Source organism: Pyxicephalus adspersus, chromosome 8 (assembly GCF_032062135.1).
Source record: "Pyxicephalus adspersus chromosome 8, UCB_Pads_2.0, whole genome shotgun sequence".
NCBI classification, from domain to species: domain Eukaryota; kingdom Metazoa; phylum Chordata; class Amphibia; order Anura; family Pyxicephalidae; genus Pyxicephalus; species Pyxicephalus adspersus.
Genome location: NC_092865.1, coordinates 14615464 through 14731041, shown reverse-complemented (window position 1 = coordinate 14731041; position 115578 = coordinate 14615464). Strand labels below are relative to the sequence as shown.

Below are 115578 nucleotides of genomic sequence, written 5' to 3'. Positions count from 1 at the left end.
GGAGATTTTAAGTGTGTTGAAATGTTGAATCAATTTTTTTTGAATCTTGTTAAAAGTACACTATTTACAAATACAGTATATTAACCACCTGGGAGTTACACTGATGTCTAGATTTCTGTACCAAAAGCGGTACACTGTTTTTCATAAAAAAAAATTTTTAAATTGTAGACCTGTAACTTACAGAAATATGTCAGAACAAGGTTCTAGTAGATATAATGAATATAAAAAATGTTTAGAACACACAATCATGTAAAAAAAAAAATGAACTTTTAATAAAATAAAAAAAAAAACACAAAAATGAGCTTAAACAAGAATACATAAATAAATGAAAAATACTGAAAATGCGATAATTCGGTATACTGTATAGTAATATATTTTTCTAAAACACCTCCCTAGTGTCCAACATCACATACCTATAGACAAAACCACATAAATATATTTTGTATTATTTTGTATTGGATTGGATAGAGGACTTTGTATTGAATCCAATACAAAATATTTGAATTTCCCGCTACGACCCCCATCGACGGGCGCACACACGGACATCATCAGAAATCGCATGCGCATACGCGAACGCCGAGTATTCTAATTCTTTCCAAACTTCCATGCAAAAAGTGTTAAATTTTTTGCATGGAAATTTATTTTAGATTGTAGGCTATAATTCACCGAACTACTCAATAATTACTTATAATTCACCGAATTACAACAAATTACCACATAACTCACCAAAATATGTCCAAAATGTTATAAATTTAATAAAAAATTTTTTTATAAAACATAAAAAAAAATCTTTAAAAAAAAAATAGTGTATAATGTGATGTATATGTACAGTAGCTTTTATAATATATATATAATACAATTATTTATATATTATATAAAGATTTCTTTGTATTGGACTCCATACAGCTTTTTTGTATTGAGTTCAATACAAAAAGTGATTTGAATTTCCCGTCCTGCCTCCCGCACCGACGCATGCAGTGACGTCACCGGGAAACCCTGGAGATCGTCACTGCACTTGCCGGGAGAACACAGAAGAGGAACGACGTGCCCGGAGGAGCTGCGGGGACCGGGTGAGTATATTCTTACAATTGTAATCCGGTTGTCATACAATGTATAACAATCGGATTACAATGCAACATTTGTTAACCACCTGAAAAAAGTACGGGTTTAACGCTTTTTGCAAGTGTTATTACCCCGTACCAAGGTCGGGTTTACCGGCCGGGTGGTTAATAACACAGCTAAAAACATTTTTTTTCATATTTAGTGTATTTCAGGTCTGCTGGATCCAGAAATAACATCTGTTTCATTGAATTGGCTCTAGTTCTTGTGATACAGGAATCGGAATAGATGATTTTACCAACAACAAATGTTAACAAAGCATATAAGTATTAATCTTTATTTACACCAATTTTTGCACATTAAATGGAGCATTATTTTCATGAAACTGTCACTTGCCTTCTATTTTTCATACATTTTCCTTTTTTACAGCCTCAAAGGAAAAACATGAAAAAGGTGCAGTGAAAATCAATAACGGGCTAATGGTTGACAAAGAAAAAATCATTCTTCCTCCATTACACATAAAGTTGGGATTAATGAAGCAATTTGTCAGGGCTCTGAACAAGGACAGTGATTTCTTCAAATACATTTGTAGATTCTTCCCTGGATTGAGTACTGAAAAGTTAAAAGCAGGAATCTTTGATGGACCCCAGATTCAGAAAATGATAAATGATACAAATTTCACAAGTTAGATGACTGATACTGAAGCTTCTGCCTGGCACAGCTATGTCATGGTTGTCAAGAACTTCTTGGGTAATCATAAAGCACAAAATTATGAAGAACTGGTACAAAACTTGCTCTTAAACTTTAAAAATGTGGGTGCTATGAGCATAAAGGTATACTATCTCCATAGCCATTTGCAAACATTTCCAGAAAACCTTGGCGATTTCAGTGAGGAACGAGGGGAGAGGTTCCATCAAGATATTCCAAATTCCAAATCCCCCCCTGACATATATCTAACTGTTAACAACACTGGTATTCGGCCCTCCCTTCAGGCACGTTGTCTTGGAGTCACCTTTGACTCGGCCCTCTCATTTACCCCTCATACTCAGAACATTTCCAGGTCCTGTCACTTTCACCTGCGCAACATCTCCAAAATATGCCCCTACCTGTCCCCAGAGACCACCAAACTCCTTGTACATGCTCTTATCATCTCCCGTCTGGACTACTGTAACCTCCTCCTCTCATCACACGCACGGCTCCAAGACTTCTCTAGAGCTGCCCCAACTTTCTGGAATGGTCTTCCTTGTCCTAATCAGCTTGCTTCTACTTTCTGTTCATTTAAGAGAGCACTCAAAACCCATTTTTTCAAACTCACCTACCTGTCTTCTTCTGTCTTTTGAAACCCTCACTACCTCCCACCACTACATATCTCCCATCTTATTGTCTGTTACTTCCCCCACCCCCAAGATTGTAAGCTCTTTGGAACAGGGTCCTCTCCTCCTGTGTCACTGTCTGTATCTGTCATTTGTAACCCCTATTTAATGTACAGTGCTGCATAATATGTTGGCGCTATATAAATCCTGTTTATTAGTAGTATTAATAATAATAATAATTAAGGATCAGTGGCTCCTGGGGCAGGATGGATAAATATTGTAAATCCTGCACTATTTACAAACATAGTATAAGAATAATACTTCAAATAACATTGTTTACGCATTTGGCATCAGCAGTCTGCCACCCGATTGTGATATGCATGGATTGCTAGTTAGTTCCCATAATGAGCAAGAAGCTGAGCTGTCAATCACTCCCACACAGACCACGCCCCATTGGCAGGTCAGTCTCCGCTCCATTGGCTGTATCTCCCATGCAGAGAGCTGTAGCTGTCAATCACTCCCGCACTAACCACGCCCCCACTTGCAGGCCTGTCTCCGCCCCTTCGTGTATCTCCCTTGCAGAGAGCTGCAGTTGTCAATCATTCCCGCACAGATCACGCCCACTTGTAGGTCAGTCTCCGCCCCCTTGGCTGTATCTCCCTTGCAGAGAGCTGCAGCTTTCAGTCTGCTGGAAGGATGGGGATCGGCGGTGTGTCTTGGTTGTCTTACCTTATTCTGCTCTTAGGGGCTGCTGTTTGCCTGGCTACCTGCCCCTGCTCAGACCCTGCACTCTGTGAGCCCATCAAAGAAACTCGGGAATTTGAGGTATAGTGAGCATTCAGAGGGAGTACTGCCTGCATGCTTCTGCAAATTGTTACAATGTAACTTCCTGATTCTATTATTACGGTACATTGTGATGGCAGGAAGTCAGGAATATTTGGCTACAGATTAATTTTAGGAGCTCACACTACTGATGAGAGCTGGCATCTGATTGGCATTGCTGGACAGGGATCAAGGACCAGTCCTAGATCACCCCTTCTCACCCCCCTATTTTATTTGTTTAAAATCACTGCTTTTATAACACCAGATTTATAATAGTACAATTAGTTTGTTTATGAAGTGGTGATCAGTGATTGAGTACCTTAAATAACCTGTTTTGGCAATTAGAAACTCCAATGACTGATCTCCACTATTTTTTAGCACTATAAAAGTGATAACACCTTTTTCACTTTAGGGAATGTGATTGGAGAGTATGGCGTTTATTTGTAAAGTGGTGATGGGTTTCTGGTGATCACACTGAATGCCTCTTTATTACTGAGAGAGTAGTAGTAAAACCTCAATTATAATGCAATTATAATGACCAGTGCAATTATAATGACCAGTTCATTCCATTTAACTGGAAATCATTCATAGATTAGGCTTTTGTGAGGTGGCTACAAAATAAATATAGGAACTGTCAGCCCTGGACTGAAAGGAGATGAATGCTGACATCTGATTGATTGGTGCTGTGCAGTATTGACATTGCTGGATTGGGTTGTGGATCAGTCCTAAATCACCACTTGTTAACCCCTACCCCTTCCTTCCTTTTTTGTAATCACTGCTTTTACATTGCCAGATTTATATTAGGCCAATTAGTTTGTTTTTGCAGTGGGGATCAATAATTGATTGGTGTACTGTAATTATTGTCATTTTGCATTTAGAAAGTGCAGTAACTGATCACCGCTATTTTCTACAATAAGAAAGTGGTGAAAGGCACCTTTTCATTTTAGGGATTGCAGCAAAAGTTGCAATTGGGGTATATGTTTTAAAAACGCTGTGAGATTGCAAGCTCTTTTGGGCAGAGTCCTCTCCTCTTCCTATATCACTTTCTGTATCGGTCTGTCTTTGCAACCCTCCATTTAATGTACAGCACTGTGTAATATGTTAGTGCTATATAATACTTCTTATTAATATTAAAATCCAAAACCCCATGGTGGTGTATGTTGTTCTTTAGTTGTAAAGTGGTGATGGGTTTAAGGTGTTCATGCTGATTGCCACTTAAAGGGATGGAAGTAGTAAAACCTCTGGTAATCTATAATAATCACCAGTTTATTCAATTTACCTTGTGATCATTTATATCATTTTTTGAGTATGGCTTCTGGGAAGTGGGAGTAGCATCACTGCTGTCTCCTGGGTCACTCAAAATCCTGCAAAAGGTCACCCACTCCTACCACATACTGGAAAATTAATTTGTTTATATGATTTCTTTATTAAAAGCTATTTATTTGTAAAGGTGGCACAGGAATTGCCAGGTAAGAAGCCCTTTTGCTTACATTGAAAAGTCACTTTATTTTTATGCCCCACAGCATGTTGCAATGTGCCACAGTGTGCCAGAACTCGCTGTGCAAGAATACAGAATATTCTTACACACACCTGTGCATTGGGGCAAACTGAGGCCATATGATATAAGGCAACTTGACTTGTTCTTGCATTGATAGTGTATCGGGCAATGCTTCAAAGATTGAATGTGTCTCAATTGGGTTCATAGACCAGTGAAAAGGTTCACTGGTGGACATTTCTTTGAGAAATGTTTGTTGGGTTTAGTTCAGTTAGTTAATTATTTAGTTAATTCAGAAACCAAGATGTACTATATTGATTTTCTTTTACACATTTACCGTATTTTTCGCCATATAAGACGCACCCAATTTTAAAGGAGGAAAATCTAGAAAAAAAGATTCTGAAAGAATATTTCCCTTCTGATCACTCATGTGCCATTCATACCAGTATTCCCCTCCTGATCACTCATGTGCCATTGATCGTCCCCTTCTGATCACTCATGTGCCATTCAAATTCCCCTTCTGATCACTCATGTGCCATTCAAATTCCCGCCGGGGGAACTCTGTTAGGGCAGGGATCAGCGTGCTTCCGGGATCGCGGGGGCACGTGTGCCGGCTTCTCCTCGCTCCGCTCTGCAGGAAGGAGGAGACACGCGCTGCAGCCGAGAGGAGAGAAGAGGAGAAGCACGCGGGATCGCGGTATCGGGTGAGTATGTTATTTTAATTATTTTTAAAAACTGTGTTCGGCGTATAAGACGTACCCACTTCCCCCCCAGTTTTGGGGAAGAAAAGTGCGTCTTATACGGCGAAAAATACGGTACATCTGTTATATGGTGGTACATCTGTATGGATCATAAACTAGAACTCCAGGCACAAGTATTATTAATATTATTATTAATATTAAACAGGATTTATATAGTGCCAACATATTATGCAGCATTGTACATCAAATAGGGGTTGCAAATGACTTAGAAATACAGACAGTGACACAGGAGGAGAAGACCCTGCCCCGAACAGCTTACAATCTAGGCGATGGGGGAAGTAACACAATAGGAGGGGGATATGTAGTGGTGGAAAGTATTGAGGGTTTCAAAAGCCAGAAGAAGATGGGTACGTAAGTTTGAAAAAATGGGTTTTGAGTGCTCTTTTAAATGAGCAGAAAGTAGGAGCAAATGTGAAGAGGTAAATTTGCCTTGATAAGTAAGAAAACTTTAGCACACTTGTTGGGTTTTTGTTGCCACATTTCTTCCCCCTAGGTGGATTTACCTTCTCCAACTCTGGTGACTTTGATCATTTACCATTGCTGCTGTAACAAGTAGTGAGTGGTAATTTTCCAATATGGATGCCTAATATGGGGATACCTGTGTGAAGGCCGAACCACACTTTTGGTATTGTACCTGCATGGCACATTGCAGTGCTATTCAATTAATACATTTTGGCACTCCAACATACAATTGTGACACACATGCATAGCACAGCGCATTAATGCAGGTTTGTTAACATGCACACTGGATTAAACAGGTCTAAAAAGGGAGAGGATTTCCTAAAATTCCTTCCTGTTGAATCTGTAGGACAGAAAGTAAAAAAAATCATGTTTTGTGATGAATTTTAGTTAGCCTAGAACATAGCAGGCATAACTTTTTGCTACTTTATAGCCACTTTTTGACTAAAATGGATCCCCCTTCGAACCCATACTGCATATTTCATTATTTTGCTTACTTTGTGGATAAAGATATTTTCCAGGGGATAGGGACCTGCAGACTTTCTAAAAGGACCCTTCTGCTGGAGTGGAAATAAGTAATGAACGTGATCGATAAGTAATATCTTCAATTATATTTTTAGCAGACTAAAAGGAAGTAAATATGAGAAGTTCATTGTTAAGGTTTACTTAAACTTTAAATTGCATAATCTGTAATTTAACAGGTGCAGTGTTCAGTATTGTTGAACTTCTGCAGTTTAAAGCTATAACACAAAAAAGTTAATGTATATGTCCACATGAACTGACTTATGATACAAATTTTGATGATCGCTTGAGTTGGGTATAGAATACCAATGACCAATGGCACAATTATGTTGTTGTTGTTTGTAGGTGTATGTCTTCTGTGTCCGAGGCAAAAACTGGAAGAATTATGATTGGTCTCAAGTGACAACAGTGGCTTTATTTGCACCCTATGATCCTGAGCTCATGTGTTTTGCACACTCCAAAGGAGCAAGATACGTGCTGAAGGGTAAGACTAGATAAGTTTGGTCAGCATTTCTCAACCTTTTTAACTTGGGGGAACTCTTGAAATAATTTCTAGGACTTAGGGAATTCTTGACAGTAATAACTATATCAAAAGTTTGCAGTACAAATTGCATGGTGGTCAGTTGGAAGGATACCTTTTACATTGCTGGCCAGTGGGAAGTAGGGAAGCACCCTTACGAGTAGCCAAAAAGATCACTGGTGTCGGTGGTATCTTATCTGATGCACAAATTGCTCTTTACTGAAGCAACCCCTAGAGGAACCCTCATTGAGAAATGCTGATCTAGATAATACTTAGTCTTCTACACTGGCTCATTGTAACAGATTTCAATTTTATTTGACAGATCAATCTAGAAGCTATTTTTTTTTTTTTTTTTTTTTTTTTTTATAGAGGTGACGTAAATTGACTGATTTTCTTTAATTGTGGTAAGTCTCTAATTCTGTGTGGGATTTTAGGAGATGTGCCATTAAATAAAATCATAGACCCGAAACAGAGAGCAGACTGGATTACAGAGAAGGTGAACCTGGCCAAGACTCAGTACATGGATGGTATCAATTTGGACATTGAGCAGCCAGTAATTGAATATTCACCTGAGTATTACGCTCTAACAGATCTGGTAAAGGAAACCACAGAGGCCTTCCACAGAGAAATCCCTGGATCTCAGGTGACAAAGCTGATGTGTTGTATATAATTGTAATCTTCTTTGCGTAGGTTCATTTTAAAATATAGCTAAAACGTTTGCGCTTTTGATTTGAGAATTGGATCAAGTGATTGTTATGGAGTGTTGTTTGTATTCCTGATACGTAGGTTCACCATCTCTGTTTGTGCTGATGTCCATCATAACTGACACTTAATGTGGTGGCCAATCCAATGTTTGTCGTTTTTACCAAAAAAAGGAATATTAGAATATTCCAATAGGAACAATTCTTCTGATAATAACTGAACTCCTGTTATTTAGGAATCAATTATGACTGAATTGACCCTTTATAGAACGTGGTTGCCAATCCCAATAAAGAGAATACATAGAAAACCAAAAGTTTAAAGGGATTTTAAAGGCATCTCGAAAAATGAAAGAGAAAAACGCATTTAAATGCAAGTTCTTTTTTAACATATACTGATTAAAAAAAACAATAAACAGAGTTATAGTTTTAGTGCAAATAAAACTGTGCCTTGAAAGCATGTATTTAATCCTATTACACTTTCTGTAATAAAATTTCTTGTAATTGTTCAGCAGAGTAGTGGAATAATCTTGACACGTTTCACAGTCTTTGCTTCTTTAGAAGTAGAATTGGTGCATGTAATACTGAAATGGCCGCAACATAAGAACCAATATAATCAATTGTGTAAAACTAATAGGAATATAAAGAATTTCTGGTGGAAGGAACAGTAAAAAATGTATGGACACAAAATGAAGACATAACAAGATGGAATACAGCCTTAAATTTGAGGCATCCAAAACATATGACAGGTGTTCTACAGGGGATTAATATACAGGCGTTATCAAACTCGTAATACAAGAGCTATCATGTGCATAAGTATAATATATGGCACACCTAATTACGGTTAGGTCCATAAATAGTGGAAAGACAACTTTATTCTAATTTTGGTTCTGTACATTACCACAATTAATTTTAAATGAAAGAACTCGGTTGCAGTTGAACTGCAGACTTTCAGCTTTAATTTAGTGAGTTGAATGAAAATATTGCATAAAATGTGAGGAACTAAAGCCTTTTTTTTTTTTTTTTATTTTTTTTTTTTAACACAATCACTTAATTTCAGAGGCTTAAAAGTAATCAGACAAATTAAAAAGCTGAAAATAAAATGTTCATTTCTACTACTTGGTTGAAAACCCTTTGCTGGCAATGACAGCCTGTAGTCTTGAACTCATGGACATCACCAGATGCTGGGTTTCCACCTTTTTAATGCTCTGCCAGGCCTTTACTGCAGCGGCTTTCAGTTGCTGTTTGTTTGTGGGCCTTTCTGTCTGAGGTTTATTCTTCAACCAGTGAAATGCATGCTCAATTGGGTTCAGATCAGATGACTTGACTTGGCCATTCAAGAATATTCTACTTCTTTGCTTTAATAAACTCCTGGGTTTCTTTGGCTGTATGTTTTTGGTCATTGTCCATCTGTATTATGAAACGCCTCCCAATCAATGTGACTGCATTTAGCTGGATTTGAGCAGACAGTATGTCTCTGAACACCTCAGAATTCATTCGGCTGCTTCTGTCCTGTGTCACATCATGGATAAACACTAGTGTCCCAGTGCCATGGCAGCCATGAACGCCCAAGCCATCACACTGCCTCCGCCATGTTTTACAGATGATGTGGTATGCCTTGGATCATGAGCTGTTCCACGCCTTCCCCATACTTTTTTCCTGCCCTCATTCTGGTAAAGGTTGATCTTGGTTTCATCTGTCCAAAGAATGTTTTTCTAGAACTGTGCTGGCTTTTATAGATTTTTTTGAGCAAAGTCCAATCTAGCCTTTCTATTCTTGAAGCTTATGAGTGGCTTTCACCTTGCAGTGCCTCCTCTGTATTTACTTTCATGCAGTCTTCTCTTTATGGTATATATGGATATCGATACGCCTACTTCCTGGAGAGTGTTGTTCACTTGGTTGGCTGTTGTGAAGGGGTTTCTCTTCACCATGGAAATGATTCTGCGATCATCCACCACTGTTGTCTTCCATAGACGCCCAGGTCTTTTGGCGTTGCTGAGTTCACCAGTGCCTTGTTTCTGTCTATGTACCAAACTGTAGATTTTGCCACTTATTGTAGCAATTTCTCAAATGGGTTTTTTTCTGTTTTTGCAGCTTAAGGATGGCTTTTTTTCACCCATCTGCCATTTAACTGAGTTGTTTCATTTAAAATTAATGTAATGTACAGAACCAAAATTAGAAAAAACTTGCCCCTTACCAAATTTTTATGGACCTAACTGTACTCAACAGGAGTTACACCCTTTTTTTTTTTAGACTGTCACAAGCAAAAAAAAATTAAGTGTAAGACTGATATACTGCTGAATAGATATACATTGGGACAAATTTTACTAAAGCTCTCTAGGTGTGGAGAAGATATACTATCATAGAAGAACCTGTTGATCCAGAAAACCTTGAAAAGACCTGGTGGTGGGTTTAAGACATTTGTCAACTAATAGCAAATTTATTTTAGGAAATCTGTCTCGGGTTTCCTGAATCACTAAGCTTTATCCATGATAGTCTATCGTCTCGAATCTAGGAGAGCCTTCATTAATCAGACCCATTGCACATTGAAGTGTTAAATGTGATACCGACATAGCTTGGAAAATACCCTGATTCAGGAAAGTTTCATCATACAGCAAAGTTACACAATTTAAATTGTGTAGTTTATTAAATAACTTCCAAAAAACATCGTCATAGTCATGATGTGATATTGCATGACAGCTCTTAACTGAAGTACAAGACAAGTTTCCTTACTCATCAATTATTTTTTCACAGCACACCTTAACTTTGCCCATTAAAAAAAACTGTGATGATGAATCATCCACTTATTACAATTCTATTTACCTCCCATTTGCTCTGTTCTCCTGTTATGACCTACTATGATCACAGTGTAAATTTTGGGTTGGCTCCGAGTTTAGGAATACGCAAAGTTATTGTGTTCAGAACTGGCCATTGTCTGTTGTGTTGTGAACAGAGGGCGAAGGTCACATGTCCCTCTTACCTTTAGAATAAAGGTATTTTATGGAACGCCTGCCTTTGCATGGGCCAGCAATAATACATGAGTAGAGTAAATCTTAATATTGCATAGCTGCAAGTTTTTTAACCTTGGTGTGATGTGGATAGTTAAGAACAGCTGTAATTTCATTGTAATTCAGGATCATTATGATCAATATTCAGTATACATGCTTACTACAATGTCCTCCGCTCTGCAAAGTTGCTGAGCAAGCAGTCTGCTTTGGTACAATATTAAACAGTTAAGATCATTCTGGCACAACAGCAAACATGCCCTCTCCAGCTATCAAATTGTGCAACACCATAATCTAGTAACATTACTGTCTCCTGACAGATATTAGGTTGTGATGTGTAAAAAGAGATAGTGGAATAAAGAAAGTCTTTACTTGGTCCTAAGCTAATAGGGATTTCATTGCCATCTACAGAAGGATTGGGCACTCTATTCTGCACAAACCTATGGCTTTTTGCTTTAACGTATACCCCTACTAACATGCTTCAAGAGGATGAAACCAACTTTTTAAGCTTTGCTGTGATAAAGAGACTAAACTATTTTTTGATACAGCCATTTTTTTTCAAACTTTTACCAATTTACACCCTTGCCTATCTATCTTTAAAGCCGCATAATAGTAGGGGAGGATAATAACTGTCTCTGGGACAGAAGGACACAAACAATAGAATATTCATACTGCTGAGAATTTTTTAAACATTCTGGGTCCCTACTTGAAACCCCTCCAGTCAATATTGTTCTAAAAGAAGGTAAAGAGAAATCTCCCCAGTGGCAACAGATTGCACAAAGCAGGCTTTTCCACTCTACCCAAAACTAAAAACGTTTCGTGCAGGAGCTTTTATTGTATAACATGAGTTGGTTCTTATGTACCTTATAATTTGCGTTTCTTCATCTTCAGGTGACGTTTGATGTTGCGTGGTCCCCCAACCGTGTAGATGTTCGTTGCTATAACTATTCTGCTTTAGCAGAGCTGTCTGACTTCTTGTTTGTAATGTCCTATGATGAGCAATCTCAGATCTGGACAGACTGTATTGCTGCAGCCAATGCACCATTTAACAAAACCATTAATGGTGAGTGTGGAATTATGTTATGAAAAGTTGATTTGTGAGCATAGTTATATTGCCAAATATTTACAAACTTTCACTAGAGTCCCTGTCCCAGAGGAGTTTATATTCAAGGTCTAATGTCAATTCTTTTACTAACCATGTTCAATTATAAAGCTTTTTAAGTCTAGTAAAATCAGGTAATACTTGTACCGTAGGAGAATCCAGTGGATACTGCTTTGGTTGGCAGAGTGACATGGAACTCCCAAGTTTGAGCTTTGCCAGACACAAATGACATGATCCTTAAAGAATGTTCCAAAAGCCCTGCACTTGCAGGCTTCAGTTATGGAAATCCAACTCCAGAGATCCCCTTCCAACCAAACTCCATTAAACAATATTTTGGTAGGGCCAGATTTACAATATCTGAAAGCGAGTATGTTGTAAATTCACTCTATTTATTTTCCAGGTTATAAGCAATTCATGAACTTGAACATTGACCCCAAGAAGCTTGTAATGGGTGTCCCTTGGTATGGTTATGATTATGTCTGTCTCAATTTAACAGAGGTATGTTTTTCTTATGTCTGTTTTTTTTATATATATATATAATTTATTATACACAGTGGTACCTCAGTATAAGTCCACTTCGGAATGAGTCCAACTTGGTATAAGTCCTGTTTGGACACGAAACATTTTGCTTGGTATACAACCTTTGTGCTAGAACTTGTGCTAGAGCTAGTATGGGTCAAAATGAGTCATAACACCCCACGCTACCTTTATTTACCTCTCCCGAAACAAAGCCACGGGTGTCAGTACGCCAGTTGCCACCATTCAGTGAACAACCCGCTCTATAACTCTCTGTGAATTACAAAACATCTCCTCCTCCTCCCTTCTCGGCACCATCCTAGGAGGCACTCAACTATTCTCAGCAAGGTAAAGTGAGGTTAAATTTTCATTTATTTCATCTAATTGCTTTTGTATTTATGTATTTTAGTATTAAGCAGTGTTTAAATTATTTTATACAGCCCCATCAATGTATAATATGCCAATAACAATAGGGTTTCGTTTCATGGCAACGGATTAATCATTTTCATTTTATTTCTTATGGGAAGAATGGGTAGCATGATGGGGTATAAGTCCAAGGATCTGGAACAGGTTAAGGAGTTATGCCTAGGTATCACTGTATATACTCAACAAGCAACTGCTTCTCACTTGTAAATGCCAAAGCTGCCCTAGCCATAGTGTAACGTACTGCAGTTTCTAGATGACATTTTCTTTAATTGAATTTACATCAGGAGCCCTATAATATGATTCATTATTGTATTGTCAGACGTTTAGATGGTCAGTAGATCAATATGAGAAAAATTAAAACTATTTTTGATAGAAAATTATACTGAGCAGTATATATACTGTATAATATATTGAAATGCATAAAAATACTTTTGGTGCACTTTGGAGAAATGTCTCAAAATGGTAAATTTATAACTGTTTCCTCTGTCAATTCATCCGAATTTTCACTGACAGTTTGAATCCTGTATTTCACCTTTCAATGCCTATTAAAACAATGACTCGTTCTGCCACCTAGAGGCCGATTGTCAGAAGTGCTCAGAAGTCACGAGAGTAAATGCTATGACTTCTAGCAAATTGATGGCCGAATTAAAGGCGAATTTACACAGGAATCATTTAAAAATGTATCTATAAATGTGTTTTTAATAAAATTGCACTGTGCTTTCTTTTCTGAAGCTCCTATAGAAAAAAAACTCATGTAAAAAAGACCTAAATCTGTGCAACTGTCCTGCTCTTTTATAAAGTGGGGATGCTCCAGAATCCCTGCATTAGATGTCTTATTTCTACTTCTGCTCAAAAACCTCACCTTCTAGTGAGGACCTGTAGTCCAGGGACAGCTATCTAAGACAGTAATGCATCTTACATTCTTTTGTATCTGTAGATTAGGAAGTAAAGATATATTTCCCCAATGTATCACACAGGGGTGTAAAAACTCAAGACAGGTCTTCTAATCTTACTCCAGTCTATTTAAATCTGAAAAAGAATTTTTAACGTATACCTTAAAGCTTCTTATATTGAGCATGATTTATCAAAGCTCTCCAAGCCTGGAGAAGAAAGACTATAATGGGCAACGCTGGGTGATCCAGCAAACCTGGAATTGATCTAATTCTTGATTGAAAACATTTGCCAAAAAAATAGCAAACTATTGAATATTTTTATTTAAAGAAATTTGTTCCAGTTTACTGACTCATCCAGGTTCTCCAGTGATACTTATCTTCTCCAGTCTTGGAGAGCCTTGATAAAACAGGCCCATTGCTCCTGATACTGGTACCTCCCAGCCAAATTTAGTTAGCACAGGACTACAATTTGTTTGTAGTTATGTTCATCAAACACAGTTCTCCAACTGTCGATATGCAACCGTTAGAGGCTGTGGAGTGCCTTAAAGTAATGACTGATGTGATCTTGTAATAACTGCTAAAAAAATTAAAAAACTAAAGCAGTTTCCTAAATTTCTCTAAGTGTAACCGGTGTGAGCTGGAAAAACATCCATTCCGAGGGGCTCCTTGCAGCGACGCGGTAGGCCGCCAAATACCCTACAGGACAATTATGAAGCAGGTGAATGGTTCTCTGACGGGCCGTTTATGGAATGATGATCAGAAGGCTCCCTTTTATAATTACAAGGTTTGTATGATGGCTTCATTGCCATGGTTTGCGGTTTGTGCTTTCCAATATGATAACTGAGACATATTATGAAATATATATTAATATACATATAATATATTAAAATGTTAACAGGACGCACAAGGGAAAACCCATCAGGTGTGGTACGATGACCCACAGAGCATAGCATTGAAGGCGGCCTACATCAAGAAGCTTGGTCTCCGAGGTATTGGGATGTGGAATGGAGATCTCCTGGATTATTCTAATGATCCTATAGCCCAACAACAAGCCAAGGCGATGTGGAAAGCTTTAATACCATAACGCAAGAGGTGTCACCTGCACCTAAATGATTTGCTGCTAGATACTATAACATACATGAGTCTTTAATGCAATTTAAAGACTGGCTGGCTTGGAAATTAAAATAAATGGTGAAAGCTACAGTGATTTAAAAACAAGAAAAATAAGATGGCTGGCTATAATGACCTTAATGTGTTTACATCAACATTAGACTTTCATTATTTTACAAACAATATTAGTTTTTTATTTCTACAGGGATTATGTATGAATGAGAAGACTGTAAATAATTGGTCTATATGACTTTGTGCAAGAAAACTGGGCAACTAAAATAATTAAAGCTTTTCAAATGGCAGTCATTATTCACGCTGTAGACAGATTAGCTATACAAACAGGACTGAAAAAAAAGATTGATAAAAAATAGACTAAGTTATGGTTGCTACTACTACTGTAATAACTGGGGCATAAATATAGCAAAGGGCACTAATTGTTTATAACTGTATCAGTATGTGTAATATTACTTGAAACATAGAGGGCTAGGTGCTCAAAGAAACTAAAATATTCATGCACACTAACACCAGCACACACAACAAAGAAATATGGTTTAGGAACCTGTTTTTAGATTTAGCTTTTTTAATTCTTACTTTCTACTCTGTATTATATTATTTATCCTGTAATCAGAATCTAATTTTTTAATAAATACATTTCTGATTTCCACACAATAATTGTACTTTTGATCCATAAGCACTTCTCATCCCTCTTTAAGGTTTATTTATATATTTTTATTTAGTATTGTTCTTTGTAAGTAGTAGTCCTAAAATACATGAAACCATATCTCTAGGATAATGTTAACCCTACCCCCCCCCCAGAAACCTAAACTTAAAATAGCATACATTCAAAAACGTGAACTTATTATTCCTTACCCAAAGCTATGATCATGTGATGCTCTGACCTGGTCTTCTGTCTTCCAATGTCTATTCCTTCATTTTTACTCCCTGCTTACATTAACACTTCCTATTGGCTGTCCATGGTAAGGTTTCTTTTTATTTTTTATTTTTTTTTTTTTTAAATGGATGAAAAGATGACATTAGCAAAAGGGGGCATACAGGGACCAGGAAGCAGGTTTACCCCAGACAGGAAGCAGTGCAATCAAGCAACCTGCATAAGGAAGTGAGTATATTTCATCAGTATGGAATACATTGGATCCATTCGATGAAGGGGTTGGGTGATTTTTATGGCTTTAAGTTAAACATTAAAATAGAATGCAAGTGTTCTAATATTGGTACATATACCAAGAGCGTGACCATCTACTAGACCAGTGGTTGCCAACCTCTTCGGTTCTGCAGACCACTAAAATTACCGTCTCTGGGTCGCACATCATAGAGGGAGAAACCTCCCCTTTTGTGATGTCATAATTCCAGAACCCTGCCCACTCTCCCATTGCAGATCTAAACCTGGGGACACAGCCCACCCACTTCCCTGAGCCTGGGATTTGTATGGGGGACATAGTTTGCCAGCGGGGTCCTCCTGACTCTGGGGCACACTGGTCAGTGCCACAGACCACCGGTTGGCAACCGCTGTACTAGACCAACTCCTTTCTCTTTTTTTAACCATGGGGAAACCATTGAAATAACTTTCAGGTCTTCAGGGAACTCCTCTTCTATAATAACTATATATACAGCTCACAGTACATTAGTGTGGTAATTGATGGGAAGAATGCCTCGTACATTGCTGGCCGGTAAGAAGGATGTCACCCTTACAGATATCCAAAAATTTAATTGGTGTCACTTGAACTGACCTGAGAAGTACAAATTGCTCATTGTTCATGGAACCCCTAGCAAACTCTGGAGGAACCCTAGGGTTTCACAGTACCCTGGATGATAAACGCTGTACTAGATTCTTGTTTTCTCATCCGCCATTTTAAGACGAGAATGAACATTGTCAACATTCTTCTATTGGACTGCAGAAAGGTAGCAAAAAATATTTCCTCCAGTTATCGAAGTTATTTTAATGTATAAAAGCAGGCCTAAACTAAAATTTGTACTTTAAATGAAAAAGTAAACAACCCTTTTTATGTAAGGTATAAATTACCTTTTTTGGAGGTGGGGGGGCTAAAAAGGGTAAAGCCCTTCCCCTTTTGTCTTTATTGCCGCCGTGATAAAGACAGAACGGGAGAGCCTCCTGGGATACCTGCGTCATGCATCCCAGGAGGCGTATGGCTTCTCCTTCTGAGCATGCCCTGTGGCATGTGCAGAAAGATCCTTTTCTTAAATGGGGAAAAAAAACACCAATGTCATTCATGCGCAGTCAAAGCAGAACTTTTTTTTTTTCCCCTTACCACAAGCTACGTCACTCGACCTCATGTCTGCGCAGTTGAGAACAGGTGACGTAGGCAGGAGCCTGAAGAAGGGGAAGGAAGTTGGTGGTGCCAGGCATTTCCTCTGCACTGGGACAAGGGATTCCAGGAGGATGCGGGACCTGATCCAGGAAACCTCCAGAGGGATTGGTGGATCTGCAAACATAAAGGTGAGTGAGGGTTTGTTTTTTTTCACTTCTGCTTCAAATTATCCCAGTACAATTTTTTTTCAACAAAATTCTGTTCTCAAACATGAAATCTGCTCAGGTGCGAATACTTTTTGATTTTTTTTTTTTTTTTATTTGTCAAAAGGAAATACAAATATTACTTTTTAATCCTAACTATAATAATAAAAAGATATTCAAAACTTTGTTTATATTATATTATATTTCTTAGAGGGATGAATGCTACCATCGGGTCGATATTTCTGTGGATTCAAGAGCATCATGTCTCATCATTCCCTTCACAGGAAACAATTCTACCTTTCCCTAATGCCATATACAGGGTTGATGATTTCGGTTTCATGATGTGAAAATGAAGTAGGCCAAACACTGATCAAAAGGTGCAATACCAGGGAGGCAATCAGTATTGATCGCTTGCCAAGGTTAACCTATTGACCAGCACATCCAATATTGCAATGTAATTCAGCAGGGAACACTCCATAACAACCAGCAGCCAACTCAAGCCTTTCCCAATAGATGCTGCTTGTTAGGAACTACTCCATGCTGAATTATGTAAATACAAACATACTGGTTTTAATATTTTTTCTTAGATTCAGTCTGTTTTTTTAATCAAACCTTTTGTCTAATCAAGTTAAAACATGCTTTACATTAAAGAGTGATCTTACCAGATCTTTTAATTACACATTAAAATACATCAGTTTTCTATAAATTATTCTTTATTAAATACAAAAAAGGTTTATCCTTTATATAAGGTCTAAATATTGGCTAAATACAAGGTCTATATATAAGGTAACATAATAAAAATAATGTTCTGCATAAAAAAGTGTCGGTTCTAGGGCATTGAGTCAAGAACTTGAATTGGGAAATGAACTGTAAATGGCAGAGTCACTATAAAACTGTACAAGTATTTAGTATGGAGGGGTCATCACACGGAATACATTGGTGGACTGGATATTCCAGACTGGGACTTCTTCTGGGCTAATTCCGCTTTTAGCACATCCAGATCCAAAGATGCTTGTTTCCTCATCTAGAATTGAAAAAGAAAGTGAAAGAAAGTTTTTTTGCTGTGGTTGATTTATTCTTACAATCTGGTTTGGTGACCATTGTTTCTCGGATAGAAAGATTTGGGGACTATAACATTTTACAGCTGTGTCCAGAATAAGAACAGTAGGTAACTCCCCTAATGGGTACACCACCAAGGGGAAATCTCTTGCGCTTGGACATACCAACAGCAGGATCTGCATAGGACACAACATTCTCATTCCACCAGCAGGACCGCAATACATATAAGACAACAAATGCACCGTATTTTCAATCTTATCTTCATTTCTACAACACTGTACCAAACTTTTTAGATGTGACCCAGGGCCCCCCCTAAAGAATCCAGAATGACCTCTTATATCTAAAGTATTCCACCTTTCCACCTGCTCAATTCCAAAGTTGCAAACAACAGTCTCATCCCAAGGTCTGTAACCTTTCCTGACATAGATCATATTGGTATTCTTTTTTTATTATATACACTTTGCTATCATATGATATAACTACACCAAAAGGGCTCTCCCATCTCTCTCCTATTTGTTTTTAATTGATCATTCTTTTCTACTTGAGAGTAACTAAGAAAAAGATTCACCAGCAACAAAATCACTGGTGTGACATAGAGCCAACTAGTGGACATTTAACAGGGATAACTGGAATTTGTTTGAAAGCACCTAAGCAGATAATTACAGAATTGGGTCTTGTGATTTAGGTGCTTGTGTCAGAAAACCGTGGTTAAGGAATACAGGCTGGTAAAGCCGAGTGGTCAATCTTCCACTCTACACTCCTTTCCAGCACTGTGCATAGCAATAAAGCCTTAATTATGTGCAGTACAGACCATTCCTCCCCCAGTCTTGCTATAAAGGAGTGTACAAGATACCTAAATAAAACAGATTCAGTTGCAAAATGTGTTTTAATAACCATGAAATAAGATTAAATATTGCTTGTACTTCAGCTTTATCACAACCTGCATGTGGACATCTGGTTTGCATTGTGTGCTGGGGCATGTTTGTCTTTTATATCACCTTTGCAGAAATAAAAGGTTTACAAAGTAAAAAAAGTACCTTAATTTCAATAAGAAGCTTGATTCTGGCATTCTCTAATTTACGCTTTAGCTCATCAACTTCATGTTGCTTGGTGGTAATCTTCATAATTATGGAGTTCTAGAGAGGTGACACATTGATAAAATAAAACATTTCTTTTAAAGAGTTAAAGAATCGGACCACATAGAACAAGCTTTACAGTTGTGGTAGTCGACATGTTCATATCAGACTCTTCCCACCTGCCACTGATATTTTAGCAGCTCTTTATTGATTTTTCTGCTGGGTTGTTCATGTAATGATAATATGGTAGATGCAGCATGAGACGTAAAACACCCCATCATCCCATGGCTAATGCAAGACCTGTAAAATAAGTAACGCATGCAAAGACTCCTCACTGTCTACCCAAGACTGAACATCTTGGGTGATCTTATACTTTATTTTAAAACCCATTTATATTTCAAAAAATAAAATATAGTATATACAAATTACATATTTAAACAGCATGAAATGAAATCTAACTATATATGCTTTTTTAACAATTTATTTATTTTTGTTAAAGTGTACTTTCTTCTAGGTTTGGATAGAATAGAGAAGTGCTGCTAACCTATTTGTCTTGGTGACCATTCTCCTTAATAAAGTGATGGGACATCCAAATGTTTACAGTTATCTCTAGAGAAAGCTGAGCGTAAATCCTTTAACACCTGTTCCTGTGAACAGTCTCACTCCTGTGAACTGTCTCATTGAAGAGATTTCCATTCTCTTGTTACGTCTGATGAAGGATGAAGACAGCAAAAATGACACACACAGGAGTTTAAGTGTTTCCTTTCTCTCTAAAACTGAAAATTCTGAATATTCCCAGTATAAATAATCTAGCTGGCAGTATTTATCTACCTTGGAATTGGCAGCCAGTGTGGGGTGTTTGGCTCGCTTCTTACTGTCTCTGGCTGCAAGTTGGCCCAAAAGCTTCTGGTAGTAGCCCTCTAGGTCTTTTTTCAGCTTGTTTAGAGTCTCCTCCAGGTTAGATGTGACTTTCTTGGTCTCAAAGTATTTCTTTTTCCAGGAGTCTCTTGCTAGTATAAAATATAAAGTTTGTACATCACAGAAACCTTTGCAAAAACGTTGCTCTTAGATGTGCCATCGTTAACAAATTTACCTAACATAAATCACCAAAAGTAGGCTTTAAGAAGTGCATTGATGTATATTTTATGGCCAGAAGTTTGTGAACACACAATTATTACACCTACTATATGGTGCATAAGGACACAATTAGGTTTTAGTGTTTCCCATTAAGAGTACTATTAAAGTTACATGATGCAAAGACATGTATCTCTAATCTTGTGGCAACTCATTAGGGAAGACCCCTTTCTTTTCCAGCCCAAAAGTGTCCTTGTGGCTAGGTCTATCAATAGTTTATTGGATCAGTGTAAATTAACTCAAGTGGTCTTCACAGAACCCAGATTTCAACACTATTGAACACATTTATGTTGAATTTGAAGGTCAGGTCTTTTCACCCAACTTCAGGGCTTCCTTCCAAATGCTCTTTTGGCTAAATGGACACAATTTTTTTCACAGACATACTCATTTGTCCTTTGGATAGCCATTTACCAAATGGCTATTTACCACCCATTTACCAAAATGGGTGGGCTGTTAAGCTGCAAAGAGGGCCAACAACATAATGCAAATTGATGTGAAACAAAAAGTATATATATATATATATATATATATGGTAAAGTGTCCACATTTTTTTATCATATCTTCAGTTGTTGAAAAAAAATCTGAGCAACCTAGGAGCTTCAAATGCCCAGTGAAGTCAGCATATAAAATCTGACCGGGTTACAACCGCCCCCCCCCTCCTGATTCTGCAATACAATGCATGTGTCTCTGTGGCCAATAGATGGTTTGCATGGTATTGTAGGGTGCCAGAACATATAAAGCTTTATAATAAAAACAGAAATTGATTGCCAAACATGGCCTCTCACAAGGGGCCTAATTTACTAAAGCTCCCGGAGACTGGGAAAGATAGACTATCATGGGAGAACCAGTGTGATTAGGCAAACTGGAATGGTTCTGGTTCAGGACTGAAATCATTTGACAATAATTGGAAAATTATTTCTAAGAAATCCATTCCTGATTTTCTTTTTCACCCAGGTTCTCCCCTGATAGTCTTCTCCAATCTTCGAAAGCTTTAATAAATTTAGGCACAATGTCATTACAGACAGTCACAATATGACCTTGTCCATTAACCCCACTCTTCCTGTTATAAAAAAAAAGCTAAAAGTCTTAAAATGAGCTGTAAGCCAATCAGTACCAACCGATACCTTGCTGACGTCTGAGTTTCTGTTGCTCCAGTAATACTTTGGTTTTCTTTACCAGTTCTTCGCGCACTTTCTCCAGCTGGATCCGCTCTGCTCTTACCCGGTTCAGTTGTTCCAGAACAGTTTCATCTTTACAATTAAAGAGAGAGTAAATCTTAAGTTTAGGAATATTGAGCCTGTGATGTGTAAAAATGTACATCTATGACCAAAGATTGCACCAAAAACACAGCTACAGGTGATACCTTTTAATCTTACAGACAAAGTAATGTATGTAGGAAGGATTGTTTTCCCCTGTTGGAGCAAATTAAACAAGGTTTTTTTTGCCTTCCTCTGGATTAAATATACCCATAGGATTTATATCTGGGATATGTGGTTGGACTTGATTGACTTAAGTCTTTTTCAACCTAACTGACTATGTAACTATGTAGCTATATCAGTGACTACATGTATTGTTGAATTGCATTGTACAATTTATCATTCTCTTTTACTCATTTTATTCAAAATTGAAATTTAGGCTATAAATGGAGTCTGGATGGGGCCTGTCTTATATACTAATGGACTCTGGTGAAGAGTTAACATGCCATGGAGTCCCACTTTTTCAGCTGCAGCAGAAATATCTGTGCTTTTGATGCTACCTGTCCATCATTGCAAACAATTTACCAGCACTTTCTAATGACAGTTTAAAAAGCCATACAAAAACTAAAACAGCATTTGTGTAGGTTCTCTCTATAACATTGTGTTGTCTAATCACCAGTAAGGATTCAGGGCTTACCGTGTGTTGGCACCTGGGGTTTTGGTGGCTCAATTGTTGGGAAATCTGGCAGAAGTGGTGGAGATGGAGGAGGCCTGTAATGTGTTGGCTCTGCTAGAGGTCTAAAAGAAGTACCACCAAACTGTAAAAACATATGATGAGATGTGGAAGATGCACAGAATAAATAGATTATAACAGACCAAAGCTAACCAAACATAAAGGAGCCGTTATCCAGGTATTGCACTGAACCCACTCTTAAAGCTCGGTTTGCTAAAAATATATATCTATTCGTAGCTCAGTCCCGAGACATGGTGCTTGTTTTAGTCTGTTTTCAAGCCAATTTTCTTTATATGTTAATCTGGTGAGCCTGTCAGAAACACACATCTTGATGTAGGGTGACAACACTCACTGAACTGTATCTATAGAGGGTTTGTTGTCACACCAGGATAGGAAGTGTGTTAGGGCTATATGTTAGGTGTTCTGTAGTACTAAAGAATGCAAAGTACAGAGGACATGGCTAGGAGTTTGAACTTCTGGCAGTATCAGCAAGTCCTTTTTTTGCACTTATTAAAAGTAAATGTACCACTGAATTATATATTTTCTAACGCTAAAAGGGAGCAACTAAGAGGAAATACATAAGGGTGATTTTTTTACTTCCCATTCCTTTTTTACTTCTCAATTTTCAATCCAATAAAATATTAGATTTAAAGTAAATCCAAAAAAAAGCAGATCATATTTCCCCCTCTGATTTTCCCTTCCTTGAACAAATATAATTAAAAACTCTTATGTTTTACCTGACCGTCCTTATTTCTTGATTGACCATGTGCAGGGTCTGCTGCTATATACCTTTCTTGGCTGTAAATAAAACAAATAATATAATATTTTTTGCATACAACACTTAGTGATATTTTCTTTGCATTTAAAGTCCAAAATTACCGTTTGTAGTAAGAACGATCTGTTTCTGCCCCTAAAACAGAATGTTCAATCCCAGAATCCCCAGTCATGTTTCTACTCGACAATTTTTTGGTGTCAGAGATGGCAGCATTTGATGCTTTATTGAGAGAATTGGAGATTTTTCCTGTTGGGCAAAAATATAGTTATGATGAAAAGAATCTAGAAGCAATGAGAGTCAGGTGTAGTATAGGCTCCTGCTTTCCCCTATAGCAAAGTCTGTTGCGAAAAACAATAGATGTTCTGGAGAAAAGGGTTTAGTGGGAAATTAGATCAAGTTAAAACACCAAACAACAGTAATATTATTATAGTTAAATGGGATTCAGTATAAAATTATACATTTATATAAAAATCAGATATAATTGTGTTATGATACCATAGGAAAGGCAACCCCATTACATTTGTGTTGAATGAAGAATACCTTGAGTCTCCCTTCCATCCTCTCTTCCATCTCTCTAGGGTGGCAAGGACCTAGTTTAATGCCATAAATGAAGCCAATTGCTTCTCCCCTCTCAATGGCACTCTGGCCGGCCAAACAGCTGAATAGGAGAGACAGTATACATATCAGGTGGTGGGCAGGGGGACCTAATGGGAACATACTAAGATTATCTTGGGCCTAGGGGGGAACAGCTTGGAGGATTCCATTAGACAATGATGTAAAAAACTGATATGGAGCAGGTAACATTCAAGAGAAGAAGGTGTGCTAGTTAGCAGGGAAGGGAAACACTGTAATTCTTTAGACTGGGGGGATACAAATACAACCAACAAGCCCCTTACGGTAGGAACAGATTTCTAAGGGCTAAAGAACCTTACTGTGCAACCTCTGTTTTGATCTAAACATCACAATGATAATATAAGTATTATTTTATAGTCAGATTGTCCTGTTTTTTCACCCACTTATTAGAAAATAATGTTTTGGGATACAAGTCTACTTTAAAAGAGCACTTTTGGCTGTCAATTTTACCAATTGCGTTATGTTCCAAGAGAATTAAATACCTAAATCAATTGGAGGTAATACATTGTTATCAATTTGAGAATGATACTGCATAAGATTGGAGATGGGCACACTCTCCCGACCCTTCTTGTTCCAAATGTAGCTCTTTCTGAGGTTATCTTCCTGGGGTAGCTGTGGTGCTGTTACATTATTCTCACTAGCAGGCTGTGGTGCTGGTTTGTCCCAGGTTGGGGCAATAACAGTGGTCTCAGAGCGCTCAGATCCAGAATATTCAGTGTGATGATGGTGCTGATCAGGGGTGACAGTTGACCCATATGTGCTGTCCTCATTACTGCCTCCAGGTAGAAGATATAACTCTGGTTCACGTGCCTTTAAAAACAAAACAGATTGTGCTTCATCATGAGCACCATAGTAGTAAATTTTATACAAGTTGTTACCAATATTTAAAAATGAGGGAAATTTAATGAATTTATTAAAGGTCTAAAGCTTAGATTCGGAACTAATCATATAGTAGCTATAGAGATTTACATATCAGATGTACAAGATGAATGTCAGGATTCATCACATTTTTTGCAATATGTAAATACATGGCTATCTCTTTTACATATTGAAAAAATGTGTTTTAAGAAACAAATTGTAAGCTTTTTTGGGGGGAGGTCCCCACCCTTTCCAATAAAATGCCATACTTACATAAGGTGGAGCAAAAGCTTTCAGTTTTAGTTCTGTTTCTTGCCTTGCCTTTACCTAAAAGGAGATATTAGGTGAAATTAAAAAAGATGGAAAAAGTATGGAAGCTTTTCATTTTCATAAGCCGTAATAGTGTTGATCTAGATCAGTGTTTCTCAACTTTTTTAACATGGGGGAACAGGAAACGAAACTCCTGCTATAATTACTATATCCACAGCACACTGAACATTAGTGTGGAGGTCAGTAGGAAGAATGCCTCTTACATTGCTGGTCAGTGGGAAGAATGTCATCCTTACAGATAGCAGAAAAGATCATTGTAATCACTTAAACTGACCTCAGCAAACTGATTGTTGCTCAAGGAACCCGTAGCAACCCCTGGAAGAACCCTGGTTGAGAAACACTGATCTATATCATGAGGCTGTGCCTGGAGCAAATTAACTCACTACAGTCAGTCCAGTCAAAGAATCTTTTTATATATATGTATTTATACAGTATATGAATTTCTAAATTTAATATCACAAGATAAAGTAAATACATTCTAGTAGACTCAGGCCAGTTCTGTGTTGGTCATTGACCACCCAGTAAACTATAATTATTTACTGCTAGGTAAATTGGTCTTCTCTTTCATGACTACTAAAAAGAGTTTAAAGTGGACCTGGACTAAGGAAGTTGTGCCCCAAAAAACAAGCAATTAACCAGTATTATGTATAGGGTCTATGTAACTGATCTTTTGCCAATTACTGACTTATCATGCCTTGCTCTGCAATAGTTCTGTGTTGAGATAGCTATCTTGTAAACAGAGCAGGGATTTGCTTCCTCCTATCAGAGCTGCCCCTGATGACAGGTAATCTAAAGACTAGTGGTGAAATATGAAAGAAGCAACTAGAAAGATATAGAAATCGCAGATCTACAGAATAAATACAGCAGCAAATGGGTTTCCTTGCACCTAGCGTTGTTAGCTACAGCTTCTTCTCCTCCTAGAAAAACAGTGAGCATCAGTTCAGTTATTACATCACCAAATTTCACCTTAATTCTGTTAGGATTAGCTGTCAGAGGCAGCGGTGCCTTAGATGATCTTATTTTTTATGGATGGCACAGTGGCTCACAGGTTAGCACTCTGGTTTTGCAGTGCTAGGTCCCAGGTTTGAGTCTTGGACAGGGCACTCTCTGCATGGAGTTTGCAGGTTCCCCCTGTGTTTGTGTGGGTTTTCCCAAGGTATTCCAGTTTCCTAACACATTTCAAAAACAGGTTAGGTTAATTGGCTTCCCCCAAACTGACCTTAGACTGTGGTAATGACATATGATTATGGTACGGACATTGGATTGTGAGCCCCTTTGAGGGACAACAATGACTTTGGACTTTGTGAAGAGCTGCATATGTTGCCTCTAAATAAATACTAATTAATATTATTCAGCAGATATATAACCTCAATATTTAGCAGGGATAACAGACAATAAGCAGATATTCAGAGTACTGCTTAGGCAAATTAACATTACAAAATGTTCCCCAAGGAATAGCAAATAACTATTTGTGTTCAGGACCACTTTAATTTTTCATTTTTATCAGCTAACGTACTAACACATTGCATGTATGACAGCTGTTAAAAGCATATTGTACAAGGTTATCCTTCCATTGGCTAGAAGCTCCTTTACCCAAAGGCTGGAGCTGAGCCTATTTAGGAGCATATAGAGAAGGATCCCTCACTAAACTTTTAGAAATTACAGTAGCAGAAAGTAAAGTTGTGAAATGGCTGTAAAGGTTGTGAAAGCACATCACCGGGAAGCTGAACAAATATTTGGCCACACAACAATGGAATCACGTTGCCAGGACCAAGACGGCTGCCAGGCAGAGCAGTGACAGTAATAGAAACAGGAAAACTAAGATACAATCCAAACTATTGCTTTCAGACTCAGTACATAATCACAGCAAGCCCTGTGCAAGTAATTGCTCGAAAAATTCCTTTACATCCTCCTAATTCTTGAGGCACTTTAGCTCACTTACACTTACTTAGTAAATCTAGCCTGACCTGTCACGCTTGTTGCATTCTCTGTAGATAAGCTGTTTTATGCTTACCAAAGTCAGATGGAGGAGGGGTAGGCATGTAATAAACCAATTTTTGTCTCTTTCTTTTTTTGTTTTAAGTGGACTTTTCAGTAACCTATTCTTTCCATATCCTCCCCTGGTGATATCAAATGTATAGAAAAAGTATAAGTAAAAAACTTACAACAGCAAGACTGCTTCCAACATATTTTAAGAACACAAATTTGTCTGCCAGAGCATCTTCCCCTAGGAACTCAGCAAGATTCTCCCGCAGTGTTCGCAGCCTCATATCAGGTGGTACTCTGAAATAGATACAGTTATCTTTGTGATATTACTATATTGGGAAACACCATGGCTAAAATAGTTGACGCTCTGTGATTCTGCATGGAGTGTGTACTATATGTGTGACCCACATTGCGTCAATTACATTGGGATTTTCCATTTAGATTATTGGCTAACCCCCAATTTCCCCCAACAATTGAGAAAGGGACATTAGACTGTGCAAATATTTGAGAACCAGTGATGATGGAATTAGATCTATGTACTTAGTTAAATGTTGCCAATGTATACAAACACTGGAAGTGATTAAATAAAATATATTGTACTTTGTAAACTGCTGTCCATGCTGGATTATTAATGAAAAAATATATTGTGTACTAATAATCAAAGTTTAAAAAAACGTATGTAAACCTGAAGAATAATATTCTTCCCTCTTGGTATGTTAAATATACAATTTCAGGCATTTTCTTTAATAAATTTCATTTTTGCAGTTTTTTAAACAAGTTCACAAGGAGACTGACATTGCCAGTATATGTGACGGTATAAAGGTTGACACAAGTGTGTTTTATGGAAACAGCCAAAAGATAGTCGCCAAAGAGGAGATCAGTGAATGGAAGTTCACATATCTCCTCCAACTCTTTATTCTGCATGAATCCTGGCTCAAAATACTGGTATTTTACGTTGAAAAACCATTGTGAGCTCCTGACTTTGGTTTTGCATCGAAAGGGTATATGGATTTATTGTGCATCAATGGCTCATTTAAATGGATGGTTCCCAGGTGGTTGACATACTGCCAGCTGTCATTGCCAACAAATGTGCCAATAAAGGAGGTATTAATGGGTGGTAAATACCGTTCATTAACCACTTCAGACTTGCCTTAAATAAGTAAAATTTCAGATATAGTATTTTAGGTTACTAATCTTGTTGTTCTTTCCATAATGATAAATATGTCAAGGATAGGTAAGTTTGGTCGAGTTAGATAGCTTTAGTTCTCACCTTATGAACCCAAGTGAGATGAATCTGTAGATCACATCAATGGATACTTTATTCAACTTGGGATTCCATAATTCTTCTGGCACAAGATAGACATGAAGCTCAATCAGCTGGAATGGAGAAAAATATTAGAGCCACCATGATTCTGATGTTTAAACTTAGAACAGCCCAAAATACAACATACAAAGTCAAGCTTTGGAAGAAAATGGAAAAAAATAGAAAAACTTGGTATAATCTGTAAGTGGCTGTGAACCATTTCACAAAGTAAAGAATGAATGGTGGAAGCAAAGACACAGCCAGGCATCAAGAATTTTCAGTAGGAGACATAGCAATGGCAGCCTATGTACGAATATGATGACAAATGGTATGCATAGCTGCAACTTCTTTTAGTTTTTTCTTAGGGATGATTTAAAACCCCAGGTTGTTGTATGGGGAATGGAAGGCCAAAAGCAGCAGTGCCATGCATAGTCTTCATCAGAGGTGTATGTTTTGTATACCAATTTCAATTATCAATGGATTGGGATTATCAGTGTTGAGATACTGAAAGGTTAGGTAAAAGGTGCCCCTAGACCTTAAATATTTGCTTCTAGCTACCTGATTTGCAGTACATGTACACACATATATATATATATATATATATATATATATATATGAGTGTGTGTGTGTGTGTGTGTGTGTGTGTGTGTGATAAACGTCCCCCATAGAGTTAAACATACTTTATATATATATATATATATGAGTGTGTGTGTGTGTGTGTGTGTGTGTGTGTGTGATAAACGTCCCCCATAGAGTTAAACATACTTAATATATATAAATTGGGAAGTGGGACTGATATACAATGTAATAGGTTAACCAGTAAATGAGGCCTCCTTTTACCCCACTTCAATATTTTTAATACTGATTTACAGCACAGTGATTAAAAGAAAAGTTTTCAGTCTTCATTTCAGCAGATTTCACAATCATCAACCCATGCACTGTGCTAGGAAGAAACCCTATACCAAAAAAAATACATTGAACAAATTCAATGGCTGATTAAAGTATACCTTAGTGCAGCAGCTAAATACATAGATAAAGTTCATTTGTGGATGCGGTTTTACCTGCCAAAGGTTTCCTATTTCTGCCATCAAGTCCCAAGATTTACATTACTCTGCCATACAGCACAACCCTGGCTGGCTTGACTGGGACCCTGATTTTATTTTGCAGAAGTTAAGTTACAGTTATAGGTTCTGTACTTTCCCAGCCTGCAAATAGGCAGTGAAAGGAGAAAGAGCAGACTAATAAAGTCATCTCTCTGCCACTGCTCTTTCCTCCATCTGTGTTCTATGCAAGGTAGCACATCTGTTTATGTGGCTTTTACCTACCCCATTCTTTGCTTAGCTGTAGAGAAGCTAATATGAAGCCACATTCAGGAACTTACATTGCTTGAATTGAAAAAGTACCTTTAATAATTATTAAGAGCTAAGGTTAAGTAAGCACTTGCAGCCAGGGTAGCCAGGGTTAGGGCAGGTGGCTGGTATTGCAGTATTGCACCACGTGCAGGCATGCCATGAACCGAAAGGGTTCAAACAGGTTCACATCTGCAATAGTATCCATGAGCTTGTTTATTTTGATCTTAGTGGTTGAAAAATCACAAATATTGATTATTTACTCTATGTCTATTTCTTCCAAAGGATAACATGCTGTCATTTAATGTAGATCTCTGTTAAAGTGATTGTACTAGGCTACACCTAAAACTGACATATGATCCATGCATGCATTTATTGCTAATTTAAACATGTCAGAGATCTAAACGTATTAAAATGCCATAAATACATACACTTATTACAACTAGTGATATTACTACTGTTGTTTTTGTGAAATCAAAGCATGGAGTTGAGGTCTGGTTATTATTATTATTATTAAACAGGATTTATATAGCGCCAACATATTACGCAGCGCTGTACATTAAAAATGGTTACTCACATCATCTGATTTTTAATTATTCAGAGATCCAGCACCATAGTTACATAGTAGTTACATACGTCCATCAAGTTCAACCACTAGGGAAATAAACATATCCCAGATATAAAACCCTATAAGACATAGTTGGTCCAGAAGGAAAGCAAAAAAACCCTGGTACAACTTGCTTCAACAGGGCAAAAAAGAAATCCTTCCTGATTCTATGAGGCAATCGGATGTTCCCTGGATCAACAATCTCTGTTATTTTTACTTTAAAGCCTTAATTCCCAGTTATATTCTGTGCTTCTAGAAAATATCCAGCTTTTTCCTAAAGCAATCTATAGCAGTTGCTTAAACTACTTCCTGGGGGAGCCGATTCCACATTTTCACAGACATTACAGTGAAGAATCCCTTCCTTATTCGAAGCTTAAACTTCTTTTCCTCCAGATGCAAAGAGTGCCCTCTTGTTCTTTGAAATGATCTTAAAGTGAAATATGAGGAAGAGAATTCTCTATGTGGACCGTTTATATATTTATACAGGGTGATCATATCCCCCTTAAACGTCTCTTCTCAAGGGGGAATAGATTCACTTAAGCTAATCTCTCCTCATAGCTGAGATCCTCCGTTCCTTTTATTAATTTAGTTGCCCTTCTCTGCACTCTCTCCAATTCAGCAATGTCCTTTTTGTGAACAGGTGCCCAAAACTTGACACATATTCCAGATGTGGTCTGACCAATGCTTTGTACAGGGGCAGGATTATGTCTCCATCCCTGCAGTCTATTCCTTTGATATTACAGCTTGGCATTGCATGCTGTTATTAGGTCTATGATCTACCAGAACCCTCAGATCCTTTTCCATTTCAGACTCCCCCAAATGTTTTCCCCCTAGACAGTATGAATCATGCATGTTGTGCATAACTTTACATTTATCTATATTAAATGTCATTTGCCACTTGGCTACCCAATCAAACAGTACATCCAGGTCTGCTTTTAGATTATAGACATCCTGTATGGATTTAATTCCATTATATAGTTTGGTGTCATCTGCAAACACAGAAATGGTACTTTTATTCCCAAACTCTATATCATTTATAAAGATGGTAAACAGTAAAGGACCCAACACTGAACCCTGGGGTACACCACTAATAACCTTAGACCATTCAGAGTATGAATCATTAATTACAACTCTCTGGATGTGATCCTTAAGCCAGTTCTCTATCCATTTACAGATAGACTTTTCTAAACCCATTGACCCTAACTTGCGTATTAACCGTCTGTGGGGTACAGTGTCAAATGCTTTAGCAAAGTCCAAGTACACTATATCAACTGCTACTCCACTGTCTACCTGTTTACTTTCTTCCTCAGAAAAAGAGAATAAATTTGTTTGACAACTTCTTTGTTGAAGCCATGATGACTATCAATTATAATATTATTTTCTAGCAGAAACTCATCTATGTGGTTTTTTATGAAATTCTCTAGGACCTTTCCAACTATGGACGTTAAACTAACGGGTCTGTAGTTACCTGGTAATGACTTTGCTCCCTTTTTGAAGATAGGTGGTTGTGCTACATTTTCTTTTGTTTTTGACATTTTTTGTGACTGTTAAATAAGAAATTGCTCCAATAATCACCAATACAAAAGCGAACAAGTGAAAATTAACTAAAGACTTAAATATTCTTACCATTTATTAAAGGAAATCAACTTTAATTAGGAGAATATCTGGTTATATTACCATGTAGGTGGCAGCAATTTTTGCTATAGGGTGACAACAGTTGTGCTCCAGTCACCCTATTATGTCCTATTCTAAGTGGCCATGCCAACACATATTGTGCAAACGTGGACCATCATTGACACCAACCAGAAGCTAATGGTATCATTGGGCACATAGACGGGATAGAGTTAAAGGTGGATGGACGATATTGGCACCAGTCTGAAAAAGCAATTTTTATATTTTAAAATAATTAAAGTAATTGTTTTTTATATTAAAACTAAATGTCATCCAGTTAAGGCTTAGATGTATTTCAAGTTAAATGTGAATCTAAAAGCTCGTATGTGATAACAAACCCTAAAATTACACATTAAATCCAAATAGAAACATGTATGAATCATAAGTAAAAGGAATTGCATATTTTCTAATTGAATCTCATGTAAAAAATGTGTACATTTTGGGTAAACGTTGAATCTCAGTTTGTATTCAATTTATAAGGATCAATTGTTTTAGTTTAGCAGATAAAAGTGCTCACCCCAGCTGTAGATGGCCTTGTCTGACTCATTGGAGTTTGAACTTGGTAGCTGTCCATGGTGAAGGAAATCCTAGAGTGGCTCTTGGCATCCCGGTAGAAATTTGATTAACGAATGGATAGATATTTTTTATTCCAGGGTCTGTGAAAACTGGTAACATTCAGTTATGTAGTAATGAAAGCCTTCACTGTTCAGTGTATGTTCCATTCAGTTGAGCATAGGCACTTAGCTGACACACCCTAAATACACAAGCATTGTCAGTATTGGAACTACAGCTACATTGCAACACAGGCTGGATAAGCCTTGTTTTGTTTTGCGTGTTACAAATTAGCAGGGTGACTCCGTAGTCAAGAAACTGCTTTGTTCAGTTACTGGGTAGCTGCAATTTCTTAATCAGGGATTTGTTAATAGAAAGTTCTTTAATTCACAGAATATTCCTACCAAAAAAAATTTGAAAACGTTTATAACCCAGAATGGTTTACGAAGCAGGTACAGCAGTGAAGAGCAAACAGATATTAAAACGAATTTGTTTAATTTATAATTTTACTACTTTACTACTTTACTACTACTAACAACTGCTTCAATTTGAAGATAAATAATTCTATGTGCACTGGTAAGCTATGTACATAAGCCTTCAATTTGTCATCTTAGGACAAGCCCCATCCAGCTTTGGAAAAAACATTTTCTAAACAATTTCTATGGTCCCTTTTCAAGTGCCAATGTTGTGCCCCAACAAGATCTCTTCCAACCTCTAAAGGCCAGTTGCTCTGTCCCAGAACTCTGGATGATGAAGGGATGACCCCTGGTGGGGGGGAGAAAAGTTTGGCAGGTAGCAACGGTAACCTTTAGGCAGACAGCGGCCACAGGAGGGTACAGCATTCTAAAATTATGCCAGGGTGACATTCCCTAAATGACATTGCCCATCGCTTATGGGATTATTGAATGTGTTTCAATAGCAGTAGTTGATTCCCGCGAGGGAATGTCAGATTCCCTGTTTTGTAAATAGAGCCAATAGATTTAAAACATCTGTGCGGTGTAGTCACTGAGCAGCAAGAAATGCTGCATTTTCCCTAATTACGTATTGCAATAGATTGTTAGCCCATTGAGAATTATTGTGCTGCCTTAACACAATGTACATTGACGTGTGAATACTTCAATGTACTGGTGGGTAATGGGCCTTAAAGCAAATTGGTGAGTTGGGGGTCATTTAATATACTCAGTGGAAACTGCCTGCAACAGCACAGGTGGAGAAAAATGTATAGGTAGTCCCCAAGTTAAGGACATCCAACATACGGACGACTCCTAGGGCTTCTCTGCTCCCTGTGTGCAGGACCAAGGCTTGATGGGGGGCAGTTTCCATGACTTGCAGAAGACTTTTGGTTGAAACTCTTTATTAACCAAGATAAACCCTGCAGTTGTTTCTTTTTGTATATCAAAGCACACCTTGCTCCAGAAGTTAATGAATGGTAGGCTCCATAAGGTTTTTTTTTTGCTTTGTTTGTGATTAAGGTGATTAAGGTGATTAAGTGAGGATTTTGTACAGTAACTGACACCATGCTGCCTAATTATATGTTGAGACAAACATCTGTCGTAATTGTATTTGTATTTCCTAATTGTATTTCTTAAAATAATGTACCTGTTCCGACTTACATACGAATACAACTTAAGAACAAACCTATAGTCCCTATCTAGTATGTAACCCGGGGACTACCTGTGTATATATATATATATATATATAAATATATATATATATATATATATATAATTCTTTAGAGTGCTTTCTATGCTTTATCGTGTATTTCACATCCACTTTTGTAGATATTATAGGAAATATTTATCATTTCTAGTGATATACTGTATATATATAGTGCTAATGAAAATATGATTATATATATTTTTTATTTTCTAAACAATGCATAGAGAGATTTGTAGGCTGAATCCACTGTTACAGCGACTTTTTCATGCATTGCTGCAGAGTGTGAACCCTGCCCTATACAGTCTCTGCTATTATCTAACAAAATGAAAGATCTCTTAGCCTTGGCAGTGAAGACCAAGAAGCATCCTGTTTTGGAATAAGATATTTTATGTTATCTTGCAGCTTTTACCTCCTCTTCCTGATTTTAGAGTAGAGGAACTCGGGATATGTATTTATGTTTTTTGTTGTGCATATGTACACAGAAACTGCATCTCTAATGTGTACATATGGCTGTGTAATTTGCAAACATGTTACAGTCCCTTCCTTCAGAAGGAAAAAACAGATTTCTATAAATGAGAGAAATAATTTGTCTATGTTTACAAACCATTGGATCTTCTTTTGTTCTCAGAACACAAGACGTCTACAATAGAAAATCCAATCAGTTGCTTGTTATCTTGAAAAATTCATGATCAGCAAAGGGAATTTGAAACCATATTCTATTCGGAGGCTCCTGACAGGCAGGTAATATCATCTCTGATCAGTCAGATCACCGTGCGCCATTTCATGGTTTTTAAAGGAGGAATCCATTTGCAAGAGAAAACTACTGGGATAAAAAAAATGAAACAAAACAGGCTAAATTGGGTTATGTCGGTTTCGTTATTAACTAATGCACTGTTGTAGAAACCAAATAAAAAGTCTGGCTCCAAGTCAGTTCTTAACAGGGACCCACTGTTGGCTATGTATGCAACTACTTAGAAAGTGTTCAGATTGGAAGGGCATAGTGCTGCATTGTTTTTGATCATTTGATCAATTTATTTCTAGAAAAAAAATCAAATATATGATAGCTCCCTGGCTGCCATACTGATTGCATGTCTTTACAATTCACTGACCCCAAAAAGCATGCAAATAATGGGTTGTAGCAACCCAACAGTCCTTGTTCTGTGGTTCCTCCCAGAAAATTGGCAGCAGCTTTGCTTGCTTGCAATCCTAACCTTCCCCAACCACTGTGCAAGTATGGTGTGGCTGTGACCATAGGGCGTTTTTTTTATTTTTATAGGATTTTAGGGTTTTGCATACTTTATTTAAATTGGACCTATCAGCACACTGTGAACATTATTTAAAAGGGTGGCTAACCCTTTTCTATAATGGAAAATGGTGGTGCTTTATTTTTTGGGGAGGACTCCTTCTGGTTTTACTGCCGTGGAAGTAAAGACTGGAGGGGAAACCTGCAGACCTCTGGGATACAATTTCAACAGCAGTAATTTATTCTCCACCAGGGAATGTTTCACTGCTTTATAAATAAACCCCTAAGTGTAGGAGCACACTCATTCTACACTGTAAATTTCAAGTTTGGCCCGCGACTTGGTCTAAGTTTTTAATTTCGGCCCTCTGTCTATTTGAGTTTGACAACCCTGCCCTAGGCGGTTGAGAATTAGGGGTCAGTGCTCCACCTTTTTTTTTTGTGTTGCATTTAAAAAAAAAAAAAAACAGCATTTTTATCTACCATAAAAGGGTTATCTACCCTTTTATGTAAACTGAAATTTCTGAGTTTAGGTATGCTTTAAGTAGATGAAATGGGTACAGAAACAATGATTTTTAGTTTTCTCCAACCTCCCTATAACTAGAGCCTTCATTGGTTAGTACACAAATGGCATGTTACTCTTTTTTAATAAAAGTGTATTTATTATATTTTTTATTGGTGTGGCAAGGTGTCAGGTAGCAGCTTTTGCTACACTGCGGCCTTTACCGCTACCGTTGCTATGGATACCTAAAAATGAATCAACTCAAAAACAGTGTCTAAGGAAAAAGCAACAACAACCCCGCCCTTCCTGTATCTCCCCGCGTGCCTGCGCGCGTTCCCGTCGTCCCAGCAACGTGCGCGCGCCCCACAGCCCCTCAGCGTCTGGGCGCCTGCCGGCCGCGCGCTCCCCTCAACTGCGCTTGCGCATAAGGAGAGTCCAGGGCACGACGAGAAAAGTTACTAGAAGTTTGTGAGGCGGCAGCATGTCGGGGACAGCGAACGCGTCAGCTATGAGGAAGATGGTACAACAGCTGCGGCTGGAGGCTAGCATCAATAGGGTGAAGGTGAGGAGGCCGAGGGGCGCGCCCAGAGCCGGGTTCAGGCGGGACCCCAAACTTCCTTGTCCGCTGTATGGGGGAGGGGCGGCGGTGTTGCCCTCTGTGGGGGACATTGGTGGGGTGTGTACTGGGTGAAAGCAGTGTTATTGCCCTCAGGGGTGTGAAATATGAGAAAATATTGGCCTGGGGGCCTTTAGAATTGTAACTAATACATAATTTCAGGGTGAACTGACACCTGTGGGAGGACTATGTCCTTAAAGGGATAGTCTGGGTCCTTAAAGGGATAGTAAACCTCAAATAAGTTTTGGGTGTAGAAGGGGGAGGGGCTTAGGATGACCCTGTGCTGTACAATATGCCTGTATGTATGTGTATATATGTGTGTGTGTATATATATATATATATATATATATATATATATATATATATATATATATATAATACATCCCTGCTAATGTGATGGTGTGTTTTGGTGTGTCCACCTACCCCATGGTTTGGGGAAATATAAATGGAATATTACAGCATATTCCTAATTTAAGGGTATATCCTGCTAATGTGTTGTCATTGTGTTGCATTATTGAAATGCATTGAATAATGCACCCAAAATGAAGGTTTCCTTTCACTGTCATGTGTTCCCGCTTGTTGAGGCATTGCAGGGATGCCGGTAATGCACCTCACCTATGCGCACTTCTTATACCTCCTGCAGGGGCTTCACTCACCCCACCATGGTTGTCAGCGCAGTGCCGCGGCGATCGAGACTTAATGTGAGCGCAGAGCCTCCAAGGATAGTGATGTCACACATCCCGGGAGACTCTGGCTGCTCCTTCTGTGCATGCCCTGATCTTGGGGGCATTTTTACTGCTAAGGGAAAGAGATGCCGATCTTACTTCTGGGCAGATTAACCTCTCATTTCTGTCCAGATTTATATGTCTAAAAACAGTACATTGTCTTTCATGAAAATTAACTTTACATTGTAGGCATAACTCACCAAAATATGTCCAAGCGAGGGTCTAGTATACATCCTGAGTGTAATAAGTTTGAAACACAAAATCATGTCAAAATAATAAATTCAATTTAGTAATAAACTTTAAATATATATAAATCAATTAATTTAATAAATTTATAAATATAATTATTAATTTGTATTGTGGATTCAATATAGTTTTCTGCATTGTATCCAATAAAAATAATTTGAAATTCCCACCACGATCCCTGGCGATGGCCGCATGCACCGACGCCATTGGGAACTGCGGGGGAACCCCAGCGCAGTTTCCAGTGGACCGGTCAGAGGATGCAGCCAGAGGATAGGATCGTATGGGCAGGACACTGGAGGACACCGGTGGGACCAGGTAAGGCTTCATTATTTTTTTAGCTACCCCGAGTGTGGCTCTGGGTAACCGCTATCGGCTGTTTGTTTTTTTGTTTTTTTTACCTGCGCCACACTCGGGGTTACCGCTCAGGAGGTTAAAGATGGCAAAGAAAATTATTTTTGTCTTGATGGGTACACTGGGGGCAACTTTAATGAAAATGGGAGCAAACACTTGCTGGCTTATCAAGCAACTGAGCATTGACTTTGGAAAATATAAGTTGTCCAAAGGAACGCTGTACATACAGCGCCATTCTGCTCTATGGAAAGGGGAGAACAATGGAGCAGTACTTTGCTGCGCCCTCTCCCTCTTCACTTCCATTAAGATTGTTCGTTGTTTATTGTCCGTTGATCTGCCAGGACGGGCGTTCTGACAATGGACAGCAAGCACTGTACACACGCAGGATTCTCGCCCGATATCAGCCCTGAGCCGATTATCAGATGAGAACCATTGGACATGTGTACGTAGTTTAAAAGTGTAAGTGAAGAGATGCTCCTGATGGCTTAAAATTCTGAGGTGGGGCATCAGTCAAGGCTGTTATTTCTTTTTCGCTGCCTTTTCCTCCCTTTTCCCTTAGAGCTGTTGGTGCTGAGTAAGGCTACGTACACACATGCTTGTCCTTGCAAAACGGAACGATTGACAACCGATCAACGATTATGCACAATTTTGTGTTCAAATATAATCACCAATAAAGTACACACACTAGATACGATCGTTTGAACGATGCAGGAAGTGACATGTAAAGGAGAAAGTGTACTGCAGAACCATCCACAATCACTGAACGACCGTACACACTATAGATTGTGAAGGATCGTCGCCCAATCGGATCCACCGGGGTGGTCGTTCGTTTCCAGCGACTTTCCTCATTTGCCGGCAATGTTGTGCACTTTTTTTTGTTAAAGATCATCGGCCGATCGGTCATTAATCGTTCCTTTCCAACGACAGTTATTGCACGTGTGTACGTAGCCTAAGGCTGAGGTTGCCATTGTCAATTTACAATGAAAGTCTTTGGCTATGTACACACATCAGATGGCAGCCTGACGAACGTTCGTACTGGAGGTGAAGAGGAGAGAGCCCAGCGGGGTTCTGCTCCGTCGTTCTCCCCTCTCCATAGAGCACAATGGTTCTGTATGTACAGCACTCCTTCAGTCTTTTGCTGTTGGAAAGGATTATGAAAGATCTTTTCCAACAACAATTATTGAACGTGTGTACCCTGCCTTGGAGTTGATATTGGGGTCCTGCAGCGTTCATAACTAATAAACACATAACAAATAAAGTTATTTGTAAAGTATTGGTTAAAGGGTTTACAATTAGAATTTTATCTGATGTCTCTTTAAGTACTCAATCACACAGGTCAGTGTTCATATACATTTTACATGCACTCCAATCAGGGGGACCTGTGGTGTTTATCAGGTGCAACTCCTGAGGAAGCCACAAACACATGACGGCCAAGGTTTCCTTGCAGCTTCTGCCAGAGCCAAAGAAATAAACTGCTGCTTTCAGGAACAGAAGAACATGTGATGGGTCCAGAACTCCTAACTGAGGGAGTGAGGTCATTGCTCTCTCACCTCTGATATTTTCCATTGTCGGCTGCAACAGAGGTAGAGAATTGCTGATAATAGGAGGTGGGGGAGTTTTACAATGCTCATGTGAACTGGCCTCGAGAAGAATAAAGCTGCATACACACTTGCAGTTATTGTCGTTGGAAAGGATCTTTACCAATCTTTTCCAACGACTAAGCACTGCGCAATGCATGTACGAGTGCTTTACATACAGCGCCATTCTGCTCTATGGAGAGGCGAGGGGGGGAACGACGAAGCGGCACCCTGCTGCACACTCTCCCCCTTCCCTTGCATTAGGGTCGTCCATCATCCGTGGATCCGCCAGGACGGTCATTAGGAAAATGAAGGAAGCTGTACACACATCAGATTCTCATCCGATATCGGCCAAGAACCATTGGACATGAAAAAGTAGCCCAGTACAAATAACTTGTGAACACAAAGCTTTGTAAAATAAGTTCAGGAAATAATTATTCATTCAGCAATTTAAGCTAGAGCTAAAATTAATTTTATTATTATTATACAGGATTTATAAAGGGCCGACATATTATGCAGCCCTGTACAAAGTCCATAGTCATGTCACTAGCTGTCCCTGAAAGGAGTTTACAATATATAATGTCCTTACCTTAGTCATATGTCATTAATAATCTAAGGTCCATTTTGGGGTGAAGCCAATTAACCTAACTGCATGTTTTGGGGATGTGGGAGAAAACCGTAGTGCCCAGAGGAAACCCACGCAAACACGGGGAGAGCCTGCAAACTTCATGCAGATAGTGTCCTGGCCCAGATTCAAACCTGGGACCTAGTGCTGCAAAGGATTAAAGTGAGATTATATTTGAACACTGTAAAGATATCTAAAATTGTGTTTTAAAAACGATCCCCGTGGTGTGTGTGTGTGTGTGTCAGCACAGGGTACATTACTTTGTAAGCCTGTAAGGGGGGATAACTATAAATGTGTGCACTTGCAGACCAGAACAATCATCTAGTCTTTCCTTTTTCTTGCAGGTCTCTCAGGCAGCCGCTGACCTGAAGCAGTTCTGTATGCAGAATGCACAACACGATCCTTTACTAACTGGAATTTCCTCAAGCACAAATCCGTTCCGGCCCCCCAAAGTTTGCTCTTTCCTGTAAATTGTATTCACTCTGGTGAGTGCCCAGTTTATATTATGTATACAAGCAGTGATGTATAGGCTGAGCTGTGAAGTAGCATGTGATATTTTTGGCGTGCTTGGTTCTAAAAGAATTATTGAAAGAAATCAATAGGTTTATTTAGTAAGGCATGAAAAGATTTTTTGAAGTAGTGGAAAACATGTAGAAAAGTTAGCTGTCCACTATTGTTTGTGTAAGTTTTTTCATAGACTCCTGTCTATTTTGAAGCTGTTCTATTGAGCAGGAAGTGAGGGAAAATTACGATAATAAGAGCAGTTGATAACTATTAACCTGTTTAGTTATGAAAATCTTGTTTAGTGCCTTGGGAGCCCTCCTGTCTGCAAGTATTTGGCATTGACATTTCTCACTAGGAAAAAAATCCCAACCAGCACACATAGGGGTAATTATGACCATTGGCTGTGCCCATCTCCCAGTTTAAATGCTCTAAATGATTTCTTTCTTTCTGCAATACTCCTTGTACTGAAAATAACCAAGAGCCACACTTGGGATTACTGGCAGGGAGGTTAAGGGATTCTGTCCTATTGCCCATTAATAGGTATACCTAAAACCCCACCCAAGGATATCTCATCTCTGCTTTATACAACTGGTGAAGACATGGCTTTAATCCCTGTGTAAGCTTAATTCTTATACAAAGTTAATGACAACTAATGTGTTATAGGGTAGTGATTCGCTGCTCAGGCCCAAACCCTGTAAATTCTACATGTGTCTATGTTTCATTGACTGGGGACAGGTGAACAAATTAAGACTTGCTTTGCAGAGTCCCATGCATATGGGAGGTATGGAATGGTTTGCTAAAGAGTAACTGTATTTATTGCTTACTGCATAAATGAGTTTAACCATGGCTTGGGCATGTTTATACCATTGTGCTCCTGTATCCATGTAACAATGAATCCTGGTGTGTATCTGCTTGTGGGTGCAAAGAATGTGACCAGTTTCTCTATTAACAATCATTTTCTTGTTACCCTACATTCTAAGCCATGGAGAAAAATCACAGTGCGTTGCATGGCAAAAGGATGACTTCTAATGTTCACATTTTATTTTTTTTATATATGCTATGGTATATATGCAAATAAACTATAGAACTTTCTTTTACTTTCCTTATTACAGATTAAATTTAGCTGGATCGCATTTTGTCAGAAGGAGTGGCTTGGTTTGACCCTGTACAAGACTTTACCCCTGGGATGTGCCAAGTTTTTCCCCCCACCATGTACATTCTGTCGTCAGACCTTTTAACATCTACCTCTCCGCTTTGTGCTATTTGCCGTAATGTGCATTTCTTTCTCGTCCTTTAAAAAATATCAATTTTTATACACTGGTAACTAACCCCAATAAATTTCATTTTATTAGTGTTTGATGTGTATTTGTGTATTCATTTTTATCTATGCCAGCTTGTGTGGATGTTATTACTTATATAGTTTATTCATGATGGTTATTCTGCACTTTGTGTTTGGAAGCAATTATTTTTTTTTTTTTTTTTTGATGCATAAAACGAAATCTTTACAAACTGCAAACTAATATAATGTAAAAAAAAGCATGTTGCTGTATGTGTTTGAAGAAGGCCTTGCATCTTCCCTGCCCATATTGTGCCAAGTATGACAACCAGTTTTGCCCGTTGTTTTACCGAGGATAATCTCTTCCACGTTATGGACTGACCATGCTTTGTACTGCAGGGAGGGAGCTTTACTCTAATGTCCAGAGCCCAAATAAGGATAATGGTGAGCAACACAATACCTGGAAGTAGACTGTTTTTGTAAATACAGATTTTTATGGTACTGCTTAGGCACAATTACCATTTTTGTTACTGTATCAAAACACTACATTTTAGACTTTACACTGTATTTACAAATGCAAACTTACATTTCTGATTTAGTTATATACCAGTCTTGGCACACAAACATTGTTGGAGCTCTAATCTAAGTTTTTATCAGAAAGACATCCATTGTTCCTATTCATTCATTGAATAAACAATAATGAGGTTTTTAATATAAATAGAATTTATTTCACAAGTTCATCAATGATGTACACATGATCTGACTGCTTTCTTGTAAACGTGGCATGTGGTCCTTTGTATGAAATGTTCCTTAAGAACTCATTGCTTATAAAGCAAACTGGATCTCCACATGCTGTACAGTGAAGTAACTGGTGCCTGCAAACAATATTTTCTGATGCTTTATTTCACAGAGATAAGTAAAAACATAATTATTGATGTTAGAGCAGGGAATGGTGTGGGAAATCTGTGCTAGACCTTCCCCCTTCAAAATTTCCTTATCCCCCTTTCACACTTGCAACTCCCACGGTAAGCCAATCCCAGACTTTTATGCATGCAGAATTGCCAGCCACACTGTAGGCTGTTTACACTCTAGCAGAGGAAAAGCAACCAGAAGTGACGTGATGTCCCCGAGAACTGCAATGTCACCATACCAGTGTTTTCCCAGCCCCTTTCAGCTGGGTGCACCACTTGGCTGTTTTTGCTGAAAATGACAGATGTAATACAGAGGCTGACACCTACCTACAGATTATTAAATTAAAAAAAAAAAAATCTGGAGAACACTGCATGTAGTAGTAGTAGTTATAGTTAGTAGGGTTGAGAATGTGGTATAATGTTGCAGTTGACAGCAACTCTGAAATGAGCCTTGGGAAGGGACAAAACAGGAGTCAAAGCACTGACACTACCACTGTTTTACGATTACAGTGAATACCAGTAAACCATTTGATAATAGCTAGAGTAAATAGTAGCCTTCTATGCTCTCCTCCATTAACCTCCCTGGCGGTATGAATAAGTATTTTTTTATATGTAAAAGTGGTACATTTAAAAATACTTATTTAAATTTCCCGCCTCCCAGCTGCAGGCTTGCATTCTGCGCCCACCCCACTGACACGCCGGGGATGCAGACACCGGGCACCGCTTACTATGTAAGCTTTTTAAACTCCCTTGCTATTCCACCCCGAGTGTGGCTCAGGGTTACCGCTTTTGGTACTGAAAATTACCCCGAGCCACACTCGGGAATACTGCCAGGGAGAATAAAATGGACAGCAGACATAGCTGCTTGATCATTCATCTATCAGCCAGTACACGTCAAATTTTTGCCCAAGATGTGCATAGATCTTAACCCTTTGTCTTAGGCAAAAATATTCTGATGGGTATGCAGCCTGAGGCCATCTTTCAATTTGTCTGGATTCCATTGTTGCCAAGACATTTAACAAATAGAATTTGCACATTATGTCCATGAGGACTTCATTGTTCCAGGTAATTGGCTAGCCAAAGAAGTTGCACAGTAACTAAGTATTTCAAGAGTTTACAATGGCAGCTTGTTTTTCTTACATTGGCCACAGCCAATGCTATACATGATCAAAATTTGAAATGTTCCTAAAGTTTAAAAAAAAAAGTTCAGAAAAGCCAGGAGAATCTAATCAGACTTATTGTTTTTTGTCTAATGAAAAGGACTGGCTATTGTTTGAACCATTCATTTGATCAAATTGATGTTTAAGATGTTGAACAGATGTTTATATAAATTTATACTGTTAGGTGTATGGCTGGTATAAGTCAGGATAACATCCAGAATAATATTATTGTAAGTGGGAGATTTTTTATGCATCACTGAGGTTTAAATGAGAAGTCCTACACCATAATTTCCACAGCACCAAAATCCCAGACAGCTTGCACATTACCCGACTTGGTACTGTACAGCAACATTTGTTAAGTGGAATCTTGCAGAAGGCACTGTACTGGGGGAATACTTTGTTCTGGAGAGATACAAGATACCACCCAAGTGAATCCAGTTCATAGACAGTTTGAAATTCATTACATAACTGCACGGTATTTCTTTTACAGCCACTAGAGGGAGTAGTTGCAGCATTTCTAGTGGACAAGGTAACACAAGGAAAGTGTTCGCTCCAATCGGCACTCTATAGATGGAACTTTCTTCGGCTTGTATCCATTTCATGTCGCTGTAAAGAAAATTTAAACAATTAACTTTCTTGCACTAACCAGAAAACTAAAAACAGTAAAAGGGGGAAGCAGCAGAACAATGAGTTATTGTCCCCTAGCAGCAGCCTGTGATGTATTTTGTAAATTGCAAAGCATAGAAGAGTTCAACAGCATTGGTACATGTCATTTCTATTGTATGAAAAGCACACAATACATTACTAAATGGCTCAGATAAAACACATTGGAAGCTAATAAAATGATTGTACCTGGATTCATCTTTAAAGGAAGACTGAAAGTGGCTGCTATAAATTATAGTAAATTTTTGTTGCAAGATCTAAGTTTTATTCAAATACCACCTTACATTGCAAGAGATGTCTGGATCTGTTCCTAAAACTGAAATTATATCAGCAATGCTACAACAAAAATAATCAAAAGTTCATAAAAAATACGCACCTTGTGGACCCACTCGTACTCCCCATATTTGGAGTCGAAGGTTCCTTTCTGAAGAGATCTTAGTTTTAATGTAAATCTGGGTCCGAGCTCTTGGATACCGACTTTCTTTTCACTCTTGAACAGGTACCTTATAACAAACAACAGAATCTTATTGGAAATCTATCCAGAATACCATAAATCACACATAATTACCTGTATATAGTATATAGAGTAGAGGAATGAATTACCTGTGGTATCTGAAAAAGATGTAGTCTCGTTGGTTATGGAAAGTCGCTACCTGACGTCCAGTAAAGGCGGGGTCATGCGGGTAGAGGGAGGCAAACATTCGGCCAATGGAGTGTCCTAGACGTGTAGTGAAGTTGTTTAGGATGACCTCTGGTTTGTGTTCTGTGGGATCTTTTCCTTTTCGCTGCAAGCAATAATAAATGGAATTCAGATGATATTCCACAAACTTCATTCAAGAATAATGCAGCATAAATTTCATGGTTATAAACCTGAGCCAAAAGACTCTAAGGAATATACAGGGGCCTCAAAATTTTTACTGGCTCATATCCAGTTCCAAATTTGTTTTTATTTGTTGTACATTTGTTTTATTTACAGTAAAGTTTAGTTATTATTGTACTGTGGTATATTCTCTGAATACAAACTTCAGGAGTAAACCCAGCCTACCAGGCCATTTTAGCCTCTGGGCTCTCCAGGGGCAGATTCATACATCACCAATCACTGCTGTATGTTAACAGAGGAAATCTTACTCACTTCTCCTGCTGGGCTTTGATAGATACTATGATTTAAAGCAGAGTGAGTGAGTAGCCAAACACTTCCTATGTGCAGCAGAAATGTCTTTTCTTAAAAAACATTTGTGCATCGAATCATAGGGAGTGCCGTTACCTGGGGTATATATACTCCTGACCCTTGCACAATACATAAAAACAAAAGTCATTTAGGACCCACCTTAAGCTCCTTCCGAAGGCGAACGTTTGACATTTTGAAGTGGGCTGTTGGACCATCAGGCAAATGACTCAGGACAAGACCATCTAAAAGTTGTGAGTTAAAGAAATAGAACAGAACATCTTCACAGACATTTATCCAGGTATGGTGGGAGAGGGCTGGAGAGTGAAATATACAGTAGACAGAAAACTACACTGAATCAGTCATGAAAAGTTCTTGTTACATTTTTAAATGATTTCCAAATTTGAGGCAAGTTATGCCAAGAAAAAAAAAAAAAAGATTTCAAGGTTGAATTTAGCAGACCAAAGGGAGTATTTAAGATCATTGTTACGTACACTTTGATGATGATAATACTTCTGGCAGCTGTTGTCCACCTACACAAGGCTGCATTGGGCTACAAGACTATCGCCAAGCAGCTTGGTGAGAAGGTGACAACAGTTGGCGCAATAATTCGCAAATGAAAGAAACACAAAATACTGTCAATCTCCCTCGGTCTGGGACTCTGTGCAAGATCTCCCCTCGTGGAGTTGCAATGATCAGGAGAACGGTGACGAAGCAGCTCAGAAATACACGGGGGGAACTTGTCAATGATCTCAGTGCAACTGGGATCAGTGACCAAGAAAACAATTGGTAACACACTGCGCTGCGAAGGCCCGAAATCTTGCAGAGCCCGCAAGGTCCCCCTGCTCAAGACAGTACATGTACAGGCCCGTCTGCAGTTTGCCATTGAACATCTGAATGATCCAGAGGAGTGAAACTGGGTGAAAGTGTTGTGGTCAGATGAGACCAAAATTTAGCTCTTTGGCATCAACTCAACTTGCCGTGTTTGGAGGAGGAATGCTGCCTATGACCCCAAGAACATCATCCCTACCATCAAACATGGAGGTGGACACAATATGCTTTAGGGGTGATTTTCTGCTAAGGGGACAGGACAGCTTCACCGCATCGAAGGGACAATGAACGGGGCCATGTACCGTCTAATCTTGGATGAGCTTCTCATTTTCTCAGCCATGGCATTGAAAATGGGTCGTGGATGGGTATTCCAGCATGACAATGACCCAAAACACACGGCCAAGGCAACAAAGGAGTGGCTCAAGAAGAAGCACATGAAGGTCCTAGAGTGGCCTAGCCAGTCTCCAGACTGGTTGATAGGGGATCAAATACTTATTTTACTCATTACAATGCACATCAAGCTCTGACTTTTGAGCACTGGGTTTTTGAGGGTTCTTTTGTTGTTATTCTGTCTCTCACACCTACAATAAACCTACCATTACAATTATAGACTGGTCATTTCTTTGTCAGAGGGCAAACATACAAAATCAGCAGGAAATCAAATACTTCTCTTTACATCAAATCCCTCATTTTACATAAAACCTAAGGTGGCTCAGTCTTTAGAATAGTTTAGTTCTGCTGTAAATCTACCATTATCTTTGTCTTTGCTATGCAAAACTTTGGTACATTTCTAATGAGAGGCCAGGCTGAAGGATACTTGCAATTTTCCGATCTTCATTGATGACAATCAAGTCAGTAAATTCCCTGGCAATACACTGTGGGATAATTTTCTTCAGTGCAAGACCTCTTCTGTAATAAACATGTGAATTTGGGATGACAGATGACAGTTGTTCTGTAAACTTTACCGTTCGCTGTATGAAAAGAGAAAAAAAAAAAATAACAGGCCATTAGCAGGCTGAGAACAATTTGCTTTACTTGGGTGCTTTGGGATCACCAAAAGTAAATGTAGATGGTCCTTGGGTGATCCTTGAAAAGCCTTTATTAAATGGCGCTGACATACGCAGCGCTGTACAAAGTCCATAGTCATGTCAATAATACAGGCTAAGGTCATTTTTGGGGGGGAAGCCAAAATAACCTAACTGCATGTATTTGGGATGTGAGAGAAAATCGAGGAGGAAACACATGCAAAACACAGGGACCATGCAGATAGTGTCCTGGATGCTAACCTCTGAGCCATCCCTCCCCTCCTATAAACAACTTTCTACATTCAAATGTGGTATATTAATAATAATATTAAGGCTACAGAGCCAAGACATGACAGCAGAAAAGTGACATCACAGATAAACAAATGATTACTACTACTACTTTACTGCAGCATGGAAAAGTGAACACAGTGCTCTCAGTCTCCAATACTCAATCTTCTATAAGCAGCAATTAAAAACTCTCCCTGGCAAACATTTAGATAAGAAAGAACAAGTATATTTAACTGATCAATTTGCTTCATCTCATACCCCTCGAGGACGATCGGATGTGGTGATCAGTATCTTTGGTGTTGTTTGGCGATTAAAATATGGTGCAAATTCATCTGTGGCTTCATCAAATGCAACCTAGAGGACAATATAGGGGAAAAAAAATAAAAAAGCAATCAAGTTAGGTATTTGGTATTGGTCAGCAATGTAAGAGGCGTTTCCTCATTGACCCTCATGGTAATATACTGTGAGCTGTGGATATAATAATCATAAAAGGGGTTTCCTAAGACCTGAAAGTTATTTCAAGACTTCCTCCATGTTCAAAAGGTTGGGATAGTGGAGCTAGAAGGCTGTTATAGTGTCATTTGAGTGACCACTTTGAATTTGCTGGGACTGCTAATATCACATCGAAGATGACAACATCCAGCACAAGTCGAATGCCTTTTGGAATTTTGCAGGTAAAGAATATGCTTAAAATACCCAGGTAATATGGAAAGATTTACTGAACCTTTTGGCAACTTACAATGAAATATTTAATTAATAGACCTGCATCAGAAGACTACAATTGAAGTTATATTCCTCTATAGATTGCATGCCAGTCCCTGGGAAGTCATGTGACTTTCTGTGAGCCTAAACCGATGCAGCCTTACAGCTCTAGTACTAGCATACAGCTTCTGTGTTACAATGGCATTTACATCGCATGAAGGCACAGAAAATGTCATAATGTTAACTTACCTCTTCATCTTCAGGGTCCACGGTTGTCTCGTCATAAACACGCTGGTTTTCAATTGTTTTGGGGACAGGTTTCGGTGGTGCCTAGATACAGAAGATACATTTTAGTACTGTACACATATACATATCTGTACATTCTTATCACTTCTATGCTGGTCGGTTGGAGCAAATTGCCATATAGTAATAAATACATGGACACAGCAAGCGTGCATTTAGCACAGCACTGGTTACATTTACCATTGAAATACTGTATGTGATTACTTTGCCTGCAACAGTAACAAATATTATAAATAATAAAATAATATTTTGACAATGTGTACCTCATTGTTCCTTGTAATAGGGATTAAAGGCCCTGAATAGCACTGACAGCCCTACATAGACTCATTGTATAGATTTGCTAGTACATTTTTGATTTTCTACATATCACTTTTACTTACCTTGTCACCTAGCGCATCTCTCTCTTTCTTTCGTTTCTTCTTCATTGCAATCTTTTCCTGCAAAATTCACAAAGTGCAAAAAATTAGAATGTTTTATTATTTTTCTCCTAAGATTGTAAGTTCTTCAGGACAGTCCTTTCCTCCTCCTGTGTCACTGTCTGTATCTGTCTGTCATTTGCAACCCCTTTTTAATGTACAGTGCTGCGTAATATGTTGGCGCTATATAAATACTGTTTAATAATATTAATTACTGTAAATGAGTTCGGAAATCCTTTACAGAATCCTCATGGAAGTCGTGTACTCACCTATCCTTGTTTCTGGCACCTGTGTTTACCATAGGAGCAGCCAAACAGCTGCTAAGTCTACAGATGAGGCAGCAGCCACATACATTGATTTCTATGGCAAAGCCATGTATTATCTATCCTTATGGTGAAATGAAGGTTTTTCTACATGTATGAACAAAAATGCTACTGGCAAGAAGACTTTGCATGAGCAGCTGTTTGTCTTTCTGCAGGGTAAATGGAAGATCTAGCAGGAATAAAGTCAGGAAAGTATGTAATGCCCCCTTCACACTTTAGTAATGCTTTATTACATCCATTGCATTAAAGTAGAGGTAAACTCCCCCCCCCCCCTTAAAGTGGACCTAAACTTAACTTTTTTTCACTTTACATAAAAGGGTAGACAACCTATATATATTTAAATTAAAAATGTAATCAATTTTTAAGTGTCTGGAACGCTGCTGTTATCAAGACAGAATGCCTAAGAGCGCAGAGCTGCCGGGATACATGTCACGCATCCCCGGAGGCTCTTGGTTGCTCCTGCGCATGCCTGATCTCTTGCATGCGCAGAAGGGACATTTTTCAACTAAGGTGAAAGAGATGCCAATCTCACGCACGCTCAGTGATTGGGTGACGTGGCAAGAAGACTGAAAGAGGAAAATGAAAATGACGGGGCCTGAAGCTTCCTCTGCACCAAGACGAAGATTTCCAGAATAGTGCAGGAACGCTTTGAAGGAAGGTCCAGCGCCATCGAGGGATCTGCAGGATTGAAGTAAGTGTGATTTTTTTTTTTACTTTAGTTCCGCTTTGACTTACTTGGCAGCGCTGACATCTACAGCCTACCCCTAATGGGTATTTGATTTTCAGACCATTTCATTGGCCGGGCTGTGATAACAGATGTCCTGCACATGTGCACAGGAGGTCATTCATTCCGGCCCCTGGTGCTCCCTCTGCGCTGGGCTGAAGACGGATACCAGACGGGGATACGCAGGACCCGATGGAAGAAACCTCCTGACTGATCGACTGCTTTGCCGGATAGAAGGTAAGTAGGATTTTATTGTTTTGGGTTTACTCCTGCTTTAAGGGAGTTTATGTTGCTTTAAAATGAAAAAGAGATAAGATATTGTACAGCAGCCATGCTGTTGGGTATTTCTGCATGGGCAAAGCTTGGGCACACTTTTAACCCCCTTACCCAATAGAGAGAGTAACCCCCTGCAGTGCTGCCCCCTGCTGGTTCCTCACCTTCCTCTTCTCCTGCTTCAGCTTCAGGAACATGAAGTGTCGGCGCTGCTTGTTTTTGATTTCAGACAGGCTGAATGATGGCGGGAAGGCGGCCGTGGTCTCCTCCGGTTCTGTGGGCTGAGCGCTGCTCTCCCCTCCTTCATCCTGCTCCGGTACTTTCATCTTCTTCTTGCTCTTCTTCTTTTTCTCTTCCCCACCAGCCATGTGCTAAAGCAGCAGATTCCTGCACCGTGACCCGGAAGTGTTGCAAAGGAGCCGGAAGTGTACGGGAGTAGAGCGCGTGTGAACAGGGAGAAACAACCAAGTTTCCGCTTCCGGCTTGTGCTGTCGCTATAGAGACAGTGAGGATGATTTTAAAGTGGTTGAGAGGAATGTTTTGTGGCCAGGATAAAACACAACATTGTATATATCAGTCTCATTTTATATTATGTAACGCTCTAGTATCTGCCTGTGCCCCATATTTACTCTTAGAGCTCATTCACCCTCTGTTCTGGTGCATTAACACATGCATGTTCATCTGTATTACATTAAAAAAGCAGCTCAACCAAAAAAAAAATAAAAGCTTAAAATGTATCAGAATAGGCAAAAAAAAAAGAGAAAACAGATATTGTTGGGATTTTATCCCCACAATGAGTAGTAATGCACCTGCAATGCATGCCCACTGCAACGCATGTGTAGCATGTCTGGTAAGCACAGCGGAAGGCCTGGAAACCACTGGCTGGGCTGACAGAAAATCACCATTAGCACAATAATAACACAATAACAGAGAGGCCAAAACAACCACAACTGGATGGCGGAGGAGGTCAGGAACAGTGCTGGAGTATAAAAAAGGAAAAAGTTTTTTTTTAAATTTAGGAATATATTTTTTTTTAAAAGGGGGTGTGGAAAATAACAAAAAATAAAGATTTTAAGGTTGAGTTTAAGCCTATTAAATAAAACAAATAAAAAGCATGAATTGAAAAGAAAAACCCTGCAGGTAAAAGTACACTCACCTGTTCTCCAGGTCCATGGTGCTCGGGAGGTCACTCTCCTGCCAAAGAGATCCTCGGGAATGGTCAGCAAATTAATATTAATAATAAACAGTATTTATATAGCGCTAACATATTACACAGCGCTGTACATTAAATAGGGGTTACAAATGACAGATGCAGACAGTGACACAGAAGGAGAAGACCCTGCCCCGAAGAGCTTACACTCTAAGAGGTGGGGGAAGTAACACACAATATGAGGGGAGATATGTAGTGGTGGGAAGTAGTGAAGAAGATGAGTAGATGAGTTTGAAAAATTGGGTTTTGAGTGTTTTTTTTAAATGAAAGAAAGTAGGAGCAAGCTGAATGGGACGAGGAAGACCATTCCAGAGAGTCGGGCTCTAGAAAAGTCTTGGAGCCATGCGTGTGATGAGGTTATGAGTGAGGATGTCAGTAGTAGGTCCTTGGAGAAGTGAAGACCTACCAATGTCTCATTAGCTCCAGTCACTTCTGTGTCATACTCGATATATATATATGTTTAGCATTTTTATTGTAACTGGATCATTTAAATTTAAAAAAAATTTGGAGTTTAAAATTAAAAAAAAAAAAATTTAGGCCTCTTTCCGGATTGAGTGTTGAGCGGGACCTCTTTGTTTCCGTGTGAAAAGGTTTTGTCCCTGATTCATCAATGAAATCCGCGCTCGCTGGATGCGTGTACGTTTGCGCTTCCAGCAAGCCGGTTTCCCGCGGTCCGGAGTCGAGTGCGCTCGTACACTCGCCCCTCACTGCCAGCCGGATTCCTGCCTTTATAATAATGAGCAATAGGGGTCGCGAATCTGCCAATTAAGGCGATTAGATTTCAGCTGCGCGATTAAGGCGGATCTGTTAAGCTCAATGGTGAGATCGTAGCAATTAATTAGCGCGCACCTGCTCTCTGTTGAACTCGGTTAACTCTTGCCTAAAAGAAAAGAAATAAGTGATTTAAAAATATGCTTTTTTCTTAGCGCACATAAATGTTTTAAACATTTCAACAGCGCAAACATTTTTTTTTAGGGCTAAGGGTAATATGTGTGCCATTTAAAAAGAATGATTTTTTAGGGGAACAGTGACTTTTCATGCAAGCTTGCCAGTGTAAAGCTGCCGGTGATGCGCGGCTTCGGCCTCGAGCTCATCCAGTTGCTGAATTGCGCGACGGCTTCCGATTTCAGATCGCGAAAACCGATGCGCGAGCGACCCACCGATGTGCGAGCGACCATCTTGATGAATCAGGGCCTTTGTATCTGGTGAGAAGGAAAAACTTTTTCTGTGGATTTCCAGTTTGGCCCCGGACTTGGTCTAAGTTATTGATTTCGTCCCTCTGTGTGTTTGAGTTTGACACCCCTAGTTTAGATGTAACAGTCGGCAATATAATATATAAAATATATCAAAACCAGGGTTCCTCCAGAGGTTGCTAATTATTCCTTGAGTAATTAAAAATTTGTGCCTTTCAGGCCAGTTTAAGTGGCACCAATGATCTTTTTGGCTATCTGTAAGGGAGACATTCTTCCCAATGGCCACTATGTTATTATACTGTGAGCTGTGGATTTTGTAATTTTAGAAGGGGTTCCTCATGTAAAAAAGTTTGAGAAAGGCTGCTCTAGGCCCCTAGTACCCAATTTGTGGTCCTTTGAATTGTATAGTTTGGACCTCCAGGCCCCTTTAGACACTGGGCCTGATTTATTAAAGCTATCCAAGGCTGGAGGGAATACACTTTCATCAGTGAAGCTGGGTGATCCAGCAAAGCTGGAACAGATCTGGTCCAGGATTCAAAACATTTGCTAGCAAATACCTTTGTAGAAATCCTTTCCAGGTTTGCTGGATCACCCAGCTTCACTGCTAAAAGTGTTTTCTCTCGAGCCTTGAAGAGCTTTAATAAATTAGGCCCACTGTGTCAGCTAATGAAGGGAATGTAGTAGCAGTGATCTCAGTAATCCCATGTAACATGTTTCCTGGCTATGACTGTCTACTGAAGCATGCTCAGTCTCCAACAACCCCCATAATATGTGTGCAGTCTCTGACCATCTCCTTTGGTATGTCTGCAGCTTTATGTAGAGTTGCATTCACTGAGTAATATGTGCAGACCTTTGCTGATGTCAAAGGCTACAGTTAAATCGTACTTAAACCCAACATTTTCGCTTTATATAAAAGAGTAGACAACCCTTATATGTAAAGGAAAAATGTCAATTATTGTTTATTCTTTTAGGTGCAACACCCTTTTTTTAAAAAAACCAAAAACAAAGGGGTGCAGCACCTCCCCTTTCATTCCTAAATTGCCAAGGTGCAGGGAGCACAAAGCCCCCCCAGGATACCTATGCCACACATCCCAGGAGACTCTGGGTGCTTCTTCCTGTGCATGCCCTAATCTCAGGCATGCACAGAAGGGGCATTTTTTCTATTAAGGGAAAGAGATGCAGTGAGATCAGCTCTCTCTCCCCCCCCCCCCCTTTTCAGCGGGTACGTCACTCGATCTCTCACCTGCGCAGTGCGAAATCGGGTGGCGCACCATGAAGAAGACAGAAGAGGAAACTAAAGATGGTGGGGCCGGGACGAAGAGGAATTCCAGGATGGTGCTGGACCGGATTGAGGGATCTGCGGGATTAGAGGCAAATGTAATTTTTTTGTTTTCAGTTTAGTTCTGCTTTAATATAGGTCAATATAGGCCCTCAACAGCCCAAGTGATGATTATAAAACTGAGCAAACATTTGTGATATTTTGGGAAGGCTAACATGGACTCATGGAGAATCACAGACCTTGCAAATACCAAACACGTCATGAATTTTAGGTTTAAAGCAGAACTGAACCCCTCTATACTCACCTTGTTCCATGGTAGGGTGCTGCCTTCTTCCTTCTCACCCTAGTTGCAATCTTGATTGGCTGAGCCAGGATGGCGCACGGGTTCATTCAGTCCTGCCAAGCACGGGGGAAGCTGGGATTGCTGGGTATACTGGCATCCAAGGTTGCACAGCTCAGCGATTTTGACAGCTCTGTAGAGCGATCAGACAGGTACCAATTGCAGAAGGGACATCTCTTTTTCTGTAATAAAGCCCTTCCTGATCACAAATTATTAAAGTGGAACTTTAGTTTTGCTTTAAGGGAGAACTATGAACAAATTACAAAATAAAGTAAAAAATATGCCAAGCAAATAACTATTTGACCTTAATTGTCACTATTGGATAAAATGTTTGGAAGGGACAGTAATGCACCACAAGGATTTGGACCTGTAGTATGAAAAAAGTAGAAAGTTTTGGCAGCAAATTAAAGTGTATTTTTCAAATACAAGAAAAGCAAACATGGTAAAATCACAATTAGACTATGAAAAATACACTTTAATTTGCTGCCAAAAATCCATGTTTCTTTTCTACTTTTTTTCTGTCTTAGGTGGGGTCTCCTCCCATATTAATAATAATAATATTAATAATTTTAAGTCAATTTCAAACATTTTCTTTCTATCAGGAATTGCACATATGATTGCAAGGAACAACATGAGCTAGCTTCTGTAAAGTGACAGTAAAGCGTTCATTAGGCTGGGTTAATACAGTTTAATAAAAGATTAAGGCAAGCAATGAAAAAAGGCAGTCTTTTTATGAATCAGTTTTTCAATATTAGGTTTTTTATGCTGAGCTTGATTGGGGAAACAAAAATGTAATTTCCTTGTTGTCGATCGCAACTACTAGTTTATGTTATTGAATGCTTTGCAACTTGGACAAATGAATCAAAAGTTGGATTGCTTTATCAAATCACCACATGTATGATCAGATGCAGATCTGAGTGGTCAAACAGATTTGAAGATCATGCAGATTTTAAAAAGAATAATCACTATATGTGGTTGAAGTTTCATATCAAAAGTCTTTTAACATGAGTGATATTCCTATTATGGAATATACAGACAATTTATTCATATCAATTCATGTCTGGATGACATCAGCCCAGCATGACAGATTAAAATCCCCACAAAGGTTCTAATTCTCTCCCATTTGATCCAGTCCAATAAGCAAATCAAGTAAAGTGTCATTTAAATGTTGCTGAGAGGGAATGGTGCAATGATATATAGCTAAAATTTAGGAACTCAAATGTATACACAATAAAATGTTTTTCTTTCAGGCAATCCAACTGAACTTAAGCTGCGTACACACTTCCAATTTTTATCGTTGGAAATGAACGACGAACGACCGATTGGCCAAAAATCGTTCGTAAAAAAAGTAACCAACGACGCCGACCAACGAGGATAGTCATTGGAAATGAACGACCGGACCGGCGGATCGGATTGGACTACGATCGTTGACCATCTATCGTGTGTACGGTCGTTCAGTGATCGTTCATGGTCTGAGCATGCGCGATGAACGAACGTTCGCTCACTTCCTGTGGTGCACGTCACTTCCTGTATCGTTCAAACGATCTCATCTATCGTGTGTACAATATCTGCGAACGATCGTGTCGTTATCTGTATGTACAGGATCGGTGCTATACGATCGTTCGCAGATATCGTGCAGGATCGTTCGTCGTTCGTTTACCAACGATAATAATTGGAAGTGTGTACGTAGCTTTAGACTGGGTGTGACAAAAGCACCCCAAGAAGTCCATTGGTTTATGTGCCTGGGTAGATAACCTGTAGGTGAAGGGGAACTTTCCTGGCTGGAGTTTAGCTTAATTACATTCATAAAAGGGAGAGAAATGCCTAAATGTTCAAGTAACGGAAATAAGAAGGACCAAGGCATGTAAAAAAAAAAAACACACACACACTCTCTCTTTCTCTCTCTCTCTCTCTTGTTGGAAAATGTTGCAGAGACTTTTTTTCTCATTTGATCATCTGCTGAGATAAGTAAAATCTTATTTTTTTAATAAACACTCATTTCACAGTCATTGAAGTAGGCAACTATTTTCCTAAACTGTTTGAAGATGAGCTTGTTCTGAGTGCAGAGGAAGCCTCCACTTCTCCATTTTTGCCCAGGATTGCGGTTCAGGTCCCCAATGCATATCCAAGTAAAAGCATACATATTGGAAACACACCACTTGGAATGGTCATAGTGGGAGTAGAAGGAAAGGTATGGTAGGGCAATTTGCTTTATGTTGTAGACATGCCATGGCAGAGAGCAGTTTGATGGTAGCTCTTTTCCTTTGGGCTGCCACGTTTCTGACAGTAAGTCCACCTCCAGAATTTGAGAAATCCAGCCTGTGATGATATCTATTAAACAAATATTATATGGTGTCATGTAAAAGGAGTCAGCATGTAACATTTACATAATATCAGGGCCAGATTTATACTCTTTGTTCTGCTAGGCTAGCTTGTGCTGCCCCCCAATAACACAAAACATACCATGAAAGCTGTTCCATAAGAACAAAACAGTGGTAAAGGACAGAGAGAGGGAGCTGGAAAGTGAAGAAAGGGGGAGAGAGATACAGGAGAGAGAAATTGAAAAGTGAAAGAGAGACAGGGAGATAGGATGGAAAGGGGAGACAGAGAAGGAGGAAGGGAGGGTGAGCAAAAGAGGGGAAGTGGGGAGGAGGGCAGGAGAAAGGAAGAGAGGGGGGACAGACAAATAGAGGGAGAGAGGCACTAACTATAAAAAGTGTACCAAAATCCAAACCCGGTGAGTCTCTAATGCTCCATATACCCACCCCGCATAACTGAGCCAGGGAATACTTAGAGCCCTCCCCACCCCTTTGTAAATTTCTACGTTGAAAGGGCATTAGAGCAGAAAGTGCTCCATGGTCTCTTCTGATTGTCTACATTCTGTTCTCAAGCACACACAGGCTCTTGAGGGCCGGTGCTGATAAATCCTCCAATAAAGATTACCGTGAAAAGTGAGCCAAGCCAGGTCCCTAAACTTCATAGAAATCCTTTGCATATTAATCTCAGCTCCTCCCTCAAAACTGGAGACACAATCTGCCTCTTTTCTAATGAGGTTTTTAATGTCCTCCACAAAAAATACCTTATAGATGGTAAGCTCTTCTGTATCTGTCATTTGCAACCCCTAGTTCATGTATAATTCTGCTTAATATGTTGGTACTATATAAATACTATTTATTATTAAAGATAATATCTTTATTTATAGCAATGTTTGTCCACCAAGGTTCCAGACGTTGCTGGGGGTTCCTTGAGCAATGAGCAGTTTGAGCCTCTCAGGGACAGTTAAGCTGCGTACACACTTCCAATTTTTATCGTTGGAAATGAACGAACGACGAACGATCGATTGGGCAAAAATCGTCGACGAACGAGGATAGTCGTTGGAAATGAACGACCAGACCGGCGGATCGGATTGGACGACGATCGTTGACCATCTATCGTGTGTACGGTCGTTCATTGATCGTCCATGGTCTGAGCATGCGCGGTGAACGAACGTTCGCTCACTTCCTGTGGTGCACGTCACTTCCTGTATCGTTCAAACGATCGCATCTATCGTGTGTACAATATCTGCGAACGATCGTGTCGTTATCTGTATGTACAGGATCGGTGCTATACGATCGTTCGCATATATCGTGCAGGATCGTTCGTCGTTCGTTTACCAACGATAATAATTGGAAGTGTGTACGTAGCTTTACCACTGATACTAATGATCAGATAAGGAAATCTGTATGAGGAACATTCTTTCCTCTGGCCAACAATGTAAGAGGCATTCATCCCACTGACCAGCAGTCTAACGTAAATTTAATTGGGCATATTATAAATATTGGCAGAGGTTCCCTTAACTTTTATTTCAGCTACCTGTATAATAAAACAACCTTTTCATTTTACTTACCATCCACAAAGTACTTGGATTTAGCAAAATTCAGAAACAGCTCTCCTTTAGCAGACTTCAGCACAGCTAACCTTGTTGGGTCTATCCAAGGAAACTTCTTGCCTTGACATATGGTACATAGACTCCATAGATCTTCTTGGTAAATGTCAGGGATTGAGCAATTATAAACATTTGGGTTGTAGTACAAAAGTTGGGCAGCTGTACAGTAATGAAAGAAATTGAGTCTGTTAGTATTAGATTCATATATCTATTCTATTTTCTGACCTGTATCAAATAGCTTCAAAGGTCTTCCAGGAAACAGCCTAATATTTAGGTTAATACAATGAATGGGTAAAGCCCACACCAGTTGTTTTTAAGCCATGAGTAGACATGGCAAGAAATAAAGGAAAATTCTGCATGATGACACATTGGGAAGGGGATAATCTGCACATACAAAAACATTTTCAGTCCCTGCCACCGAGGTTAACTGTCCCAATGAGTATTATTCAGCTCTTGCCATCCATGATAATAGCCCCCAATTAGTAATACTCAGTTACTACCATCAAAGTTTACTGTCCCTATGGGTAAAACGTAGCACTTACTACCAGAATAATGGCCCCCAGTCAGTAATGTCCATTCCCCACCACCAAGGTCAACTATCCAAGTTAATATTACTCAACCTTACCACCCAGGATTATAAACCCAGTGAGTGATAAGTAATTTTCCACCACCAAGTTTAACCCAATTCCAATTAGTATTACTCTACCACCCAGGTTAAAGACCCCGATGAATAATACTCACCATCGCCATATTTATTTAGCTCCAGGATGAGGTTATGGTCACATTTATGAACCCCAGATACTTAGAAAATAGGTTCTACATTTTTTAACTATATTTAGCTTTCTGTTCTCAACCAAAAGAACTAAAAGCCAGCATGGTTTTCTTCTGTTGCATCCACCTCAAGGTTTGACATATTGGGTCAGATTTATTAAAGCTCTCCAGAACTGGAGAAGATAGATTATCTGAACAATCCAGCAAACCTGGAATGGATGGTTGGTCAAGGACTGAAAATAATAGGAAATTATTTTAAGAATCCATGCCTAGGAATCCATGTGATTGGCTGTTTGGATACCAGGTTAAAATCAAGTTTATAAGTACTCCTAATATAAAGCTAAGTGAGTATAGTTTTGAGGGAAAATTAGCCCTTAGAAGCCGTTCTCTATAATACTCACCAATCTTTTTAAACTGAAGATGGTTGTAAGTCACACAGATGGCTGTCTGGCCATATAGTTTACCAGTATCAGGATAGCCAAATCCATCCCCTGGAAATGGGGGGAAGTGGGGTACGCTGTGAATTAACCAGAATCCCTGGAGCTTGTCAAAAAGCAAAACTCCTAGAAAGATACAAAGACAAAGGGAGGGTAGAGTAAATAAAGCATTTGTATTTTCCTTTTTATTATTTGTTCTTGCCTTCATACTTCTCAGAGAAAGTAGAGAAGGTGGCCTAATCACTAACATTTTTAGGCAAATGACACCAGAATGCTGCTATTGTGTAAGACAAAAGGAAAATAATAGTAATGTATTCACTGGGCATTTTAACTGCCGGTTTATAAAAATCAATCATGGCAACTAAAAAGGTGAATCCTGAAATACTAACTGAAGCTCTTGCTGAAGATGTAAAACGCTTTGTTATAGTAAACCATCTTATACCCACAAATTACCACATTGCACTTTTATACACTTTCTTAGCTCACAGAAATCTGAAAAGACTTCTTAGTTGTGCTTTCCCCCAAGGGCAAAGATTCCTCATCTTCTCTGGATAGATAGAGTTTAATTCAGCTTCAGTATCAACCATATTTAGGTTTAGGCCATACTTATGTGCCAAACAAGTAGCTCTTGAACACCTAAGCTAGGCCCTGTCCTTTCAAATAGTAAAACATTGTGTACACTTGTTACACTGGTCAGTGCTTTATATCTGTCAGGATACCAAACATCATTTTTTTTTCCAATATTTCTTTATTGGCAGAAATAAAGATACAAATATATCAAATAAAGATACAAGTATATCAAATACAAACATATTCTGCCACTCCACCATTTTCCATTTTTCCAAACAGAAGAGTCAGATCAACAAAATCAACGAACCGTAACCAATACCAAAACATAACAGATGGGTAAAGCACATGGAACAAAGCCACTTACTCTAGTAATAGCATCATGAACCAGACGCGTAATCACTAACATATCGTTACAGAAAAATGAAAAAAGAAAAAAAAAATGCGAAGGATAGTATACAATATTAATAAATTGAATATACATAGCCATCCAACTCTGGACCCCCAATAAAAAACTGTGTACAGCTAGATAAGTACTAAGATGAGTTAAGGTTTCTGGTATCATACCAAACTATATGACGAAAGAGCTCAATAATATCATTAAGTTGAGTGGGTGATAAGGTATATTTTAAATACTGCATCCAAGTAGTAAAGAATTTTTGTAGGTGGGTGTCACGATGCTGGGTGGCCTCCGTTTTATCAATTATTATCATAGCCTGGAGGTATTGTAAAAGCTAGGAAGTAGTAGGAAGGAGAGGTTCAATCCATTGTTTTAGTATGCATTTCTTGGCAGCTAGGAGGCAGAGGTGCTCAAATTTAGAGACTGATGTTCATGTTTGTGTCCCAGTGGAAGGCGTTAATGTAGAGACATAATAGAAAAGGGCCAAATGTGGGCGTATTCGTCTAGCCTGCCTTGTAACCAAGTGCATAAAATCAAAAACTTTTTTCCAGAAAACGGGAAATAACAGGTCAGTTCCATAAGGCATGTTCCAGAGGAGCCTTATTGTTTGCGCATTTAGGACATGCAGTAAGCTTTGGGGCAAATGCACTGGACTTAAAGGGGATGTCAAAGGCATAATATGCGCTATGTATATATTTAAAATGAACCTCGCGCAAATGTTCGCTGATCATTACCTTGCAAATACAGTCCCAACTACTCTCCAGAAGGTCCAAAATGTCTGAAGGGGAAAGATCCAAAAAGGAAGCCTATTTTGTTACAAAGGATGGTAGTGCAGAGGTAGTAGTGGTACTCTCTATTAAACGAGGGTAAAGATGGGATATGGAGTATTTAGCAGAGGCCTCATCCAAAAGACGTAAAATAATTGGTGGTAGTGATAAAGCATAAGGAGGGTCAGTGGAACCAAAAAAGGTGGATTTCACCTGTAAATAATAAATAAAATGATGAGATGGTAATGCATATATAAGTCTAATTGTGTCGAATGGAAGAGGCCTATTGGAATCATCCAATAATTGACCCAGGTATCTAAGACCTTTACTGTCCCACACATCAAATGCTTTGTAAACCAGGCCTTTGGGAAAACATAGCATAGATCGTAAAGGGGTGGCAGTAGTGGACCCAATGTGGCAGCCATAAAGTTTTTTAATCTCCCTCCAGGCTACCAACTTATCTCGTAACAAAAGGTTGCTTTTAAACTCACAAGGAATAAGTGAAAATGTGGTATTTAAAAGGCCCAAAAGGGAGTAAGGCCGTAGTAGTAAAGACTCCAAATTAGTCATCATATAATGGCGGGTATTATGCCACCAATCCTTTAGATGTCTGAATATACAGGCTAAGTTGTACTTTCTTAGATCAGGAAGGCCATCTCCTAGATTCTGTATAGGCAGAGACAATTTGGTCCTAGAAATATGGGGGGGTTTGCCTTGCCAAATATATGTAACAAAGGCCGAGTGAAGTTTTTGGACATCTGCATGACGTAAAAAAAAAAGGCAGAGTCTGCATGGGGTACAGCAATCTAGCGAAGCTAGTCATCTTAAAAAGTTGATAGCGACGCAAACATTATTAACACATATACAATCCAGTGAACTAAAAGTAAAATTTCAAAAAACTAGATACAGAGGCATTAGGAGAAATACAAGGTACCAGGGTACTCAGCTTGGAAACAGGTGTTTGGAGGTAAAATTCTGAGTAAAGGAACACACAACAAAGTTAGACTTAATAGTTTACCAGTAGCCTGCTTTTGGTGCTTGTTTTTTATGCCGCTGATTCGATGGCTTAGAATCAAGTACATAGTTGCCGAATTATCTTGGTGGATTGCACACTACGTTCTGCTGGGATGGTGATAAAACCATCAATTGTAGCTAAATGCATTCCAATCAGCAGCAATAGACTGGCATAATGATTTAAGAAGAAAAAAAATTAAAAATTCCATGCAAACTACCTTTTATCACAAAATAATGAAAGGAAAAAAATCCAACATGTTTTAAGGATTCTGAAAGACCCCCTTCATCATGGCTCTAGATTTCCATTATTTTATATTGAGAGATTGGTGATTGGATTCAGAAAGTCCGATTTATTAAAGCTCTCCAGGGAGAGGACAGATACATTTGGAGAGGATACAAGTTCATCAGTGAAGCTGGGTGATCCAGCAAACCCTGAAGGTATGTCCTAAAGTCATTTGCTATTTGTTAGCAAATGTTTCAATCCTGGATCAGATCAATTTCAATTTTTTTTTTTTTTTAGATCACCCCGCTTCATTGATGAAAGTGTATCCTTTCTAGGTCTTAGTGAGCTTTAATAAACCAGGCCAAGAGGGTCAATATCATTTGTATTTAGACAAATATTGCAGTCCTGCTCTCAAGCAAAAATAAAGCAAAGATGAATTGTTTTACCACTGAGTTTCCTGGTTGGGACCCACAGTCCTACAGACTCAGAAGATGTTCTGCCAGACACAGAACTTTCTGCGGAAAAAGCTTCCTGTATATTTCACAAGAAGATTGCAGAAGCCACAGGGTCATTTATCCCACTGTTGCCAAAACAAACATAAAATATCAGTTTTTTGTTAAAATACACTTTAAAACATGTTTTTCTTTATTAGACAATTTCAGTTTACTGGTTCATACTTATTATTTTTCTGCATAGTAAGCATTGTGTTTAAAGTACAGTAGCAGATGTTTGTCCATACCAGTTAGTTAACTATTGAAGGTTCTTTAAATACAAAGCTATGTAAAGTGGTGTAAGGTTTAGAACATATAACAGTACTGAAAGTTGAATGGAAAGAAGCTAATTTTTAACTGACAAATTGATATTGATCCATGAAAACTAAGGTTTAGAAACTTTGGGTCATGATCCTGTGTTGACCTTGAACAAACAAGTGTAGAAATGTAATTTCGTGAACAGGGTATGGAGGCATCATGACAAATACCACATCCTCAGTCTTGTTTCTGTAATGCTGAGAATGCAAACTATTAGGAATGGATTCACTACCTTAGGTCATATTCAGCTGCCCATGACCATACAATATGGAATGGATCTGGTCCAGGATTGAAAACATTTGCTAGCAAATAGCAAATGACTGAAGAAAACCATTGCAGGTTTGCTTGATCACCCAGCTTCACTGGTGAAAGTGTATTATCTCCAGAATTGGAGAGCTTTAATAAATCAGGGTCTTGATGTCATTAAGATTTAGCATTGGTATTGTTACAGAAGATATTTAGAGACTGAGGACATGCCACAAGAGACATGAATTGCAGACATGCTGCAGTAGATAGTCAGATAAAATAGTCTAAGCATCCAGAGCATACAAAAGACAGAGCATCTATGTAGAAAAGGAGATATAGCTCACCTTTAGTGTGACCATAGTTTGTGGTATAGTTCTTTGTTCCTGGAGGTTCATCATTGTACATCATGTATCCTGTGCTGTTGCTCTATGTAAATAAAAAAAATATTATTTAAGTAAAAGAAGATATAATGCTTAGTTTGTTCCTAAATAACCTATTAAATATAAATGAACTTATTTTCACAAAAATATCAAAAGCCCCCTTTGAAGCAACTACATAGACTACTTGTTCAGACCTGCGGTAAAAAGTTAAGGGTGTTACTGCTTCTGCATGCCTACTATACACAGCTAGGGGTCCGGGTTAGGGGTCATTTTCAGGCAAAAACTGGTGTAACTACCAGTGCTCCTTAGGTCTTTGTTCTTTCAGATTAGTGCATTAAAGGTACATTACCTCCTTTAGCCACATAGGTCATCACAGGAGAAAAGGGAGATAATATAGGTAAAAGGTTATATATATGGGTAAGGTGGCCCTGTGAGTTGCCCTTGACCAAGCTCACAAAAAGGTAAAAAGTATCTACACCACGGCTAGCTTTAAAAGAAAAAAACAAAAAGCATGTTTATAAAGCATGTGATGTGGTTTACACATGCATTAAAAATTTAAAAAAAAATGATAAGCAGGCCACATGACCCACTATTACATCAAGCTGTGGAGTCATTTTGCAAGGGTGCAAATAAAATTGCAAGTAGATCCTTGTACCCGGTAATGCCTGCATCCATGTAACATTGTATTCTTCTGATGGTTAATATCTGCATGAGTGATGATCGTGTCTTGCAGAAATCAAACATAGATAAAACATAGATAACAATTCTATTATATGATCTGTTAGAAGCAGAATCATTAGATCAGGAATAGGACTCTCAGGACATTGATAAAGAATGAGCTGCTTTAAACCAATGCACTCCAATGCTGAAGTGTAAGGGGGCCCTTAATAATTTTTTTCTGTTGTGCTTTTTAAATCTTAATGACAACAAAAAAGTATTTAGCAAAATCGTGTTTTGGGACATCATGACATTTCTGCATGGAGAATAGGCTTGTGGAGTGTTGATTTACTGGAAAGAGGTTAAAGTGCAACCAAACCCAAAAACAAAAATAGGTTAGGATAGACTTTCATCAGTGAACCTTGGCAATCCAGGAAACCTGGAATGGATTTGGTCCAGCATTGAACACATTTGCTAACAAATAGAAAATTACTTTTTAGAAATCCACCAGTCTTGGAGAGCTTTAATAAATCAGGTCCATCGTGTTTTAAAGGGTGGCTATGTTCCTAAATACAAGGATGGAGCCAGGCTTATCACCCAAGCTGGATTCCACATCTGTCTTCATTATGTTGGGGTGGGTGGGTTACTAGCCCACAGGGAGTTGCAGGGACACTATACACTTGGCAAGATCAACCTGAAATTTCTGAACTTGCTGTTTTTAGCCGAAAAAAACAATCCGCAAAATCAACACATTTACTTATCCTTCAGGCCAGCAGGTAGCAGGCTTCAGAAAACTTTCAACAAGCTTCATTTAGTACTGATACCTTATGAATCCAGCTAGAAGCATTTTTAAAGTGACAGTTGGCACTTTAATAAAATCTAAGTGTAACATGAATCAAATTGAACTTAGGATTCTCTTAAGGGGCCTCAAGAAAGCCTAATTCTTGTAAAAACTTTAAAAATATTTTGCAAAAGCCTTCTGTGCCCATTGCTCTTATAAAAACAGAAGCTGGTCTAGGAAATGCACCCAAGACCCAGGTACCTGTTCCCCTTTACACTGAAGTGGTTGTCTCTTTTCCCTTAGCCTGGCCCTTAATACAAGATGCTGGGATTCTTTATAGTAAATGAAACCGGTTCTCACTTTATAAGACTGATAAAGCTGCTGCAGCACTTGCCCCAGGGCACTGTGGGTCATGTTGGTGAGAAATTTGCTGAGCTGCCATTCTTGTGACTTAGAATCCAGATACAAATATTCCAGTCCCGTTCCATCCGTCTCATTGATTTTATACTTTGGTAATTTGTAAACGATAAACCTGAAAGAGAATGACATTGAACACATGGAACTATTTACAATATTCATTTGGATATACTTTAACTTGATATCTTTCTCTTGTTGTACAGCAAAGTGGAAGAGGGAAAATCATCACACGGTGCTATTCGTTTCATAAGCTGAGAAGAAGCATGTTAATAGGAAGTGAAAAACAAGAGAAGAGCTCAGTGCTGCGGAATGGTTCCTTTTACTATTGGTGAGGTCCAGGACAATCTGGGCTCATGGAAAGTGAGTTAAACAATGATAGCCATTACAGAAAAGACACCTTGTGGCAGAAAAACGCACTGCAGAGTTTCTATCTGGTTTAAATCTGAAAACTGCTGCAAAAGCCAGCATTGTTTTTATACCTTTTTTTTTTTTAGACAATTTGGCTGCAGTTCTGTTCTCTTATTGTCAGAAGATGGCCAGAAATTGTGTAATTAGCTCTGCTATGGAGAAATGAGAAGGTATGTACCGTATTGTATTTACTCTGCTGTTATAACTGGCTGTGAGAAGAAGCACTGCAGTGACTTGCGGATAGGTGGGTGCCCGAGTCCCTGTTGGTTTTAGTAAGCTAATAACTGATGCAAACTTCTTCTGTAAAGTCCCTGTGGTGGCTGTTTGTCTCTTGTATAAATGCTTATAATCTACAATTTGTTAAAAAGGCAGAATTGGTACCAAATCAGTGTAATCACTCGACTCATCCCTATTGACCACCTATAAGCACACCTCAGCCTGGCATGCTGTATGTTTAATGCATGTCATACTAGCAATTAGGAGGGTGCCTAGGCCCCCACAGCAAAAAACAAATGCGCCCCTGAGTTTCTCTGTCACTATTGTATTTATGTCTGTGCAGTAAGGAGTTATGCCAGGGACTATACAACATAAATTCCAAATTTAAAACTTAAAACATCAACCAGAAAGCTAAAGCTTTACATCACTGTAAAATTAGATATTTTGTGCATCTACTGAAAGGACAAAATTTGGGTAAACCCCTCAAACTAGAGCTTTGGTATGGACTACAGCTGTATCTTTGATGTTGGAAAGGTTCCCAATGGTTTTCTTACCTATAGTTATATTCAGTCCCATCTTGTCCTTGAAGAGGCTAAGTTCTACAACCTTTTATGCTATCACTTGTTTTAAATTTGGCCCCCTCCAGTTTTTGCATATTTCCTGCATGTTGATGGGTGACAACCCAAGCAGGTCAGTGCCCCTACTATGTCTCTACCATTATACTATACTAGTGCAGTTGTACAGTTGGTTAGTATTAAAGTTTACCAAGTGACTTTTACAGCTTAGGAAGGGTAAAGCATAAGGACAGTGGAGTATATGTGCAAGGTTTTAAAACACAAGGAGAACAATGTCATTCGTATCATCTAAAACAACTTGTTAGAAGCTGTAATTCTGCCTAAAATGTTTCTTCTGCAGTGGTCAGTGTGGATTCACTTTGAATAACATTTCATCTATTTGATACATACCAGTCAACAGGATCTCCATCTTCGTTGCGGCAGGAGATCTCACATGAGACGAGAAAGAAGGCAGACAAGCTTAACAGTGAAATCAGATACATTCTTGACATGTCCTTCTCTATTGTGTATTTAGAAACTGTAAAGGAGAACTTTCTGTGTTCCTAATATGATTAAGATATAGGAAGTACAGTCATGTGACCAGCTTGGTGTCTACTTTTAAAGTTAACCACCAGGCAAGCAGATATTTATATAGCAGAAATACATATCTCATAACTGTCTTACTTCTTACATGATGTGTCGCATTGTTAAACTCATCTTGTCATCATGAACACCAGCAAAGCTAGATAATGGATCTTAATAGTAGATCATAGTAGACCGCACTGTGGTCAAATAGCGGTCAAGCGGTATATTATGCTCAAAGACTCACTCCAGTCTACAAATGGACAATGCATTAGTAAAAACAGGTTATTGATGCCATTAATGTGTGCCCACCTACAAAATAGTGATGAGATGTAATAGATAATGGATGTAATAGAATCTTAGCTGTGGGTACCTACCTGACTACACACTTCTATGCTGGTTGGTTCCTTTCCTCTCCATTGGTCTAAAATTGCACTTTGCCCAGAAGACAGTGCTGACGTCATTCAAGTATCAGGTGCTAGAACGTACAGGGCATTCTAGCACTTGGCAACCTGCTGCCATTCAGCATAGTCTGTAGCTGGGGCCTCTCAGGCTGGTAAACAAGGCAGGCTGCCAGTTGGATAGCCCTGCTATGGTTCTGTCCGAAGTCTGAATATATGTTTGTATGTTCTGTGTCAGATCTGTTGACAGAGGACTCAAAACAACCACAGGGAAAGGATGAAGACATTGCGTGCACTGATGCCCAACACTTTAAAAAGGAAGAGTAGGGCCTGCCAAGGGAAAGTGTCAGTGTATGCGGTCAGCTCTCCCCAGGCCATGTCTTAAGATTGAGAAAAAGGTGTCAAATCCCAGCATTTACTGTGAGAGTCCGGGCATCAGGAGGTAGTAGATAAAAACACACAACCTAACTTTGAGTGATTTATATGTTGGCTGGGCAGCAAGCCACAAGGGGAATGCCCATTAAATTTTTGTTACTATCATGATTTGCATCTTTATCTTACTACTACACCTCTGACTCTTCTGTCTTGTCCTTCTCCTTTTCTAAAGACAGCACTTCTACATTGTCAACACAACCAACTGTACCACAAAGCATACAGCACTGCATAAGCAACACAGTGTGGTGCTGTGCTTAATTCTTTCTGCCTATGTGGTCAGGACTCTAGGATGTGCATGGTATCTGCTTTGACAAGGCTACAAAAATGGTTAATTATCACACTGGGGAACAGTTTTGAAAACATTTTTTGTTGATTTTTATTTTTAAGCTTATTTACACTAAAATAGTTATGCTGATTCTGAAAGTGCAGTTAGTTTTCTTCTATCACGTCAGGTTTTTTCTCTACCGCTTACATTAATGCGATTACTATGGCGTGGATTTGTATAGGCTATTCATTTACACACAAGACAGTGTGGTCAGAGGTTGTGCGCTGCTCTACGTAGTGAATAAGCAAAATTTATTTTTCTACTTACACACGTTTTCCTTTCTTTCAAATCATGTCTGGCTCTGCTGTTTCTCGTCGTAAGTGCCTAAACAACCCTGATTCATTTTGTTATATCTGTGACAGTTTCACCATTCCAAGAAGGGCGAACATCAGCACATTTGTAGAGCTAGCCTATTTGGCATATTTCAAAGGTAAACTTAGTGATCAAGATAAGTCTTGGGCCCCTCATAAGGTGTGCAAACAGTGTGTCAAGGGTTTACAGATGTGGACAAAGGGAACGCGTGATAAGATGCCATTTGGCATACCTATGGTTTGGCGAGAGCCAGGAGATCATTTCAGTGACTGTTACTTTTGTATAGTGAAAACTTCAGGATATATCAAGAAAAATAAATGTAACATAGAGTATCCTAGTCTACCATCGGCTTTACGCCCAGTGGCTCATTCAGATGAAATCCCAGTGCCGGTTTTCGTTACACTACCCTCTCCTGAAAAACATGATTATGGTGATGAACTAGGTGACAACAATGATGAAGAGTTTGAAACTGAAGAGGACTCCGTTCGTAAGGGATTTAATAAGCATGAGTTGAGTGATTTGGGACTATCGAAGAAGGCTTCAGAACTCCTAGCACTGCGTGAAAAAACCTGGTTTACTGGAGGAATTGGGAATTCCAATCTATAACTCAACTGAATGGCAACTATTCATCGATAGCTCAAAGTGGACCTTAAAGTGTGTCCTCCTTCACAATGGCAATATATTTGGGTCAGTCCCAATTGGCCGTTCAGTTTCTCTCTGTGAAGAATATGCAGACATAAAGAGAGTCATTGAGTTGTTGCAATATCACCAACACAATTGGGTCATTTGTGTTGACCTTAAAATGGTATGCTTCCTTCTTGGTAAGCAATGCGGATACACCAAGTATCCCTGTTATCTGTGCATGTGGGACAGCAGAGCATGAGAGAGGCATTGGGTGAAAAGGAGTTGGCCTCCAAGATCTGCCCTAAAACCAGGTGATCCAAACATTCTACATGAGCTACTTGTTGATAGAATATTATATTCCCGCCTCTGCACATGAATCTGGGTCTGATGAAGCAGTTCGTTAAAGCTTTGCCAACTGAAGGAGACTCTTTCAGGTACATCACTTTGGCATTTCCTAGCCTGTCATTTGAAAAAATAAAGGCCGGTGTGTTTGATGGTCCACAGACTCAGCAACTCATCAAAAATGGACATTTCATTAGGACAATGCCAGAAGTCGAAAAGAATGCTTGTTTATCATTCAAAGCCATTGTCAAGGACATAAGCAAATAATTACACAGAAATTGTCTACAAACTCCTGCTACAAAAGCATCAAGGTGCTTTTCTACATAGCCATCTTTCTAACTTCCCGGAAAACCTTGGTGCAGTCAGTGATGAGCAAGGTGAACGATTTCACCAAGATTTGAAGGTCATGGAAGGACGGTATCAGTGTAGATGGGATGTACATATGATGGCTGGCTATTGTTGGAGCATCCGGCAGGATTGTCTTAACACTGAACACTCCAGGAAAAGCTATAAGCATAAGTTCGTACCTTAACAGCTTACCTGATTATTATTCAAATATTTTACTGTAAAAAAAATGTCATAGAGTAACACTAAATCCTTTGAACAAAATAAATTTTAATAAACAGTACATTCAAGTTATTATTTCATTATTTTTTCATTGTTTGTAAAATTTGTATGTTTTTTGACAAAAAAGGAGGATACCCTGTATTGTAAAAACTGGATGTAATAGCAAAAAAACTGGGGTCATTTCTGGATTCACCACCCAAAACTTAGTAAAAAAAAACAAGTGTAAGATCAAACTCAACAAAAAATGCGTTCCCCAGTGTCATCATTCAGACATAAGTAACACCACTCCTCGGGTTTGCTTACTGGAACACGTGGTCCTAAAGCCCACAGATAGGGTGGTGGAGCCACTGCAGAAGGAGAGTATTAGTGCACAAAAAATAGAGGAAGGAGAAGAAGTTATGGAAGGTACATCTCACTAATTGTGAACCACAGCCATTGTCACTGGATGGCCTATCAAACCAATCCACCAGTGGACATCTTTATTGCGTTTTCACTCTATTGGATCTATGATACAATGCCAACATGCAGAACTCATTCCAGCAGAAGGGAGGCAACTAAAGATGTGAATGCTATGGGAAAGTATTAGGCTGCTTCTGCTTTTTTTCCAAGACGGACCAGTGGCTCTGAGAAATGCAAAATATTTGTTAAAGGTGTTTCCCTGCCTTAACCTGCCACTTAAACCAATTTAAATCCAGTATGACTCTTCAATTCCATTATTTAGTGCAATTATTGCACAAATCAGTGTCTAATCGCTTGGCCAATCAATACAAAGAAAGTTGGCTTGTTAATTTTTAATCCACAATGCTGTCTAAATAATTTTGTTAAATAATAACTAGCTTTAACTAATCATTTTACTATTTGAGAAGAACTTGCATTTCATCATAGCAAACAGAAGCTGCTTGCTCTGGGCACAGAATACAATTGGGTGGCCCCTGACAAGCCTCTGACACTGCTACCTGTTACAGGACATTGATATTTGTAGGTCATCTGTTACACATTGTAACTGGACATCCAAAGAGGATGGCACATCACTACTCCGGGGCACTTAAGGTATGGACTTATGGATCTTTACAAGACAGAAGATAATAAAAAAATGTAAATGGTCGAAATAAGAAATGATAGAAATAAGAACTTTGCCACTGTATTTTACCAGCCCATTGGCTAATCTGCTCAGTCAGTTGTGTAATGACTTTGTCAAAGACATAGAACATGCATGTTGGACAGAACATATTACTTCACTGGGTCCATGAAAGCTCCATACCAGCAGCTGTATTTGTTATTTTTTATGTCTTTATACTTTTACCTGTGAATAACACACTTCCTTCTTTTGACTTCACCACTATATCCATGGAGGGAGTTATAGTTGTCACACTTGGGTTGACTTCAAATATGTTTGTCCCCAATACATGGTAGTTGGTGGGATTAGTAGTTTTCTGCTGACATTAATTGACTAGAACTGCATTTCTTGCAAGATCAACATATACTTTCTGTATATGCTAAAAATGCACAAATGCAGCCATCTCCCCTATCACCACATTTAACATTTAGGCTACCGACTTAGCCCTCCATCAAACTCTGAAATGAAAACCTTAATTTGTATGTGAACCACACGTCATTTAGTAAGCCAAACCACTGTGTATAATAAACAATTTTCTATTCTTCATTCTTTAATATCTCAGTGGTGCTAATATCCTGCATCCTCTTATAATTTAGTCAGGATGGCATTTGTAATGGTGGGCTTCATGATAGTGACAACAGCGAATCATGCCTGTGTAAAATATACATACCAACATATATATGTTATATACAAGAATATATATATTATACTGCAATCTATAGGTATCTGTACAAAGTTAAGATGACAGACTTGTGTGTGATTTAGTGTTCCCCTGTGCCAGATGTATAAATAACTAATAGGTAACAACCGCTATTGTATTCTGTTGGGGAGGACGCAGCGGGGTTCTCTCTATGGTCCTCCCTCTACAGAGTTGTCTGTACATTGATTGTTTCGCTGGCCCCCAATATGATTGCTAAAGCCACATTTATTTGACATCCATAGGGCCTTACATTTTTATATTGAGTGTTGTAGCATATAAAATTAGATTCATTTCACATGGAATTAAGTATTTGGGTGTGGGCCAACCAGTACAACTGGTCATACCTAAAATAATAGACTTTTAATTACATTTCGGCTGAAGCCCAACATCTTGGGAGGTTTCACGTATGCGTTTAAGAAGCCAACATATTTTGTTTAGAATAACACTCACCAAAAGAAGTGTCTTCATACGTTAATTGTTACTATACTGTACTTGGGAAATAAAGGAGGAAATACAGGAAGATATTGGAGACTTTCTCTATAAAAAGGAAAATTCTACAAAGTGCTAGGGAGGAAAGAGAAAGAACATGAATTGTGTGTGTATCATATAGCTTAGGCCCTGATTGTATGATCATTTGAATTTATGTTATTGGTATTTGTATTGTATTGCAATTTAATTCTGAATGACTCTATAAATTCATATGATATCATCTACAAATATTGTGTGTTCCTTTCATTGTTGGTAAACCACCTAGAAAACTAGAATTATTTTTTTCAACTAATATTCATATATTTGTATGTGTGCTATATCAGAAATAATAATTTTAATATTATCTTGTAGGACTCAGATGTGGAATTTGCGAGAACTGGCTATGGGAAGGATGCAGTAAAAGTTCTCCAGATTAAAAGACATGGAAATGGCCATTTTATCAAGGAAATCGAAGTCTCTGTTCAGCTTACCCTCCAGTCAAAGAAGGATTATCTATATGGAGATAATTCTGACATCATCCCAACAGACACAGTAAAGAACACTATCTATGCACTAGCAAAATTCAAGGGGGTATGTCATGTTTCTCCTTCTTTACAATAACTTTAAAAGTTTTGAATGTTTAAAGTGTAATAATGTTTTACTTTAAGTAAAAAACAGCTGTGGTTGCTGATGATTTGTTTTTTTTTTCAAAGGCTTGTTGCCTGGCTGTTTTGCTGATCCACCAGTTTTAGTACTTTCTTAGCCGCTGACCTGTGACAAAAGTGCAGATCAGCAAAGTCAGAAGTTCTTTTTTTACACTTGCAAATAGGATTCAAAGTTAACTAGTATTTGTGGAGTAAAAAAGCAACAAGGTCAGCCTCTATGCTTATCTTGTTTCCTGTATCTTTCAGAAAAAAGCATCCTTTGGGGGAAAATTATTGGGTTTAAAACCTAACTTTAAAATATACATGAAAAACGAAGGCAGGTAAAAAACATTAACATTTTTTTCATTTAAATGTTTTTTAGGTTGAATCAACAAAAGGGAATTACAAAACATACAGATATCACAAACTATAAATACTCAGTATGACAATCTCTTACTACATATGTACAAAGCTGTATACAGCAAAAAAAAGAGCACAAAATAGCAGTGCAAAGAAAATATCACTTACAAAATTCACATGTAACTCTTTTAATATCTTTGAGGTAATGTAATATTAAAGTAGTACGACATAACAATGTCAACCATATAGTACGAATCCCAATGAACTCAAGAATTTCTTTCTTTTTTTTTTTTTTTTGAGGGGGGTACTACTAAATTAGGGCGATCTGATGGGGCGGAAGGAAGGGGGGAGGGGGAATGGGCACTTGATCGGAGAAAAATTACTTAGTTGAACACATAATGCACACGGGATGTGATAACCTTGACTTCCTTAGGGATGTAAGGATCCAAATATAATCAATCGTCTATTTGTGTTGTTGTCAAGTAATCAGGTGATTCACGGAATAAGGTCCAGCAAAACCATCTCTGATTTGTAATCTCCTCAATGTCTCTAAGAAAAGCTGTTAGGTCTTCCGTCAGATACAGCCCATTAACATGGGTAAACCATTGGGCAATACTAGGGGTTCCAGGTTGACGCCACATTACCGTGATACTTGCTCTCGCAGCATCAATTATCCTGATCAAAAGGGATCTGCGATAAACCTTTCTTGGAATAGAGGTGAGCTGTAAAAGAAAAAACACCGCCAGCTGTATTTTTAATATTAAAGCATCTTCTTCAACAGTGGTCGCCAACCGGTGGTCCACTTACCACTGGTGGTCCAGAGCTCTGGCCAGTGCACCCCTGAGTGGGGTCAGGAGAAGGACCCTGCTGGGGGGATGCACTGGCCAGAGCCGCGGACCATGTTCCCTGTACAAATCGCAGGCTCAGGGAAGTGGGTGGGTTGTGTCTCTGGACACAACCCGCCCACTCTCCCATTGAAGGCTCAGACCTGCAATGGGAGGATGGGCAGGTTCTGGCATCATGACGTCACTAAAGGGGAAGTGTCTTCCCCTTTGAGAGACACCCGCATGCGTGGTCCGAAGCCGGTAAATTTAGTGGTCCACCGGTCCAAAAAGGTTGGCAACCACTGTTCTACAGTATTTTTTAATGCCAGTAGATGCCACCAATCTTCCAAATCGCATGGAAGACGCTCAATAACAATATCAATATATCAATATCAATATAACCCTCTCAGTCAGGCCATAATGAACTTTGATTTTGGGAGCTTTTCACCTCCTTGGCCTGGACTCAATGTTCTTCTCTACAGTATGGCACCCTTGAGTTGTTGTGTGAGGAATACATTATCCAAGATGAAGTGGGCACCGTTGCCACTGAAGGAAGAGAAGGAAGGACCCATAATGTTTGCAGATGACGGTAACAAAGGTTAAAAAGACTATGAAGACGGCTTTGGGAAGCAGAGAGTAGAGTTGGGCAAAAAGTTCAAAAAGTTTTCTAAGCTTTTATTTATTTCCTGTGCAATACTGTGGTGAAATAACCTCATCCAAAACTACAGTTCTGGTCAACTAAACCAACCATTACAAAGCCAAATGTTGGTATCAAGATTTTCAGATTGATTCTTAGAAAACAACAGGACACCACTCTGTGCCCTAACTCACTTTTCTGGTGGTAGAGGTGTATGAATAACAAAAAGGGCCAGCCAAAATTGATTGCAGATCTTGCATCCCTATCTTGTTCTCACAGTGTACAGTTTACACAGCATTGGTCATGAGACAAACAGCTTTTAAATAAATAGAGCTGGTGTTCTAATAAAACCCAAAGCCAACAGGGCAAGAATATTGCTATGCTGGTCTGACCCCCCCAGTGTGAATTCTGATTGGCTGCCAGTTAAGTTACTCAACTGAATGATTAGCATTTAACCCTGTCTCCTGCTGCCCCTAGTGTCTCCTGCTGCCCTTGGTGTCTCCTGCTTTGGGGGCCTTTTCTCTGAAAAGGGATAATGCTAACAAAGTGTGTGGGTTGATCATTGATAGGCTATTTTAGATTTACCCTGTTGATATTTGCCCTGTTTATAAAACAAAGAGCTTTCCTTGGTGAAATATGGCTAAGTACAGGTAGATATTTAGAACTTTCTAATTAATATACATTTGTGAGAAAAGAAAGTACTTTCTTCAGCCAGTTACTGAGCATCAAATACACTTGATTCATTGATCATTAGTAAATGTGACCACCTCTATAAAAGCAGAGAGTTGTCAGTTTGCTGGTCTTAAACATTCAGGTGTGTGTTAACACAATGCCAGGGAGGAAAGACATCAGCAATTGTTGCTGCCCATCAATCTGGGAAGGGCTGTAGGGCATTTTCCAAACAATTTAAAGTTCATCATTCTACAGTGAAAAACATATAAAGAAATTTACCAATTTTCCCAGGAGTGGAGCTGACATCTGACCATGTTATACTTAAAAAATCAAAGAGCCATATCTCAGACTATACAGGCCTCCATTGGCATGTTAAATGGTATTGAAGTTAAATTGAATTGAATTAAGTTCATGACAGCATAATTAAAATATTCTTAGTAATTATGGCTTCTTTGGAAAGGTTGCCAGGAGAAAGTCCCTTCTCTCTAAAAACCACATGGTAACACAGCTTAGGTTTGGAAAGATGCATTTGAACAAACAAAAAAAACTTTAGATAGACGAAACCAAAGTGGAAATGTTTGCCCACAAAGCAGAGTGCCATGTTGGTGAATATCAGCACAAACACCCCATACCACCCGTGAAACATGGTGGTGCAGGGGTGATGATATGAGCTTGTTTTCTAGCCACGGCACCTGGGCATGAACCCCTCTGTATACCAAAGTGTTCTACTGCCAAATGTGGGGTCATCAGTGTAACAAGCTAAAGCTTGTCCAAACCTGGGTTATTCAATAGGACAATGATCCCAACACACCAGCAAATCTCTGGACCTGGATCCTGATCAAAATGCTGTGGTAGGACATTAAGAGAGCTGTGATTAAACAAATGCATCCATACTTTATTGAACTGAAGCAATGTTGTAAAGAAAAGGGCCCAAATTCCTTCACAATGATGTGCGAAATTGATAAACTGATTCATTCAAGGTATGGCTGCTAAAGGTGATTCTACAACTATAAAATCATGGGGTGTACTTAGTTGTTCACACATGGCTTCTCCATTTTTGTATGTTTAAAAAAAACATGACACAGTGGAATCTGTTTTTATGTATATATATGTTTAGATTTAAATAATTTTAGAACATTCTAAGGACCAGATCATTGTATTATGTCCTAATACATAAAGTTTAGAATTCAAAGAGGGTGTACTTTTTTTTTGACATGACTGTATTCATTAACTTTTCATTTCCATCTGATGAAGGGATGTTAATCAAGTGGGTAAATTTAAATAGTAAATGTGGAAAAAAATGACATTCTATACTGTGACCTCTCTTTCTTCGTCTATTCAACAGGGAACATGTTGGGCAACCATTACTTTTGTTTGTTCATTTTTCATGTGAATAAAGGAATTATTGTTTTCTAAATCTTTACATTTATTCTAGATAAAAACTATTGAAGAATTCTCTCTGGAACTTTGTAATCATTTCCTGACTTCATTCAACCATGTTACACAAGCAAGAGCTTACATCCAGGAAGCCCCCTGGAAACGCTTTGAAAAGGTATCTAGATAATCAATGCCTTTATTCACCCCAGATAATCCAATCAGATTTTACTACTTTATTATCAATAGCAAGACAGTTGATTTGAGCGTTAAGGTGCGTACACACTTCCAATTTTTATCGTTCAAATCGAACGACGAACGATCGATTGGGCAAAAAATCGTTCGTAAAAAAGTAACCAACGACGCCGACGAACGAGGAAACTCGTTGGAAACGAACGACCGGACCGGCGGATCGGATTGGATGACGATCGTTGAACATCGTTCGTGTGTACGGTCGTTCGTTGATCGTCCATGTTCAGAGCATTCGTTCACTTTCCTGTCGTGCACATAGTTCCTCTATCGCTTAAACGATCGTATCTATTGTGTGTACAATATCTACGAACGATCGTGTCGTTATCTCTATGTGCAGGATCGGTGCTATACGATCGTTCGTATATATCGTGCAGGATCGTTCGTCGTTCGTTTTCCAACGATAATAATTGGAAGTGTGTACGTAGCTTTAGAGTGATTGGGTAACAATTGTGTATATCACCATTCATTCTTTATATACATAAAATGCAGGCCATAACGTAATAGAGAGAATTTCTGATTGGAAGAGAGCCTAACATATGCCCTCCCAACTCTTTATGTACATCTTATAGTGTGGAGTATACGTAGTTCTAATATTTAAACCTCTAAACAATAACACGAGGGATTCCAGTTATAATGCAGCAATATGGCCTTACATAGGCTGTACATTTATCATCAGTGCTGTGCAAAAAGCTGTGGAGCAGGTCGAACATGTCCAAATGTTTTATTATTAAGTGAACACAAAACGTGGGGGGAAAAGCGGGGAATCAGAGACTATAAAGGGTTCAGCAATAATCTAAGTTTATTTCTAAAAGGTTGTAGAGTACTGATTAGATGATCAGACAATTACCACAGAGAAGAGCTGGGAATAGGGATGTGACCGTCCTAAAGCAGATGCAGACCATAACTTGATGGCATTTAGTTTTCTATTGATCTTAGTATTCTGAAGATCTATTTTCTTTTATAAAATACTATTTGCATATTTTATATAATTTTTTGCAATGTATCACTATTGATCTCCTACAGCCATTTTCTGTCTGTATGCAATGAATACATCACTGCTTTGGGCAAATTTCTCTACGACAACAGTGCGCTATTTCTATGCAATGTGTGTCAGCATGGCTGCTTGTTGTCTCATTCAGGGGTCCGTGTGGCTGACAATGCAGGATCACAATGTAGAGACAGTTGTTACCTCTAATAGCCACTAGAAGCCGCTTTTTAACATACTTAGAATGAGATTAAGTTTTTACATTTTCTTAGGAAATAAGATGACGTGCCTATATTCTGATGTTAGAATACAGCAAGGAAGTGAAGGCTAAGAGTCATGGGTGACACTTAGAAAATCTGTTGCACGACAAATTAATGCAAAACAGAAACCGTGGGGAAGGAAACCTTTGCTCCGGGGAGGCAAATACATCTGGCCCTTTAATGATGGGGACATGGTTCTATGAGCTAAATGTGTACCATGCAAAGTGTGTGAAGGTGTCAGAGGGATTGGTGGAAATAGCAAAACGTGGGTGTCCTGGCCATAGTTGAAGGCTTCCCCTACTTCAGACGCTTTTAATCACGATAAATGAGGAGAGCTATATAATGTCCACTACATATCACTATGATCAATGTCTGAATGGTGAAGTGTTGTTATACATGCCTGCCCCGTATATCTTTAATAGTTTTGAACCAGGGAACACATCCCTCCATGCCACCCATACCATGCCCATATCCTTACATACATGTGCTGAGTGAAAACCTTTCTCATCCACAAGGTTTCATCTGTTGAAGACCTTTGTATTTGATCTTCCTTGGGGACATTGGGGTAGCCAATTAACCAACAAACATCCTACAAACTTTAATACTGAGGCTTGTTACTTAATATATGACCTTTCATGTGTTGCAGAATGGGGTGCAGCATGTTCATGCATTCATCTATTCATCAGAAGGTATTCATTTTTGTGAAGTGGAACAGAATCGGGGAGGTAAGCATAAAAATTATGATTTATATGTGCACGTTGTTGTGATTTGTAATTATTCTGCATTAAACTACACAACATAACAATAGCGTGGTTCATGTTAAATTGTACAAGTAAACACACAGACATAGAATTATTCATGCTGCAAAGGATTTTTGGGTGAAGATCTCTATATAGTTAATCATTATTAAATGGTGGGAAGGGATTGTGGCCGTATTAGTGCACTTCAGTAGTGTCCATGATTCCCTTTTTTTTCCACATTTATTTGCAGGCCAAGCTTTTGTGGGTCTACCTACTTTTTTGATCAAGCAGTACTTTTTGGACCAAGAAGAAGTAGGTAGGCCTGCGAAAGTTTGTCCTGAAAATAGTTTTTGGCAATCAGGCAGTTTTACAATTAGGTCCCATGATGTTCCTAGGGGTAACTAAACTTAAAGTAAAGGAAGAAAAGCTTTCACCTCTTCATGTTGCATAACTTAATTCCAACCAGGTAAATTACCCACTGATTTCTTATATATTATATGGGCTCTTGGAGGAAAATCTTGAGGCACATTGTAGAGGCAAACATTGTTTTTACTTGGGGTACTTTGGCAGCTTCATCGCAAAGAATGAGTTGCCTATGTTGTTGCAGAATTCATGGGTGGCTAAAACAGGGTATTGGGAGGAGGTAGGTGACATAAAGCATAGCAAGATTTGGAGATGGTTATAGGGTGACCTTGAGGACGTAGAAGCTAAGCTGCAACTTTGATTGTAAGCTCCTGGCTCCTTGGCACCTTAACATAGAGTGTATGAGAAAGCCATATGAGGGAACCGAACACCTCCCTCTGTGTAGACCGTCTGTCCTGCATTGGAAGCCATTCCCACCTTATACAGTAGGTCCTGTGTTTAAGGCAACAGCAAGTCAAGCCTAACACCACCTATTAGCACTGAAATGGTATTGCCTAAATCTCCAGGCTAATAGTCTCTATTCTGCTTACCCTTTACCTAAATCTGTTCATTCAACAAAGATCAAAATAACCCTGAGGACAGCACATACAGAGACCATCATACAGTATGTGGGTCAGAAGTACCAAGGTAATAAGTAACTGGGCCAGAAACTAAAAACAACTTCCAGGAATTGAACCCTTGGTCACACACACAGTGCAAAACATAAATCTAAGCAAAACAAATTTGGAAAAGCTGGTGGTTTCTAGAAACAGCTTAGAAGTTTAGTCATCCTCCCATAGTTATTAGAAAAATCAGTGCCAACTCTTACTGATACTTATTCATGCCAAAATTAATATACATGCTTATGGCAGGTATTTCAGCTGATCATTTTGCGATTATTGTGTTTACTAATAGCCAGAATGTTGATGCAACTTTCTCTGTTAAAGTTTAAGTTGTCCAAATCAAGATCCTCTTATAGAATGTCCACAGCCCTTGTAAAAACTCTGGATTTCACATTGAAAAAAAAAAAAGCATTTGTGGGGATGAATAACTCAAATATTCACAATTCATAGATACAGTTATTGCTTTATGATCCTTCCTGAGATCCTGGGAATGCAAAACAAAGAAAATCTTTTTTTAGGATCCTCAACTTTCCCTACCTTATACCAGACAGTATAGATAAAGGTGTACACATATTTTATAACATTTCTCCTGGTTGTTTAATGTAGCATGCCGTTTTTAATATAGGGGCAATATTTAATAAGTGATCCTTGCATTTTTTTTTAAATTGTACAAAGCCCATTTTAACAAATGTATTCTGAAATTTTGGCACAAAGTCTGCTTAAAATATTAAAGTGACGTCACCTCACCCCTAGGTGATAACACTTACATGGCTGATGCAGTCACCATTGCCACAATATTTAAACCCAATGATGACCCACTGATGATCCAGTCATTATAGCTGATCATTTCCTTATCAGTGCCACAGATATTACTAGAATCAATATTTTATTAATGCAATATTTTCTGCTTTTTTGCTGTGGTTTCTGTGTAGGTCAGCCAGTCATTCACTCTGGGATCCAAGAACTTCGAGTCTTGAAGACAACGCAGTCTGGGTTTGAAGGTTTTATAAAAGATCAGTTCACAACACTCCAAGAAGTGAGAGACCGCTGCTTCTCAACTGTGGTCAACTGCAAGTGGAAATACAACACCTATCAAGGGGTTAACTTCGAATCTAAGTGGTATGTAAAAGAACTTAAATTACCTGGATGCAGCAAATGTTCTTTGGTCATAAAGCCATGTGCATAAAAGAGGTTTTAGTAACAGAAGAGCTTAAATATTAACTATTCCTGGAGAAATGAATGCTTCTGGCTCCAACCATTCAAACTTCAGGACATGAAGGGAACGATCTTCCACTCCAAGTTCTGATTGTCTCCTTCAATAAAAAGATAACGTGACTATAACACATAGGTTGGAATGTGTTTTAATAAATAAAATGTAATTAGTTGAAAAAATAAAATGCAATTAGTTGAAAATACTCATGTAAATTTTTTTTGTTTTTGTACTTTTAGGCAAATCATGAAGGAAATTATCCTGGATACATTTGCGGGACCATATGACAAAGGAGAATACTCTCCATCAGTTCAGAAAACTCTCTATGATATCCAAGTGTTGGGTCTTAGCCGGATCCCAGAGGTATTTTATTTAATTTAAATTAATTTTGATAAATGGTGAATGCAGTTGATGATTTCTCACAGTAATAAAAAAAAGGATAAATTAGAGCTACCCCTTATTCCCAATATTGTATAGACTTCTCCTCCAGTGGTAATAAAGTTTAAATCCACACAAGACCATTTCTTTTAGTTTTGGAAAGCATTGAGAAGGATTACAACTCATTTTGGGTATTTACTGCTTCCTGAATAGAAGGATTTTCCCCTCACTTTTAGAAACAATTACCCAGATAAGAGGAGATTGAATATCTGAAAACAAGACATAGTATTACAAAGCTGGGGGAGGTTCTAGCATTTTTCTCCTTTATAATAGAAAAACATTTTTACCTTTGTGTTGGTATTGGAGATTTTCTATTATTTCCTGTCTAATAAATCCATGGTCAACAGGACAGGAAGGCCCTGAAAGCAGTAAAAGAGGACAGGGGTCCCAATCTTGTCCCAATTGGACCTTGCAGTAAAATTCAAAGCCTTCTTAAATTGCACCCCCCTCCCATTTAGTAGGTGTAAAATGTACCTATAAAGAAAGACTTATAGAATTATATTTGCCTTACCCCAGTCTTCTGCATCACTGGCACCAAGCCCTACCTTTGCAGAAAGATTCCCAAACAGGTAAAATCTTGTAATAACATGCCCAAGGTTCCCCAGGATCTAGACATAAGTGGTATGCCTAGGCACCATGTTGGTAGTGGAATGGGGCGGACATTGGTAAAGGTAGGAGTAAATCTAACTTTCAGGACAGTATAACCCAATCTAACATTTTACTGCAAGGTCCACTTTAAATCTGTTTTCTTGTTTTATCCAAACACCAATAGTTCCTCTTTTGAGATAAAGCACCCCATCCTTTACCATTACTTCTGCTTTTTTATTAATCAATGATGTAATATATCTCTGTATACATTTTAAAAACCTTTACAGAAACTCAATACCAAATGAATGCTTTCCTTTAAAATAACATTTAGAATAACTCAACATTAGTTCCATGTATTGTACCCTTTAGTGGCTTGCACTCCAATCTGATAATGGACCTGATTTGTTAAAGCTCTCCAAGACTAGCGAAAATAGATTATCATGAAAGAACCTGGGTGATTCAACAAACCTGGAACGGCTTTGTTCTGGGATTGAACATTTTTCTAAATAATAACAAATGATTTTTAAGAAATCTATTCCAGGGTTGCTAGGTCAAATTGGTTTCTCCTATGATAGTCTGTCTTCTCCAATCTTGGAAAGCTTTAATAAATCAGGAACAATATGTAATACATTTCCATTGTACAATGATGACTGTAATATAATTTTTTTTTTTTTTTTTTTAGATTGAAGAGATTGAAGTTTTTTTACCAAACAAGCATTATTTTACTGTTGATTTGAGCAAATTTGGCCTAAGTAACCAAGATGAGGTAAGTCATCTCAAATCTTACTATTCCTGTGCTTAGTAGTATAACATCTACCTGACTTTCACAATTTTTGCTTGCTTGGTCATGTTTTTCTTCTTTTTTTTTTTTCTGTTTACTGTTTACTTTTTTTACTTTTTAAACAGATATTGCTGCCTTCAGACAAGCCCTATGGAAATATCACTGGCAGTGTTCGAAGAAGAATTTCATCTAAGTTATAATGTTTCCAGGAATGATATGTGGTGACAATTGCCAGTTTCTGCAAATAATAAACCATTAAGATTATTGCATTCACCTTTATGATTATTTGTTTAAAGTGAACCTGAACTCTGGATGTCTCCCTTTCTCAGTCAATTGCTGGAGCCAGCTCTGAGCTCTCCCTCCATCTATGCAATTACAAAGACTGCCTATCATTCTACAGGCAGGGTATGGTTAATTCCTCATCTGTTTATCTTTTTCTCCTTGTCATAGAAGTCCAGGAGATATAGAGATATTTTATGGAATTACAAAAGGAAAGGGGGAAGCAGGTTTAGAGGGCTGATTGCAGAGAGGAAATAGCAATATTTCATGAATGGGACATTGAAAAAGCTGAATAAAGGTACGTGGACAGACATGTTCCAGAGGTGAACATATACATATATATATACATATAAATTTGAATGGGTTGCCAGCAAACCAAGTTACTCCAAAATTCAGTTGGTCATTTAAATCCTGACCACAGGCTTTACTTTATAATGAATCTCTCCCAGGGTATGACAGCTCTGTGTTTGCATTAAAGAATAAAAGGCTTTTTAAAAACTGCTACCGGTAGTAGAGGGAGCTTAGATGCTAAGGCAATGTTTGTAGGGGGGAGCTGGGCTGCTGAGCCATTGCTACCATGGGGGCAGATACTGGGCCACCTTTTAATGCCCTATGGAGTATTTGGATTTCAAAGCAAATGGAGAGGAGCCAAAGATGTGACATTATTTAAATTGTCCACTGGATAATGTGGACCATTTGTACACACTGGATAGATAATGTGGACCATTTGTACACACTGGATAGATAATGTGGACCATTTGTACACACTGGGTAGATAATGTGGACCATTTCTCCTATGCTCTGGACAGGGAAATCATCACCTACTCACTTTCATAATGAAGCCAGACAGATTCAGGTAGAGTGTGAATTAGGGCTCACAAACGTCAGTGGATTGGTACAAATCACATACACACAACATTCGTGTGTTATAAATGTTTATTGTGCAATCAGAAACACCGACAAGCATCAGTAATAGTCTCTCATGCAGTCTTCCAATAATAAAATACATCTCTATTTCTTGTGAGGGTTTCAGCACCAACAAGTTTAGAAGCACCATTGTCAGGGATGTTCTGGTCTTAGACAAAGAAAGTTCTTTTATTTTAATAGATTGATTGTCACAGGAATAATATAAAATATGTTTTAAGTTATATGAATATATTTTTATTACAGCATAAGGATAGCATATACTTTAAAAAATATAGATCATGTTGGAAGGGTCAATTTGATCAATATAAATAACCCTGGTATGGGTGTATCCAGGTGGTCTGGGACACCTATGGTTTTCATATATCTCATCTAAAGAATTGCCATAATTGCAACTAATATAGGTCCTACCTCCACTAAATCCTTCTGACGGCATTCTCCTAGCACTCATACAGATCCGGATAGTCAAAGGCAGAGATTCTTGGGAGATGTACAAACCCTGTGGGTGATTCAACCACCAACAATCGCCCATATCTAAAGTATTGGTTATAGCCAACTGTGTCCCATGTGGGAGATATGTCTGCACTTTGTCTCAAAGGCCTAACAAGAAAAGTGGAAAAATGCCCTCAGTTGTTAATGGAAACATGTCCATAAGAAGATTTTCTCTTTTCCTGTTCAGGACAAATGAAGAAAAAAATCATCCTTAGTGGGAACACAAATAGCAAGCAAATTGTTACAAAACGTCTAGCCACACTCTATCCAAAACTAAAAACACTGTTAGCAGTGTTAACTTTATTTTTAACAATAGTTCCTTCCATGAAAATTTGAGTTCTTTGTTTAGGAACAGGTCATTGATGAACAGGAGGTCCAATCTACAAAGTTAGGAGGACACCAGAAATATACATTTCAGAAGAGGATCAGATTATTTTAGGTACGATTTCAAATACACTTCCAGTCCATGTAAGACCCCGGAGCATAATAAGCACTAGACTTTTCCATATTCTGGTCCAGAAATTCATTTATGATAAAACCATTGTTTTGGACAGTTATTCATCATAGGTCATCCAGTACATTCATCCAGTCCATGATTGTTAAACTCTAGGGGGTGTAAAATGGAACCATGAATGACTCAAATGTATTGGAGTTCCTGTTGGATGTGCTGGCTGTCCTATTATAGCTGACTTCCAATAACAATGGTTTACTGGTTAGAACTTCACACAGTTACTTTTCCTTTTATTTGCTTTCTTAAGCTGCGTACACACTAGCAATTTTTGTCGTTGGAAAGGATCTTTCACGATCCTTTCCAACGACAAGGGGCTGCAAGATGCATGAATGATGCTGTACATACAGCACCGTTCATGCTCTATGGAGAGGGGAGGGGGGAGAGCGACGGAGCGGCACCCTGCTGCGCGCTCTCCCCCTTCCCTTTCATTACGATCGGCTGTCGTCCATCGTCCGTGGATCCGGCAGGTCGGTCGTCCGGACGATGGACGACACCGACTGTACACACGGCAGATTTTCGCCCGATAATTGGCCGATGCCGATTATCGGGCGATAAAAATCTGCCGTGTGTACGTAGCTTTAGTCTTCTGGGGGAGATGTTCCTCACCTTTTGTCCTTGGAACACAACAACACTTTTCAGTAACCTTTCAGTACTAAAGAGTTGGGTCACAATACAGGGGCTGTCACCTGGGTACAGTTTCCTCCCACCCGGTTTAAAAGATTTCTGGGTTAAACACTGGACAAGAGTCGGAAGAAAATCCCTCTAAGAAGACAGCTGTCCCAGGAACAAGTCTCCCCACTGCAAAATGCATTTTAAATACAAAGAATTACATCACTTTGTATTACCTAAAACAAACAAACAAATAGGCTGTTACAAATATTGTAACACTGTTTCTCACTTTACAATATATAAACTTTCTACATAGAGATTTGTTTTGTTGGCTGAACTATAATGCAACCTAAATGCTTACACAGAGCTTGTAACAATGCTGAGATGCCAGTCACATGTAATTTACTAGGTCTTGTTACTGTAATGAGTGCATATACATTTTCTCTGCACATATATATTCACTGGTAGAGATCTACCATAGGGGGTGAAGCCTTATATTGTTGCATGAGCTAAACTCCAGCTCCCAATACAAGCAAACAGAGCCTCTCAAATTTACTTATGACATTCTGTTGGCTTTCGATGACTTTTGTTGTAAGCTGGACATCCCTGGAATATGCAAGGAAGCAGGTAAACACATTATAGGTCAAAGAGGAAAAGCAAGCTTATCAGGTTTGGCAGGCTAGGGTACTTGCAAGCTGTTCAAGTCAGACTGGCAGTCAGTTTTCCAGTGGTTTTCTAACACATAAGTGGAGTTGTGCATCAGAAAGTGGCCCTCAGAACTCATCATGTCAGAAGTCTGATGAGTGCAGTATTAACATCTAACGTACAGAATCTGCAACGCCTCGTAGGAGAACATACCTAATCTGGTGTCACCTAGCTGTGCCAGACTCTAAAGAGTTTATTTGCCTAGGTAGCAGGATAGTCTTGTTTTAGACCATGGGTTCCTTTAAGGGCAAAGTGCTGCCAATATGGGAATGGGGATAAAGGCCAAGCTTGTGTAGAGCATGTTCCTGGTCAAGATGCAGTGGCCACCAGCACAGACAAAGCAAAAAGAATGTAGCACCGAAAAAAACTATCATGTTAGCAGGTAGATACTCTAGGTGTTCCAACCATAATCCAAATGTCTGAGAAGGTCCCAGCTCTGTAAAGAGTAAAATTTAATGATGACATGGTTTGTTGGTCTGGAGGAAATGGAGTAGCCCCCTCAGAGCCCTGTCTTTACCCAAATAAACACCTAAATTAAAATGATGGTTGAAAGTCAAATCTTCTCATCCAACATCAGTATCTGACATCACAAGAATTTTGTTTTCGTTGAATGATCACAAAATTTCCACAGATAACATCAAAATCTTTCCAGAAGGATGAAGGCTGGTATAGGACCAAAGCAGGACAATTCGACAATAATGCCTATGGTACTGAATCTCCAACAAGCTGATTTAGGTCAAGATTCCAGTATGTTCTGGCCATGTAGGAAGTTATGCATGACAACATTGACCAAGCTTCAATAATAATTTAATGCTCTGTTTTCCGTCTTTGAAGCTTGCCTGATGATAATGACGATCTTTTGGAGGGTTATGGAGAAGAATAGTTTCAGTGTTCCTCAAGAAATATGGGCTCTTGATTATTCAATGGACTCTCCTTTGTAAGACTAAAATCTTTACACTTTTTTTTTTTAAATAAATCCATCAAGATTGTCAAGGCTATAAATTCATCAAGGATTAAAACGCCTTAGGAAAATATATTGCACACATTTTTTAGGGTGTGCTCTCTTTTGTAGTTCACCGACATCACGTATAGAATATTTTTTTAAAATTTGCCACCAAAAATACTGCAAAAGGGCTTTTCTACAATCTCAGCATTTCATAATGAGTTTAAACCCTACCCCATTTATTTAACTTAGATTCATCCAAACACAACCCAGTTTTTACAAAGTCATGCCCGCTCTCTGAAATCCCACCAAGATTGATAATTCAGAACATTGGAGAGCTTTGGGCATTACTGGCTTGGATTAGTTTCAGTTTTTCATAGTTGGTCAAACAGAACCCAACTGGACTTTGGGCACAAAACAAGCCAATGTCTTCTTGTGTTATGGAGGAGAGTTCTTCATATGCTGCATTTGCAGGGGCTTTACATGATACTCATAGATTTTCAGAGCTGGGCCCAACTTCAAGGAAAGTCCAGTTAAGACATCATTTCGGGTCATTAGCAGGAGAGATTTCCCATCAATTTCCTATGACAGAGAGGGAGGGGAAAGAGAAGGACATAGAGAGAGGAGAGCGAGAAGATAAAGAGCGAGGAAGCAAGAAGAGAGAGAGAGAGGAAGCAAGGAGAGAGAGAGCAAGAAGCGAGAGAGAGCGAGCAAGAAGCGAGAGAGAGCGAGCAAGAAGCGAGAGAGAGCGAGCAAGAAGCGAGAGAGAGCGAGCAAGAAGCGAGAGAGAGCGAGCGAAAGGCGAGAAAAGAGATAAAGCAGGAAGAGAGAGCGAGAAAAAAAGAGAGAGAGCGAGAAAAAAAGAGAGAGAGAGCGAGAAAAGAGAGAGAGAGAGCGAGAAAAGAGAGAGAGAGAGAGAGAGCGAGAAAGACAATCACACAATTGTTAGGCTGATATTGGTTATAGCAACTCATGTCTATGGGTACATCAGGGATCCCATTATGCTGTATAGCCCAAGCCATCTATTTTACCTGATCTTTAAATGCGCTGGCTTGTTCCTCAAATCCATTCGCCATAAAGTAACCAACAACATCATCCACAGCCCAATGTGATGGATCTGGAGGTCTTCCATTCTCCACCGAGCTACAACAAGAAATAAGAGAAAGTTAAAGCTATTTGCACAAAGAGCACCTCATCCAGTTCAAGCAAGTTTTACATTCACACGCAAGTCTATGGAAATGCAAAACTGGCTTGAAGCACGTCCAATAAACCTTTTAATGTCTAATTTCCCAAACTGCTAACACAAGGTCAAAACTCGTCCACATAGACCCTAAAGTGCATATCGGACAAGATGAAAAATCTTTCCAACACATGGATGTTTTCCAGTGGTTTATGGTTTTATCTAATTCCCCCCATGGTCAGACCCTGCAATGCTCAGAGAAATTAAAGAATACTCAGGAGCTCCATGTAAAACTCATAACAGTAAAATTAAAAAAAGACTGAAGGCTTGTTTGGAAGAGTTCTCAGGAGCACAGCATTTTCTCTCTAAAAACAATGGTGGCATGGCTTAGGTTTGCAAAATTGCATCTGAACAAAGAAGGCTTCTGGTACTGTGAAATGAAAAGACCAAACTGGAGATGTTTGGCCATAATGCACAGCGCCACATTTGGTGAAACTCAAACACAGCATATCAGCCCACCTCATATCACCTGTTAAGTTAATGGGTGGAGGGGTGTTGGTTTGCAGCTACAGGACCTGGGCACTTCGCAGTCATTGAGTAACCCTGAACTTCTTCATACACCAAAGTATTCTAGAGCATAATGTGCAGCCAGATGTACGACAGCTAAAGCTTGCCTGAAATTGGGTCATGCGACATGATAATGATCCCAAGCATACCAGCAAATCTGTAACAGAATGGCTGAAAAAGAAAACAAGGTGTTGCATTGGCCCAGACCTCAATCTGATTGAAATGCTGTGGTGTGACCTTAAGGAAGCTGTGCTCTAACAAATTTCCCCACACTAAAGCAATGTTGTGAAAAAGAGTGAGCTAAAATTTAATACAGAAAATTATTCCTTCAAGATTTTGCTGCTCAAGCTGGTTCTTCTACAAGTTACTGAATCATGGGGTGTACTTAGTTTTTCATTATTAGTTTTTCTACCTTTGGCTTAATTTTACTAAATAAATAATGACAGGAAGATATCTGCTGTGTGTTGTTACCCCTGAAGGTATATTTTAAAAAATGTAGAATCCACTACAGACCAGATTATTTTTTTTTAATATGTCCTGATATGTAGAACCTTAGAATGGAAAGAGGGTGTATCCTGCAGCGGGAGGACTCCTTGGAATTGCTGCAGCTTTGTGCAGAAGTAGAAACCCAAATTCAGAGATTTCCCCACTGAAGCCCATTGGAAGAATAAACTCTCGAGCACCAAAAACTGGGTAGTTTTGGGTGCACAGCCCCTGACAACCAAGCAGGACTTACTTTTTAGAATCCACAGAGCCATTCTCTTTATTTTCCATGCTCTCGGTGTCTTGTGATTGGCTGGTGATTTCTTTGGTTTCAGCAACTGGTGTGTAAGAAGAAAATAAAACACGTCAGTAACTGGTCCATAGCAACCTGGATAAAACAGAACTCATCATCATCCCCCCCCTCAAATTCCAAATCCCCCCCTGACATATATCTAACTGTTAACAACACTGTTATTCGGCCCTCTCCTCAGGCACGTTGTCTTGGTGTCACCTTTGACTCGGCCCTCTCATTCACCCCCCATATTCAGAACATTTCCAGGTCCTGTCACTTTCACCTACGCAACATCTCCAAAATCCGCCCCTACCTGTCCCCTGAGACCACCAAACTCCTTGTACATGCTCTTATCATCTCCCGTCTGGACTACTGTAACATCCTTCTCGCTGGTATTCCACTAACCCGACTCTCTCCTCTACAATCTATTATGAATGCTGCAGCCAGACTCATCCATCCTTCCCTCCGCTCCTCTTCTGCTACATCTCTTTGTAGTTCTCTCCATTGGCTTCCTTTTCACCTTGGAATCAAATTTAAGCTCCTGTGCTTTGCCTTCAAATCCCTGCACAGTTATTGTCCCACTTACATCTCTGACATGGTTAAAAAATACTCCCCCTGCCGCTCTCTCCGCTCCTCCAATGACCTACTAATGTCTTCCTCACTCATAACCTCATCACACGCACGAATACAAGACTTTTCTAGAGCTGTTCCAACTCTCTGGAATGGTCTTCCTCGTCCTATTCGGCTTGCTCCTACTTTCTGCTCATTTAAAAGAGCACTCAAAACCCATTTTTTCAAACTTGCCTACCCGGCTTCTTCTGTCATTTGAAACCATCACTACTTCCCACCACTACATATCCCCCTCCTATTGTGTGTGAAATTCCCCCACCTACTAAATTGTAAGCTCTTCGGGGCAGGGTCCTCCCCTCGTGTATCACTGTCTGTATTAGTCTGTCATTTGCAATCCCTATTTAATGTACAGCGCAGCGTAATATGTTGGCGCTATATAAATCCTGTTTAATAATAATAATAATAATAATATTAATAATAATAGATGACAGCTGGATATATGACCGACAAGCCCCTCAGACAAGCCCCATAATGCAAAAATAGAATGAATTTGGCTAATTGTATTTTTCAATTTTTTATTAGAAACTTGTATTTTTATTATTTGCATTTTTAACAAAGGATTTCAAGTGTATGGATATTCAGATTTGCTTCTTCAGGGAAGCAAATTAAGGAAAATTTCCTCCACTAGCCACAAACAGCAAATTTGTATAATAAAAGGGTTTTACCTGCATCTACACCATCTAAAAATAAAAAAAGTTTTGTCTTTAAATTTAGCTATGCCAGGAAGAGAGATGAATCCCTTAGTACAGTCCTCACCCTTCGCACCTTGCATGCCATGATCCTCCTCTTACGGGAGTGTCTAATTACTCTCTATGCTGGCCTGGCACCTGTGCCCCTCCTCAAACCTCCCTACATAATGCAGTGTTCTCCCCGGATTCTTTTAGCTGGGCACACCTCTGTTTTTGGGTGGTTACTAAGAAGTGCCAGTGGTGCGCCCAGCTAAAACAGGCTGGGGAGAACACTTTTGGGTCGGGTCACAATACAGGGGCTGCCACCCACTTACATCTAAAAAAAAAAATTCTGGGGGGAATACTGTAACCTATTTCTTAGATGCCAGGGAGGTGCAAAGGGGAAGAATATAAAATGTCATATAAGTGACAAAGTTCACCGCTGCTGCAGTCATCTGATAAGATTTCTCGGGATTATAGGTGTCTGCATTAGGGAAGCTTTTATAGGTGAATAACATGCATGAAATCCTTTAAAAGCACACACTTTGTTACAAAAAGATTCACAATGTGCAGTGAAATATGAGTAAGCAGTTTCACTACAGGAGAATTCCCATCACTGAAGGGAAGGATGGAGCAGCAGTACAAAAAATGGAAAAAAATGAATGCAATATTCATTGTGGATTTTTAAATTAAATGCAGTGCACCGAGCATAATTTATCAAGCAATCATATAAAGTACCTTTTTTCCCTAGTTTTATGCTGCACATTTTCTTGCTGCCCATAGACTTACATTGCAGACACTGGTAGCTAGAAATAGAAAAAATAGCACACCCTAGTGGTTGCTTTATCATATTACATGTCATAATGGAAAAGTGATGATCCTAGTGTTCAACACACTGATCCCTGACATTCTCCTCTTTATGAATATATACAAAAGTGGCTGGAACTTTAATTATTGGTAAATTCATCTCTAAAAATTATATAAAAACATTTCTTTATTTTTACATGATCCAATAAAATCCAAAAAACTATTTACCAGCATATAGTTATAATCCACAATGTGCTTTTATGGTCCATTGATAATATAGAAAGAGCATTTCTAGTAACATTGGACCATTTTGGTTGAATTGCTGATGTACATAAGAATTCGTGGGTTGTGGATGATCATTAAATGGTGGCAAAAAAGCTTTTGTTTTTTTTGGATTTTATTGGATCATTTAGTTTTTTTATCATCATTTTGGACGTGAACTTTACAATTTCATTTAGATGCCATTAAAGTCCCGGTCACGTTTGTATATATTCAGCTTTAGCTGTTGGGGATGTGGGAGTAGGGACTCTGTGCTTTATTATATGTTTGCAGTTCTGCACTTTCACAAGCAAGATAAATAGATTTTGTAAATCGGGTGATTAGGTTTTTTAAATACTGAAAGAGGCAATTTGGTGATTGGTGATGCCAGTGTGGTAAATATAAAAATGGTGTTGTGTACAAATAACGTCATGTTTCTGGTGAACAAACTTTTCACCCATTTAGGTAATAAACCCCATGGAGCACATTGTACACGTCAATGCAATAATCAATCTGGCTCTTCTCATGTACATGATGTAAAATTACAAACTCTACAAAGTACAGCTGGGACTGAAGTTACTAAACTTACAGACGTTGTCCTGAAAATGTAACTGTTTGGCCAAGTTTTGACTCGTGGTTAAAAGCCGCTGCATTAACTGTTCCCAACTTATTGGCAACCAATTGTATGGGGATAGCTAAAATGCCCTTTAATGGTACAGCCTAAAAAAACAACAGCCTTAGAGCCACTTCAGACTTCTGCTGCAGTCCCAACTCCAATAACTCCAATTCATGTAAATGGGAGCAGTTGGCAGGCTTTTTTCTTTTTTCATGTGGCTGAGGCAGATTGCGGTGCAGTTTGCAGAACCCTCATGTCACTTTTGGGCACTGCAGTTGTGGTCTAAAGGTCTGCACCATCAATTCTTTTTGCCCGGAGTGCCGTTTGCCTCACCTGGCAGTTTGCTGTACATCTGAGAGCTGTGCAGTCCCACACTGCAGGTCTGAAATTAGCCTTAATGCAAAAAAAAGGATAACAGATACCACTTAACTCTAACATATATAGTCAAACAATACCAAAGATTGGAAAAATGTTTTTATATCATGATTTCCTGTTTATCAAAAATAAATCCATGTACATTTCCAAGTACAAAATCCTGAGTGCCATGGCAATAAATGCAAATTACAAATGTATAGCAAATGGCACTCAAAATGGCAAAAATTTAAATAAGCAACAATTTCCTTCTGTACATAAAAGTACATTTGTAAAAAAAAGTTTCTTTTTTTAGAAAACTAGTGTGAGTGTGCCATGTGCTCTTTCCCCTCATTAATTTAATGTACAGTGCTGTGTAATATCTACCTTCCTGTCCCCAGAGACCACCAAACTCCTTGTAGACGCTCTTATCTCTCGTCTGGACTACTGTAACCTCCTCCTCTCCTCCTCATCTGGACTACTGTAACCTCCTCCTCTCTGGTATTCCACTAACCCGACTCTCTCCTCTACAATCTATCATGAATGCTGCAGCCAGACTCATCCATCCTTCCCTCCGCTCCTCTTCATTGGCTTCCATTTCACCGGAGAATAAAATTCAGGCTCCTGTGCTTTGCCTTCAAATCCCTCCACAGTTATTGTCCCCACTTACCTTTTTGACCCGATATAAAAATAGCCCCCCAGCTGCTCTCTCCGCTCCTCCAATGACCTACTAATGACTTCCTCACTCATAACCTCATCACACGCACGGCTCCAAGACTTTTCTAGAGCTGCCCCAACTCTCTGGAATGGTCTTCCTCGTCCTATTCGGCTTATTCCTACTCTCTGCTCATTTAAAAGAGCCCTCAAAATCCATTTTTTCAAACTCACCTACCCGCCTTCTTCTGTCTCTTAAACCCTCACTACCTTCCACCACTACATATATCCCATCCTATTGTATGTAAATTCACCCACCTACTAAATTGTAAGCTCTTCGGGGCAGGGTCCTCTCCTCCTCCTGTGTCACTGTCTGTATTAGTCTGTCATTTGCAACGCCTATTTAATGTACAGCGCTGCATAATATGTTGGTGCTATATAAATCCTGTTTAATATTTATATGTTAGCGCTATATAAATACTATTTATAATATACACACACACACAGGTAGATAGGAAAGTCTAAAAATGAACTTTATATGAAAAATTCAACATGGAATATATAAATATATGTTAAAAAGAGAGGGAGGTAGCAAAATCTAGAAGTATCTTTTAACCTATAAATAGATAATACATAATATATGTGGAGGAAAGCCTACAATTATTATTAAGCTCTTTAAACAAATATACACAGAGAAATAAAATACATATTTATAGATACATGACATAAATATATAATTATCTATAGAATAAATAAACATAGACCCTGCATAGTCCCAGTAATTGGAGGTCATGGTGAGGCCCATGGTGAGACTTGGGGTGACAGCAGATTTTGCAGATGACAGAGAGGAAATAGTAAGAATCAGACTGATAGAAGTGCAGAGGAAATCAGGACACTAACTCAGCAGCAGGGCTGCACTGCTCAGTGGGTGCAGAAATAGCAAAAAAAGACATTTTTAAAACAAAGCAAAAACTGAATGCAGAGAAGTGATGAAGAGACATCCCAGAGACAGCTTGCACTAAGAGACTGCTTGAAGAGCAGCAAGTCAGAGACGGTAGCCTGATAGTAGGAGATAATTATATAACAGTCAGCTCCTGATATCAGGATGGGGAGCAGCAAGCAGTGTCAGGGACAGTCTGAGCTATAGACACTGACACCCCCTCCCCCTCTCTAATATATCTTATTCCCTTCTTACCCCTTTTCATTGCTGCATGCCAAAGGCTGAGCTTCCTCCCTTTACATGCACAGTGCAAATAGAAGCTGCAATCCAGCCAATCAGAGAGCTCGGGCAGGCAGAGAGCATGCAGGGAGATGTAGTCCATTACAGGCAGGGAATTGTATTCATAGCTGGGAGGATTGTTCAGCAGCAGAACAGGCAGTCTCACCTGTGACACGTATACCAGCAGCTGGGTGATCTGCAGGGCATTGCACACAGCCCAGGTGGGGCAATGCAACAGATGCATGGCACAGCAGTATGATTGTGGTGCTGATACCTCTGCAAACCTCTCAAAATTCATTAAGACTTTGTTATTCCCCAGATGTCTCTTCTCCTGAGCTGATGTTTGGAATGTTTATTTATAAATAAAAAAAATAAACTCAAACATAGGGGCACCCTTTACTGAATTACTTTCAGGTTCTCAGGGAACCCCCTTCTATGATTATTATATTAACAGCTCACAGTACACTAGTGTGGGGGTTAGTGGGAAGAATATCACCCTTACAGATAAGTAAGAGAGAGTCACAAATTGCTCAAGGAAACTCTGGTAAAGGAACCCTAGTTGAGAAAAATTGGATTAAATGCTTAGTCTTGTCCAAGGGGTACATAAAACACAACTATATTTAACCTGATGTCACCTATTATTATTTGTACACAGTATTTATATAGTATTTTATATAGCGCCGACATATAACACAGCACTGTACAAAGTTTATAGTCATGTCAGTGTTACTAGCTGTCCCTCAAAGGAGCTCACAATCTACCTACCATAGTCAGATGCTTTATTACAGTCTAAGGTCAATTTTTGGAGAATGCCAATTAACCTAACTGCATGTTTTTGGAAGGTGGGAAGAAACCCACCAAACATGGGGAGAACCTGCAAACTCCATTCAAATCGTGTCCTGGCCGAGATTTAAACCTGGGACCCAGCGCTTCAAAGGCCAGAGTGCTAACCTCTGAGCCACCGTGCTGCCCACCCTACACATACCAATAGGTGACTCGAAATGTGGAAGGTCCCTTGGGTGCTTGCAACACTCATATCACATATATCGTGTATATAAACTCATATTACATACAATGTCATCAGAATGGCTACGATCCGTGCAGAGCACAAACTGCAAGGGATCAGTCCAGAGGTTTATGAACTCATGTGGTATAGGTGTGGATAGGTATACATGCATTTGACCCTTGCAGTTAGGTTACTCTTCATTTAGCATTTTTTTGCCAGTCAAGATTTAAATTGGTCTAGACACCTCACCTTTTAGATTGTTAGCTCTTCTGGGCAGGGTCCTCTCTGCCTGTGTCATTGTTTGTATCTGTCATTTGTAACCCCTATTTAATGTACGGCGCTGCATTATGTTAGCACTTAAAATACAGTTTAAAAAAAATAAATAATATACCTGCACAACATTACTTTTTTGGCAGCCATTGTGTCAAACTGCATCCGGGCATTGGAAGTATTTGATAGGTGGGCCAAATACCCGTTACCCCCTGCTGCATGCTGTGGTTCCTCCTCCTGGCCCGTGGCAACCGATGAACCGGCAGGAAACCCACACGGTGCAGCAGGTATTCTACACACCCAAAAATGTGGACTAGATGCAGCTTTGGTGTTTCGATACAGTGCTGGTATGTAATTTTACAAGTCATTTTCTAGCTTTAATGAAAACTGAACTGCAGCTGTTCTTACAATTTCCCTTGCAAGGATTAAATACTCCTTTTCACCATTTTGGATGCAATGCCAGCTGACTCAGAGCTGTCATTTTAATAAATACTATACACTATAACCTTTCCTTTACTTCTCCCTAGAGTGGAAAAATGCTGAAAGCAATAAACATACCTGACAATTCTTTTACTGGCTTACAGATGGTGACAGGGTCTCTTTAACGAGTAGCCCAAGCAGTAGCAATGACACACAACTAGAACATTGCACAAGTGTGCAACAATAAATAATAATATCTCCAATAGAAGAACTTTAACAATTACCTTTCCAGCTGCCAAGGAGGACTCTGCATTCAGAAGACATTCTCTGCTAAAATCTACAAGGAAACCCAAAAGTAAACATTCAGTGGACTTCATTTGTCAGACCCAGGTCCAATCCAGTCCAGATATTTTGACCCAACTCTAGCTGCTGGCTGTGCTACAAAGACAGGACCATGGCTGCCACATTGACAAAAGGGCTAAAACCCCAATCAATTTATGTTATGATGTCCTGATGAGATTTCCTTTCTCTTCCTGTCCCAGATATGAATGTGATTGCCCTATTATGCTGGGCCGATTGATATACAAATCAGACATGTAATTGATTGAAGATATTCCTTGTTCCATCCACTTCTTTAAAAATTGATCTGTATTGCCAATGGCTCAAAATATGTGAACCAAATCGCAAAAAAAAAAAAAAAAAAAAAAACATTTTGAGTTTTTGATTAATGATGTTTCTGTTCAACTCATCGATTCAAAATATCATATTGTGTATATAAGGCATTAGACAGATGTCACCAGAATAGGTGTCCTTATTGGAAGATTTTTTGTTCTGGTGGCAGCTCTAAACTTTTGAATTTCTTTCTTGGTAAAAGAACAGACAGTGAGCAGGACTAATGAGAATGAGAATACCTAAAATGGGGATGGCCAGCACTAAAAACTTTACGTCATTCTTACCCTCCTGCCTCTATTCAAATCATTTGGCTGCTACACTTCTAGAGGTTTCTTATAACATACAAAATCTTTAGTTTGGGCTTCGATCTATTGAAGTGTTATATAGGACCCAGGCTTCTTTCAGATCTGTAGGTTAAAACCACGTGATTACCTGTCCCTGGGTGCTCCTCTATGGACCTGGGAGAGTCAACTGGAGCGTTTGATAAACGTTCCGTCATGTGGTTGAGTGCTGCGGGGTTCAATGTGAAGGAATTGTGTGTGATTAATCTTAATTCAAGACAATGGTAGCAGCTGGCCTCTTAACATGGAACTGAAGTCCCACATTGAAAACCAGGTAGATAGTTATTGCAGAAAGAAACAGGTGATGTCCCTTCTGCAATAACTATTCTCACCTGTCTGATTACTAAATTAGCTGTCAAATTTTGTGAAGGGGCATTTCAGCATTTGTTGCCAGGGATACCCAGCAATCCCAGCTTCCCTTGCAGGTGCCGGGCATGAATGGAACTCCTGTTCACCTGCATGGGAGTTACGTCTTTCTGTCCTGACTTATGAAGGTGGCCAGAGATTGGAAAATGTAAGAAGATGACGGCGCCCGGAAAGGAACGTGGACCGGTATTGATGGGTTTTGTTCTGCCAGAAGCTAGTGTCATGTCCTGAAACTGCACATCAACCACATGCACACAAATGATCCCATACAGTTGGGAGCGAAGTTAAAGCGTACCTAAACTCAGAATTTTCACTTTACATAAAAGGGCAGACAGTGCAGAGCCTCCTGGGATACCTACGTCATGCATCGCGGGAGGCTTTTGGCTTCCCTTTCATCAATAGAAAATAAATTGCTAATCTCACGCATGCGCAGTGAGATTGGCAAGTTCTTTTTTTTGATCTATGTCGCCTAATCTTGTGCCTGCACAGTGGGAAATCGGGTGATGTATGAAGAGGAATCCAGAAGAAGAGAGGAGAAGATGGCCGCGCCTGGTGCTCCCTCTGCGCCAGGCCAAAGACGGATAACGGAACGATGCGGGACCCGATGGAAGAAACCTCGTGATGGATAGACTGATCTGTGGGATTGAACGTATGATTTTTATCGTTTTGGGTTTACTGCTTTAAGCATTTGGTAAATCACTGCCAATTACCATAAGTCTGAAATCAGCCTACGATTTTCATCCAACGTCTAAATGATTGCACCCTCCGTAAGGATGATAAAGTAATAATAGTAATACATATAAACTGTACTACATAAGTAGCACACTGCGTTGGCCTCTTTGTCCAGTTTTTTTTTTGTTCCAAACCTATATGCATTCCCTAAAAATATTATGACACCTTTTGTATGAAATTTTAAAATGTTATAATTACAGCCATAAATCACACCATTAGGGTGTCATATGATAAGCTATGGATGTACGAGGTACCATAAATATTTATAAAAATAGAAGAGCCGTGATATTATTTATAGGCTCATTCTGTCTTTACACCTTTTTTTTTTTTTTTTTGAAGCACAAAAATGCCGTATTATTGGGAACACTGAATGTTGGTGACTATAAAATAATTCCTGTTACCTAGCAACAAGAATAGCTCTTATACAGAACAGACCATAGTAAACGCTTACTGAGGTGAGTTCATGGTAATCACCTGTCTATCGGAAATCCATTAGGAAGCCTGACAACTGCACCTTATATACAGAGGTTGCACAGGTCTTTGAATGGCAATGATATCCTCATAGTGTATTGCTGGATAATAAATGGACAAGGAAATGTCAAAAATAAAAAAGTTTGATTCAAATAAGCTAATTTATTGCAGATAAATGATAGTTACACAGCTGTGCCCTAAAACCTGCATATTGCAGCTCGTGGCACAACGCTCAGGGTCACAGCTGCAGCTAAATTGCAAATCTAACACCAATGGTGCCAAACAACCCAACATAGAGTCCACTTAAATATGGTCATCAGCTCTTTCTGTGACTGGACGGCTTCCCTTGTGTTTGACCAAGCTTGCATCCTGGTCCCATTTAAACCCAAATTTGCCATTGCTGACCTTTGCTTGTGTCCTGACTTTGCCCTCTGCCTTGGTTTTTCTGATTTTGGAATCACATCTGTTCTCTAAAATGATGCTACTTGCCTGCTCCGATCTGGCCTAGACCTTGACCTCACTTCTGCTCCGTAGCTCTATTGCCCATCTGAGTTCCATCTTGGACCAAATTTGGACATCGTTCCCAAGCTGGTAGTTCTGCTGCCCATCATATTTCAACCTTTTCCCGAAGTTGCAGAAGTCTGTTTCTATGTTTTTGCTTCCTCTCCTGCAAAAGATCTGGTCCAAACCTCTCAATCCCTGTAGTTTTCAGAATATCTCTAGTTGTTTGGACCTTCTGCAGGCAGTGTAGGAATGTCCAATAAGGATTGGTCCCCTAAATTTCTTGTTGTTTGCCTGCCCTTAGTGATTAATTGAAATATGAATGTATGAAATATGGACTGGCCAAGAGAGGCAGCAATGTAACTAGGGGTTAGTAGGCATTTGTACACTAGAAAGCAAGCAAATTGCAATGTTGCCTGTAAAAATATTCTTATTAAAGTGTGCCACAGTTGATCAATAAAGATCTCATAGCCCCATCTTGTATTATTTTTCTATTAACATTACAATAGTTTTGTTACAAGTATACAAGTACAAGTGTAATGTGCAACATCAAGAGATGAAGATAGAACAGTAAGGTCTCGATCGGACACGTTTCACCTAGTTGGGCTTCTTCAGAGGAAGGTGAGATGTAAGGGTGTTGCACTATCATCCAGTGGTCAAAACACCCTCAGGTTAAGTTTGTGATTTCTGATATCGCGTGGTAAGGAATGCTATAGCTGCATCTGATATGCAAATGGTGACTCGGATAAAGGTGCCACAATGCTAGCTGAACGTTTGCCTCTCTCAAAAAAAATTCCTGGCATCACCAGCTTCCAATGGCGGCTCCATAGCACTTATAGCCCAGTTACCAACATTAGAAGGTGTTGTGCAGTATATGTAACAGAAGCTCTCTGGCTATTTTTTAATAAACAGGATTTATATAGCGCCAACATATTACGCAGCACTGTACAATAAAATAGGGGTCGCAAATTACAGACATTTGCTAAGGAGGAGGAGAGGATCCTGCCCCGAAGAGCTTACAATCTAGGAGTTCCATCACTTAGATGTAGGGTCTATGTATATGAATTGTTGGACTCATACCAGAGCAACCAAGATAGGGATGGGTACAGCCAGGCATGGGCGACGGGGACCCAATATTCCACCAGGTAAAACTTCATAAAGTTTCTGGTAAATCAAAAAAAAAACTGTGCATTTAGATTGTAATGGGTTTACCCAGTGTCCTTCAGAGCAAACGCAGCTAAAACTCCGATAAGTACCCCAATATGGGTATTTTTAGAATGGATACCCCTTCTAATTTTTTTTTCTGGGCATATTTCATTATATGTCATGTTTTTCATAGGTGAACATAACATTTACAAATCTGAAATTGAATACCTTAAAAAAGGTATTAATATACAGAGTGAACATTCTTCAAACATTTACTTATTATACATTTTTGGTTTACTTGTAAATAACTTAAGAACAGTTAATTACAATTAATTCTTTTTAATATAGAAAACATAAAAAATTTTTCAGGAGGAAGATTAAGAGCTACAAATATGTATATACACACACACACAACACAGTCAACTGCAAGTAATAATATATCAAGAGAAAATCCATAAACATAATCATCAATACAAATAACTAGACACATATTTCCCTTTATAAAATGGCAGAAAACGTCACGAGAGCACAGGAGGAGGAATAAATCTGTCCTGTTGTATTTGTTTAATTTGATTTGTTTGTTCTTTTAGGATGAGGCACGTCTTAAGTACTATAGAGCAGCAGTCTCCAGATTTTGGGGGTCCGCAGAAAAATTATCCTTACCATTACACGTACACATGCAATTACCTTCACACAATCTCCTTACGTGACACGTTCACCTACATTCCACATATACATTCATTAATTCATTCACTTCTCCATTTCCACTCTGCTACAACATGAACATCAGGTTGGTTAAGCATTAAAGAACTTTCACTGAACCCAGACAAATTCACCAGTCTGGAGTATCCAAATAATGCAAATATTTATTATTGCTACTTTCACCCAACAGCAACATTCACATTTGACTCAAGAACATTAGTACCGTTCCATTTGTACAACTTTCAATGATTTTTAAATTGCTCTTCACCTAATTTGTGAATGTTACACAGAATGAACTTTTCAGCACGTTTGTTGAACCAGTTGCTATGCAAATTGCTTGGATATATATATTGTACCCTAAATATAAATTTTAAATCTAAAAATTTAATATCTAAATATGAGCGTATATCTGATTCTTTTCATTTTACTGCCCAATTACAGGTAGGTGTTACTTAACTAAAGCAGAGAAATTAGGTTGCTTCCCCTGTGCTGTATAGCAACGGTTGACAAACAGTGGTAGTGGACCACAAGAAAACTTTGGTGGTCCACAGAAAAATGTGGACATTATTCGCAATTGTTATGTTTTGTTAATAAAACAAAAATAATATTCTAATAAATTCTTATATTCTGAATGACAATTTTTGCTTTTATATTGCACTAAATTCACGAACTGTACTAGAGACGGAAAAACAAGGGAGGCGCAGCGTGACGTCAGTGTAGTCTTAAGTTGTGTGAGGCAACCGTTACCGAGCCGTACGCTTCAGTATTGTTTCCACCATTACAACAGTCACCCCGCTCCCTGAATTCCAATTCTCATGCGATTGTTTTATTTTTATTTATTTCTCAGATGCTCTTTTAGGTAAGTATGACCTTAACTGTGTATTTTCTTTAAATGTTATATTTAATGGTATCAAATAGTTTGACTTTGATAACTTATCATTTCTTGTTTGGTCTTAGATTCATATGAAATAAACCCACAAGGATGAGAATAAGCAAACAAATATTTTGCATTTCTTTAGTCATACCAAAGATAATGCAACTAATGATAAAACTGGTCAACAAACATTTTCTTGCCAAACAAATTAAAGTCATTTTAGGTTATGTTTGATGCACAAATTACTAATATGGTATTGGTTTTGCTAGATTGGCTCTAGTTTTTCAAATAATGGCCTCAATAATAACCTCAACTAATGAAACATGAAAATTAAGCAAAATTAAACTAGAAATGCCTATGTATACAAAATTACATTTCTTAAATACTTAATGGCAATGTATTCTATATTTAGTATATTTACAGAACTAATCAAAGAATTAATTAAAGTCTGTTTGTAAGATTTCCTTTTATGCTGATGATCTGGACAATCACGTTGAAGGCTCCAGCAGTAGTCTGCCATCATGTGTCTATCCCATCTGCCCTTATACCTTTCTTCCATCACCTTTATATCTTGATGGAACCTTTCCCCTTGTTCCTCACTGAAATCGCCAAGGTTTTCTTGAAGTTTTGCAAATGGCTATGGAGATAGTGTACCTTTAAGCTCATAGTAGCACCCACATTTTTAAAGTTTAAGTGCAAGTTTTGTACCAGTTCTTTTTAATTTTGTGCTTTATGGTTACCCAAGAAGTTTTTGACAACCATGACATAGCTGTGCCATGCAGAAGCCTCAGTATCAGTCATGAAATTTGAATCATTTATCAGTTTCCGAATCTGGGGTCCATCAAAGATTCCTGCTTTGAATTTTTCACTACTCAATCCACGGAAGAATCTACAAATTTATTTGAAGCAATCTCCGTCATTGTTCAGAGCTCTAACAAATTGCTTCATTAATCCCAACTTTATGTGTAGTGGAGGGAGAATGATTTTTTCTTTGTCAACCATTGGCTTGGTAATGATGTTCACTGCACCTTTTTTCATGTTTTCCCTTGGAGGCCATGTCATTTTTTCCAGTGATCCTGCTTTGTTCTACTATCCCACAAGCAGATGAAACATGGATACTTTGTGCATCCACTTTGCTGTCCAATTAGGAAGTTCACTTTGGTGGACCTTTGGTGTTCATGATAGCAAAGACCATTGATATTTACATATCCATTAATTGATGCCTAGCAGTTGCCATTATGCAGTAAAACAGATTTTAAACTTCAAGTGGAACTGTCTATGAAAAGCCGTCAGTCTTCTGCTCGGTATTCTGGTCCTCCCATATGGGCTAGTAGTCCAGGAATGTAACAATAGTACACAAAGTCTCCATCTTCACTGAAATATGGTGGGAGTGTCACCTCTCTTGTCCTATAAACCGTTATTTTAACTTCCAGTCTCAGACAGTTCTTTTCCTTTAGCCTGAATGCTAAAAGTTCAGATGCTTGTTGTGTCAGACTTAGGTCACGTATTAAATCATTGAGCTGGGAGAACTGCTGGTTTGATGAAACACTTCCTTTATATTTACTTCCACTGCTAACTCCTGGATTACACTCCAACCCTGTATATTCTCCATGTCGGGTACAGGAATATCAGGGAGTGTACTGAACACTGGTATGGGAACATCAGCATCATGCGGCACAGGTTGTCTTGCTGATTCCAAATCAGGGTAATCTCACTTGTTTTTCTTGTAACAATTGTAACCTTTTACACAGCACAAAAATACCAATCATTATGATTTTTGAGCTCTTGCCATAGGTACACCAAGTTTCAAACTTTTCAGTTTTCCATTTTTCCACCGACATAGACATTTCACACAAGTTTTGCATACCATATGGTGGTGGTGGTGGTGGTGGTATTTGGTATTACCAAATAATGCAAGATATGCTTTGTTTCACAAATTCTGTAGTTTCTTTTGTTTTTGCTGAGAATATTCACCACAAATGTAGCAAAATACATTAGGGTCATTTAAACAACTTCTTAAAGAACTCATATTTCTGTAAACAAATGTGTGAATACAAAGAAGGCAAATGAAAGTTTCATGAAAATAATGCTACATTTATTATATAAAATGCAAAACAAAGGTGTAAATAAAGATTGATAATATTATGCTGTGTTAACATTTGTTGTTGGTAAAATCCTCTATTTCAATTCCTTTTTCACAAGAGCTAGAGCCAATTCAATGAAACTGTCATTTGTGGGTTCAGCAGACCTGAAATACACTAAATATATTGAAAAATCCTTGGCAAGTGAAAATTTATTTTTTGTTGAGCTGTGTAACAGTAACAGTAGTAATACTTCACTTAACCTTAAGCTGATCAATGAATCAGAGCCTCCATAGTCCTTGTCAGGCACCATTAGGAAGATCATTATTTTGCAAATGTACTTATCTTTTATAAAAAAAAATCATATTATTGGTGCACGGGATTTAAAATTATGAATTTAGTGGTCCATGAAGTCCGGAAGGTTGGCAATTGCTGCTATATAGCATATTTGCGTATATCTCATCTTTACATTCAATCAGAATTCACAATGTGCCCAGATTGAACAAATTTTCAGCAATAAAGCGGATCTCTAAGTAAATGTAAAATGCATTAATATATGCAGCTCTGTAATATTATTACATTATTTAGGTTATTTTATGCAAGCAGAGAAAAGTACCTGAATTTAGCTTGGTATCAGCCCATTGTAATTCTTGTACAGCGCAGCTTACATAATTGTAAAGAGAAGCAGTCCGTCTGCTCGTCAGCTGGGTCATGCGGATAGGAGAGAGCAGAGTGACCAACAGATTCAACTCATTTGGGTGTTTCTTCTACTTTCTATGTTCTCTTAATCTGAACAGGAGATTTAATGTGCCTACAGTCTTTGAACCCTACCACTAGCTGCAAGAGCAACATGAACTGTAGATGAGCGGTTAGAGGTTTTATTTTAAATATCTTCACTAAAGATATTTCATAACAGAATTTTAATATATAAACATTTTTGATAAATGGTAATAATGCTTAAGGATTCTAAGCAAGCCCTACATTTTGGTGAAGATCATTTCAATTTCTGCAGGGTCACCATACAGTGGCTTCAGAAAGTATTTAGTCCTCCCTTCACTTTTTTCAACTGTTATGCTGCAGCCTGATGCTATAAATGTTGAAGTTCTTTTTTCCCCCTCAATAAACTACACTCAGTACCCAACAATGATGAATTGAAAACAGAAACTTAGGGCTCGTTTTATATATTATTTCCTCTTCCATTTAATTTTCCTAATGTGACAGCTGTGCTCTTTTGATAATTGGCCACTAGGTGGCAGTACGAGCCATTGAGAGCCATTTATTGAGAGACTTGCAGAACAGTACAAACCTAAAATTCAGCACCAAAGAATCTTCAGAGGAATTGACTGGAGGTTTATTAGTAATTAGTTGAAGCACTTTATGCAGCAATTACAGCCTTGCGTCTTTCTGGGTGTTGATGCAACAAGCTTCGCACACCTGGATTAGGGGAATTTCTGCATTCTTTGCAAATGTGCTCAAGCTCAGTCAGGATAGATGGGGACCAGTAGAGGACATTAGCCATTTTCAGGTCTCTCCAAGTCAGGGCTCTGGCTGGACCACTCTAGGACATTCACAGAATTGTGGTAACTTCGCTGTGTGCTTTGGGTTTGTTGTCATGTCAGAAGGTGAACCTTCCCGGTCTGAAGTCCTGGGCAGTGAAACATGCTTTTATTGAGGATATCTCTTTACTTTGATCAGGGTTAAGGGAAAGCTGAATGGAGCAGTCTCCCAGTCCCTGCTGCTGAAAACACAGCCACCACTATGCTTCTGCCACCACCATGCTTCACTGTTAGGATAGTATTGGCCAGGTGATGAGCAGTGCCTGCTTTCCTCCAGACATATTGACATGATTAGAATTTAGGTGAAACAGTTGGATCTTTGTTTCATCAAACCAGAGACACTTGTTTCACAGATACCTCTTAGAAGAGTCCTAGTTGAGCCAAACTTCTTCTATTGGAGTATTATGGAGGGCACTGTGCTCTTGGGACTCTTCAATGCAGCAGACAAATATTGTATCATTCCCTAGATCTGTGCTTTGCACCAATCCTGTCTGAGCACTGCAGGCAATCCCTTTGACCTCATGTTTTGGTTTTTGCTCCGATATACATTTCCAGCTATGAAGCCTTCTATAGAGAAGTGTGTGGCTTCCTAAATAATGTCCAATCCATTTAATTTACCCCAGGTGAACTCCAATCAATGTGTAGAATCATCTCAGCAGCAGTCAAGAGAAATTGGAGGCATCCAATCTAAATTCCAAGTGTTGTTGCAAAAGGTCTGAGTACTTCCTTTTTAAAAAATTTACAAAAATTGTCTAGAATTCTGTTTTCACCTCGTCATTATGGGGTACAGAGTGTAGATTAAGGAGAAAAAAAAAGAATTTAAACAATTGCAGCAATAGGCTCCAACATAAAACTGAAAAAAGTAAAGGAGGTACTTTCTGAAGTCATTGTATCTTAATATTGTACACATTTACATAAAATCCTAGGAGCAAGTACATCACTCACGGACTGGCTATGGAATGGGTTGTGCTTGCGGACAGTGCTAGCTAGGGTTGAAGAATGAAGATAATTGCCTTTCTTTCAAATTGTAATGGAAATTGAAGCATCAGTGTGGCCTGCTAAATGTGCCATTCAAAATATTATGTTATATCATAAATGCTAAGGAAGGAAAAAAAATAAATAAAATAAAACCCCCATACTATGAATACCGAAGGAAAGGTGTTGCGTAGTTCCTAAAGATTTCCCATCTAAGGTGACAATACAGCCACTCCACACATACAGACCAGTGGAGTAAGTGTCCTCGTATTAGGACAGAAATGTTACAGGTGGACTCATCATTTGAAAATAAAGTCAGTATCTAGAGAGGTAATCTGCAATCTATCACATCTGTTTTCAATCAAAAATTACCCTAATCGCCTATGATGGCCGATTAAGTTAGTCCTCAACCTTCATCATTCTTCTATTGGTCAATGACAAACCTTAAAAAACGTTCAGCACGTTAGTGTGTTGGTAAGTAGGCTTCCTGCCTCTTACATTTCTGGATAATGGGGAGAATGTCTTCCTTACAGCCAAAAAACTCATTGGTAGCAGGGGTAACTTAGGTACCTGAGAGGCACAAATTGCTCACTGAATCCCTAGCAACCTAAGGAGGAACCCAGGTTGAGAAACACCGCTATAGAGCAGTGATTTTCAACCACTGTCCTGTGGCACACTAGTGTGCCGTGAGAGATCTTCAGGTGTACCGTGGGAAATTATCCAATTACCATTGTCGAGTTCCTGTGCTGTAGTGACTGGCAGAGTAATGTAATACTCTTCCATGTCAGTGGGTGGCAGTAGGTAGCTCAAGCGCCTTGTTTATTTTTAGAGGCGAGAATTAGCTACAAAGTGTAATTTTGTAACACTTTTGATTTGTGGTGTGCCGCAGGATTTTTTTAATGTAAAAAATGTGCCGTGGCTCAAAAATGGTTGAAAAACACTGCTATAGAGTACATGCCTTTGCCTGGCTGAAATGACACTCAGGAGATGCTTGCAAGATAATTCAGTATTCACCTGGTATATTTGGTCCGCTCCAAGCAGGTTTTGCATTTTCATTTAAGACTAAGCCAATGGTATCCAACACCAGTACTACTAAAATCCAAGATCTGCACCTATTTCAGGATTTCTCTAACTGCAGTAAACTTAGGAAATATGTGGTGTACAGATGGAGTCAGGTAATGACTTGTACTGTATGTGGCCTTCAAGGAATGGGGTTGACAGCTCCTGACTAAGCCATTATTCACATTGAGGCATGCAGTTGAATTTCAGTGGGGCCAGCCGTGTGCTTTTGTCCTAGCCAGCATTAACTGCGAGCATTCACTCAACTCAAAAATACCTATTTAAGGGTAAGGAATTTCTATTAGGGTAAACTAGGGTTGGGTAAGCACATATTGCTAAGGCCAAGCTAAGTTAGGTCACATGGCTTGCCACACTGCAATTGCAGCATGCTTCAGCTTGGTCAGTGATTGATAGGTTATGCAAAACCCCTTGGCTGCTACAAAAACCTCTTAACATGGGTCTTGAAGCATTAAAGTAAACCTTTGTGAATAGAAATACTGAAGCCTTCATTCTCTTGCGGCTGCAAGGTCCCAGCCGGTCATTAATTTCCGTTTATTTTTTGAACTATGAACATACCGGTAATCAACACAGACTAATCAATAGCATTATCATAGCAACTTTTTCCCTTTTTTTTACCTGTTGATCCTGGCAGTCGTTCTGTTTATTTTGCAACATTCTGAAATAGTGACAAAAGTAAAATACATTAATTCCAGGATATATTTCTTCGTACAAAGGTAGGCTTTTACCTGTTTTGTGAATTACAGCCTTCAGTGACTGCATGCTTGTTGAATGCAAGTAGCAATGCATTTATGAGAATAATGACCTCAAGGTGAGCATATCTGTGGACACCAAACCATCACCGTTAAAACGTGCTGGACGTCCCAAAACCACATCTCTTTTTATTATAGAAACATTGCACCTTGTTCCAATATTTGTTAATGAAATCTTACCCAAATATCCACTGAAAATGTTCAACAGAAAAGCAAACTGATTGGTTTTTAATGTATTCAAAGTTTTTGTCTAATTGATCACAAATATTGCATAGCTAGCATTAGCCTAATGGAATCCAGCTTATTCTGATCTGTAAATAAAAAATCCTGCATATCTGTTTTTTTCCACATCACCAGGTATGAAATTTTAGACAGATATAAGTAAACCATCACCAACCTTACATAAAATCATGTTTGCTTGGCTCTCTTGATGCATAGTCGCTCCTTTGGCTACAAAGGCTGATGATGCTCAGGAACTTTCGCTGGCAGGTGTACATAATAGCACATCAAAATCTGCATGGCCTTTTGTTTTTTTTTAATCTTAGGAAAAAGAAAAGGACCAGGAACAAAGCTATAGTTATATCTTCTCATTCAGGCCCCTTTTAAACTAGGGATTGTAATACATATCAATACATGTGCACAGGTTTGCCTTTGTTATATACGGCTCGGGTTCACATCTGGCTATGCGTTGGCATGCCGTGCCTATTAATTGATGCGTTAATGAAGGTTCTGGAATCTAATGGCGACGGTCTGGATATTATTAGTGCATTCAGCAAAGTCTGTGGTAAAACCACACCACCACGCCAATTCAGCAGACACCCAATGTATATGTACGGTACTATACAAGTCTGTGCTTATCTCTGATCTACAAAAAAGAAAGTGAATGGAGAAAAGTCAATGTTTTCTCATTAAATTTCAGTTTAATATTTCCATTTTTAGGTCTGCACATGACTAGATAATTGAAGAGATATGTACTTTATTTTGTGTGAACATTATCAAATCAATCACATCATGTTTCTTCTTGGTGAGTCAAAAGGATTAGTTATGTCAAAGCCCAATTTTTTTATGTTTAGAATAGAGTGCGAAAGACTGAACGCCTGTCAAATTTTTTACAGATATCCGATGACTCGTTAAAATGATTTTCCATGAATCACGAGAAAATCTGCAACAGAAGCACATAATGAAATAAAATTCTGCACTGACAGCTCTGCAACAATATTGCATGATCCAGAACAGTGGTCGCCAAACGGTTGTCCCCGGCTCTGGCCAGTGCGCCCCTGAGCGGGGTCAGAAGGACCTTGCTGGAAGGGCGCACCGGTCAGAGCCGTGGACCATGTCCCCTGTACGGATCGCAGGCTCAGGGAAGTGAGCGGGTGTCGACAGACACAACCCACCCACTCTCCCATCGCAGGTTCAGATCTGCAATGGGAGAGGGGGCGTTGTTCTGGCATCATGACATCACTATAGGGGGAGGTTTTTCCCTTTGAGTGACACCCAGCTACCCGGGCATGCACGGCCCGTAGCTGGTAAATTTAGTGATCCAAAGGTCTGAAAAAGTTGGCGACCATTGATCCAGAACACTTACCCTGTGTGCTCGGCTTTCAGAGCCCTGAAGAAAGTGGACTTTTACCCCTAAAAGGAGTTGGGTGTTGTGTCAAACCAAAATAAAAAATGTATCCTGGACCCCACATACAAGGCGGTGCTTCCATTACGGTCCTTTCAAGGACTATCTGGCTGTGCCTATTTTTAATAGAGCTGCCTACAAAACTTGTTCCATACCCTTTTGCGAATGATCCTGCATATGCTCCCCATTACCTATTTAGAGGGAAAAAAACCTGATAGGATTCTAGCCTTACCTTAATCTACTAAAATAACATTTCTTTTGTCAGCGGGTTCTCTTCACTTTCTGATAAATCCAAAATATATCTCCCTATTAAAAATTAAGAAGAAAAAAAGTTCTGCCTTGACACTTTAAGCCAAACACAATCAAGCAACAACAAGCAATGCCCAACATCGGTACTTCCCTTGTTAAAACACTAAAACCTACCTCTTTGGAAAACCCAGCCCTCCCCATTCTTTTCCACATTGGAAAATTACATCTTTCCAGTATTGAACAGTAAAATTGTGTAATCTCCAGCATTTATTAAAATCTTTTTTTTTTTTTTTTAAGTTCATAAACGACAACAAAGTTACTGTATAATTGATCGCATACAACCAGCATACAACAGCATGTCCTCAGTCTAAATGAAATACAAAAGATTTTAACATTTTTTTTTTCATACAAAGAATTTCTTTAAATTTATTGTGACGTATATATATATTTTTTTGTTACATAAAATTTGCTACAGCAAAGTATCTTAAACTTTTCTTGCACACATGTAAGTAAGTGTGGACAAAGACTGAAGTTCTTCTCGACCTCCTTATTACACCGCTGTGCAAAAATAATAATAAAAAAACAAAAACCAAAACAAAAAAAAACACACTCGCCAACCTTAAGACATACACAGAGTGTTGACTTATACATCTCCGAGTTGTCGAGGGGTAATAAAATAGTATCTCGACATGGACCTGCCTTGTACACACAGCTGAGGATAACGCCAATAAATCATCACTAAAAAATTATTTAGAACTACCAGCTCTAATAAAAGTGACGGCGGTGGTCATTTTAGGGCTACACTTTGGCGTCGAGTGACTTTAGCCCGGCAACCGCAGCTGTGTGTAGTCCACAGGCGCTTTATTAAATAGGTTAAAAAGGAAGTAACGCCAGTGACTCAGATCTCCCAGCATTCACACAAATATGATGGCTATATATAGATTTATATATTTTTATATATATCAATATTGATCCTTAATAAAAAAAATATTTTGTGCATGTAGATGGATCAGAAAATGACTAACGTTTATTGGAGACTGTGCTGCTTTAAGACAGTTCACTGAAAAATATATATGACGTGTACAAACAAGAACAAAACTGAGTGAAAGGAACAGAGCAAAACACTGGCTGCAGAAAAAATAAAAACAGGAAAAGAAATAAAATAAGGCGTAAACGACAAGCTGTTCTGTCAGAGCACAATGGAGGGTTAGTCAGTGCGACCTCCTATTTATGGTGCTGTGCAAAAAACCTGTAGCGGGTTTTAATATTACCGGGAAAATGATGGCACCTCATGATACCAATCAATGATTCGGGTACTGTAGCCAGCATCTCATTCTCCGTTTACTAATATAGTATACCGGAACAAAACATAATCTTCAAAGGGGGGGGTATGGCAATCACAATGCAGCCTTTATGTTTATTGTAGCTTTTTTGAATATGTTTTGCTAGAATTAGCTTTATTAGCCTATCTAACCTCTAAAACAAAAAAAAATAAAATTTGAATTCTGGAAAACAGAACAAGTTGAGGAGTTGTAATAGTGTCACATTTTATTAATCGTGTTTATGATTTAAAAAAAAAAAATACTGACCAGAGCTTTTATTTAAGAGAGCAGTCAGAGCAATATTAAAACCCATCTTTTGTTTTCTTCTTTTTACACAAGTGGCATATTGCCTTATTAAATACCAGTGCGAAGAGTAATGCGTGAGGTAACTCGCAGCAAGATACACCATATCGGCAGCTTAGTCTGAGCGGTGTGAATAAAACCTGATTGGTTGCTATGAGCTACCACAAGCTGTTACTCTTTTAACTTATCATTATTTAACACTTTGTATATATCTCTGCTTAGTGACGTGTGTTGGACGCTACATCGTCTTGTCATGTAACAAATAGATGCTGCCCGACATTATTAAAAAAAAAAAAAAAAAAAAAAAAAGGCAGTAGACGAATTACAGCAGGGAAAGTTGGGGGTAATCACATCTCACAATCCACATCAGCTTCTAACTAGCATTGCTCAGTCTCATCGAGGGTGAAACATTTGACCTCATGACCAAAAGTGTCCGAGAACAACTTGTGCTGCCCGACAACCAATAGGCTTATCCTTAAATTTTCTGATGTGCCATAGAAATAGAAAGTTGAGAAGCTGATTGGTTCCAAATGCAACACATGCCATTCCTTTTGCGTACACATTTGCCTGGTAGGACTGTGTATGAAAACAGGTGGCTCAGGAAACTTCAGCTTCACACTGAAAACAGAAAGATTGTATCTGAAAGCTAAGATGAAAGGGAACCTGTGACTTCAGACGAGGATGGACAGGAAGAAAACTCATTTATGTATATTCATTATGAAGTGGCACAATATGGAGGCAACAACATTTTCCATTCTAGTCCTTACTAAGTGCAACATCTCCAGCAGTCACACACAAACACTCATTACACATTGTCAGAAATAAAAAGGGAGTGTAAGTTGGGTAAAATACTACTTAAAAACGGTGAGGAGGACGAGGTGATGGGGAAAACATACAAGACGCAAAACAGAACAAGGAAGGAGAAACAAAGAAAAGAAAAAGGAAAGAAAATAACACAAGATCAGTGGTCTAGTATTCTGCATTACAGCACAAACAAGGCTTTTTTTTTTGTCGTTGTGCTGGGGTACTAGGGTCGGTGCAAACCGCACGTATGGAAGATGGCGCTCTAGACTTCAGTCAGCTTTGCGGAATGAAGGAACTAGGTAACTGTTTTGACATAAGATGGTCTCAGCTCCACCCCATCTGAAAACAGAGTGCAAAGATCCCAAAAATGTGAGCCCTGATGCCGTGTCATTCTAAACGCACATCCTAAAAGTCAGCAAACTCTTTTGCGCATTTTTCAGTCAGGGACACGCGGATGTCTTCCTCTTCGTAGTCGTCGAAGTTGCTGGTGTCGCCTGGCCCTCTGCACTTTGGTATGAACGGAGCTTCCACCTGAACGGGAAGGGAGACAAATATTAGTAACAGCAAAAAACATTCAAGAACCTTGCAGCCTGAACAGGTCAAAAGGTTCATCCTAACTCAAATTTACAAAATCACAAAGTCAAAGGACACAGAACAAAGCACTTACAACATAAGCCTGTAAGGAAATATACTCCATGTGATTATTACCTGGGACTAATGCATTTTCAGGCAGTGTGATAACCTATAAATTGTGAGCAACCATTTTAAATTTTTTTCTATGATTTTTATGAGGCACAATATTATACACTTTATGGCTAACAGGTTATAGACACATAAAAGAACCAATTGCATCTCATTCCAAAACCATAAGCTGAAGTCGGCTTTAAAGTCCCCAACTTTTTCCAAAAAAAAACTTTCGGAGTGTCTGTGGAAGTTTTGTGAATTTGTGATTTCCAGTAATGATTTGGTAAAGACCTGGCTTGCAAAAAGCCTTTCAATATATCTTAAAAGTGATCAGTAAGACTGAGGTCACACCTGTGCAGATTACATGAGTTCCACCACCCCCAAACCATGTCTTTAGGGAGCCGGATACCATAAAGCGGTTTTTCACAAGGTTACAGCCACACTAAAACAGAAAAACACCTTCCCCAAACTGCTTTTACAAGCTCACAATAGTTACCTTTCACTGGAAAAACCTGAACTCAGAGGGGTATCCACACACTTTTGGTAATATAGTGTAGGTGTGAAAGTTTGGTGTCTTGATGGTAGTGTATCTTAACCTCCCGACCGTTAAGCCCGACCTTGGTACGGGCTAAAAAAAAAGTGCTATTTT

General features: G+C 38.9%; 8 protein-coding genes across 14 annotated transcripts in view; 3 read left to right on the top strand and 5 right to left on the bottom strand.

The window, feature by feature from the left end:
- Window positions 1-3023: 3023 nt before the first annotated feature.
- On the top strand, window positions 3024-15373 carry CTBS (chitobiase). Its single transcript, XM_072419573.1, has 7 exons — window positions 3024-3197; window positions 6777-6915; window positions 7386-7594; window positions 11546-11717; window positions 12157-12254; window positions 14214-14375; window positions 14490-15373. Exons 1-7 carry the CDS (start codon window positions 3069-3071, stop codon window positions 14673-14675), a joined length of 1095 nt encoding a protein of 364 aa, XP_072275674.1. The 5' UTR covers window positions 3024-3068; the 3' UTR covers window positions 14676-15373.
- Window positions 15374-17884: 2511 nt separating this feature from the next.
- SPATA1 (spermatogenesis associated 1) lies at window positions 17885-32755 on the bottom strand. 3 transcript variants are annotated; one of them, XM_072419569.1, is made up of 12 exons: window positions 32417-32755; window positions 28240-28346; window positions 27149-27266; window positions 24927-24980; window positions 24278-24605; window positions 23267-23408; window positions 23125-23185; window positions 22352-22472; window positions 21577-21708; window positions 20156-20334; window positions 19286-19384; window positions 17885-18213 (listed from the first exon to the last, which is right to left on the bottom strand). In XM_072419569.1, exons 1-12 carry the CDS (start codon window positions 32471-32473, stop codon window positions 18112-18114), a joined length of 1500 nt encoding a protein of 499 aa, XP_072275670.1. In that variant the 5' UTR covers window positions 32474-32755; the 3' UTR covers window positions 17885-18111. The 3 variants fall into 3 exon arrangements, with proteins under 3 accessions (XP_072275670.1, XP_072275671.1, XP_072275673.1); XM_072419570.1 differs by having other exon boundaries at window positions 21583-21708; window positions 32417-32750; XM_072419572.1 differs by lacking the exon at window positions 32417-32755 and adding an exon at window positions 29334-29489.
- A 3492-nt stretch (window positions 32756-36247) lies between these two features.
- On the top strand, window positions 36248-41850 carry GNG5 (G protein subunit gamma 5). The gene is made up of 3 exons (XM_072419568.1): window positions 36248-36414; window positions 40337-40477; window positions 41609-41850. The coding sequence occupies exons 1-2, from the start codon at window positions 36334-36336 to the stop codon at window positions 40460-40462; spliced, it is 207 nt and encodes a 68-aa protein (XP_072275669.1). The 5' UTR covers window positions 36248-36333; the 3' UTR covers window positions 40463-40477; window positions 41609-41850.
- Window positions 41851-42477: 627 nt separating this feature from the next.
- Window positions 42478-52565, bottom strand: RPF1 (ribosome production factor 1 homolog). The gene is made up of 10 exons (XM_072419565.1): window positions 51713-52565; window positions 50721-51050; window positions 49201-49257; window positions 48767-48847; window positions 48074-48169; window positions 47320-47473; window positions 45834-45916; window positions 45110-45291; window positions 44883-45009; window positions 42478-44449 (listed from the first exon to the last, which is right to left on the bottom strand). Exons 2-10 carry the CDS (start codon window positions 50922-50924, stop codon window positions 44408-44410), a joined length of 1026 nt encoding a protein of 341 aa, XP_072275666.1. The 5' UTR covers window positions 50925-51050; window positions 51713-52565; the 3' UTR covers window positions 42478-44407.
- Window positions 52566-54340: 1775 nt separating this feature from the next.
- DNASE2B (deoxyribonuclease 2 beta) lies at window positions 54341-67706 on the bottom strand. The gene is made up of 6 exons (XM_072419564.1): window positions 67562-67706; window positions 65916-66087; window positions 64082-64163; window positions 59676-59837; window positions 58465-58662; window positions 54341-56909 (listed from the first exon to the last, which is right to left on the bottom strand). The coding sequence occupies exons 1-6, from the start codon at window positions 67660-67662 to the stop codon at window positions 56563-56565; spliced, it is 1062 nt and encodes a 353-aa protein (XP_072275665.1). The 5' UTR covers window positions 67663-67706; the 3' UTR covers window positions 54341-56562.
- A 3921-nt stretch (window positions 67707-71627) lies between these two features.
- Window positions 71628-84082, top strand: LOC140336449 (uricase-like). Its single transcript, XM_072419567.1, has 8 exons — window positions 71628-71788; window positions 73396-73614; window positions 77596-77712; window positions 79678-79756; window positions 81729-81915; window positions 82246-82369; window positions 83715-83798; window positions 83939-84082. Exons 1-8 carry the CDS (start codon window positions 71759-71761, stop codon window positions 84011-84013), a joined length of 915 nt encoding a protein of 304 aa, XP_072275668.1. The 5' UTR covers window positions 71628-71758; the 3' UTR covers window positions 84014-84082.
- A 932-nt stretch (window positions 84083-85014) lies between these two features.
- On the bottom strand, window positions 85015-96023 carry SAMD13 (sterile alpha motif domain containing 13). Of its 3 annotated transcripts, XM_072419561.1 has the most exons (5): window positions 95978-96023; window positions 94111-94170; window positions 90760-90844; window positions 89308-89419; window positions 85015-88858 (listed from the first exon to the last, which is right to left on the bottom strand). In XM_072419561.1, exons 2-5 carry the CDS (start codon window positions 94127-94129, stop codon window positions 88715-88717), a joined length of 360 nt encoding a protein of 119 aa, XP_072275662.1. In that variant the 5' UTR covers window positions 94130-94170; window positions 95978-96023; the 3' UTR covers window positions 85015-88714. The 3 variants fall into 3 exon arrangements, with proteins under 3 accessions (XP_072275662.1, XP_072275664.1, XP_072275663.1); XM_072419563.1 differs by lacking the exon at window positions 94111-94170 and having other exon boundaries at window positions 95978-96017; XM_072419562.1 differs by lacking the exon at window positions 95978-96023 and having other exon boundaries at window positions 94111-94469.
- A 14820-nt stretch (window positions 96024-110843) lies between these two features.
- PRKACB (protein kinase cAMP-activated catalytic subunit beta) overlaps window positions 110844-115578 on the bottom strand; it is a 58096-nt gene continuing 53361 nt past the window's right edge. For all 3 annotated transcript variants that reach the window (XM_072419559.1, XM_072419558.1, XM_072419560.1), the window contains exon 10: window positions 110844-114776. In XM_072419559.1, the coding sequence (XP_072275660.1) occupies window positions 114651-114776 (126 nt within the window). In that variant the 3' untranslated portion in view covers window positions 110844-114650. The remainder of the gene's footprint in view (window positions 114777-115578) is intronic.

Excerpts from the sequence above, each read along its gene's own strand:
- LOC140336449 (XM_072419567.1), top strand. The coding sequence starts at position 71,759 with ATGGCACATCACTACTCCGGGGCACTTAAG. Across the intron at positions 73,615-77,595 it reads CACTAGCAAAATTCAAGGGG|ATAAAAACTATTGAAGAATT; the intron begins GTATGTCATGTT and ends CATTTATTCTAG. Across the intron at positions 82,370-83,714 it reads GTCTTAGCCGGATCCCAGAG|ATTGAAGAGATTGAAGTTTT; the intron begins GTATTTTATTTA and ends TTTTTTTTTTAG.
- DNASE2B (XM_072419564.1), bottom strand. The coding sequence starts at position 67,662 with ATGTCAAGAATGTATCTGATTTCACTGTTAAGCTTGTCTGCCTTCTTT. Across the intron at positions 66,088-67,561 it reads GATGGAGATCCTGTTGACTG|GTTTATCGTTTACAAATTAC; the intron begins GTATGTATCAAA and ends ATTCTCTTTCAG. Across the intron at positions 64,164-65,915 it reads AGCTTTATCAGTCTTATAAA|AGCAACAGCACAGGATACAT; the intron begins GTGAGAACCGGT and ends TTATTTACATAG.
- CTBS (XM_072419573.1), top strand. The coding sequence starts at position 3,069 with ATGGGGATCGGCGGTGTGTCTTGGTTGTCTTACCTTATTCTGCTCTTA. Across the intron at positions 3,198-6,776 it reads AAGAAACTCGGGAATTTGAG|GTGTATGTCTTCTGTGTCCG; the intron begins GTATAGTGAGCA and ends TGTTGTTTGTAG. Across the intron at positions 12,255-14,213 it reads TCTGTCTCAATTTAACAGAG|TGTAACCGGTGTGAGCTGGA; the intron begins GTATGTTTTTCT and ends AATTTCTCTAAG.
- RPF1 (XM_072419565.1), bottom strand. The coding sequence starts at position 50,924 with ATGGCTGGTGGGGAAGAGAAAAAGAAGAAGAGCAAGAAGAAGATGAAA. Across the intron at positions 48,170-48,766 it reads TGGACCCTGAAGATGAAGAG|GTTGCATTTGATGAAGCCAC; the intron begins GTAAGTTAACAT and ends ATTGTCCTCTAG. Across the intron at positions 45,292-45,833 it reads GCCTTCGGAAGGAGCTTAAG|CGAAAAGGAAAAGATCCCAC; the intron begins GTGGGTCCTAAA and ends TATTGCTTGCAG.
- SAMD13 (XM_072419561.1), bottom strand. Across the intron at positions 89,420-90,759 it reads GGCTCTGTGGATTCTAAAAA|CTCGGTGGAGAATGGAAGAC; the intron begins GTAAGTCCTGCT and ends TTCTTGTTGTAG. Across the intron at positions 88,859-89,307 it reads CCAGCGCATTTAAAGATCAG|GAAATTGATGGGAAATCTCT; the intron begins GTAAAATAGATG and ends TCTCTGTCATAG.
- SPATA1 (XM_072419569.1), bottom strand. The coding sequence starts at position 32,473 with ATGGACAGCTACCAAGTTCAAACTCCAATGAGTCAGACAAGGCCATCT. Across the intron at positions 27,267-28,239 it reads ATCTCACTTGGGTTCATAAG|AGTACCACCTGATATGAGGC; the intron begins GTGAGAACTAAA and ends TATCTATTTCAG. Across the intron at positions 23,409-24,277 it reads ATTACCTCCAATTGATTTAG|GAAAAATCTCCAATTCTCTC; the intron begins GTATTTAATTCT and ends TTTGCCCAACAG.
- GNG5 (XM_072419568.1), top strand. The coding sequence starts at position 36,334 with ATGTCGGGGACAGCGAACGCGTCAGCTATGAGGAAGATGGTACAACAG. Across the intron at positions 36,415-40,336 it reads CTAGCATCAATAGGGTGAAG|GTCTCTCAGGCAGCCGCTGA; the intron begins GTGAGGAGGCCG and ends TTTTTCTTGCAG.